This window comes from Schistosoma haematobium, chromosome 3, assembly GCF_000699445.3.
Source record: "Schistosoma haematobium chromosome 3, whole genome shotgun sequence".
Classification (NCBI taxonomy): Eukaryota; Metazoa; Platyhelminthes; class Trematoda; order Strigeidida; family Schistosomatidae; genus Schistosoma; species Schistosoma haematobium.
In genome coordinates, this window is record NC_067198.1 from 33,790,184 (window position 1) to 33,900,806 (window position 110,623).

A 110,623-nucleotide genomic window follows, 5' to 3' on the forward strand; every position below is an offset into this window, starting at 1 on the left:
AAAAGTAATTCATGCAATGTATATGTTGTGACTTTAAGTCCGGCTAGTTATCATGTGATTTATTTGGTAATCCAAACACTACTTATTCAATTTTAGTATTGTATTAAACCAATGATGTTCAATCGGTATGAGCAACCTAGCATTTTTATTAGTCCTTTGTTCATCTAACCTATCCAGTTGAGTTAAGAACATTAATAATAGCTCCCATGATAAAGAATTATTTATTTCAAATATACTTGATTTATATATCAGTCAAATACAGATCACATCATACCATAAAATAGAAAATAACATTTATACAAGATTAAACGGAAAAGTGGCTATGAACATAAGAAACTGTAATCAATAAATGGAACATAACTTGAAAACAGTAAATCGTACAATAATAATCTATAGATTAAAATGAAGCTTAGAATAAGAGGAATATAGATATACACAATCTAATTATTGAATAGTTGTACAAATAGGAATATATATAAATATATAGTATTAGATCATGGAAGTTACTCGCCATCTAATCATCACCAATAGGACATAACATTATCATTTCTATATTTAATACTTTTTAACAAAATGTTTTTTTTCGCCAATATTTTATTTACATTTTCTTTTATATGAACAATATCATTTTCATTGAGTTGATTCTGTTCATTATTATTATTATTATTTATATTAGATAATGATTTGATTGATATATTATTATATAATAATGAATAATCATTGATTAAATTAGATGTAATACAAAATTGTTTAATTAATTCATTCATCATTTTACTAGTTGGATATATATTATGATATCGATTATATAATAATATATCATAATATAATCTTATATTGATTATTCTATAAATAGCACAATAAATAATACGTGGTAATAAATCACGTATATAAAATATTGATTTATTGATTAATTGATTGATTGGTATTAACATTTTATATTCTAATAAATACCAATTTAACGATGTATATAAACGTTTATGATATAATAATTGATTATTTTTAAAAAATTTAACATTATTATATTTTTTATTTGAATAATTTATTGAATATTGATTATATTTATATAAACAATGAATCAATAAATTTTCTAAATATTGACTTATTAAATGATCACCAATTTCTAATATAATTAAATTAAAATCTTGATCATTTAAATGAAAACCTGTGATAAATTGATTATTTAATTGAAAGTTCTTATATTTACATTTATTATTATTATTGATATTACTGTCATTATTATTACTATTATTATTATTACTATTACTCTCATTATTACTATTATTATTAGTAGTAATATTATTAGTATTACTGTTACTGTTATTATTATTGTTTGAATTAGATAATAAATAATTAGATAGATTTGAATGAATACATGGCATATATTGTGATTGTATAGAATTTAAATTTGCTTTAATCATATGTAAAGGTAATTCATCAGATATACCAATTGAACGTGCGTTTGATTTTATTATAAATAATTGAATTTTTTCTATTATCTCTGATACATAATTAGCTATATAAAGAAAAACAACAACAAAAATTAAGGATTTATTTAAGAGATTTAAGTTACAAAAAGAGTTATTCTTATTCAATTATTAAATATTAGAAAACAATATGAATGATTATCAGTTTTTAAGGGTTGTGAAGATTGTTAAGTTTTTGATTGAAATCACCATTGGATGTCGACTCAGTAGTCTAGTTGGTTAAGCGACTAGTGCGAGACCGATAGGTCCTAGGTTCGAATCTCGCGGGATGCTGGATCGTGGATGCGCACTACTAGGGAGTCTCATACTAGGACGAAACGGCCGTTCAGTGCTTCCAGGTTTCCCATGGTGGTCTAGCTTCAATATGATTGATATTGAAAAGGCAACAACTTAGTCAAATTATTTACAAAGTAATCTGTTTAGTGTTCGAAGTGCTTTTAGAGATCTATATAATATTGTCAAATTCAAACTGTCTGAATGATATCAAACTTCTTGTTATGAGTTGTCAAGATAAATTGAAAGAATTTCCGATGGTTATCAGATGCAGCTGATGCATCCAAATTATTGGGACTCTCTGAACACCAAGTTACTTTGATGTTGCTTAAAATGTTTGTGAATTTTCCCGAGTTTAAGATTTACAAATATTGCAAACTTGTAATTCACCGGATAATATTATCCTTTAGCTGACCTGGAGAAGTCCTCTTCAGTTGGAAACGGGTTTGTTCTTTCCCACACTAAATTGTCGCTGATGGTATTCACCCAACGGACATTGAGTATTTTGCATAGACAATTGTTTATAAATGCTTGTACATTTTCGATGACTGTTGTAGTAGTTCTCCAAGTTACAGCTCCGTAGAGAACAGTAGGACTGTTTCGACGTTCATATTGAAGAGTCTGACAACATTCTCCACCGAAATCTGTTCTGCAAAATCCATTCAATTTACTATTGATTCTTTTGATGTTTTCTTCCAATTACCGACTCAATGTGTTCTCTGGTCTTCCTCTTTTCCTTTTCCCCTCACGATTCTAAGTTAGCGCTTGCCTCGTCATTCAGTTTGGTGATTTCCTCAATGTGTGTTCGAACCACTTCCAACATCCTTTCCTAATTTCCTCTACAGTTGGAAACTGGTTTGTTCTTTTCCACACTAGATTGCTGTTGATGGTATTCGGCCAACGAACATTGAGTATTTTGCATAGACAATTGTTTATAAATGCTTGTACATTTTGGATGACTGTTGTAATACTTGTCGAAGTTTCAGCTCCGTACAGAACAGTAGGACTGTTTCGACGTTCGCATTGAAGATTCTAAGTTTCATGTTGTTTTGCAGACAGTTGTTTTGAGTTCCATATGTTCTTCCACTGTAGGAATGCTGTGCTCGTTTTGCCAATCCTTGCCTTTACATCTGAATCAGATTGCTCTTGTTTTACGACTATGCTGTCCATGTACACGATGTTTCCACCTCTTCTAGAGCTTGTCCATCAAGTTTGATTGATTTGGCTGGTGTTCTCCGTGTTGTATTTGAGGATGTTGTTTTTCGCCTTGTGTATGTTGAGGCCTATTGTTGAAGAGTCTGTTGCTACACTAGTTGTACTCATCGACATTTGTTGGTGCGAATGGGATAGATGAGCTCTCATAATACTATCATAATACTGTTGCATGTTAACTAGGCAACTCGATAATCAAATGCATGTTTATGTTTCCAGCTCTTACTCATAATTCTGTTTCGGTGTCATTAATATTCTTTGGCTACTCAAAGAGAAGTGAAACAAGGTTATATCCCACAACTAAATAATTTAGAGTTAACTATTTTCAGTAATAAAACAACGCCATCTCCCCAAACAAGAATATGTCTACTTTTCTGTGTCGTTTAACCAAAACGCGCTCCAAAATTCTGTATGAAAAATAAACATTTGAATGAATACCTTGATAACTAAACTTTGACACAATTATATCTTCAAGCGCATATAACTAAAGAATTAAAGTCAGACACGAAATTACAGAGGTATTTTGTGGAATTTTGTTTTCTGAGCTGAATAGTTTGTTCGCGGTGCTTTCATAGTTATTCCGAACGACATCCTCAACACAAACTTTTGGTACAAGTGAAGTGTTTGGACTCCTCCATATCTGATTTCCAGCTTGTCCTGTAGGCCTCGATCTTGATTGATTATTCTTGACCTTTAACCTGCCATTGTTTACAGATGTATTTATTCACTGAGATAATCATACTTATTGTTTTTCAAAGAGTATGTTTAAAAATATTCTAAATAAATGTTCTTGTTCTTCAAACATACTTTTTCCTATTACCAGACTTCAGTCATTTTTATTCTATTTGTCACAAGATAAATATATTTTGCATAATATGAACGCCTACTTATGAGTAGTTAGAAACATATTACAGAAAATAACTTGATTTTACCTTCTATTTCGCTTTTATCTGGCTTTTCCAAAATGAAAATCATACGTTCAATAGTCTGGGTATTTTCAGGTAAGGTTTTTATTTGAAATAGTCGATCCATGTTGATGTTTATCTCTATTTCAATGGACATTTCACACTGAGAATCCACGTAGCCAATATAACTACGAGGAATACTTCTAGGATTTTCATTAATAGATCTATAGTCTTTTAATAAATCTAGATCAGATTCACTCATCGGCAGCACAGGTAGTGTTTGTTTCATCTTCATACATTTTAAACAAATCATCTCACTTAAATTAACGACAATCCTTCCCGTAGGTGATGAAATTTTAGGACTGTTTTCACTAGTTTTTTTACCTATACATTTCTTTGAAAATATATCTGTTTTTAAATGTGGTTGAGCTTTTCCAATTTTATCATCATCTGGCTCAGCGCAAAATAAACCATTTTCAGGCAGTTGTTTAACTTCAGTTGTTTCTTCTCCATGGCACACTCTGTCATATACATCAATGACTACAGGGAAAGTTTGTACCAATTCCCGAAGATATAATCCAGGAATATCATGTGTCAGGATAACCTATAGTGAATTTAACAAAATTTAAATCATAATACACAGGATGAATAGTTTACCTAAACTTCACAGTAAATTCATATTTATAAAACACAAGTAAACTGAACATTAAAATTTATTTAAACGGCGGTTTTCACTGATGAAATGACTCATTAACCGAGTAGGAACTGATTTCAAACGAAAAAATAGAGCAGTTTAATGGAATGATGATTTTATTTCATAAACTACTCAATCGCAAAATATACACAGTTTTCACAGTGATGATCTACAGTATGTTAATCAAGAATATCAATTTATGAAACACAATAAGAAATGGAAATAAACACAAGCACAATAATCTATGTCGTTCTTTTTTAGACAATGAAAACATCACTGTTAACGAGCTTAAAAAGCTAACTAACTCCTCTTGGAACTACTGCAGAGTTACTGTCTGTCCTAAACCTGGGTATATGAGAAGATTTAGGTGCAGTGTTGCTAAGTCCACCTTGTAAAAAAGAAACATTCGACAAAATGGTCAAGCAGAAATAACCAATTAAACTCCGTTCTGGGAGTTGAATAATTTTTCCATTGAAGAGTTAGGGTCCTTCAGAAGGTATGAGTATGACACTACTGAAATGTAGCTTTTGATATCTGGCAATGTTCTAACCCTAAAGATTAATAATAAGATTTTTAAAACTGTCAGTTATCTTTACTTGATTATTATTTTATGACGTCCCACTTATTTTTATCTACGTTTAGTTAATTTTCTGTATTCAAAAACATTTTGGTAATTTCGTACACATAGTTCCCTTTGTTATCGTATAGAGAGCAAGAACAAAGATTGGTACAGAATAATATGAATTCATTTTATTTTGTTAGGTTCTCATCAGCTTCTTACAACCTAAATATTTGAAAATCGGTGTTATTACAGATAGTGACATACTTATACATAAGTGGGTGATTAAGGATGGCACTGCTGAATGCTTTTCATCCATTTGATCTTAAACTTTTCGGAATATGTTCTTTGAATCGGACATAGGCTCTCCTTTATGTCCTACCAATGTAACCGCTTTGGTGGAGCAGAAAGAAGAGCCTACGTTCGATTCAAAGGACATATTCCGAAAAGTTTAAGATCAAATGGATTAAAAGCATTCAGCAGTGCCACCGCAAGACATCTCCTTGACACAGAACACGGAGCCTATACACTGAAGTCCTTCAAGTTGAGTAACAAACAATCAAACTCCAATCTTTTGAAATTTGCCGAAGCGACAGCAATCAAACGTCTAAAACCAGATCTATGTATACAAAAAGAGACAGTAATAAATCTTTCTTTACCATGGTAACATCAACCCCCCTTTTTCCATTTATTTATTTATTTATAACGTCATTCATTAACCCAACCTCTTTCTGAAGTTTACATTACATCATTCATAATTGGCTGATTTCAATTCATATCTTTCTTTATGACCACCTATTTTCAGTTACTTAATTACACAATCAACTAATGTTTGTTAACTCCATGAGTTTTAATCATTATTTCAATGTTCTGTAACTTTCCCTCCCAAACTATTTATTTATTCGAAACAAAATTTTATGACCTCATTAACTCTATCGGAATCTTCGCTACATCATAATACACATGTATTCATCCTTCATCGCCCTCTGATGTATAAGTATGTCAATATCTGTAATAATGTTGAATTTCAAATATTTTAGGTTTTAAGCAGCTGATGAGAACCTAACCAAATAAAATGAATTCATATTATTCTGTACCAATCTTTATTCTTGTTCTCTTTAATTTGATAATTATTTTCACTATCAATAATGATAGTGATAATATTTTGAATAGAACTAGTCAATGGAATTCAGAATGTGTGTTACATCTAATTCAAGGATTCTAAACTGAATATCAACAATGTTAAACTGAAGTTGATTAAAATTAATTATAAAATAATAATAACAATTATTTACACAATGAATGAAGCTTAAGTCACTACAAACTAAAGTACAATATATTTTATCAATTCAATTGCACTAATCAGTTAACCTTAGTTATTAAATCAATAATTTAGATGAAGGTTAAACCATTTCTATTAGAATGTTTAACCATAAAGTTAATGAATTTCACTAGAGAATTTGTACTATTGCTTCTTTTTTTTTTATAAGTAACATACATATATATTCTACTATCAATTGTTTCTCAATGAATTTTACTATGAATGTGTTTTATTCTTGAATATTTTATCCAGCTAGACAAATGGACAATTATTGAAGACATAAGAATACAAGAAAACTAAGTCATACAAATCAGTGTTAGCAACAACTTAATAGCTCACAGAAGAAGTTAGGTATAGACATTATTTTTGAATAACCAAAGCTCATTACAATACATTCAACGGGTGAATAATTGAAAAGATGTTTTTCATATCCACCTTCCATAAACATTGTTACCCATGTAATTTCATCAAAAAGCATTTAGTAAATTATAAAGTCACTCCTGAAAATAAAAATAAAATGATCCTATGATACATGAAAAACATCATTAAAATCACGACAAGAATTTTGTAACCTTTTAAAATTCATATCACTCATAAGCCAATGCAATAACTTCACTAGATCAGTCACTTATGGCCATATATAGATGTGGGACAACTGAACATAAAAGACCATGGAGACACAAGGTCACATGAAGACAACAAAATCTACGTTGGTAACTAGTGAGAAGAAGGATAATCAGAATAGACTGGCTAATTACCTGTGCAATAATCCAAATACTCACTACCATTAGAATTAGACTTTAATAATGTTGTCTAGGATAACAATGGAAGCTTCGGGATTTGACCATCCAGTTTAGAAAACGATTATTTCCTCCTTTATAAAGTGAACTTGTCTTTTTATTCTTATTAAGTAACCAGTTATTAAATGATCTGCTAATTTTATAACAACCTGTTTTAGTTAGTGAACTAATTTCATCATTAACTATATACTCAATCGAATAGTTTTAATTGAAATATATAGCTTTCTTCAATTTTGTTTTAACTTAACAATTTCTCTAGTTTTTAAAATGTGATTGTACTTATTTTCATGTTAGCTATTCAATTATTTATCACTGACGCCAATTTTTTTTAATTGATTGAAAGTAAGCATAAAATGATCTTGGATTTGGCTTTCATATTGGGTGAAACATTCAGTAAGGTTTATTCACAATCTTGACTAGACTGAGGTCCACCGCTAGAATAAAACATACGTCATTCATTATCTCAGTCAAGGATATTACCATTAAAATATTCGAACAGAGACTAACCTTGAGCCAAATTCATATTAAATATCTTAAACCAAATGGCATTTTCAGTTATATCTGCTTGAGTTTATAAATGTTGTCAAATTTTTAAAATTTTTAAGTTATTATTTTAGATATGGATACTATGTGAAAGTCATTATTTTGAGATGTAATGTTTATATATCGGCACATGCACAAATTTATTCCCATAATTTAGTAAATTTACCTGTACTTCATCCATATATATTTCTTTGTCTTGAACATATTCACCTGACTGATGGCTCCATACATCAGAGAATGTAGTTACTAATCGTATTGGTTCACATTTATTTCTCATTTCTTCATAGCTTCTATATGGAGCAACGGGAAGATTACGTAATCTGTCGATAGTCAATATGACTGGCTGAAATTTCTGCCTCTGTCGATCAGACATCAATGAATTAGAAAGTTTCATACCAACTAATATATCTTTAAAATTACTCTCTAATTCTAAAGTCACTGAAGATAATGGTGGCTTATTCAATGATACATTATTAGTATGTGTCAATGGTTTACACGCTACAATCCATTCTGGTGGATTTATACGAAATAAATGTCCTGTTTGTAGTACTAAACAGCATGTTCCCCAAATCTCAACAGGATTTTGAATTCTGTCAGTTTTCCTTGAACTATGACCAGCAGATAATACTTTCATTGTACTACTGCAAGATTGGTTAGATGTATTTACGTCTGTGAAATAAAAGTATATTTTTAAAATGTTCAATTAAGCCAGCTTGATTTAAACTATTAAAACATTCTTACAATATCAAGTAAATTGATTATATTTTTTTAATATAGAACACAACTACTCACTAACTGTGTAATGTTTTGAAATGGACGAAAATGTAAGCCATTTTAATTCAATGAATTCTCGATACAATTCACTTTGTAAGTGATGTCTTAGGATTTTTATCCAGTTGTTTTTGAAATAGAAATATCATACTATTCTAGTTAACGAACAATAAGAAAATGATGAAGAGCCTAACTTTATTACGTTTTATCCCTCATGCTTAATAGAGATATCCCCTTTTTTTTAGGTTAACTGTTAAGATTTAACTCCGCCTGGAGTCCCTCAGGGGGCTACTGCCGGTCCCAAGCCCGGATAAAGGAGGAGGGTTGGGCATGGGGTTAGCGTCCCCATCCCGTAGAAAAATAACTCGCTAAAAAAACGCTAACCAGAAAAAATTATTCTAACCTTTTAAACTCTGCCCTGGGAGTCAGAAGATCTTCATTAAGAAGAATTATGACGCCTCATGATGAAAGCCGAATCCCTTCGGAAGTTATGAGGCCGATGCCCCTTCTGACAACCAGAGCGACCATTTATTTAGGTACATGGAATGTTCGTACAATGTGGGACACCGGGAGAGCCTTCCAAATTGCTGCAGAAATGAAAAGATACAACCTAGAGGTACTTGGGATCAGTAAAACACATTGGACACAAGTTGGACAACAACGACTAACTACAGGAGAGTTCCTGTTATACTCCGGCCATGAAGAAGAAAATGCACCACATACACAAGGAGTTGCATTGATGCTGTCCAAACAAGCACAAAATGCACTTATAGGATGGGAATCTCATGGACCAAGGATCACCAAAGCCTCGTTCAAAACAAAGAAAGAGGGCATTTCAATGAACATCATCCAATGCTATGCGCCTACCAACGACTACAATGAAGACGCTAAAGATCAATTCTACAATAGGCTGCAGTCAATCATCGAGACGTGCCCAACAAAGGACCTGACCATTCTGATGGGAGATTTCAACGCCAAGGTTGGAACGGACAACACTGGATATGAAGACATCATGGGACGACACGGACTGGGAGAAAGGAACGAAAATGGTGAGAGATTTGCAAACCTATGTGCCTTCAATAAGCTGGTCATAGGCGGCACCATATTCCCACATAAACGCATACACAAAACCACATGGACTTCACCGGATCACTCTACACAAAACCAAATCGACCATATTTGCATCAACAAAACGTTCAGGAGGACTATAGAAGACGTGAGAACCAAGAGAGGAGCTGATATAGCATCAGATCATCACTTACTGGTCGCCAAGATGAAATTGAAACTCAAGAAGCACTGGACAACGGGGCAGGCAGTATCACAAAAGTTCAATACGGCCTTTCTTCAGGATACTAACAAACTCAACGAATTCAAGATAGTCCTCAGCAATAGATTCCAGGCCTTTCATGATCTACTCAATGGAGAAGGAACTACTATGGATAGCAACTAGAAGGGGATCAAAGAGGCAATCACTTCAACATGTCATGAGGTCCTGGGTCACAAGAAGCACCACCACAAGGAATGGATCACTGTTGATACACTGGATAAGATTCTAGAAAGGAGGAACAAGAAGGCAGCGATCAATACCAGCCGAACAAGAGCAGAAAAAGCCAAGGCACAAGCTGAATACACGGAAATAAACAAACAAGTGAAGAGGAGCATCAGAACCGACAAACGTAAATATGTGGAAGATTTAGCAACGACTGTGGAAAAGGCTGCAAGAGAAGGAAACATGAGACAATTGTATGACACGACAAAGAAACTCTCTGGAAATCGCCGCAAACCAGAACGACCAGTGAAAAGCAAGGAAGGCGAGGTAATCATCAACATTGAAGAGCAACAAAACAGGTGGGTAGAACACTTCAAAGAACTCTTGAATCGACCAGCTCCACTGAACCCACCCAACATCGAAGCAGCACCCACGGACCTCCCAATCAATGTTGGCCCACCAACAATTGAAGAAATCAGCATGGCCATCAAACAAATCAAGAGTGGCAAAGCAACAGGACCGGACAACATCCCAGCAGAGGCACTAAAAGCAGACGTAGCGGCAACTGCAAGGATACTCCACACTCTCTTCAATAAGATTTGGGGTGAGGAACAAGTACCAACAGACTGGAAAGAAGGACTACTGATCAAAATACCGAAGAAAGGCGATCTCAGCAAGTGTGATAACTACAGGGGCATCACTCTTCTCTCAATACCGGGAAAAGTCTTCAACAGAGTATTGTTAAACAGGATGGAGGACTGCGTAGACGCCCAACTTCGTGACCAACAGGCAGGATTCCGTAAGGATAGATCGTGTACAGACCAAATCACAACTCTACGGATCACTGTGCAACAATCAATTGAATGGAATTCATCACTCTACATCAACTTCATTGACTACGAAAAGGCATTTGATAGCGTGGACAGAACAACACTATGGAAACTTCTTCGACACTACGGCGTGCCTCAGAAGATAGTCAATATCATACAGAACTCATATGATGGATTACACTGCAAAATTGTGCATGGAGGACAGTTGACAAAGTCGTTCAAAGTGAAGACCGGTGTTAGGCAAGGTTGCTTACTCTCACCCTTTCTCTTTCTCCTGGTGATCGACTGGATCATGAAGACGTCAACATCTGGGGGGAAGCGCGGGATACAATGGACATCTAAGATGCAGTTGGATGATCTAGACTTCTCAGACGATCTGCCCCTTCTATCCCAAACGCAGCAACAGATGCAGGAGAAGACGAACAGTGTGGCAGCAGCCTCAGCAGCAGTAGGTCTCAATATACACAAAGGGAAAAGCAGGATTCTCCGATACAACACAGAATGCACCAATCCAATCACAATTGACGGAGAAGATTTGGAAGATGTAAAAACCTTTACGTATTTGGGTAGCATCAGTGATGAACAGGGTGGATCTGATGCAGATGTGAAGGCGCGGATCGGCAAAGCAAGAGCAGCATATTTACAACTGAGGAACATCTGGAACTCAAAGCAACTGTCAACCAACACCAAGGTCAGGATTTTCAATACAAATGTCGAGACAGTTCTACTGTATGGGGCAGAAACCTGGAGAACTACAAAAGCCATCATCCAGAAAATACAGGTGTTTATTAACAATTGTCTACGCAAAATACTTCAGACCCATTGGTCGGACACTATTAGCAACAACGTACTGTGGGAGAGAATAAACCAGATCCCAGTGGAGGAAGAAATCAGGAAGAAGCGCTGGAAGTGGATAGGACACACATTGAGGAAAGCACCCAACTGTGTCACAAGACAAGCCCCCACGTGGAATCCTGAAGGTCAAAGGAAAAGAGGAAGACCAAAGAACACATTACGCCGGGAAATGGAGATAGACATGAGAAAAATGAACAAGAATTGGAAGGAACTAGAAAAGAAGGCCCAGGATAGAGTGGGTTGGAGAATGCTGGTCAGCGGCCTATGCTCCATTGGGAGTAGCAGGCGTAAGTAAGTAAGTAAGTGTTAAGATTTACTAAACATTTCATCTTTTTTTACTTTTTCTTATTCTTCAGTGATCTTGAATTATGGTGCTTTCTGTTGAGGAAACTCTCATCATACTTAAATATTTGCAAACTAATGATAATGAATAATGATGATAATCACAGTCCTACTATAAGTATCTTTAATAGATTTCTTTTAAAACAAAAATAAATCATTGATGAATAATATAAACTGACTTTATTCAGAAACAACTTGTCATCAATCATTATGAACCTAAACTATTCATATCAACGTTTTAATTTGAACATACTTAGGTTATAATAATAAACATTATCCAATCTTAATTAGTAGAAAAGGCGCCCCCCCCCTCCCACAATACATATGATAGTTACGTAGAATTGATTTCATGTTAGTAACTGGAAAGATTACCATAGAAATTTTTATTGTTATTAATTCTGGGATACAAGTAATTAGATAACTGATATATGATAAAGACTGAAAAGGATTAAGTATATATTATTTATTATTATTACTACCTTACTTAAGCTAACATATGTGATCAAACAGTGGTGAATGATGCTTGCTAATTATCACGTTAGTTATATACATTTGTGAAAACTAGAAGTGTATATAAAGTGAGATTATCTAGAATGGAATTTATGCCGCCTAAAACATAAATTGAAAATTCGTCTTAAACATTGTATTTTTGTCTTTTTACATTTTTCTAAACATAGAATATGAAGCTAAGTAAACTCCATTTCATCAGTGTGATTTTATTTATTCTTCTCTTCAATATTATATGGATTGTTTTCACTGATGTTAAGTATATAGTGTTCTATTGACAACCATCATGTTTTCTATCACGCATATATAAAACTCTTGTTTCCCTATATGATATTTTGTTGTAATAAGTGTAATTACAATGTCAATATGCAAATAATCAAATAAGGAAAGTGATGGGCTTAAACCTTAGCGAAAGCTCATGTAAGTTTATTTTTATTTCGATAGAGTCAATTGAATTGGCTTAATGATTTTTTGGTCTTGCATCTAATCTTTTATTTCCATGTTGTTGCCATTGTTTTATCTATTGACTATATTGTACATATTCTTCCAGCTGTCCTGATTCCCTCTTATATATCTACGTCTTCGACCTACTTTCTGATATATATATGACCATTTAACAATTATATACCACTTTGTGACAATATAAACATACATTGGTTTAAAAACGGTTTGCTTAAACTCAAATTTATTACGGTCTTCCTGCATCTTTTTTGGTTTATGCATGAAATATGCATATGAACAACAACACACATCATATTGGATTTCTTATTTGACTGTTGGTATCATATTCATTACACAAGGGTTAAATCTAATTAAATATACATATTTATTCGGGATCGATATTTCAATAAAATCAAATGATCTGCGACACACCAAACAAACGGAAACAATTCGACAAAAAAACTCAACCCACATCCTCAATTCATATGATAACGAAGTGAAATTTAACATAAACAATATAGATATATTTAGAAATTGAATTTTAATCACATAACGGGAAAACTGAAGGGAAACTATCAACGTGACTTTTAATGAAGGGACAAGATGACAGCGGTGTTTTTAACTCACGGACATGATTGGTAGGACAAAAATGACTGGGATCAAACTTCTTCAATTTGTTCACTGAATATATTTTAAAAATACTTTTGGTTAGGAATTTAATGTATGCTAGATTACTTTTTGGTCCACCAGGGTGCTCGGTACCTCTGTGGTTGAGCCACAGGATTGAGCTGTACTATTCAGATTGTAGCGTTAAAGATTATATGGTATATTACTTACTTACTTACTTACGCCTGTTACTCCTGATGGAGCATAGGCTGCCGACCAGTATATGGTTCTCCTGAAAACCAATGTAAAATTACCCTGGCCCACGAGGGTGTATTATATAACTATGGACTTATAGATTATTTTCATTTTGTATTATTGAACCATTAAATCGCTTTACGTCATAGATCTAATTTGCATAATCAATTCATGGAAATTATGCAAATACATTTCTAGGAATAATTATGGAAATACCAGTTTCTTTAACAGTTTTAACTGATTTCAGAATGATGATAATTTGCATACTATCTGTAGATTATCTATATCGCTAACTAGATCTTGTCGGTGAATCCAAATATAATGATTCTAACTTCTCAGAAGTTCGAGTTTGTTACGTGACAAAAATGACTGAACTATATGAAGTTATTAGTTAACAATTAACTAGTCAGTCTAAGTAGATAGTACTAGATAAATAAAATTGATAAACTAAATCAATAAATATCACTCAGGGAAGTGAACTAATATTGGGAAGAAGCTAACAAGCATTCATTATAAAAGAAATGAGAGGACTTTTAAATACGTTAATATTTCCTCGAAAAACCTAAGGTTATGATAACAAATTTCTAGGTCAAACCTTATTAACACCACTTAGAAACACAATTTTAATTAGATTGTGTTCAATATAGCGACACTGTCTGATACTTACCTGATGTTTATCTTTCAGATATGAAACAGTTTAAATGAAATTTAAACTGAATTTGTGTGATGTTTGTCCGAACTAATGATTCCTTTGTACTTGATAATTGCCTGATTTCAAATCCCAAATACAGTAAGTTTATTTGTGTATGCCTAGTTCTATTTGCTGTAAATTGCACTATTTCAGGAATTCCTAGTTCGTATAATAATTCAAACCCTTCTAATTGTCACAATATTCCAGTAGGAAATTTTGAAATATGATTGATCACCTAGTCACGTTTGCTAAGATTGTAAGTAATGCCCATTACAAGGTATTACAAGATAGTGCATAGTGGTGATACATTTTCAGGCTTACTAGTCAATTATGATCAGTTTTATTATCAAATTTACTTATGAAATGAAGATTAAGTAGTTTCTTTTGATTTTAGTGATCACTGTTTGTATGAAGATAATGGATTATATTTCATAGGAGTGATCGTAAACAGGTATGTAGTTGAACAGTAAAAAATACAGTCGATTGTCGAGATTTTTCAAGTAAAATTCACAGCTGAAAGATAAAGTACAAAGTTTGTTGAGGGACATTCTGGCAATTATAATCTATCCAATTAAATTCATCAAAATAACGAAACAGGAATACTACTATTTATTAAGGATCTTTCCAATTCCTAACAACACATTCCCCTGGGAATTATGTAAATTATATTGTTAACCTACTATTTAATCAATAATGACATTTAGTGAAATTTTTCAAAGATATTTTTCGCTGAAAATTCTTTCATCCGTAACACCAGAAATAGTTAAACTTACCTTTTATATGCTTTTTTGTTTTTGATTGTAATGTTGTTTTACATCTCTTAGAAACACTCTCAGTATTCGAACTATTCATCTGTACATTCGTTGGATTTTTACGACAAGAATTTAACATGTTTATTATAGATTGAACTTCACTTAACTTGTTATCATCCTTCAAATTATCTTCAGACTGTTTGTTACTGTTAATATTGACAGATCTTGGTCTATCAAATCTTGTCTGAATTGAACACTTTTCTCGTTGATCCCAACATTTAACATGTATGCCACCAGTTTGTGTTAAGTTCCAAAAGTCAATAATTATTTCATCCGTAATCACTATTGGTATTTGTTCGGTCCATACAATCCATAAAGTGTCGTTAAATTCACAGGGATTTATTAGTTTTGATGAACAGTTGGTTGGGTAAATTTTAGCAATGGATTTTGAAAATACTACCACATCTGTAGAAAATAAAAAATCCTCTTTATTCATTATTGAGTATTCTAGATGAAAATACATAAAATTGTTATGTCCGTTAGATAAACTAGATGAGCTTGAGCTAACTGACTTTGGTCGTGTGATAGTAGATTCTCTATTTAACAGCGTTTCAGAATCAACAGCCAACACAAATGTTAATAAAATGTCTGTTATATGTTCTTCATTACCATCATCACCGTCATCTTCATAAATCTTGTCCTCTGATTGTTTATTCCAACGTTTACTATGCTTCCTAACTGAACTCATGTGAAGTATTGGGTGAACTACATGTGGCAATATTGAAAATGAAGACCATCCACTTGTGTAATTATTTATAGACATATCTTTGTGAATAATTGTAAAAAGATACTAACGTGAATAGTACTTTTATTATTTCAAATACAGATCTTATTTGTTAAGCCAATCGAAAACTAAAATCATTTGATTGGTCACTTTTGACTCAGTGTATAAACTTTCTCAACATTCGTAACTACCCGATATGTATTGATATTGTCCCTCAATTCCTAAAACGCTTAGAAAGCAGTTTCCTTGTTTCAAATAAATGTTTTCATCTTATCTGAAGAAACCAAACGTTTAGCACATTACACATGTATATATGCACCAAAGAAGGTCACTTTTTATTTTGAACTACAGGGATAGTAAATGTTTTTCATTTATCTCCTAAACTTAATCCTTGTTATTTTGTTTACTAAGCATACTTTTCACGAATTTCCGAACTTTGTAATACCTCAAGTATTCATTTGTAAAAATCCTAAATATAGGAATATAAAAATAAGTCATTATGTACCTTATTCTCATACCATCTTTCAATATACACGAAACTGCTTTTCATTGATTCATAACATACAAAGAATTTGTTAGTATATTATCCATTTTCGTAAGTTTATGTCATAGTAATATTGTCATACGGGCCTAGAAAGACGTATTTCAATTATTGCTTGTTCACCATATATTCTATCAATCGACACAAGACATTGTTAAATTAATGGTAAAACGACATAGTTATGTACGTTTTTGAAGTAAGATATCTCTTTGTAGATATTGACTAGAGCCAATATCGTGAGAATACTTATGTCCTTCAATTAATACGTTCCATTTTTAGTTGAGCTATTATTGCGCTACTATATTGACAATGTGATAATTAGTTAACATCACACAACTTAATGACTCAAAAGCCTGTATCACTCTGACCTAATGACTAAGCTATACCACTTAATTAGTACAGTTAAGGAACAAACGAAATCTCACCAGGAAGATCTTTCTTATCTGACAGATTGAAGTGAGGTAATGTATAAGCCACAAGTGACAAGTGGATTGTTCCGGTCCTTAAAATTGCTTAGACAACTGATAAAATGCCATCAGCAACAAGTATTCAGCAGGAATAATAAAAATTTAACTATTATTAAAGCCAAAAAGTTGGGAACTGTTATCACTGATGGAAAAAACAAATGTTGTTAGGATTATTCTACAGTTAATAAATATAATTAGTTTCATGCCTGTATCAGTGCAGAAAGTACTATAGAACTACAGTCTACAAACTTCCTGTCACATGATACACCCGAAGCTAAAATAATAACTACATCGGTTAGAACGATCACTTAGCCGTTAAATTGTGTAGAATAATTCATGTTGATTTTGGCCTGTTTCAGTTCTTTTAATGAAAAAATTTCTTTCCATTCATTATTTTCTTTATTTTAATGGCCGTTGAGTAATAAATGAACTTATAGACAATCAATGGTTATATTTCAAGCGATAGTGCAATAATGGTTGTTCGTAGATAACAGTCTGAAGTACGAAAATAAAGGACGATGATGGGCCTCCAATATATCAACGGATAAACAAGTTCTAATAAGCTCCGTATGACGAAAGATTAATCTCATCGAAAATTACTGCAAGTAATTTGCTAGAATCAAATGACTCTTATCCAAAAACTTAGACATTCTGATGATATGAAAAATGGTTGGGGAATTTTTTCGCAGCATATTGCCAGATAACCCTACAGGAGTTTAGGTCGTGAAGTTAGTAAGAGTAGGTAAGCGGACCGATGGAATTATTGAAATCCGACCACACAGACTCCTTAAAGCAATCCTGGTGTTGGAGAAACAACGGAGTCACGATAATATCAACATTCGAATAAGACCTCATATTTCTCTAGAAGATAGAATAAAAAAGAACGCGACACTAGCTAAACTAGAAACCTGTCAAAAATGGTGAAGAAAATCTCCGCTTAATGGATTTCTGAGTAGTCAAGTGGTGGAAGCGATTGCTATCAAGGTCTGAATGGATAGGTCGTTCTATTTAAAAGTTTTATCTGCAAATTCTATAGCGACTCACGTGCAAATGAGTTTAGTGTCATCTAACGCAGTTAAGCCCGTTTGCTAACTCATTTAGCGGACAAAGTCATCCGCACTATAACAACTTATTGTACCCTTATTATTTTGTGCTTGTATGAAATACGTATGCTTGAATATTGCTTACGGCCTACGCATTTATTCACTCTGCTAGTCTTACTACTAACTGATTATTTGATTCGATTATCCATTCATTTCACATGCTATATATATGTCCATGTTATTCATACTCACACACTCTCGTCTCGCTCTTGCTCTGGCTCTCGCTCGCTTGCTTGCCTTTCGGCACAACTCTTCTATGCTTGTTTAACGCATCTGTACATTTGGATATATGTGTGTGGTCTTGCAATAAACGTAATCAACACTTCGTATTTGCCTTCTGGTTAATAAACCGTTGGGACGTTATATAGAACGGTTATCAAGACGAACTGTATACGAAGTTTAATGATTATATCGAATACCGACCACCACAATTCTCATATTCTAAGATATAAATTATATGAACTAGATGTATGATTTAAAGCTAGTCATCCCGACTATGACTGGAAATTGGTTAGTCCATGGCTTCGACGTTACTCCAGAGTTATCCGGATACATCTACCTATGAAGTGTTAGGAAAAGATCCATAGAGTACGGTGTAGTCCTAACATACGTAGATAATAATATAAGCATCCGTTCCTTTGTTTGTGAACCAAATGATAGTGGAACTTAAGAAAACATTAACTGTGGACTCACTTTTGAATACTGCACACCTGTACTTGGCGTCATCTATCGTAACCCGATCTGCTTAGCTGATGACTTTGTTTTAGAGCACATACAGCTATGGATTAAAAATAATGGATGCCTGATAACGGAATATTTAATGCACCTGGCATTAGTGAGACTGACATGGACACCGTAGGATCTGTAAAATCCTTCGATGATAGGTTTCTGATAAAGGTAATTGATTATGCTTTAGTACAGCATGTATTCGAACCCAAAAGTTTTGTTTCAAACTAAAGATCTTTGTTAGAATGGATAATCACTCATGTGATCGATTGCATTGTCTATCTAAATGTTCTCCCACCGTTAGCAAATAGCGACCATGCTGTTTTGTCAATCACGTTGAAAAAGTGTGACACAATATACGATCAGGTTAAACCTCGCCCGAATACGTGGAGAGAAACCTATCAACCATTCAGGAGTGAGCTGCAACAACATGCTGGTCAGTAAACACTTACTCATCAGTTTAAGGGACGTGATCTCTATCTAAAGTTGGGCTTAATCTAGTAACGCCCCGTTTTATATCATTCTTAGTACCATGTAGGTTTAAAAAAGGTCCACCATGAATAACTAAGCTAGTCAAGAAACTTGGACGTAGGAAAAAGTACTGGAATACGTTCACATCTACATGTTCAGAACAGTAGAGATTAATTTATTGCAAAATAGGAATGCTTGTAAAGCATTGATCAGCAAGACAAAAATGAAAAATAATTGTGAAAACAATCCGAGAAAGTCATTCTCATATGTAGAGGGGTAAACTCAGATGAGGTAAAGAATCCCATCACATTTGGCGCAGGAAAATCTGATTATGTTGGCAAGATATGATGTCACAAATGCTGAAGCTTTACCAAAACATTTTAGTAAAGAGTTTGTGTGGTGCTTGTATGAACTTGTAGTGACTCACATTTATCACGAGAACACGACTGGCTTAATAAAAACAATTATGATTATAACCAACTGTACCAGTGTTTGTTTTAATGTGCTTTTGTTTAACTGTGCTAATTATAGCCATTTTGTGCTTCCATTACCTTCTATCATTGTTCCGCGGTATTTGGTACTGTTTGCACGTACTCCTTTCTCCTGCTTCCACTTGTACCATTCCTTGGCACGATCTTGGTATTCGTTTAATACCATGAAATCGCCAACCAAATAAATCTGGTTACGTTCAACCTTCGCCTTCTGATTTACTTGGCACGTGTTTCTTGGTTAGTTAATCTCGACTCGACGCCACGCTACAAACTAATGATTCCTTTGTATTTGTGGAATGCTTGATTTTGAACTCCAAAGACAATGCATTCGTTCGTATATATCTAATAATTTTTGACTAAATTGCAATGTTTCTGGGATCCCTAGTTTGTACCACAATTCAAATACTCCTAGTTATCACACTTTGTTAGGGCGGTGGTGAACGAGCAATAATTAGTCGTGATCATGACAAATTGCCGATGAATCCTGGGTTTATTGAGAAGGAAACCGTCTTATGACTCTTTCCATATTTCAAACCAGATAATTTCAGTGGTCCTGATGATACTTTTCTTAACTGCATCACTAAATTAATTAAATGGGCTGTAGCTGACGAAGACGATGACAATGCATTAGTATTATCCAAATTCGATGAAAAACTATCTGATATTCCATTCGCAGACATGATGGAGCTAAGATCTTCAAGACGAATCTTACTACGTAATCGTTCATATAATATTTGTTGTCGATGACTTAGTGGACAATATAACATAATCTCAGTCTTAGTAGATATTTCATGTTCAACTTCAGTTTTTATCCTACGTAACATGAATGATTTTAAAATTAAATGTAAACGTGATAATTGATTTTCACTCAATTTTGAAGTTATTAAAGATCCAGTTCCACTGCTACTAATGATACTTCCTCCTCCCGCTGTTCCCCCACAGCCAGTTCTAGCTGTAACACTGGCTTGAGACTCAGTATCACGTAAAAACCAATTAGCAAATTCATCATGTGAATCAAACAATGTAGGCATAATAAAATGTAATAATGCCCATAATTCTTGCATTGTATTCTGAATTGGAGTTCCAGTGAGTAAAAGACGATTTCGACATTTAAAAGATAACAGAATTTTCCATCGTAAGCTTGATGTGATTTTAATAGCATGTGCTTCATCTAAAATAATGTAGGACCATGCGGTTTTATTAATGAATTTCGCACCTTGCAAAACAACTTGATAACTAGTTGAAGTTGAGAATCCTTAGTTCCAGCTTGTCCAGGATTAATATCACCAGATTCATCAAAAGATTCGGCATTAGAGGAACGTGTAGATGACCAAAATCGGCGTAGAACTTTACGCTCTGTTGGTGTACCCCAATATGGGACTAGACGAAAAGCTGGAAGGAATTTAGCGAATTCCTGTGTCCAATTATGCAGTGTTGAAGCTAGAGTAACGATTAAAAATGGACCCCAAATGTTGTAATTTTACGCCAGGCGACCAAGAAATGCAACTGTTTGCACAGTTTTCCCTAGGCCCATTTCATCAGCTAATATCCCATTGATACCTTGTTCGAACAAACCAAGCAGCCAGTTCAAACCACGGACCTGGTAAGCTTTTAACTGACCTTTAAATAACTTTGGTGTTTCAATTTGTGTAGTTGTACTAGAAGAAGCTGAAATCAACCACAACCCTTGGAAATAAACGTCTTAAACACGTTACCCATACGTCAGGTATAAATAGTTATCTGAATTGTAATTGGCCACTTGGTCAAAACCATAGACCTGATAGCCTTCTTGGTCCGGCTCCCAATATGTACACTATGCCCTTATCAGATGTTATATCCAATAGCAATGAGAAAACTTTTTTGTAATTCCGCCGGCTTTCCTGCCGGCAACGGTAAACATATTTCACATGATGACAAAGTGGTTGAATTTATTTCCCCTCGCAACACGACTCTTACTTTAGCTAATCCTATGAGTATTCATGGAACTACCAATTGCGATTTATACTCCAACCTGCTTCACTATGATGACTCTGAGTTTCTTATTCTTTCGTTCAATGCCCGCTCTCTGTCTAATAAAATTATTCATCTTAAAACTCTTTTATTCCTTGTAAATCCAACCATTGTACTTATTACGGAAACGTGGTGTAATTCATCTATATCCGATCATTCCTTGAATGTAGATAATTACGTTTTCTTTAGAACCGATAGATGTTATGGAATAGGAGGCGGTACAATTATCTATGTCCGTTCAGACATTCAAGCGTGCAAATTTGAGGATAAATCCCTTGATGCTATAGAAGACTCCACTTGGGTTACTGTAAACTGTGGATCCCAAAATTATTTACTGGTGGGATGAATATATAGACCACCTCATGCGGATACTAAGTTTGACAAATTACTAACAAACATATTTTCCATTGCTTCGCATCAACTGCATACTTTTAAAATCATCGGAGGTGATTTTAATTTGCCAAAAATTACATGGGGCTTGACTCCGGTACCAGGTCGATATAACAAGCTAGTTGAAACATTAGAAATTTGTGGATGGGTTCAACAGGTCCGAAAACCGACCAGGGGGAATAATACACTTGACTTAATGTTCACAATCAACATAGACTCTATCTCAGTGCATACCACTCATGAGTTTTTTATGAGTGACCATAGAGTTGTATTGAGCATTATTCACTCTTTAAACGCCATACAATTGAACTCTAAAGCTTCAATGACGTACCAGAGCAGATATTTTGATCAACAAACATGGAAACGGACTGAAACTCTCATTCGATGTTTACCATGGGAAACTTATTTTACCACAAATAATGTTGACATTGCGCTTTCCAGTCTATACCACAACCTGATATATTGCCTTGACTGCACTGCTCCAGTTATTGGCCGTGTGGCTTATAATGCTAATAGGGGCCAAAATACTTTTAAAAGAAAGCTGAGGAAATTAAAATGCCGTTACTATGAGCAGAATGATGTGTATGCACTTCAGAGTATACTTAAATTATTCGACAGAAATGCTTCATCTAAACATAAGTATTTCATGAATATAGAAAATAAAGCTCTACGTAGTAAAAGCCCAGAATTATCAATACTTCGACTTTTTAAATCCCGTGTAAAGTCAAATTCCCTTGGCACGACCAAATTCTTCATAGTTAACGGAAGCATTGTTAACGACCCGAATACTACATGCGAACAATTCAGCAAGCACTTCTCGCAGTGCTACAAGACTGGAACTGAAAGCTCCATCATTACATTTCCAATGCCGACATCCAGACATCTGTCGAAAATCGATTTCACACCCTCCGACATCAAGCAGGCCATAGCTGCCCTGAAAAGGTCTTCTGATGGTGGACCTGACGGGATACCTTCATCAGTTGTGAAATATGGAAGTAGAGAATTTCCACTATTTTGTTTGAAACTTTTCAATCTATCTATGGAATATGGGACCTATCCATCTGTATGGAAAACATCCCTTATCACCCCTAGATTCAAAACAGGACCACGTAGTGATATTATTAACTATAGGCCAATTAATTTGACATCCGTGCTCTCAAGAACCATGGAAAAAATCATCCACAAACAGCTACTATCATTTTTACTTTCAGCTAGTCTGATCAGCCCATCCCAATACGGGTTCATGACTAAACGCTCATGTTTCACATCGCACCTGGAGTTTTTTGATCAAATTACCCAGAGAAGAGATGTTGGTCAGTCAGTGATAATTCTTTACTTCGATTTTAGTAAAGCTTTCGACAGTGTCTCACACAAACTTCTTCTTTTAAAACTCTCTTCATTTGGCGCACAGAATCCCCTTTTATCTTGGCTCAAATCTTTTTTCGAAGAACGTAGCCAAATCGTTCGGTTTGGATCTTGCTACTCTAAACCTGTGAATGTAACCAGTGGGGTTATACAAGGAAGTGTGGTTGGTCCATTACTCTTTCTCCTTTTTATCAATGATGTTTGTTCCCTCTTTCAGTATGGTAAGCCTTTTCTTTTTGCTGATCACCTGAAAGTAGTATATTCATTCTCTTCTCCTACGAAAGAAAGCTATATTTCAGCGGTAATCCAAGAGGAAATAAACAAGTTGTACGAATGGACTGTTTCGTGGAATATGCCACTTAATTTTGACAAAAGTGGATTTATTCACATTGGTCGCTGCCTTAAGTTGAATCTGACTGTACACACACATACACTCAAACCTCTCAACACTGTTCATGACCTGGGTTTAAGATATAGCAACAGTCTGAACTTTCCTGAGCACATTATATCTCAAGTATCCAAAGCTAGAAAGCTGAACGGATTGATAATGATAAACTTTAATAATATCGAATCGAGATTATTGTTATACAGAAAATGTATCTTACTCATTCTTGAATATGGTGTTTTAGTTTACAGTAATTGCAGATATAATGACCTGATTAGAATTGAAGGTCTTCAAAGAAAGTTCACCAAAGCTGTTCTGGGATATTCCGATAACAAAGACTATCGCCAAAGATGTCAACAACTCGACTTAGAACCTCTTTGGATCAGACGTATCAAATTAAACCTTGTCTTTATCTACCGGCTCATTAACGGTATTTCCTACTCTTCGGTATCCACCCCTTCATACCTTATAATATCATCCCATAATCTACGCAATAAGGAGAACATTCTAGCGATTCCAAGAACCCACACAAACTTACGTCAGAATTTTTTCCTTATTCGCTACTCAACCATGTGGAACAGACTGCCAGTGAACCTCCGTTGCAGTGAAACTACAACCCGGTTCAAAAGTCTCCTTGACGATTTTCTTTCCGAAAGTGGATTATGTCACCTATTGAATATCAATGTATTCAATAATGATTTATACAAACAAGGTCCGTCATTTATTTAATTGCATGAAAAGCAAAATAAAAACTTTAAATCTTTTCACGTCTACTTTGTTTTATTTCTCTTTATCTTAATATATGAAGTCTGATTATGTTCGTGTTTATCATTATTACCGTTATTAATATCATTACTAGTTCCCCGACACATTAGCTATTCTTTTTATATCTTCTTATCCTTTTAAACATATTTAACTCCAGATTGTCCTTTGAAATCAATTTTGACTTTCATAGCATCAATCTTAATTATTATTGCACAAATATCTATACTAATATCCGATTTCATTCTGTATACTATTACATAAATCTAAATGTATTCATCCGAGTGCTTTAAAGGATTTTTATTTTATTTTTTTTAAATTTCTGGTTTCCTTCTGAGGTTGATATTCATTACACAATTATTATTCTTATCATGGATGAATCTTTTCACTAGGTGTTCACTTCTTTTCTTTCTCTTCTTTCCCTCTAAATAAATATTATTCTTAAGATTACGAAGTTTGTAATTAAAACAATAACTTGTGCTACACTTTAATTAACTTCTCAGATTCGTTTTATCTTCACTATGCATATATGACTCATACATAGTGATATTTTATTATCCTTTTCACTAAATTGTGACTTTCATAGCATCACTCTAAATTATAACTGCACAAACATTTATTCTAGTGTCATATCTTACTGCAATGATAAATTATTTTTTCTTACTAATTTAACGATACACACATAGTCGTTTATTTTTGTCCTGTGTTCATAAACACGCCTATTAGACTGTTTGCGCATTTCACGTCTCCTTTATTTCTATTCCCTTATTTTCTTCATTTCCTTCTTTAAACTCAATTCAATATTCTTCTCAATTACAAAGACCCCATTTATTATTATTAATATTCTACTATTATTATTCTAAATTTTTTTTTTAAATATGGCAAGTATAATGCTGACATTATTGAAAATTGTGTATTATTGCATTTTCTGAAGAAACCCGAAATGGTTTCTTCACAACACTTATGTACCCATAAGATGTTTGTGAATAATAATAATAATAATAATAATCTGTATTATTATGGACGGGGGCGTTTAAATTGGGACTTGTTGCAGTTCCACTATGAAACTGTGATACACGATTACGTTCAGTTGTAACAGCTGCTTTGACCTTCATTAAAGTTTCGGATTTCGCTTGTTCAATATCATATTCTTCTTCAACATTAATACCCGACCGACAAGCTGCAGCTTTTGCAGCTACAGCTATTGAGCTGTATGATTTTCGGTGTGTAGATCCAGTCGATATACCAACAGAATCTTGATCATTCTGAATGGGATCACATGGAACAGATATGTCAGAGCCAGTACCAATTCCTTCATCGTTAGTTTTTGTTTCTACAGAATCATCATTCATTTCTTCAAGTCGACGTAAAATTCTTTGAGCTTCGATTTCTTGACTGTCGTCTTCTTGAATCACATTACCAGATACTGATTCAGCATTTTCAGGACCACGTATATCTTCAGATTTACAATTACATGAGTTGACATCCGCCATCTTTTTCGCCATGAAATGGGCATATAATTCTGTTTGTGTAATCAAGAAATTCAGTTTTTGTTGTTGTCTTCTTGCCTCCAAAAGTTTTAAGTTGGCTTTACGTTGTTCAGCTGAAGCCTTCTCTGCTCGTCGACGTATAGCTGTGTTTGATTCCATCACTGAAGTAGACATGTTCAACTCTAAACCTCCACTTTCTGGGCGGGCAGAAGTGTAATAATCAGGTAAATCCATAAGTGAAGAGAAATGAGTAATATTAGAATTGGATGGTATAGTTACACCATTGATTGTAAGTGGACCCGAACCATTAGCTGTACTCGAAGTTGAGCTACGCCAGTTAGATGCAATTTCGCGTGACAGACGATGTCCACGACTTATTGAAACTCTAGCAGCTTTTTGGGAAAGCAATGCCTTTTGACGTAACAAACGTGCGCACTCACGAGCAGCGCGTTTTGCTAGGATTATCTTATCTCGACGATTAGTACCACGTTGCCTTGCCGCCTTACAAATTATCTTTTTAGCCAAAGATTTCCACGCACGTAACACTTTAGCTGAAAGTCTCCTAGCTCCTGGAACACTAGAGACTGTGCTTAAGACGGCATCACCAGATTTGACTTGAAGATCTGACTGTATTTTACGTATACTTAGACGACCAGTAGCAGCACGCGCAGAAAATGCTTGACGTTGGCGAGAAACTATAGTAGTCAACTGGTCTTCTTCCTCACCATCGTCTTCATCTAGATATTGGGATTTGTTGTCAGTATGTGTGGTCATTTTCAGATTTTCAGCTGGAATGGATGGTTTGTTTATATCACGCCGTTTTAGTAATGAGTTATTGTAACAATGTTTTCGCGACCATAATGAATTCGGAGGATAATTGGATGGACGACTGAATTTTGAAGATCGATTGCCACGAATTAATTGAGTTGATTTTCGTTTACGCATACCAGAAACAAAGCTTGAATTCCTTCACGACACAGCAGAAGTAGAAAGGTTTCTTTGTGACATTTTTTTGATTTTGAGGTCACCGGGCATGTCCATGTTTTTTTGAGACAGAGCATCCTCAGAAAGCGCCTGAATACCAACAGAAGCTAAAACAGATTGTCTTTCTTTCTCTTTCATACACGCCACAAGTTCACGAGCTTCTGATCTCCATTCAGCCAACAAAATATGAAACTCCTGTAAAATTTGTGGAGAAGAAGAGCTTATGGGACGCGATTGTTCACCTTCAGAAGGCTTAAGTAGTCCGTATTCAAGGTGTGAAGAGCATTTTTTAAGCTAGTATTCATTTTCCAAATTGTGGAACATCATAGGATTCACGAAAACCGATTTGGGGAAACTTTGAAGTCTCGGTGTCTTATCCGTTTCGCCATCCATTTCCTTTCTAACGATTTTTAACTACATATTCGAACAACCTCGGGTGCAGAGCAACTCAAACGAAAGATTTCATCCTGCACCATCCTCAAAGCCTTGAACATTCCAAAGGGACATAAGGTTGCGACATTTAGAAGCTCCTACCTTCAATGGACCTATTCTTGACCATCAGTTGCACATTTGCAACGCAACTTTCATGAAGCGCGCCAACTGTAGTACTGATTAAAACCATCTACATTCATATCCTATAAATTATCAGCCCAGCTATGTAATTTGCTACAGTGGATCTTGTATCATTTGTATCAGTTTGATCTTGCCTGTGAACTGGCATGCCTCATGTAACAAACTGTTATTTGAAAATAAATTATTATTATTAAATATGAAAGCCATGTTGAATGTATTTGCTAAACCTCTGGCCATACTGTTTGGTATGCTTTGCGGCTGTCTAGATCGCCAAGAGACTGGAGAGACACAATAATTAGTCCGATGTACAAGACGGGAAGCAGAGACTTATTTAGTAACTACCGACCTGTTAGTCTGACCCATGTAGTTGTCAAACTAATTGGAACGACTATTCAATTGGTTATTTTTTAAACTATGCGGGGGGGGGCAGAATCTTTTATTCGTGGAGCAATACGGTTTTATGAAAGTCGTATCATGCACGACGAACTGCTAGCTGCAATAAACAACTAGGCTTCGGCGAAAGATAGAAATATTTCTGTAGATGTAATCTTCACAGGTGTAAGTAAAGCCTTTGACAATATCTCTAATCATAAACTAGATAAGTGGCTATCTCAATGATAAGAGACAGCATGTAAGAGCGAATGGAGATCTCTCGGCATGAAAGCCTGAAAAAGGTGGAGTTCCCCAAGGTAAAATCGTTGGTCACCTTTATTTGTTTATTTATGTAAGTGAATTACCAGCTGTAACAGTGTCATCCGTTCTACACTTCGCCGATGATATAAAGACTGGAAGACTCATAGAAAGTAAGTCAGATAGAATGGCATCACAGGATGACCCTATTTCACTGACTGCATGGATGAGCAGGTGGTCATTAAAAGTTAACTCTAACAAGGTTAGAGTGATGCAATATAATAACTGGGACTATTCATATCACTACACAGTATGTGGAGTTTTGTTACCTTAGTTAATGGACTGCAAAGATCTAGGAGTCATAATAAGTGGCGAACTCGAAACTACGAGTAACTGCAGAGCTTCATGTTCTTATTCGTAAGTCATTTCATTCTAGGAAAGTCTAAAAACAAATCCAATCGTTTACATCTGGAGTTCCGTTTCTCGTACTCAGCAGAGAATTACTGGAATTCTCTACCAGAGCATTTAATATCATAACCTTCCGTTGAAAGGCACGGCAGGCTGTTACGCAGTGGGTTTTCGCGCACATGTAACATGTCATCTAGGATTTTGGGATGTCGTTATTTACAGGTAAAACATTTTTCTTTCCATCTCACGTTAATTTTCGTAATGTTTTTGCTTATTACATGACATTTATTGTAGCTTATTAGTAGTTTAACATATTTATTGCTGACAAACTGTGCGAATGTTTAGTAAGCTTAATGTGGTTATTTGTAACATTACTAATTCAGGCTAGTGAAATTCACCGTTTACCAAGTCATAAATAGATCATAATCAGATTTTTATGGAAGAATGAGTGTTAAGAACTTTTACATATAATCCAAGTCCTTAATTATGGTGGTGATGAACGTGGATATTGGTAGCTGTTTGTAAACTGTAGGTTGAAGCAATTAGCATGGTATCAAGTAAACTACTAACGTAGTGAGTCGATCATAGTAACCTGATGGGGATTTGAAGCTCTCAGTGTATGATACGACACAACCCTAGAAGAACTAGAATCAAATAACAAGTATTGATGAGTTAATCCTTGAATTCCTACTGCATTACAGACTGACTCGGTATAAATCCAAAGTAATTCAGGCCGAATACGTGGCGGAAAAAATGAACGAGCAATCCAACCTAAAACACAAATTTCTAACACTAATATCTCCATTCTAGCCACGAAACTCAGCTAAAGTAATAAAGTAATAAAATATTATACGAGATAATTTGTGGAGATAAATAACGTTTAATCTGGAAGACAAAATCATCGATAGATGGTCGATTCTTAATAACAGCAAGCATGTACTACATGGGCATATTTTGCCTTCGGCCATGCTGACGAGTGGACACTAACTTTCTTTCCTAATTGTTTATGAGTTGTGGTCATGTTAGTAATCTAATTACCCATACCGGAGTTATATGCAAAAATGAACTGTGTAACCATTTGCATCTCATTCACCTCCTTAATTATGGTGGTGTTGAAACATTCAAAGCGAGATTGGACGTTCACAGTGTTACAAATCACAAAGAATAATACAGCTCGATAAACCTTTCCTTACAACTAAAGATATTAATAACTGTCCAGTTAGGCAATTGATTTAAAACGAGGATTTTTCAGTTGGAATCCCGAAATAACAATACCTTTAGAAATTCGGAAGGTTAACTTGAACCTCGAGTCCTTTGCTCTTCTTCCTTTTGTTTAACGAAATTTGAAAGACTTGTCAAACGCCTCGTTATTTGGAATCGCTCAGTGTGACCTTGAGGTTGCTGCACAGGTTAGCTACTGTGTGTGGGTTCTTCTTAGTCTTCACGTCTCTCAACAATAGGAACTACTTTTTCGCGTCTTGTTTTTTAAGTTATGTCAGTTTTTGATGCATTCAGAACAATTAACCGTAGTGGTCAATGGCCAATAAATATGAATCCATGGATATTGGATCCACAAAATAAAGAGATTAATCTCCTTATTTTGTGGAAAATTGTCTGTTTTGGATAAATTCTGAGGGAGCCGTCTTAGAAAATTCTTGGACGGTAGTCATCACTATAACATCGTCCACATAAAGTATACTTAATGTAAACGATACATTAGAATTGTGTAGATTTTAAGTTAGAGAAAAACTTATGAGGTAGGATTTCTGCGGCTACAAGTTTCCTTGGTAATCAGGCTTCAGTGGGTTGTCGCAGTGGTTTCGGTCCCCAGAACTGATGTTTCTGATTTTGGCTTTTAACCTCCCGAAAGTTCTTCAAACCATAAATGTAAAATAGTTGTATAATATGGCAAATATGTTAAATATTACTGATTGCAATTTTTAAAAATCTAACTGTGCATCGTTGGGTTTAGGGTCAGTCCAGTTAAGCATTTTGTAGTCGTAATAGTACTGACATAACTGTTGAGAGAGAAATTGCAATCAATGAGCTCACCGGTCTTAGGCTTTTCGATATTGTCAAATAGTTGAGACCCATGAAACCTAAGAGAATAGAGAGGAATATAGCCTTTTTAATCCCATTTATATCCATAAAATGGAGAGAATTCTCAGTATCACACTTTCGGATTAGATTTTTGCAAAACAGATTGGTTTATGAAGCTAATTGTCTTACAAAATCTACAAACCATATAGAAATAAATATAAAAATCCTGAGAAACATATACAACGTTAGGGATCCAACTGCTCCTAAAACAAAGTAGGTCTGAATTACTTACATGTTAGTAACTTGGGAAATAAAATAAATCTTATAATTCTGTTCATCTAAACCCAAACTTGAAATGCTATTTCAAAAATGATCAGACTTTAGATTGCCAGCAATCTAATTGCCTAGTTATTGATAGGTATGTCACATGATAGGCTTGTGCTACTTTGTAATCACCAATTTTGTCACTTGGGATTCGAAGATATGAAACGTATGAATAAGTTTTCATTTTGATAGAGTTTTGTTATCTGAGCTGGATGGTTTGGTCGTGGAGTTTTCATCGTTCTTCTGAACGACATCACCAGTTTTGTACTGGTCCATTGGATTTCATTCTCCATTGGACTTGTTTTGTTATTTCTCCTGATTTGACTAGCTTGTTTAAGGTCTTTGAGATTCGGTTGTCTAATTTTTGACGAGATTTATATTCATCAGTTTATATGTGTTCTTATCTTCAAGTAATTCCTCGGCCTTTTTGACGTATTCTTCTTTGTCCATAATTACTGTGGTGCGTCCTTTGTCCGCTGGAACTATGACAATATCCTTTCTAGTTCTGAGTTCCTTCAAAGCTTTTAGTTCTTGTGGGGTCAGTTGGTTGTTCTCCTTCACCTGTTGAGTTAGCGGTACTATAGTTTGCCTTATTTCTTGTTGTGTTTCTTCACTAATTCCGGAAGTTTTGAGTGATGACTAGTGCTGTGAAGAATCCCAGTTTTGAGGCGTTGCTTGTATTGTAGTTTAATCTCTTTCGGAGTAGGTGTTCTTCTGTATTTGTTAGTGGTTGTTTTGATAGATTGATCACGCAGTTGTTTGTGTTTTCTTCCATTGGTGGTTTTAAGATCTTGATTAGTTTTTTCTTTAAGGTGTTTCTTCTTTGTTCTCTGTGTCGTTTGCATGATATCTCGATGGCTATTGTCAAGATTTCCAAATGTTCTGACGTGAGTGTCCTTTGTAACTTCATTTTTTGGTCCTCTATGACGTGTTGGTATTTGCGGATCCTGTAGTGTGTATTCGTTATCATTAGGTGTACCATTTTTCTTCCACTTTGCTCAGCTATTTTCGTTCAGTAGAACGATGAAAACTCCACGACCAAACCATCTTGCTCAGAGAACAAAACTCCAAAATCATCCACCTGAGCTACAAATCTTCACCATCCCATAAGTTTTCATTATTTCTATTGGGACATCTCAGCAAATATGATGGCTATACTAATTTACCGTAGTGATACAATGACGAGGTTTCAATGTTTTACTTGTTATTAGTTTCTTGAGGTTGTTGGTTGTTAAATACTGTGGATGAGTGGCTGCGAGTCGCGTAATCTTATACCATCACGAGTGTTGTTTGGGATAATGAACGATATACCCTAATCGCTGTTGACTAAATCCATTTTGCTATTCTTTTGTTTGCTTTCAGATGCTTCAATTTGCTTCTTGATCATAATATTATTGGATTGGACGAATTTTTGTGTCATTAACAGTCATCAGTTGAATTCTTCCAGTGTCCTACTCCAATAATGTCTGAAGTAAATAAAGAAAATAGAGCTGAATATATACGGAGAATACTTTTCTCACAACTTCCTGGAAGGTTTTTTAATGACTGGATTTTACATTCTTAGACGTAATACTTTTGATGGTGACTTGCTTCTTAGTGAATATGCTGAATTGGTTGATAACATGAAGAATGGTAGGTAATGAATGGTGCTTTCTGATTTGTAGGGATTAATAATTACGCTGAGGGAGCACTCAGGCTCGCTGAAGGCTGTAAAAATGGTTTGTCATGTTCTTTTCATATATGCGTTTTCAGAGAGCAACCACTGGCGTAGCGCGATGACAGTCGACATGGCCTTAAATGCACTTGAAGGAGTTGTAAGCTTTGCTTGTTCTCACCGTTCACTATAGACTGTCAAACAATCCTGTCCCTTCCCAAATCAATCATTACCTAGTGACTTTGATGTTACTAAGTGTATGTTACTCATTTTTCAGAATTAACTGTTATTAGTTTGTAGCGTGTTAACTGAACTGTTCGAGGAAGAAGGTTATTCTAACCAGGTAACAAATTCATTTCTCATCTAAAATATAGGCAATAGACTACTAGTACAAGTATAATTGCCCATATGAAGAGTTGTGCAACATTCAACCACTCTCTAATCCCGTTGCACACCCCTTCATATCTGTTTATTTATACCGTACCTTTACAGTCAGTTTAGTATCAAGATGGCACCAAAAATGACGTAGATGGGCATAGGTGCTCGAGCTCCTAATAGATTGATCTCATCTATTACGTAACTAACAGTATTCATATAACCACCCGGACACAAGGTTTTCCACTGATCCCAACAGTTAATCACAAAAGATGCGTGCAAGAGCAGGCTTACAGAAGTACTTTGAGATGTCAACATGCAACGCACGTCACTTACGAACAGTAATTGGATAACTTGTGTATCACCGCACAGTAAAACAATGTCATTTGTATATTAGAGTTCGAAGTGTCTTTCTCTATCCAATGGATTCACATCATCATCATCACGTACTTCTTTAAGAGCTGTTTTCAGAATATTATTAGTGGGAAAATTAAAGAAAAGTGGTGAGATTGAGCAACCCCGTTTAACCTTACTGTTAGATTAGAATAAGAGAAGAAAATTATTGTGTTCATTTATATTCTTAAAGATGTTAATAAGATTATCAGGCATATTCTTCTTCAATAGACGATCACAGAGCGTTCTGTCAAACTAGTTAGCTTTGATATCGAAAAAATGTTATTGGCCTACAGTAAGTGTAGAGGTGTCGCAGCGTGAAGATATAGTCAGTGTTCCTAATATCTGAGAGAAAATTGTCCTGTTTCTGTTGGAATAGTTGGAATAACTTTTCAGTCTTCTTAACATAATGGATGCCAAAGGCCCCAAAACAATATAGAACAGGCTTGTACCGTGATGATTGTTGCATAAAGTGCATAAGTCTATTTTACATATCGGAAAAACGGTCGCTTCACTTCAATATAATGGAAAGCTCTCCGTATCTCAGATTTTCCCAAACTATCTAGTTAGTCCTCTCACCATAGTTTTCGTCAATCCTTCAACAGGGTGCGAGTTGGTTGACATGGTGATTTGTGATATTTGAGCTTGTGAAGTTCTTTAACAACCTTTGTCTTTGCAAAGGATTGTTATTCAACGACTAAAAATCAAGTTCAGTCAGTCAGCTACAACGTAGGACCAGGCACATATATGCACCGAGCCAAGTTGCCACCTCATTTTCACAACAAGATGAAAACCGAATTCTCAAAAGCAGTTACTTCAATGGTAGTAATATATAAAAGAAAGATTGTGTATATGGATATAGTCCAGGAAGAAAGAATCAGTTGATATAAAGAAAGGTATAAAGCAAGTGTAGTCTCACAGTTTAAGGGAAGTCAGAGAGTGTATACACCTACGCCGTTGTGATTGGTTTTGAGCTATGTCACCAAGAGTCTCCAACCATTGGTTACGATCGTCACGCGGACCCCAACCAAGTAGTCTGCATCTACCAACATGGCTCAGACTAGAAGTTAGTGACTTCAAGCACTAATGCCACGTTTTGGTTTGGCCGCCCCTAACTTTCTTCCAACCATCCCGAACGCCGGTTAGCATTGCACGTCGTGGTAATCGATGTTCGGGCATACGTAACACGTGGCCCAACCATCTCAGTCGAAGGAGATTCACAACCTCATCAACTGACTTACCATCGTTCCCTAATACCCTGCGTCTAACCTCACTATTACTTACCCGGTGATCCCAGCAGACGCTAGCAATATTTCTAAGGCATTTGTGGTCAAATACTAGTGGCTTACGAGTGTCTTCTACTCTTAATGGCCATGTTTCTCTGCCGTAAATTAAAACAGAACGAACTGCCGCGCAGTATACTCGTCCTTTTATTGATAAACAGATATCTCGCCTTCGCCATAAGTGACGTAAGTTGGAAAAATCCAAGCGAGCTTTCTGAATCCGTGCTCAGATTTCGTCAGACACCAACCCATTAGGGCTTATCAGACTTCCAAGATAAGTGAGGTTGTCAACGCGTTCAACTACTTTACTCCCTAACCTTGGTTCAGATGTTGATGCAGGCTAGTCCTGAAGCAACAACTTGCATTTAGAGGGGGAGAACCGCATCCCAAACATCCTGGTATTGTTGCTCAGTGCTACCAAAAGACTGTATTTTATCAGTCGTCACTAAACAGGACTATATCATCTGCGTATTCTAAATCGATAAGTGGACCTCCTGGAAAGAGATCAATTTCTGAAGATTCAGACAACAAGAACTTTGTTTCTAGCAGTAGATATATGAAGATATTGAACAAAAATGGAGATAATGAACAGCCTTGACGGACACCACTTGAGGTTGCGAAATCAGATGACAGCTCGCCATAAACTCTGACTCGACTGGTAGTGTTCAAGTAGAGAGCCTTCACAAGGTTTATGTACTTCTGAGGTACACCTTTCAGTGACACACTGCCATAGAACCTCTCGGTTTACAGAGTCAAATGCTACTTTCAAGTCAAGAAAAACTATCATTGTTGGATGCCGATAAGTATATCTGTGTTTTAGAACCTGACGAATGGTGAATATGTGGTCGGTGAAGCCACAACCAGTTTTGAAGCCAGCCTGATTTTCTCGTGTTTGCAGTTCACGCATCTTTGTTATGCTCCCGATAATTATTGAGTCTAGTATTTTAGATGCTATTTTAGTCAAGCTAATCCCTCTATAGTCAACACAAGATGGTTTAACCCCTTCTTATATATTGGGACAATCAATGATTGTGACCAGTCAGATGGGATTACGCCCAACTCCCAGATTTTAGCTAAAATATTAGTCAACGTAGTCGCTAAAATTGGACCGCCATCCTTAGAGACCTCTGGAACGTATCCATCTGGACCAGCTGCTCTTCCTTCTTCCTGATCCAGAGCTATATCAACTTTTATGTTGCATCTTGTATGTGATTATCAGCTGATGGATAATGACTGAATCGTTCGGGCATCCAAGTAGTGAATCCAGGAATATAATGAACATGTAGTTGATTCTACAATCGCTTGGTATCTTGCATCTACGTTTGGCTTTTTTGCAGCATCTGACTTAGTTAAGCCAATGTACTACTTAAATATAAAATCATCGTCTTAGTACATAGTTAGTTTATTACTCATATTAAATGTGTATTTGGTGCTAATAGATCTAGAATATATCTGAATAAGTGGGATTAGTTGGTTGCTTAAATTACACAGCTGGTTTTAAAAATTAGTAATCAGTAAGTCTCATTTTTAATTTATCATGCTTCATTAATTGATCTACAGCAGTTTAGCTTAATTGATAAGCTGAAGTGTGTATTTTATTCGTGCGATTTCTCAAAAACTTGATCTCTTTACGACCATCTGGAAAAAAAATAACGATATAATTGTGATGAAACACAGTTTCCTATCGATAACTACCCATCTCAGCTGTGAAATATTCCTGAAATTCTATTTCGTATTGACTTATATTTACTTCAAATTTGTCAGCTAAAAGGACCTATTATCTGGAACCTTATAATTAGTTTACGAATATCTATCTTTTGACTTTTACTTAAGAGGAATTCAACGTAAACAAGTCATTTATCGTCGTATTCTTTGTCCTATGTATTAATATGGTTTCTTTCTCTCCTTGCTCCCATGAATCTGCTGTTTCATTTACATCCGAAGATTCTTTGAATTTCAACTTCATTTCTCACAACCTCACAACGCCATTCTTATTTGATTACTGTAAATATTTTACGATTATTCTGAAGTAATACTCATGTAGAAAGAATAACACAAATATACTTTGTCATCAATATATTATTACGGTAAACAATATGGTTGTATTCATAGCTGTTAATATAATATTATATATATATATTTCATAATTTACCGTACTACAAGAAATAATTTTAATTCATTTTTGGTACTAACAGGTTTACGAATCAGTTAAAAACACAAATGTACATTTTTCTTCTGTTGGTCAAAAACGTTCTTCAGTAGATTTCGAAAAACATTATTCTTCTCCTAAAAGACATTTAGAAAAATCAGAAAGTACCAGCTACTACAAAGTAAATTGGACTTAATTTGATTGTCAATTTATCATTTTCTGTAGAATTCCAGTAATACCAACCATAACACCGAAGTAACTGAATCTGAGTCAACCCTTTTTCAAACAGCAGGATCCTTGGTGAGTAATTATTTTTCGCTAAAAGGGATTTGTGAAGATTCAATCACAGGAAACCAGGCAGCACTAAATAGCTGTTTCGTCTGTGTGACATTCCTCAATAATAAGTATCTACGACCCCAGTTGGGATTAAACCTAGGACTCTTAGGTCTCTTAGCAAGCGCTTAAGCTTTATGTAACTTAGTTGGCATCCAATCGTTCAAATGTCTGACTTCAATTTATTTGTCATATTATACAACCATCCCCCAGTGCCATTGACAAAATAACTATCCAATGTTTCCTGGTTTTTCATGGCTGTCTAAATAAAGTCAGTCCGTAATGTAAACTATGAAATTAATTTTTAATTAGTGAGTCGTTGTTATCTGAGATTTGACCAGACAATTTCATTTCTCTTTGTTGGTGGAGTGTGGCAACTTGAACTGATGTACATGCGTACCAGGTTCGACATTGCAACTGACTAACTGAATCATTTTTATCCCGTAAATACATTCTTGTGTACGGTGTCGATTTTCAATGGGAATCATCCTTTATCACATAAGTATATCTTCGTTGGTGATGCATTAACTTTTGTACATATTTTATATATTGTTGTAAGAAATTACAATTTACTTTTGTTGTCATCATTATAAATGTTTGCAACAGAATTGTGGTAATAAAATAAAGATAAACTATTAATTAGACTTGTGAAAAAAGGTGTATTAAAGTTGAACTTCCCATAGAACTGCATTTACTCAGGTGCCCAGATATATAACTAGCTCATAGAGGTAAATATCCAATGAAATCGTACGATATTTAAATAAATAATAAAAATGTTAATAGACGAGACACTGAATAGGTTAGTTTACTATATTTTAATCATTTCCAAGACAGCGATTCGGATCTTATACCAGTGGTTCACATCATCCTGCAAATCAAATGAAGGAAGACTATGCGATTCACTTCAACAGTCAGTATAAACGTTGCTCTGTATGTTTAGACTCTTTTCAAACTGACTCAAATTCAGCAAACCGAGCACTTCATAGCCCATAGTGACTTGTTACACCTTACATACAACTACTTAAGGTTCCATTTTCAATCTAGCTGTCAATTAATACCAGTTTTACAAAATAATGTTCCACTTAAAGTATTCGAAATGCGCCTACAAAATTTGTTTGAGTGAAATTAAGAATATATTACACACTAGGAACAACAAGTTCTCACAATAATTCTGACATGGAAATTGAATTAAGAATTACCACATTAAAATGAGGATGAAAACGGATTAATTTGGAAAATATTTGAGGACCTTATATTTCCTGTGGTTTGAGCTTCTACAAAGCTGGATTCTAAAGATGTTTTAAAATTAGTTCCATAACCTATTTCTTTGATATATTTAGTTGCGAAATGCCATGAATGCCTACCTTTTGGGTTTGTCACCTCGTTAAACTAACCAAGTTTATAGGAACAAATAAATTGTTTCCAAGAGATATTTTTTACTTTGCATTATTGTAACTTATTATTATTATTCAAGCTGGAACAAAATCTAAAATCGAAACAAAATGAAAATAATAATAGAACATCTTTAATGTATGGCTCCTCTAAACGATCTTTAGGAAGTCGGTAAGTTCGAATATCTAACGTTATGTACATTTTCGAGTAAATATTTTTCTATCCGGGATTTTCTCATCACCTCACAACAAAAGTACATTCTGTATAACTGTGAAACAGGATTAATCCCATATCTATTATAGTTATCCACTCTTCGTTTTGTAACTGCTAGTCGTAGATGTTAAGTGATATGACGCAAAGCTATTCGCTCTTTATTCCCTCTTAGATCTTGAGTTTTAAAATTATCTCATACTTTTTATCCTAATGGTTTCTTCTTGGATCATGTCTATGACCTATATTTTTTACTACTACCTGTTCTACTCTTATTTTTCTTAATAGTTGCATCTCGCTTTCCTGATATGACATGGCAACTTGAACCAATGCACATATGTGGTAGGTTCTATGTTTGCTTATGACTGAATAAATATCTATTGGAAGCTTAACATTTGTTGCTTACCGGATCCACATGATTTATTTTTTTATGTTTTACACAAATACTAATTGCAAAGCTGACTTATCCATTACACCGTAATCAGTCGAAGAAATAAATTTAGTTAATTTATCATTAAAGTAAAATGTGATTATGTATTACTGACGTTTATCTAATATAAAATAGGTTGTCATCTTTGGCTGAATTTTATAAATAGTGTCAAAGTCTGAAGCTGAATAATTTGTATCTACTACATATTTCAAAATGTTACATAATTGATCTGTACTGTCCTGTTCCAAGCTATACTGATAGATGCTATCAAACGATAAGTTGTCATAACTGACCAATTCAATATGCATACACCAGTTCACCTGCTTCTGTGGAGCTAGATGTGTAGATCGTTCGTCGAGTTCACTTCTCTATCACATCTGGGAAGCATCCATAGGTATGGGCTAGCAAAGAATGACATAGGTAAATCATAATTGTTTATTATTAGATTTGTCGACGTTTGCTTATGATAATAAATCAGTAATATATTTCATATTGTAGTCGAGGTGTTCGCGGTAACTTCGTCCCACCATTTGAAAAAGATTCAGATTCTACATCAAAACCAACATCAAGCTACATTGCAGAAAACAAATCAGAGGCATCTGTATGTGATGAACGACTGAAACAATTTGACCAAAAGATTGTAGATATGATTATGAGTGAGGTATGGTCCCATTATTCATCTTTTTCTATGTAGGTTGTTTATATATATATATATATATATATATATATATATATATAATTAGTATATGCATTGGACCAGTATTGCTTTGTTGTGAGACAAAAACAAATAACAATGCAACAAAGCGAATCCATCTCGTATGCTCTACTATGTATCCAATAAACTTAGAAGTAAATCATTAAACAACTCTGATTTTGTGTTAAGTGTGCTGGTGATAAGTAAACTGTGTGGATCATTTAGCGTCAATACACATTTATGTATGGTTCTGTGTTGCAGCGGTCGATTAACAAATCGGAGATTTTGTTTAGACGTGTCATGCTTTTTACATTACAAACTCAAAGGTTTATGCAGGTTGGAATATTTAAATTTATCATGTTTACTTTGATTGATCAGAATGTCAATCCGTTCATTAAACACAAGACACATTTGTATTTCATTACACAACTAGAGAGCGCAATATGTTTTTTTAGGCATCTGCAGTTGCTCATATCTAACATTATTGGCGAAAAAAGCCGTATAATAAAATAAAAAACCGAAACAAGAAATATTAGCGTGTTAGCACAGTAAGATGACTATTAACTACGACAGCTATAACGATACAAATGTCTGCGATCTTGTCTTAATTGTGTTTCCACTTTTTTAAGTTTTGAGCTTCAATATTATTTCTTAACTCTTATACTTCATATTCATTCCTTTTCTTCATACAATTGTTTTCATTATGATTGATTGGCTGTCATCGTAAATGTTTTAGAATTTCCTTTGTTAATTTCATCTCGTCGTATTGAAGTGATAAAGTAACTTGGGCTAACGCACATTTGTCTTAGGCTCTACTTTGATTATGATTTATTGTAGTTTCGCCGGCTTTACTCACCTAAATAACGGTTATGCATGAGCCTAGCTCTTACTTATGAATTTCTTACTTGAAAAGAGATGCTTTTGCGTTTTACACTCGTAGGATATTGTGCTAAATATTTTGTTAGTTCAATTGTTGCTCATCACTTCCTCGCTATGTTCTTACTATTTCGACTGTCAGTTATGCCGAATTCTCAATCCAAAAAGTTCGATAAACATTTCATGCTGAGCTGTCCATTTTTAACCTTTGAATTATACCATTAATTACGCTTGTTACCCCTCATAGGGGATCAGAGGCCGCCCACCAACATTCTCCATCGAACTCTGTCCCGGAGAATCCATTCAAGTTACTATTCATTCTTTTGATGTCTGCTTCCGGTTCCCGGCTCAATGTGTTTTCTGGTCTTCCTCTTTTCCTTTTCCCCTCACGATTCCAAGTTACCGTTTGCCTCGTGATTCAGTTTGGTGATTTCCTCAATATATGGCATATACACTTCCAACGTATTTTCCTCTACAGTTGGAAACTGGTTTGTTCTTTCCCTCAGTAGATTGCTGCTGATGGTTTTCGGCCAACGAACGTTGAGTATTTTGCATAGACAATTGTTTATAAATGCTTGTACATTTTGGATGACTGTTGTAGTACTTGTCGAAGTTACAGCTCCATACAGAACAGCAGGACTGTTTCGACGTTCATATTGAACAGTCTGACTTTGATGTTGTCTTGCAGACAGTTGTTTTGAGTTCCATATGTTCTTCCACTGTAGGAATGCTGTGTTCGCTTTCCCAATCCTTGCCTATACATCTGAATCAGATTCCTCTTGTTTATCGATTATGCTGTCCATGTACACGAAGTTTCCACCTCTTCTAGAGCTTGTCCATCAAGTTTGATTGATTTGACTGGTGTTCTCCGTGTTGTATTTGAGGATGTTGTTTTTTGCCTTGTGTATGTTGAGGCCTATTGCTGAAGAGTCTCTTGCTACACTGTTTGTCTTGACTCGCATTTGTTGATATGTATGAAATAGAAAGACTAGGTCATCAGCGAAGTGCAAATTATCTAGCTGCATGCAATCTGTCTATCGTATTCCGTGCTTCTCCTCAGATGTGGAGGTCTTCATAATCCGGTCAACCACCGGAAGAGAAAAGGAGAGAGTAAGCAGTCTTGTCTGAGTCTGGTCTTCACTCGGAATGCGTTTGTCAGCTGTTCTCCATGCATGAATTCGCAGTGTGGTCCGTCGTATGAATTTCTTATGATGTTGACGATCTTCTAGGGTACACAGTAGTGTCGGACAAGGTTCCATGAGGCCTTTCTAACCACTGTCAAACGCTTTCTCATAGTCAAGGAGGTCGATGTATAGTGACGAATTCCATTCAGTTGATTGCTCAACAATGATCTGTAGTTTCGTGATTTTTTCTATGCACGATTGGTCCTTGCGGAATGCAGTCTATGTCTCCCGAAACTGGACGTCTACTGAATCTTTCATCCGGTTCAGCAATACTCTGTTGAAAAACTTTCCTGGTACTAACAGTAGTGTGATGCCTCCGTAGTTCTCATGTTTGCTCAGATCTCCTTTCTTTGGTATCTTGATGAGATATCCTTCTTCCCAGTCTGTCGGCACTTGCTCTTCCTCCCAAGTTTTGGCATTTATTTCTACGTTTGACCCCGGTCGATATGTCGTCAGGTCCTGTTGATTTCTATCGTTGGTTGAGTGACGGCTGTAGGTGTTGCCTCGATGTCCAGTGGACTCAATAGAGCTGGTCTATTCAACAATTCCTCGAAGTATTCTACCCATCTGTTTCTCTGTTCTCGAATCTCGGTGATTGACTTACCTCCTTTGTCCTTGAGCGGTCACTCTGGTTTACTACATTTCCCTGCCAGTTTTTTCGTTGTGTCATATATTTCTTTCATATTTCCTTCTCTTTCAACTTTTCACGCTGTCGTTGCGAGGTCCTCCACATATTTCTGCTTGTTGGCTTCAGTGTATTCAGCTTGTTCCCTGACTTTCTCTGTTCTTGTTCACTTGTTGTTTATTTCTGCCTTCTTGTTCTTCCTTTCTTGAATCTTGTCCAGGGTTTCCATAGAAACCCATTCCTTATGATGATGCCTCTTGCGGTCTAGATCTGTATTTCCCTCTTAAATATTCGCCTATTTCATCTTAGCTATAGACGTAATATGTTTTGTCTAATCAAATGCAAAATTCTATATTAGAACTTTGATAGTGATATAAGCCTACAAAAGTGTTAACTTATCCTTAACTACCCACCTATTGAGTTTTACTTTGAGTGTAATAAAAGTGTTGATTGCTATACAATGGCTTCTATATTGAACATCATTAGATAAAAACCAACATGTACGTTGATCATGCTTCTGCTTTTTGTGGTACACTTAAATGAACATATTACAGAGATTATTTATCTCTTAATTCAACGTCTTTTAACAATCTAAATAATCACTTATCATTGTGTTATCTAATTCTTTACCGTTTGACTGATGTTCGGAATGGCTGAAAAAGTGAAGTTGCTAGATTGTGTGATGATTGGCTGTTTAACAACTTCATTCAGTGTACAGCTAGATGATAGTTGGTTAAAAAATCACGAACTGATTTCAGATTCCTAATTGACGAAATAAGTATGAAACATTCATTCTAGTTATAGAGAACCAATAAACATGTAAGTCACTGCGTTATCCACACCATATCAACACAGACGCTATTTAGGTCAGATGGTCGAAATTTAATAACTTTTAAAGCAGCAGCTTGGGGACTTATTTATAAATTAAATAGACCACTTTAGTGTTTTAGGTAAATTTAACCTCAGAGATTATCTATTTCAATCTTGTCTTGTGTTCTGCTACCAATGAAACTATTATGAACTCAAGAAGACTTTTTTACTGACTTGTCGTACTCAAGTTCTATGACCACGTAGCGCTCAGTTTCTTTTCATATATTAAGCGTAATATGATCATCTGTACACAAACTTGTTTAAGATTATATTCGGTACATATACTTGTTTACGATGCACTACGGAAGAATCAATTTTGTCTCCCACCTACCTACTGTTACTTATTTTTTTACGGAAAGTACCATAGAAAATACACATATCTTAATACTGTCTGTCATATCTATTGTTTTTAACAATGTGAACAATATCGTGTATTAATACGTGCTTTATGGTATGATTATAATGCCACACTGGCATTATTTATGTAATTTAAGTAGTCAGGTCTCATTATTTGATTTAATCCCAGATTATATTTATCCGAATCATATCATAATTAAAATTTTAAATTGTTCATGGAATAAACACAAGCTCCGTGATCGAACTTATCATCAATATGCACACACAAAATACTTGATTCGGAGTTTTATTTTCGAGATTTCATGTCAAATTTGTGATGTTGCAATTCCTATTTTATGTCATTATAGATAATGGATTCCAAGAGTTCAATTACATGGGATGATATTGCTGGACTTGAATTTTCTAAGAAAACACTGCAGGAAATTGTAATACTTCCAATGCTTAGACCGTGAGTCATGATATATACCTATACATCTTTCACTTGAAACCCAAATACATTGTCTTTTATCACCTGAATATGCCAGGATTACGTAAAGAACTTAGAAGATCCAGTCGTCTCATACATAAGCCATATTCGTTTGGGTGAATCCATAGGATTCTATCAAACTTAGTGGCAGTTTACAAATTTTATTTATTTGAACACATAGATATTGGTACAAGGGGGCACCAAATACATATGCGCCACACAAATCTCATTTGATTTGTTTGAGGGCTGTGATACTACCTGGGTGCCAAAACCAAAGCAGGTGATTTTCTTAGGAAGCCACACCCGGAGCCTACGACCTAAAGGTCTGATCCACAAGGCAGTGGAGTATCGTAAGGAGATTCAGTCCCATGGTAGCTGGTGACCAACGATTGGTTCATATGCCATTTGTTCCCTCAGGGGACTGGAGCCAAATGCACCATGGGTTCAGAATTAGGGTTTTCCAACTCCACTAGGTGGACTCTCCGTGTCCATCAACCTGGTTAAAGCGCCGGACATTCGCTTTACAAAAGTTTTACTAGCCATGTTCGCTACCACCATAACTCGTCATCGGTAGAAGTATAAGTGGCATAATGTATGATTTAGATAATTTTCTAATCGATAGGGAAACTAATCAGCTGGATATTTCAGCACAAAAGTTGTATGAGAATCACTCTTTTTGTGGGCACGTTACAATATTGACGTCATTTGTATGATTACTCAGTGTTTACGATAAATGTTTCATCTTTGTTTTAATAGCTTAACAACCACTGAAATGCAAATATCAGTAAACTAAGTTTATACACACTTTGAAAAATGTCCAGTCTATCCTAGTAGTCAAATAATAATATACTATACATTTAGTTAAAAGTTTTGGTGTTAAGGGAAAAATAAGGATTTTAGATTATATGTATGGACAAATGAAATAAGGGAAAACTTTACTGTAAAACGACACTCGTCTTCTAGACATAAAAAGCTGTTTAGTATAACAGGAGTTCATTGTCCATTGATAAAATTATGAAGTATATCGGAACAACGGTCAACCTACATAGTAACTGAACAAAATTCATGAAATATAATGATTTAATTATCTGAAAAATGGGAATATATCAGTATAGACATTACTTCGTCCGGTCTTTAACAGACTTCACGTTAAATGACATTGATATAATGGTAGTTCTCAATATGACTATACCTCCCAACCAAACAGAGGTTTCAACAACAGAGTTGACCATTTTGTATCATACAATTTCGCTTCAGGAAAAGATAAGATAATTAGAAAGGCTCTGTTATATCCGACACCACGTGCTATATGAAGTCAGTTGGTCGCACTGTCTCTGCAGCGCTATCACATGGTCGCTCGTTCAGAAAATTCTCAAGAAGCCTTTTCGTACTGCAACAAGGTTTTCTGTTACCTCTGTATTTTCAAATACTAGAAAACCTGTTGACCATTACAGATAATAACACTTTTTGATGAATAATGGATAATGTTATATGTTTAAGTCTTAGGCTAACCATTCGTGACATTTCTTCCTCCGTCTAATGAATTATTTATCCTTTTTCTGATTGGGAAATGTAGTCACTTTTGTAACCAGCACTAATTTTCGTAATCTACTGTTTACGTTTACGAACGCTGTTATCACACAAATCTTATATAAATAAGTGAATTTATTTTGTTACCGATATTGAAATTCGACAACTGTAGTAAAGTAGTGGATAATAATGAGGCAAATTACTAACGGGAAACTGTCCGACAAAAAAATAATCTACTTAATGAATTAAACCGGTTATGGACAGTATATTCCTGCAATCGTTTCCACAAGTTCTAGGAAATACTGCATTTTATGTGACTAGTGTTTACTGGAAACATTCTAAAACTTTGTGGCTTTTTTTTTATTTCGCGACGTGAGTCTTTGATTCGAAGTGAAAATCTACTTTAAGTTGGTAACACACTTGTGATTCAAGCAACCTGGGTATGATAGGACACAATTTTCACACCCTAGCAATAAACATCGTCTAATGGTATATATATAAACTTGTGGATACTTTTCCTAACTTTGCTAAAATTTAAGAATGTCTTGTTTCTTGTATATTATCAACCGTCCTGTACCGCCTTTCTCAACTTTAGCGACCTTTTCGTTGGGCTTCGTGGACCTCCAAAGGGCTTGCTTCTTTTTGGCCCTCCTGGGACGGGAAAAACTTTGATCGGTAAGTTTGCTTTGAACACGTACGTCTTAGGTTATGAAAAATTAAAGTACACTTTTGTATTGTACTCAATTATTATGATATGACACTCACAGTGAGTGCTTGCTTAATCCACTTTACTACTCCATGATGAGAAAGGCCATCTAAGTTGGATGGTCTTATTACCTGACAAAGATTTAGTGCCAAAATTTATGCATAATTAGTGTTTTTACTGAGATAGTCAACTTTAAAGAAGGCAAGCGTAAACTATGAGTGTCATCACACATAAATAAACGTTGACACAACTTACGTTGGAGTTAAGTACAAAAATTTCTTTTCGAGTTTAGGTAAATGTATTGCATCACAAAGTAACTCGACATTTTTCAGCATCAGCGCTTCATCTCTTACTTCAAAATGGGTAAGCAAATCATTCTCTACCTTATAATTGCTACTTTTATTGCTTTAGTAAAAACGTGCTTTTCACAAAGAGACTATTATACTACTTTTTCCCAACTTACCAAACTTGAAAAACTATTATCGTATTGTTTTTAGGTTGGTGAAGGTGAGAAATTAGTGCGTGCATTGTTCTCAATTGCTCGGATTCATCAACCATCTGTCATTTTTATTGATGAAGTTGATTCTCTACTTACCCAACGCTCTGAAACAGAACATGAGTCAAGCAGACGGATCAAAACCGAGTTCTTAGTACAGCTAGTGAGTTCACTAACTCGGTATTTCTCTAAGCTACTCAATCACATTAGCGCATCTCAGACGCACGATTTTTGTTTTAGGACGGAATAACAACAAATGACGATGAACGCATACTTTTCATTGGAGCCACAAACAGGTACATATATATATATATATTGTTTACAGTAATATGCCTAAGTGTTTATGGGATGTTCACAACCTTAATGACCATTAAGTATCCTAACCAAATTTAGCTTCATTAAATTTCATGCACCCGTTGCTCATACCAAAAAAGCACAACAGTTGCATTTATAAAATAAACCACTACCAATCACTTTAAATCAAAGGACGTAAATAGAAAATAATTACTCTGTCGTTACGTACCACTGTTCGTAAATGTTGCATATGTACGTAACTATGTTGATGACAATTATGTGATGTTATTTGTTTCCTTGGACTAATAAAGCTGCTAAACACATTCCCAGAAAGTATATGTAACAAGTTGTAAACTTCCAACTCTACGGACCAAATATATTTGACTGTTTAATGGTGACGCTTCTAAAACAGTATCCGCTTATATTTTTTACTGAATTCGACAGACCTCAGGAACTTGACGAGGCCGCCCGACGGCGGTTTGTCAAGCGATTGTATATCCCATTACCTACTAGGAGTGCGCGAAAGGAAATAGTACAAAGATTACTGCGACAAAATCATCACACGCTAAAAGAGGACGACTTTTGGGACATTGCCCATCGTGCTGATGGTAAGTGCTGCTTATTTATATGTTACAACTTAATGTCGATTGACTTACTATTAATAAGGTTCATCTCTATTTTATCCAATATGATGATCCTTTGCAAGACTGTTTGATGGTAACACAAATGACTAATCGTGTTTTCCAAACATAAAAGGTTATTCCGGAGCAGACATGGCAAATCTCTGTCGAGAAGCTGCAATGGGACCTATACGCTCTCTGACAATAGAAGCAATACAACATATAGCATGCGACGAAGTAAGTGAAACGCTTAAAGTCACAATATCTGGTTCTTAAAATAACCTCTGTTTATCAGTAAAAATTACTATCCTCTCTAAATCTGTTTCTGACACTTCTCGTTCCATCTTAAACCTATTAGTATTAGTTATATGGTGATACAACAAACATTTTGACATTGCCACCTTAAATATTCAGACAATTTTATCTTTCCTTTTTTAAGGTTAGACCAGTCGAATTAACTGACTTTCATGCTGCTTTCAGACAAGTTAGAGCAAGTAATTCGTCCAGTGATCTGGAACAGTATCTGAAATGGAATAGTCAATATGGAAGTTTCGAAGTTTAGACGAATAAAATATGGACAAACATGTCGGCTGAAACTTGTTCGAAGTTGATCTGTTCAAACGTTGGTTTATTTATGTACATGTTGACGATTTTAATAAATTATTGGAATAAATAAAGCTGGGACTCATTTACATGCACGATAGTGCTTGGTAGAGATCTTAAATAAATTAGTTTGAGCATTCTTGTGTAGTTTGTGGTGTACTGTTTGTGTTACCTTGATTGAGAACGTTCGAAGCTGACTGGGAGGTTGGTGTTGGAACCATAATCCTTCGCCTTCGGAATCGCGGGTCATCAAGATAAGAACGATCACCTTGCCGACTAGATACATGTAAATGATCGGATGAAGTATTAGCAAAGGTGTTAGCCATTTCATGCAACTGTAGTTTGATGGGTCGTCTTTGTGTTAAACCACCTGGATTATCATCGTTGGTTCCAATGGCATTGGTTTCGTTGTGATTTAGTGCTTCTGGTTCATCATTGCACCTTGAATTTTCTAAGTCACTACTACTCGAAGGTTTTGATGGAGGTTGAAGTCTGAATGTTGTCACTTGGCCACGCAACCTTGGATCTTCAAAACGATATGGCAATTCATCTACAGGGAGCTGCATTAACGGATAAGGAATTTTGACAGTCATGTCCAACGGAATGAGGCGCCAAGGTGCTGGGCCCTGGGATGGAAGGACACCTATCTGAGTAGTCGTATTAAACTCAAGTGTGGATCCATCTTCAACCAAGATATTAGGAGGGATTGCTTCTGTCTCGGTTTCCGAAGGCTAAAATTATAGGGGAAGAAAAAAAACCCATCATAAAAATTAATTTAGTGAAATGTAAGTCAACACCTATTGAACAAGGAAACCACTCACATCACTGACAAATTATTATTAGCTACAAGTTCAAAGTATGTAGTACTAATTTCGCAAGAGGTTTTATGGCGGGACCAATGTGAATCATAGTAGATCAAATTCAATATAAGTCCCAGGTGTTGATTTCTGAATATTTATTACCAGGGACACCTCAAATGGCAGTTTTCTGATATGCTTCTAAGTATCCTATCTGCTTTGTAATGCAACATAATACTAGGTGCAGATACATGAAATCAAATCAATCACTAAATATGCTGGATTAAATAACTCACTTGCGGGGGACTCGCACTCTCGAGTTGCAGGCTATGTTCACCTACACATGTAGGTGACGAAGGAGGGACAGTTGAACCGTTTTTACAGTCGTCATTCGTCGTTTTACTTGAAGCAAGAAGAGCTGCCATCATGTCGAGTTCCGAACTAACTATGGCTTCTTCATGTACTGCATCGAAAGTCGGTCGAATAGGTGGAGGGGGCCTTACTCCAACCCCATAAAATGTCTCACATCTAGGCCTAAACCTAGGAAACCTCATACTTCCAGGATCCATCATCCGCATTCGCGGAGGCATTGTTCTTGAAGGTGGACATCTAAGGGGTGTATCAAGCAGTGACGGGGGGCGAAATCCGTTAACTGTGGGTGGACATGTTGCATTAGGCATGACGTGCTGAGACTGAAATGGTACAGGGCCGTAAGGCGTCGGTGGAGGGAAGCATCGGTCATTTTTGGGATACACATTCTGAGGCATCTGCTCACCAGGAACCATGTTGAACGGACGCATCCCCCTAGCGCGTAAAGTGTCGTTTTCTGGGCGGAAGTGACGAGGACTAGGAGTGCGGACAGGAGCAAACAGATTCGGCGTGAAAACTGGCATACGTTGAGGGCTGAAACCAGGAGTAGCAAGTTCTTTACCAGATGATATATTCCTTAAAAAGATGAACGTTGCAAATGAATTTATAAGATAATAAGTAGCCAAACGGTGAGGAACATTATTGCGTCAAAAATGTGGTTGGTTTTACTATTTACTTTAGCATCAAAGTTTTGAGATACTCGCTCTTAATTTTTTAATTGTTAAGGCTCCACAAAATGATGAAAAAAATGCTCTGTTTTAATGAATTATAAGGAATTATTGCCTTAAATAAATTTCAACGCGTATAGATTATGTTGACCGCGGTGATAATTTCGTCGTAAAATCAAGGGTATACGAGATATTCCTTACATACAATGAAAGAATGCAGTGCTAATACAGTCGATGTAGAGCTTGTAACATGTGATGATGAACCGTTTTAACAATAGTGTTTAGTAGTGAATGGCGAATTCACGAAGACCAGGCTATACGGTTTAAAATTGGCGGATGGTGATTAGTTGCAACACTAATTTCCCTACTTTAAGTGGGTGCACATCATTCAAAACTGAAGATATGTACGGATCCAAATTACTGAGAAGTGTGGTTTAGACAGATAGCAACCCACAATGAAACTACTGGCGTCAAGGTTTTTCAAGATTTGTTTATAAGTGCCTAATGCGCCGACAATATTATGTGAAGATTCTGGAAATAGAACATGTATCTCCGAATTTGTAAATATGTTTTAGTTCATCAAGGAAACTTGTGTCTAACCTCCCACCATCCTTCGGTCTATGTCTTGTCCCAAAACTGGATGGTTTCCCAGAAAATCTACCTGCTTGTACTTAAAGATGAATTCATAAATAGAGTGAAGAGAAAACTAAATAAGAAAGAATATACGTCACATCTAATGATTATGATTTGCTCCCATATCTACTACCACGACGCCACCAATTTTGATGTGGAAGGCGCCCCACAAAGAAATAAAGTATTTTGTGAGACCAAAGCTAATATGGGACAGCCAGCAATTAGTAGCAGTATACCACAGGGGAGTGGCAAGATAGGTTGGCAGTATATTTTTACTAGTGTCACTCCTAACTGACAATCAGAGAATCAGTAGGTCGATGTTTGACAACTTTATTGCAGAAATACCGTAAGTCCGAAATAGCATGACCTTATATGTGCAAGAGTGGTCCAATGTACTGATAGATGCTACTCTATGAATAATTTAGATAAATTCGTTTACCTAAAATACAACCACAGTACAAAAGCGAAGCTTGAGATGTGATGGCAAATAAACACATCTTAGCACTTTACACTGTATCCCTATAGGACCAACTGTTTTACGTGAGAACGTAGCACCTTGAACGTTACCATCAATGTATATAATTGGTGTGGAATGGTAATGAAAAATGTCCGGTGGTGCGGTTGTTTATATTTCAAACAGTTGTTCATAGATTTTAATTTCATTTTACCTAATTCGGTTTAAGCAATAGCTTAGTCTCATTAGTCCGTACTAGGTACACAACATTAAGTTGACTACTGGGGCTACCAATTTGAGTAATTAACTGCTAATATAAGTATATTTCGTTACATCAAACCAACATAGATTGATGTTACTAAACACGGATACAAAGCTGGGACTTTGAAAAATAAGAATGGGAAGTAGATCCGTTTATACCATGGATGCCACTTCCTAACGACGCCATTTAGGTTGGTAGACTACTAACCCACCGGCTCACCATGTAAAGCATCTCCGAACACAACAGGTTTACTGTCAGTGGCCTAATGAACTGACGTCATCTTTACCTACTTTAACCTCATCTCACCTTAAAAAGTGCTACCCATCGAAGACAGAGATTCGATGTCTGATACATGTTCCAAACATGAGTTATCATAAGCTTACCACAGTCGCCTAACCTTTTGTGTAACGGTGACTTACAGGTCAAGCTACTTGGTAGGTTATAGGGCCGCATCCCACTATATCTACCGTCTTGGGCAACCGTGCAGTAGTTTATGACTCTACACAGTGTGCCTAAAATCTGATTAAATAGACCAATGCTCAACAAATCACTTATATAGCTTTTTTGTACAGAAGTGGGTGTTGTAGTATTTATAACTGAATATCTGTAACCTTATGACGCCATTTATTTCTTCGCTCCAAAGCAAGACACAACTATGGACTAAATAAATCCATATATTAGGACTATGGATACTTGCTTGTGATAATAATTGATGTAGGTTAATGAGTGACGAACAGGTTTTTTGTATTCCTGCCGAAATGTATTTAGCCACCAAGATCCCTTAATAACTCTTCATATGAGCGGTGGTTAGGAAAGATTAGTAATCCTTTTCCTGCTACTTCAAAGTTTATTCATTAGCCTGATTAGACACTAAAAATGTCGGCCAAAACAAACCTACAAGTAACGTAGTGTAGATGACATTACTGAGGATCAACATTTACTTGTCAACCAAAACCGCCAATGTACAGTTTGGCTAGTTGGGAATCAGAAAGATGGAACCTCATTCATTGGCTGAAGTAGTTGTGCATTATACATACTACAAAGAATAGTGACCGGAACAGGTTGTGGAAAAGCTATAAATCGTGATATTAAAATGTTGGACCAACTAACAGAACCTGAGTTTTTGGATATGAAGCAGCGATTTGGAAATGTACTTGAGCTAGTCTTAAAGCAATAAAATAAGGTCGAAACGAGCGAATCCTTTATGTAGCCTTGAATAGTAATGGAATTATGAGGGTACATTTTCAAATCAGTAGAATTGTAGTGGTTCAGTGATACAGAAGTTAACAACAACCTACCAGTCTATTTGTTGGTTTCCAGAAATCATGCTAGGATCATATGGTTACTTTCATCTTATTTTTTTTTCTTTCGATAAACAGAAAAGTTCAAATTGTTTAACGTGAAGATTTTAGAGAGAAAACAAGACAGATACCATAGCTCACTAACTTAATACAACAAGGAATCAGTAACAGATAAACATTTTCTCTCTCGAAATAACTCATTCTCATGTTTCTTCATTAAATTCCAGCAGTAGAAAAAAAAACGAGAACCACTGGCGCAGCTACTTCACAGTTTCAATAAGTGGTGGTCTAACAAAGAAAATTATGTTTTCCATCCCATGATACTGAGCAATAAATAAGTATATATTGAACTATAAAATCCATTGCGAGTGACCGTTATCAGTTAAATAAACAAAAATGGTTAAAATATTTACGTATTATTTAAAAAGGTTTTAGATTTACGATGCCCTAAATATAGCTATCCGAAAGGTTCATTTAATAACGAAAGGAACACAAGTTTTAAATGTTTCAAATAATATGATATGGAACCTAACTTTATATATCAAAAGCTTAGTCTTGCTAATGTCGGATATAAGAACAGACAGGAGTTACATCAAAATATTAGGCACCAATAAGAATTTGTCATATGAAAAGCGACAACAAACAAGAAATCGATTGGTAGCATGCCTTATTAACTCACATTTGTGGGGGATTCTGGTCAAATCTGTAATCAACGTCACCATGATCATCGTTTCTTGGACGGCCACTCACAAGGGGTTTAGAGTCAGGTTGTCGTACAAGCCCGGGTTTAGATGAACAGCGATCAACGGTATGCTGATGAAAGTTGGTTGACAATAAATGTTAAGCTAACCTTTGAGGATATTTTGTCTAATAACGCGCGTGTGAATTCTGTGAGAGGAGCGTGTGAAAACTTGCAGTCACTACCATGGTGACAATCATTCGTCAGATGGAAAAACTTGCACGGAAATTCACCATGTAAAAATGAACACGCAGACTCTTTGGAACACATACCAACAGCATAAAATTTGCACAGCTCATTTTTCTTTGCTGGTGTAAAATCATGAAGAAATGGGCAAGAACTCCCCTGCTCATAGGTGAAACTTACACAAAAGAACAAACCTTGCTACAACGACCATCCATATAATACTTACATCTAGATTGAGATGCAGATCTATGAGGACCATCTTTCTTCCGCTTTTTCCTCTTACGACTTCCCTCAGATGACTTCGTCTTGTCCTTTCGCATGCATCATGTCAGAGGTAACAGAACTTACGAGTTTCTCGTGGTTCGTTAGGTAAGTATCATCTTCATCTTCAGACAGGAATTCAAGTAGTGGCAGCTTACTTCGCTCTTTGGAGCGCCTATTGTTTGTGACCCGCCCATCCACGTGTGGGAGATCAATAGCTCGTACACCCAACAAGACAGTTGATTCTCGACGAGAACACCTGGACCTACCATCATTACGCTGGGTGTGGCGTTTGCGCTTTGACGACTTACGAAGACTAACTCTGCTAAGGTAATATACAAAATGAGTCAAAATACTTTGGTGGACCATAATCTGTGTACTCGTGGCCGGAATCCTCATGGTCTGAGCCACTTAAATCTTCAACTTCCCCTTCCTCGTAATCAATAGTGGTCATTGATTGGTTGCTAACAATGCTGAAATTAACACACAAATCACTCGTGAATATTCAAAAAACACGACTACAGCACAACAAACCAGCACTGACTAGTGAATAACTAATACAGGAATGCCTAAAATAACCTAGTTACTTAGGTTGGCTGAGAGCAAGAAAATCCGTTCTGAATACATTGGTTATTAGTGTTACTTAACATCCCAATCCATACATTTGAAACTAGGAGCTACAAACCTCATCAAAAGCCCTAACTGATTTTGTATTTCTTGGGTTCACACAATAGTATGAACTTTATTATCTTGGGCAACAGTACGACTGGCAGATTGCCGCCAAATCCCCTTTATCGAGTGGGATGACTGCACAGAACTTGAACAAACAAATATTATGTGAAACCAACTTTGTTAGATCATACAGTGTAAGGTATATCGCAAAGCATAACGAATGTTAGCTTTACATTTGTATAAATATTATATATTTCCTACATACACGAGGATAGTTTTAATGTGTTGGCTGTCATCTACAAACCAAAACTACAAATCTACTGGATTTTGTAAAATAAATAAACAGAAAAGAGCTTCCTGAAATCACAATGCAAATTAGGGTGATTTGTATTAGATACACTCTTGACAAAGACATATGTAAAATACGATCTTATATTTGCGGTTAGTACAGTTAGGAGTTAGCGGTAACTAAATCACTGAAATCAAGCGTTCTGAAAGTCGTCCGCATTGTCTGCTGACTGCGTTCGTTTTGTCAGACTCACCTACCTCGTGACGCTCGGTAACTCATCCGCACCACATCACGGGTGAGTACGCTGAACTATGCATCCCTTCCAACTATTAGCCAGATTAGACCAAACCTTCCCCGAAATAACGACAGCCTTTCAAATATATCTTCGAACTCCTATATTTCTGACCTCTGGTCTGACTGGGTTGGAGTGTTTCGATGATAAAGGTGTTACTGGCAAAATATTTTTTAAACTATAAATACCTGACGTGTTTTTATAATATACAGAATAATTGTTACAGGTGTCATATAACATTCTAGGGTTCAATCTTGGGTCATGTTATATTACGATTTATCTCTTCTGGCATTGTAAGTTGGCTTTTGCTTGAAGACTGTGAAGAAACCTTCCTTGGTCAATCAGGTTCTTGGTAGCAAGGAGTTCTGAGTTTATGTATTTCCTCTGTGAAGATTTCTCATTCTCGTCGTTGGATTATCGTTAAACGTTTCAAGAGATGCAGCACATGTCGTAGCTTCTGGTTAGCTAGTCTTATGAGTTGATCAGCTTACTATGGTACATGTAGAGTTTCTTTGGTTTATTAGTTTTCTCAATATCTTTAGTATTGACATTCGAGTTTATTAGGCCTAGTTGACGGATTTCACTCGTTGAATTTAAGAGCCTTCTGAGGAACGAATTTGTGTCCAGAAAAGATGCAGTTGCAGGCAATACTCTGAGTTAGTTCAAATTTCTCAGCCTATCGCAGCAACGACCTTATAGATGCCTTGATTTTTGCTGTTCCTTTTGGTATTAATGATGACACCAATACTCCTCTGAGCAATGATAAGTCTATAAATGTTGAATCACATCACGATCGTTTTTCTCCCATCCTACTAAAAAATCTACCTCAGTCCAGCCAACAGACTTAGGATGTTTCTTACATGATTTCAGCATCTGTTTCGTAGCTATAAATTAAGTGCTCGCTCTAAGGTTGGTTGTGACTACCTTTTTATAAACCGAGTACTGTCCTTGAAATAAGCTTTTCTATTTGTCACATTTTATACTACAAGAGAGGGGAATTAGCATACAGTTTGCCGCAAATTTTTTCGAAGACTGTGACGAACTATCATCTGCGAGTGTAAATAAAAACAGAAGCAGAATAAAAAACAGAATTCAAATGCACAGGCGACAAATGGGATATTTTCGGCTTTTTTGCCAGAACAATAGTAATTTGATGTGTGCAAAACGAGCTGCAAATAATAAATTGCGAACAGAGCTTCAGTTGACTATGAATTTAAGCGAAATCAAGAAAGAAGAACGGTCTGCGAAACGTTAGGCTTAAAATACTAGTCCAATGCACTGAAAGAATTCAAATGACAATAAAACAGGAATTCCTGTCGAGAAAATGAGCAAGGAGTTAGTTGATATGTCACCTGTAGCAATAACAAATTTGGATTCCAGAGGAAATGATGTAGCGGTAAATAAATCCGTAAAATAAGTAGTTCTGTAAGTCATCCTTATTGATACTGACGTTTCAGTGGCAATGGTTTCTGACTACACGATTCTCATTAAAATTTTTGCGTGATTAACGTTCAGCACATAACACTTAGAGGAGGTCAGTGTTGGTGAACGCGGGAAGAACTGGAGTAGCATGGCTCTGCCACGCAAGATCTTCCACATAAAATCGTACTATTTAGGTAGTCACATCATGACAAATCTAAAATTCTGAGATTACGTCCATTATTATGGTAGTACTAATGCCGAATAAGACCATGGTTCCACAACCTCATTAGCCGCACTACACAGGCATAGGTAGTGGCGACCAGTCACGCAACCTCACCAGATCACTAGTGAGTGCGCCGTACTACGCGCCTCTTTCACCTTTTAGTCGGCTTAAATTCAAAGCTTCTCTGCATATCGATTGCCTTCCAAATATATCTTCGAACTCATTAGTTGCGGACTTATGGTACGACTGTGTTGGTATTCTTCGAGTGTAAAACAGTTGCGAACAAATCATTATCAAACGATGAGTGTCTGTTGCATCTTTAATTCATTAAGGTCCATGAAGTCACTTTTCATTTCTGAACTACTGTTTACCTGATAGTGTCAAAGATAGAGTTGTTAATTATGAAGTCAATCATAAATTCAATGATTCTGTCCAGAGTTTTGTTGACTACGCGCCAACAATAAAAAGTATTCCCAAAAAATGGGATCAAACATACAGGGATTCCAGCAATCTTCCCAAGCAGACAGTCTAAAGGTGAACAGTCACACACTGAACCACGCCGTGAGCTTGAGCTTAGTCAAACACGGCCATATTGTCAATAGTCCGCCAACATGCGACAGAAAATTAGGCAACAAAAGGTAAGTCTTTATTCAAAATCACGTAATAAATGCTCAGACGAGGAAGACTGAAGAGCAAAAAGTGTGATTAAACGAGATCTGAACAAAGGTTAAAATACACGACAGGGAGAAGAAACAAATAAATGAGAGTACTGTCCAACGAAAAAGCTGCGGAGGGATTTTCATCGTTCTCTTTCCGTTACAATATATTTCTGCCAGAGAAGGTACACGACATTTTAACATGGATGATTCATAAGTTGTAACATTAGTTTCATTACAGTGTGCCCCACCAGTAGAATCGTTAAATAGATTAAACAAATAAAAGTAAAAATCAATACATTTGTGCAGATATCTCAGAGAGTTAACAATTGGGTTTTTGTTTTAATATTGAACTGAATACAGCTTTTAAAATATTATTCTGAAGTAGCATAGCGTCCACACTGAACACCCAACTCAAACTCAGCATAATTGTGATAGAATTCTTGCCATGCTAAGTACTTGCGCAATAAAATTTTTTAAGTTCATAGTTCTTATAAAGTAAGTTTACAGAGAGCTTTGCATGAGTTGTGACCTTGAATAGACGTGTGCGTCTAATTTGTTCCAGGCGTCAGAAGCTCTATAGCTGTTTCCCGAGAGCGTGATGCTGAGAAAAAGAGAAACAAAAGATCTGCAAGGCCCTTGAATATGAACACTAAACAATGCCTAACACTTTGTAGTGGAACAGACAGAGGTATGATAGATTAGGAGATTAAACTCATACTGGCTCCTTTTGCCAAAATGGAACTTCGCTAGAGCCTCCAAATGAGGGAACTCAGCAATAAAAAACCATAAGCTGTGATATTTAACAGGGTGGAGTAGGTTAGAATGATGGAAAAGTAGTCAAAGTTAGAATAAAGGAGGATTTTTATTAGAATGGAAAGTGTATCAAGGGAGCAACGTGTCAAGAAAGACTAATAAATATAGCATGTTTTGTTTGATTTGTTTTTAGTTATTCTTCGTCTAATACCGGCCACAGTGTCTGAGTTAGCACATTATAGGTTGCCTTAATAGAATAGCTAGTCCAGCATAAAATTTTGACTATGAGTTTGAATTGTGTGCGTAAGAGAACAACCTCAGTATCACTGATTAATTGACTCGTTCTCAACCACAAAGAGCCTGATACAAAGAAAATGTTCTGCCCCACAGACATGGGTGGATTGAAGCCATCAACCTCACCATCAATGCTTGCTAGTCAGTAACTCCACCCTCCCTATTTTTTTGATATTATACTCATTTAAGCTTATTTTTGGATAAGTATAATACGTCACAAGATGCACTGTGTTTCACATCCTGCTGGAAAACACTATTTCTGTAAGTACCACTTTACAATCTTATCAGGCAGTTATAAATTACGTACTGTAGGTAAGGCACCTATGAAATGCTTTAAATGACTACAGTATAAAGTAGAGGTTGCCAACCAAAATGTAGGCTTTAAGATAGATGTTTACCGAAGTAGGGAGAAAAGTATAGAAATATAACAGTTATGGATAAAGCAACGGACGGTGAGATAAAATTAATGGTAAGTCAATATAGTGTATATGAGAGTAGAAAGCTGATGTGTAATTTTCAACTTTGACCGTAGATACACTGTTTCGAAGATCGTATTCATGTGGGCCTTGGACAAGAGCCATATTATGCGTGGAGTAAGTAAGGGTTTTGAGGAGCTCGAAGCAGAGAAACAAATCGAACCTAAGCATTTCTTTTCAGAGGCGTTCTAGTCCTAGGATATGGCATGAGGAACTGTAGTCAATGAGTGAGTTGGTCTTAAAAACTTGGAAAGTGAAATCCCGTTGTATTCCTCTCATCTTAAACATATCAGATAGGCATAAGCTAGAAAATAAGAACGAGCAGCACTCAACGACAGGTCTTACACATATCCTGCAAAGAATAATTTTAGTTTCATTTTGAAAGAAATCACGAAAAATGAAGCCCAGCAATTTCCGCATTTTAAATGGTTTGGGGCAGATATGTTTAGAGAAGTTAAGGCTGTGTGACTAATGTACTCAGAGGTCAGTCACTGATGTGAGTTTGGGCATTACGTTCATGTTAATTTAGTTTTGGTTTGAAAAACATGTCTCCAAAGCATAATTAGCCACCTTTCTATGTTGAGCTTTAACCTCCTGCGCTTACAACAGTTACCAGGTTGAGTTCATGTTGAACTGTTTGCATAGTACTACGTACATCACAAATGTCTGTTATATAGACGACTTTTAAGTCATCAGCGCAAACTTAGTTCTTACCTGTGCTAAAGCACATTCATATATTGTTGATGTAGATTGCAATAAGCAATGGACCCAGGAAACTATCCCGCACAAAACTATTGGTTATCGGTCACGGTGTAAATGTTGTTGAGTCAAATTTGGTTATTTGGTATCTGTTTGTGGAGGGTCAGTATTTTCAGACGACTGATATCTGTTGGTTAGGATGTACCTTATCAAAAGCTTTCTTAATATCAAAATACGGTTCGGTCACGTATGACAGTAACCTCGTTAAAAAGACTATTAGTTATGTGCTGCAGGACCGTCTTCCAATGAAGCCGTGTTGTGACGAGTCCCCTAGATCTTTCTTAAGTCGATGCGCAGGTAATTGATCTCGTATCACTTTTCCCATTATGCGTGATATAGCAGGGGTGATATTTATAGGGGTGTATTATTCGAATAGGTCTCGGTCCTGATTTGTGTCTAGCGACAACATACATTAACTTCCAGGTTTCGGGATATGTATCTACCAGTAATAATAGCGTGGATATTTTGAATAATAGTGTTCTTATGTTCCGTCTAACTATTTTGTAAAAATCAATGGGATGTCATCGACACTAGAACTCGGATTCGGCTTAAAAGTTCTGATGGCGGCATGCATGCTACCGAGGCCAAATTTATTGGTACTGAAATTATTTTTGCTGATGCACTTGATGTAATGTAATCCCACTGTAGGAAAACCATTTTCTTAGCACTTCATATATGACAGTTTGGTAATATGTTAAGGGATAAGTGAGTAGTTTTCCCAAAATAGGAATACATATATACAAGCATAACAGAAAAACACTTTGATTTTGGCTGTTTTTAACACAGGTGATGAAATGAAATATTGTGTTGTGTCTTACATGCATTAGAAGTCCATGTGTTCCGGAAGACTTACCTTTCTTCCAGAACGCATTGCTTTACACCGACTGTGAAATACCACTGAAGTTTCGTCATGACCGTTGATTATCGTGTGGGATATCTTAAGTGCAGCGCCTGTGTCGCTCGATTGTACCGGAAGAATGTCGACATCTTTAGGCTCTACTTCTAAATACGCGGCTTTGAAAAAATGATACTGATGCTATCGTTATTTCCATTCTTATTGATGATGTAGTATTTAGGTCCACGCTGAAATACTTTGAAGTTTCCTTCGTATGCTATTTCGAGAGGTCATCGAAATGACGCGCGACGTATAAGAGCGTGTGTACTATGCCGTTAGACATGTTGAACGAAAACATCAGTTGACTGCGGTCGAGCGGAAATAAGTTTTTTATTGAACTCATTGTGTTTGTAAGCCCGCTCGTGTGGAAGTGTAGATCCATATTCACTGAAGGAGACAAAGGATTCACGAATCCTATTGGAAGTCAGAGGTTCATTCCTTGAAAGAGTTGAGCTGCAGTGTATCCAATATCAGCTTGCGCTGTTTTGTGAATACCAAGTAACGCGAGTAAAAGAGCGTTGAGTGAAGCTTTACAATGACGATGAAATCTTTATATTGACCCGTTCACTAGCGGGTGGTAGGTGGTTGTTTGGAATCGTGTAGTTCCTGACGGTGTGGCAAGACAATGGAAAGATCCGGATTTGAAATGGTGTCCACGGTCTGTAGTGATAATTGAAGGGCATCCGAAGTTTACCATCCATCGTTCGACGGTGGGCCATTGTTTCGGCAGTAATTTCTTGATACATTCTGCTTTGGCCATAGTGTGAAATGGTCTATACAAATGGGTACACAAACACCTGGATAAGAAAGCCTCGCAACGCATTGAAGACGTGCCGACAATTTTTCGGCACGATTGAACGATCCCTACCTGTAGTTGTGTCAAGTAGTAAATTTTCCTTAACCGTTTCCATCCGTTTAATACAGTTTCAGGTTTGTCGAAGACAATTCGTGCTGAAAATCGGTGTCCTCTTTTTGACTCTAGATGGGTTTACGAAGGTTGAGGCCTTAGAAATTGTTCAAGGAAGTTACATGAGACAAGGCGTCAGCCACTTCATTGTTTACGCAAAACGTGTGACGTATATCTGAAGTGAATTGCGAGACTTAGTCTAGTTTTGGGTACTCTCGAGGAAAGTACTTATCTGAAGACGAGCTAAGAGCGGTGATAGGTTTGCAACCGGTGAACAGATTGAATTTTCGGTCTTCCATAGAGTGCCGAAATTGCCGTGAAGCACAATACGCAATAAGAAGATAATTCTAGCGGTTCCAAGAAACTATATATTTTGAAATGCCTTTCGAGTAAACCTTGCACTGTTAATATACCTAGGTTCCTGCCTGGAGGTATTTTTGATCCCCTGCTACTAAACTCGAAAGCCTGTTAAGCGAAAGCTTCTTCTTTTCCGTCCTCAACTATTTGAACCATTTTACACCAGAATTGTCTCGTTATTCGCTACTCAACCATGTGGAACAGACTGCCAGTAAAACTACTGCAAGGTTCAGAAGTCTCCTTGACGATTTTTTTTCCGAAGGTAGATTGTGTCACCCATTGAATATCAATGTGTTTAATAATGACTTATACAAACAAGGTCCATCATGTATCTAATTGACTGAAAAGCAAAATGTAACCTTTGAAACGTTCACCGCCTATTTTATTTTATTTTTATTCATCTTAATATATGAAGTCTGCCTATATTCGAAATTATAATTATCAGTGTTACTAATATCATTATTGGTCTCTCGACATATTAGATATTCTTTTCATCCCTTCTTGTCTTTCTAAACATATTTTATTCCTAAACTTCCAAAGTCTGAAAATAGAAACACAAAAAAAGAATTATCCTAAGTTACACTTAAGCAAATTAACTTCTCAGATTCATTTTATCTTCAGGACATTTATATAACACGTATAAAATTGTATCTGATTGTTCATTGCAATTAACTGTGACTTTCATAGCATCATTCTAAATTATAATTACATAAATGTTTGTGCTAATATCCGGGTTCACTCTGTATACTATCACATAAATCTACATGTATTTATCCGAGTGCACTAAATGATTTTTTTAAATTGTTGGTTTACTTCAGAGGTCGATATTTATTCCACAATTATTATTATTATCATGATTGAACCCTCTAAGTGTTTATTTCTTTCCCCTTTTTTTCTTCTAAATAAATATTATTATGAATCTAAAGTTTGTAACTAAGACAATAAATTGTGTTACACTTAAATTAACTTCTCAGACGCCTTTTAACGTCATTACGCATATATGACTCATACATATTATCCTTTGTACTTAATTGAGACTTTCATAGCATCGCTCCAAACTGTAATTGCACAAACACCTAATCTAATGTCATATCTTACGGCAATAATAAATCGTTTTTTCTTGATTATTTTCCATTTTATTTTTGTTACTAATTTGACGATACATACACAGTCGTTTATTCTTGTTTTGTGTTCATAAACACGCCTATTAAACTATTTGAGTATTTCACATCTCCTTTATTTCTGTTGCTTTATTTTCTCCATTTCCTTCTTTAAAGTCAATTCAATATTCTTCTCAATTACACACAACCTGATTTGTTATTATTATTACACTATCATTATTATTTCTTCTCTTTTTCAAATATGGCAAATATAATGCTAAAATTATTGAAACTTGTGTATTAGTGCATTTTTGAAGAAACCCAAAATGGTTTCTTTACAACACTTATGTACCCAAAAGATTTTTGTGAATAATAACAGCAACAATAATAATAATGTCTAAGAGGTCCTTACTGAAAGTGCCACACCTCGAGTCAATGTCTTGCATCTGTATAGCGGAGAATGCCAAAGGTTGCCAGCTGTTGTTTACCCACTGTTGCAGGACTTCTCCGATTGTCGATTCGGATGCATTTAATGCGATACTAATGAGTTATTTGATGTCAGGTTGTGCGAGCAAAGTTGCTTTTGCGATAAGCTCCCTAGCTGTGAAGAATGCACTTCTCTAGTTGTCGCCCTAGTTGAAGATTTTCGCGTTTCCAAGAAGTTGGTCTGCTAAATGTCTCATGAGGGACGCGCAATTCGGTATGAACCGTCGATAGGAACTTACTGGGCCGCTGAATATACTTAAATAACTATGGTCGACTATGGTGTGGTGTTTGTATGAACTAATGATTCCTTTGTACTTGTTGAATGCTTGATTTCGAACTGCAAATCCAGTACATTCGTTCGTGCCTATCTAATACTTTTTGGTTAAATTACGTAATTTCTTCGATTCCCAGTTTGTGCTATAATTCAAATAATCCTAATTATCACATATAGATAATCCAGAATGGCCGCCACTTTGCTTTACGGGGGCGAATGCCTTGACTAGTAATGGTGTGTCAGAGGGAATACAGGGAGTCGGACTTGATTTGATATTTGTGAATGCTTACAGTGATGCAGTGTTTTGGAATCTTTGAAAAACGAGGTCCAGATGGTGGAGATGAGATTCTCTGTTCTGACTTGTGACCAAGAAGCCATCTACACACACGTTTACGAAGTTGAGACGTCCAAAGACACCATCGATGAGTCCTTCGAAAGTTTGTGCTGTATTTTTAAACCGAAAGGTGTGCGCAAAAATTCTTACAGTCCTGGGCTTGTGTAAACCCACTTCAAGATACACATATCACTTACCATACATGGAGATCGGTTTTCTGTTTGCCACTCATAGGTTGAAAACTGCCTCGTGAATTTGGTCGTTAGATTTTGTTGGGAGTACGCTTACTTCGCTCCAGTATCGACGAACAAGCAAAATTTCGTCATCACATCAGTGATATATATCAGGCGGCTATGTTCGTCGACTAGGGTTGATGTCAACGCGTACCGGATTGTTCGGAGCTCTGGAAACTGCAGTTTTCTGCAATTCCGAGAAGACTTATATTTATTATGGTTTGAGAGCGTCTACGATTATGACGAATATCGAGATTGCGAGTCAGACTGCGTCAGAAATCTGTGACGTCGTTTCGTGTTGTCGAGGTCCCACAGAGCCATGCAGTTTCTGGAAATTTGTTTAATGCTTTAATTCCAACCAATCAATCTGTCGCGTTAACTTTGCTGGTGCCCAGATATTAAAGCCTGTCATATTATATGACTGACTGTAAATTCTGAAGGTGATATGCGAGCACTTCTAAATGTACCTAATCCGATGACACTTAAATTAGTGATATCTTAAAATGAAACTCCGTAAGTGTTTGTCGCACTTACAAATATAACTCTGAATGGACCCAGTTTATGATGATTAGGAGTGAAGATTCAATAAATGACACTTTAAGTTCAAAATCATTTTTAGTAACACATCGTGTCATTGAAGCACAGATCTCTCTTTAATTTCATTTCTCGTTCTTAAACCAATCTTCGTAACACAATAATATGTAAATCTGATATTTTTCACGTATTGACAGAGTAAATGCACAAATGCTTTATGAGTGTAACATATAACATAATCGAAGTACGCACCCACGAGTGAATATTTATATACTCAAAAAGATATGAGATAAATAAGTCGGCAGTTACACGTGTGCAAACAAATGCATATTTAGGGACGCACATGGAAAAAGATGACAGTTAACTATATAAATAATATCAAGGATTCATATGACACGTTTTTCACATTAAAGGAAGCCTTTATGCATTCTACACCTAGAGGTTGTTCAATAGGTAGAGATACGAGTTAAAGCATTTTCCTAGCACTATTTGTAATAACCGCGGTTCGCAAGGCATTTCCGGTGACAATAACCGACCATTACTCAAAATTCTTATGAATGCAGACAAATAATAATGCACAACTGGGAATGAAAAGACTGAACCGGAACCAGCTATCTCCTTAGTGAACCGTGATTGAAGATAGCGTAGACTTGTCACCCAGAAAGCTTTAGGTAGATAGGTTTCCTGTACATCCTGATAGCTAGAATTTACGCTTGGATTTGATGAACCCAGAAAGACAATCTAATGAGTGTAGAATTATTAGCTTGTTGACAAAGCAATATATATTCTCACTGGGGACTAATTAATATATGTATGTAACTGGTCCACCCTTAAACTACGGCATCTTGATGAGAACAGACCTCCTGGCTTGGACGTGATTCATTCTACTGTACAAGTCTCACTTCTTGCAGCAATCCTTAGCATGCTGTTCTCACTTCCGGAACAAAGCCCTGGTAATAGATAATTTGGAGCTGACGCACACCACATTGATATTCAAAAACGGATGACATAACATACCCTCGAGGTAAATAGCGATAACTTTTCTTACCGTACGTGAACCAGACTAAACAGTACTGTATAGGGTGACAAGACAATCCACGCGACTACCTGTTATCGATACGCGTCTCAATAGTTTAGTCATAGGGAGGGTTCTCTACTAATTACGAACCTTCCGACAGCCGTGTTTGCATGTGTATGTGATATACAACCTCCCTACCTATGAACAACAGTCCCGACTGCAAAAGATCCAAGGTGTGAGATGGATGGAACGCGTAAAGTACAAACGTCGAAGGGAATATATTGTGTACCCCCAAAGTCTTATTGCTTACAAACGGAACATGCACAACTGTCAGAAACCCTGATGATGCATTCGAAAGTGCTGCATCAAGGCTACCAAAGGTGGACCACTATCCTTCGTTGTAATTGTGTAGGCTTAACATTCACTTCTCTAAAAGCCTGAGATAGGACTGGCCACACACATTGTCAATAAGCTCACACAGATACGCACCCATTCATCGTTGACCGACTGAATTCAAGTATATTTTGAACAATGAGCTACTTAAGGTCAGGGCGATTAACTTAGTTTATCATAATACAAGAACTAATAGACACCCATTCGGGCAACAACTCATTATTTTAAGTTTTAAAAATACTACTTCTAAGTGTCTTCTGGAATACTCCCTCGCTAGTGACGTAGAGGACCCAAAGGAAACTCTTAAATAGGGTAGATTGAAGCCAATGAGAGCTGACTAGACTACAGTAAATAACTTCCAGGGCGTTACAAACCATGCATACAACCCACCTCTTGCAGAAGTATGGTTATTAAACAAGAATTATGTGTTTTAGGTCCCAGCGATCTAAAATTGTATGCTGTTATTGGAATGCACTTAGTCACGGTTCAATCCTGAAAACTTAACATATAACAAAATCTCAGAAGTGCTTCTGGCTAACTTATATATATATATATATATATATATATATATATATATATATATATATATATATATGCACTACGTATACGCACCGTCCAACAATTGCTACTACACATAAAAACACATTACGCCAAGGCTTCTATCTCATCCATAATCATTGGAGTATATATAACACTATAGAATCAAGTTTCATTGGCCGACAAGTAATGTGAGGTGAAGAAGCCGTACATACTCCCTATTCTGACAAAATTTAGGGGATTTCGGTCCAACTATGGACCAAATCAATATAATATCGAATTACTCTTATGGAATAGAGATAATTCCTATGGACATTATATTGAGCGTAGAGCATGAGAACTAAAGGTCACTTGTAGTCCTGGGGGTGACAAAATATTTTCTCTGCTAATAAAGTATCATTAGTCCATTCGTCTCAGTGACGGAAACGTTTTGTTTAATGACGCCACGTTCAGAGATTACAGCACCAGGTGAACGTTACATGAAATAAAGTAGGATGAGTATAGATAATATTGAGATCATGATGAAAAAAACCTTGAAACAGACATCCCCATTTATTTCAGAATCTGGAGAACTGTCTATTTTCACCCACGTCCAATTTCATGCATGGGAGCAAACAAAATAAGAACATTTAATTTATAGAGTGAATCGTCCAAAGAAATCCAAATAAGTTCATTTGAAAATAATGAAACCATTAAAATATCAGGTTTGTCGAATGTTCATGGAACTCTGAAGGACAGTTCAGATTGAAAAATAAGATCAAACTATTTCTTTTCGACCGGGTTCGGTACGATAAGCAACACTTGTGCCTTCAGATCTTGCGAGGCACGACATCGGTGATATACGACGACCACCCATTTGAAATTCTTCTGGAGTAACGATATGAAATCCCATTGTATTCAGTGTTTCTATGTCACTCTCAGCACTGAAACGATGCAGAAAAAAGAATCACTAGATACGTATATAAATATTAGTATACGCAAAGATTTCTAGCTAAAATTATTGTAATAAACATCATTAAAATATACTTCCAAGTTAACATCGAACCTTTTATTTACTAACTTAGAAAACAAATTGATAATCCAAAAATGAGAAATAGTTCAAAACTTGATGCCTTTCTAATATAGGAGTTTCGGCAATAAATTAAGTCACATCACAAACTCTATTGAATTATTTAAAATTAGTAGACAGATGCGCAGATTACTGGCTAGCAAACAATAATATTTTACATACTGTAATTTAATTGGTTGTATGTATCAAAATCAACTTTGGAACTGAATGGACTTCAGATTTCTCAAATGGACATCGTTATTACCACAATTCACAAATTTGAGCCAAACGACCTATATGGTATCAGAATAGTAGTATTTTTGAGAAATGCATTTTTACTGATAACTGTGATACTACCCGGGTGCCCAGACCAAAGCAGGTGATTTTCTTAGGAAGCCACACCCGGAGCCTACGACCTAAAGGTCTGATCCACAAGGCAGTGGAGCATCGTAAGAAGATTCAGTCCCATGGTAGCTGGTGACCAACGATTGGTTCATATGCCACTTGTTCCCTCAGAGTACTGGAGCCATGTGTACCATGGGTTTGGAATTACGGTTTTCCAACTCCACTAGGTGGACTCTCCATGTCCGCCAACCCGGTTAAAGCTCCGGACATTCGCTTTTCGTCCTCTCAATTCCGTAAACAACACCCCCGCGACGAGAAGGCAATGAGCAGGATTTCCTTGGCAGAGGCTATAAACGCATGCCCGTGTGAGAGCATTTCGAGAGGGAGAGTGGACTCTCCCCACTCTCGGTCGTACCAGGGCATTTGGGGGCGCTAAAAAGTCCACCTTCTCCAACATGAAGTGCACAGAATTCGTTGTCGTTAAAATAGACAAATCCCTTAAGTATGAGAAAATAGATCAAACTGGACAATGATACAGCTGAAAAGTAGAGTTACGAAATGAATATTTTAAATACAAATAAATTAATGTGCCCAAAAAACATTTTGTGGCTTGCGCTTATTCCTCTAAATAAGCGACTGAAAAAAGCAATACTCAGTAGAACAAAATCGTAATTTTTAATACTTAACTCCATTTTCTTCAACATGTAAATATATCAGTCAATTACGACTGTTCCGGATGAATCAAATAGTGAAAATTGAATTGATTTTTAAATCTTCTGAGGTATACCGAATGAAATGTTATTCAATCAGACAGATATAACAGCTAAAAGCCAAATCACCATTATAAATGTTCTGTATTGGTGATTACTCATACAACAGAAGTTTCTTTTGTTTTTATTTCAAGAGGAGAATTTAGAGAATGATAATTCATGCGAAACAGTACTTCGTGATTAATCGGTTAAGATGGTGAATACCTTTACAAAAAAGGTCAGTGAAAGACACGTGTAAGTGTTAATATTTTTCTATTCAAATAACTAACTTGATGTGTATAAGTACTGTGTGCATTCATCCATATCGCTTACAATACGAGTATCGACGGAACAGCAGTGAAGTTGTGTATACAATATTGGGTTAAAGTAAGAGATATTCCGTTAATGAGATTGTGAGATTTTTGCAAATTAGAACGGTTAACACATATGGAACACATATCTAGGCATCAATCAACCTACTGAACTATACTTGTCAGCGTAAAAATATGTAGGATGTCATTTGAAACTATATCAAGATAAAGTATGGATAGACATAGTCCTTGACTGTTGTTCCGGTTTGTGAAGTCATAAAATTTAAAGATGGATCTCAACATAGAGTCTTCAAGAAAAAGAAGGGAAGGTGATAAGAAGGAAAGAAAAGTCAATTTTCGATTGATTAACTCATTATGAGTTTTGTTCAACATTACTTCCGTTTTGATTCAATGTAATGATTACTGAATGTATTATTTGTTTTCTTTTCTCGTATGACATCTTATTCTGTATAATATGCGATATTCTTGTATTCCATTGACATGAACTATGCTCAGTATGTGATTTTTTATAACTAAGTATTTTTCATATATGTGGTTTCATCTTAATTGTTAATCAAAGTGTGTGTACAATCAATATATAAATGAGTGTATTTTCGACTAGGGTCGTCGTCGTGTTTTGGGGTTAATAAATCTTCACTTATACCAGACTTTGTGTTCTTACTTTCGCGTCGTGGGAATCGCAGAGGTCCTCGTTCCGAGTATAAGTGATAAGCGTTTCCGACACAACAATCAGCGACGACCAGATATCACAGGCAGCATTCGACTGACAAGCTATAACAGTTTGTAAGTGGAGATGTGTACTTCTTGATCTCAGTTTGTATAATTTTGATTCACATTCAAGAAGTTTACATTATACGACTGAAAATCGCCTGTTACACTGAAAATATTTTTCTTCGAATCTCATATGAAGTATTACTTCATACTTCTCTAACTCCTTTTTTCTGTTTCTTTTTAACTGTAAATTATCCCACTTTTAATTTCATATTCCTATGGGAACAATCATTTTAGTTCCTTCGTTTTTTTAGCTGGCTTCCTCTAGTTGTACAGCTATGAAATGTGACAATATCACATCTATTTCAGTTTTGACATTATTTTTGTCTATCAACATATTGATGTATTTTTGCGAACTGTATCCACATGAAGATCAATAAATGATATCTGTGTCAATGGAACCAAACTAGCTGTTCCTATGAGTAGTGATGTGGAATACCTTAAAATTATTAAGTGAAATAAATGTGATAATTAGTTCCCTTTCTATTTTAGATCACGAGTAATTAATTCATCCACACCTCATTTCACTTTTCCGTGCTCCTTCAGTGAAGGTCGATACTTTCTCACATGTTCTTCCTCTTGTTAATGTATTCTCTTGTTTTACTGTTCTGGAGATATAAAGAGTTTAAAGAATTTGTATGAAGTCATATTTTGTTCAAAGAATCTAGTCAATAAGTTATTGATAAGTTGTATAAGGGACGACATAATAATTGCAGACAAAAATGATCAACTTATAAACTGTAAGAGAAATCAAGAAAAAAATTACTTACTTTTCGTAATCTAAAGTGACTGAAAGCAAATTACCCCCATAAACACGATCAAGCATTTGTAATAAACCGAGTTGTATGGTAGATACTTGATCAGTAGGAGTATAACCATCACACACAGATCTAGCAATCGTAATCATACAAGGATTGTGTAAACGATTTAACAAACCTTCCATTTGCTCACATAACTCATTCTGTTCTTTAGGAGTGGTTATCTAAGAAATAGAAAAAGACTTTTAATGAACAGGAAAACCCTCACTACAGCATATTTCATCTAAAATTAATTTAACCTACAAAAGGTAGTTCGAAGAAAGCTCTGGAAACGCTGAGAAACATCTTATGCAATCACCATTCAATAGAAATTTTGCCAGAAACATCTAGAAAATGAAAAGTCACACGTTGTGTCTCTGATTGGATGATTACCTTTAATGATACTATGTTTAGTAATGTTCGAGAATTCTATGGAAGCCCAAGGCCATCTAAAATGCTATAAATATCCTAGTTTTTCTGTACAAAAATGAACCTTGGAGAAAAGCATTTTTTCTATATTTCGTGCCTTTTCTCTCGTGTTCAGGTTGCTGTGTAGATTTAGCCTGGGGGTTACTAGAAGACCTTAGGAAGCCGAATCTAGCGTTCAATTAGAAGATTTATCAGCATACAATAATTTAAGTTTCAAAAACAAAATCTCTTAGTACAAATGTACTGAAGCAACTTGATCCAATACACATATGTCAGACTCCATGCTGCAAATATCTGTCTGTTGGTCATAAATAAACCATACATGATTAATTGAACTATAGAATTTTTGTCTATGACACTTTTTTAAAAAATCATTGTCAAAATAGTAGTAATATTTTGTATTCATGTATAAGTGAAGAATTCTATATTTTATGTTACAATGTAGTGAACCAACCAAATATACTTGAATGGGAAATTACAGAATCTTTTAGTAAAATCTTAAGACCATACAGTAAATACTTCATTGGCAAAATGTCCATCATTTGTCTCAGACTTTATTGTTTCTTCATTTTCATATACCAATCACTCTCTGTTCTCATTTTCTTCTCTTGGATCTTCTCAACCTTCTGCCGCCAGGCATTCCGCTTTCGGTTGATGACACATACTACTTATATCTGTCGACATCAGCAAAACACACCACAGCAATACTGTATTGTTGAAAATACGTTACGGTTATTTTTGAATTTATTGTGTTTATTCTAACTTTCATAACATTAACATATTTGATATAGCTTTTTTAAAATTGTGTCACTCATCAAGATTCTCATATTATTCTATTATTTAATCCACACGATTGCATACTTTAATCTCGAACTCCACCTGGTGACATTCATATATGCCAAAATTTCAATAGTATTGGTGTTCAGTTGATAGTTAGTTGAAAAAGTATAGAATAATTAAACTTACAGAATGTGGCAATGCATTGTATTTTTGATCTGCGCACCCAGACCATAAGTAATGCATAAAATTCAGATTTTCTTCATTATATTTATTTGATAGAGGAGGAGCAGATTGTTGAACACTTAGAACATCACCACCCTCATTGTCATCATCAATTATACAAGATGTGTTTGAATTTGCTTCCAATTTAGTTAAAACTACTTTTAAACTACGATTTTCATTTAAACCATTATGATTACAAGTATCCGCATCATCTACTTCCATAGAATACTGAGAAGTGTTTGACGATTGACAATTTTCATCAACTTCAGCCGGACTCGTATTATTAAATGTTACAAATGGTTCGGATGAACGAAGTTTTGATTTTGAATCTGTATATACACTGCCAGGACTACTGGAACGACGTTTCATTGGTATAAAGCTAGTGTAATCCGATACAAATGAAGAATCTTTACTTTCCGAGGTGTTCTGGTCCAAAAGTAAGCTGCTCGTCAGGTTGGAATCAGGGCCCTTAGTGAATTCTCCTGGAATGGAATATATATCTATACAAGTTTAAGAAACGAAGTTTTAACTACCAAGCGATTCCACAGTGGAATAACCAAGTAACTATATACAAAAATACAATAATAATTTAGGGAGTAACGCCTATAGAAAATTTGCTTAAATCATTCGTCTCAGCTACTTCGTCTGTAATATATAAACAACTGTAATATTTCTACTTAATTTCCGAAGTCAACAGTCACATCGCCTAAACACACCATCTGTATTGAGTAAAATTACGATTAAGCATTTGGTACAACAGTAATTAGGACGCAAATTCAACGAACAACTGGTTACATTATGTGAGTTATCCAATCCCTCTTGAAAACTTAATTCCAAATTATAAAACAGTAAGCCTAACCTATAAGCTTAAACAAACTAACCACAATAATTGGTATGTATTATTGCCAAGGTGTGACCTGATCATACCAAACAAATCGAGCATTGAGTAGATTGTTAGTAATGAAATATAAATTCGCAATATCCTAATGAGTGGGAAATTAGATTCCTAAAGATTTGCGGTTTACTTTGAGTCGTTTCTTGACAGAATAAATAACTAACAAATTAAACCAATACAAGTTCAAATAGTACATAAGAACCAAGCAGCATATATTTATTGAAATCTAGAATTGATCAATGTTAGACCACCATTTAAAACCTGGAATCACTGGACGGTCATTTCATCCTAGCACGGGGCTTCTTAGCTATATACATCAACGATTGCGCAAGCGGGAAGCGAACCCAGAGCCTCCGGTCTCACACGACCATCTAGTAATTCAAAGTCTTCAATGGTTGATTGATGGGTTTGTGGTTGTAATGAAACTCAAGAACCATCACAACACTTGAAAATATTTTTAGTTCAATCAAGATAAATCGGATTGTTTTCATGTAAGTGCGATCAAACGTGATTTTTTATGAGACACACATACGTGTATTTTAGTGAGTGTGAAAAAGTATGATACTTGTACTGTTTACGAACAGAGTTGAATATTTGTATGTTTTTTAGCGGTGTGAGATGTGAACAGAAATAAATATGTGGTTTTATAGATAAATAATACAAATTGGATGGATAGTTATTTTTTGGTTTTTTTTGTATGCAGTGGGGTTCAGCAATATATAAAGAGCTTCAGCCGCTCACATTCCTTTACAGTTGGAAAAGCGTTTTTGAATTATTAATATCGATTTGGTGGGCGTTCAGAATTGAATGTACTCATACTGCTGATTTGATTCGAAGATTTACAAGTTCAACAGGATTATTAAGAGGTCTTTTGTGTAGCTTAAATCTTCCTTGGTGTGAGTCGCGCTTTTACGACATTGTGGTGTATTCTATTTATGTCGACATAAGTAGTATACAACACAAATCAGAGGTGAAATGCCTGGCAGCAACAAGTTGGGAAGATCGAATAAAAGAAAACGGGAACAGTTAGTAATTGTTATGGCAATGAAAAAGCGATGAAATTTGAGACAATCGATGGGGGATTTGCAAATGAAGTATTGAACGTATGGTCTTCACATTTTGCCAAAGAACTCACTACAACATAACCATCTAATATAGGAACCATCAAAATCTAAAAATCCTAATCTGTAGATATAATTATGTGTCGAGGAGTAATGGATTCTTTCGTTTATTTAAATTAAAGCGTTCTGAAGCATGTTTGTCATCTGATAGAAAGCTTTAATTCTTTGTAGTTTAAAGATATGTTGCAGTTCTGTTGTATCGCGGCGATAGAGTAAAACTACAGTACCAACTCATGATATTACATTTGACTCATTACTTAACAACAGATCATTAGATTTTAGTACATTTTAAATAATATTCATGAGTAAATTCCGAAACTGTAGAATGCTAACTATATTCTTCTCTTTGATTTGTTTCTCTTGTTACGATGTAATAATTTTGGTTGCTCTTTTGAATAAATTTACAAACAGTGAAATTTGTGAACTGAATGGGTGCATTGAGTTAAAGTCAATATGCCAATTTGAATTTTTCAGTTTTCAGCACACGGTCAGAGTTAAATTCGCATTAGAATCCCTTTCGACCAAATAGTTTAGAACTAGTACTTCATTGAGTTTATTTTCCATTCATTAAATAAGTTTGATTAAAGCTAAGTTAATATTTAACACTGCAGAATATTCTTACAAAAGCCTTTTTAATAACGATAATTTTATCATTTACTTATCTGAGCCAGATATGTAGTCGGATGGTACTATCGATGAAACCATATGTATGGTCTATTATTGCTCATTTGTCTATGACCCAAATCGAATCACATATTTCTGATGAATAAACACACAACTACTCAACTCCGCTCGTCAACACTACAAACCTAATACTTTTTCACACTCACTAGAATACACATAAGTATATCTCGTAAAGAATCACATTTGATCACAAAGACATGAAAGTGATCCGACTTAATTTAATTGAACTAAACATATTGTTTTTCACCTTATGAACTATTTAAATTTGTATTGGTTTATTTGGTATGCATTTAGTTTGTGAAGAAACAGCCGTGAAACGTCAGAAATCCAATTTCCCAATCACTGAGACATTAAAATTTTATAATTTCTTCACCACGGATGATAACTTTTGTTTGAGTTTCAATTGATCTATAAGCTAAATTTAAGTTTCCTTTAAATTAAAGATAGTTTGAAAGAACTTCACAATATCTAAAATGATCCCGAAATCTAGTTAATCTTACAGTTCAGCAAAGATGACGATTATTGTTAACAATACTGAACACTATACAGAATGAAGGATGTTATATATTTATAATATTAAAAGATAATATCAGTTAAAAAGTAGACGGCAACTGAAGGTTAAATGAAAAATCTTGTGACACATGTTAACTGGTCTATCATATTCACGAACACATAGGATAGAGTATACCAACCGACGGTTAGAGACCTTGAATGACATGGCGAAAAATCGTTTGCAATGGCGCAAGTGCATCCACTCTGTGTTCTCCCAAATTCTAATCTTCTGAATTCTTCATATCCCTTTCTTTTTCTTTCTCTTTCCAAATTTATTTCACTGGATTATACTTCTTGAATGACATCTTCAAACCCTAGTCTTTCCGATTACTGCTTATACTCTTACTACCTCTACGAATACGGGATTCGAATCGACAACTGAATCTCTGTGCTAATGTGATATAGCAACTCGAACTGATATACGTACGTACGAAGTTCTACGTTGTTTCTAACTGACCAAATTACTATATTTTGAAAAAATGAATAAATAAAATGTACATTTCAAAGTAACCAAAAAGCAACTAGCAAACTAATACTCGTTTCGCTTCAGTTTGTTCTTTCACTATTTATATTAACTTACAAAGAAAAACCTTTTTATAAAAATTTTAAAAAGTTGAGTAATTCGTGGGTGAAATAAAAATGATGTTAAATGTTTGAAGCTTAAATTTATTGTACTTCAAGAAAAACTTACTTAAAGCATTTTGAATGGTTTCATCATCGGAACCGAGTGAAATCAATGGCGGATTTTTGTTATGAGTAGTTTGTTTGTAAGCTAAATCTAGAGTTTTTTTAACTGCTCTTAAGACAGTAGAACTAAATTTCTGTTCAGTCAGAGAGAGGATTAATCGAGAAAACTCCATTAATTCATACGGAAATAGAAGAAAATCTTCAGTTGATGGAATTGTTCCACGATCCCAGCAAGAAATCCATTGTGAAAGACGTGTTAGTTGACGTTTTCGAGCAGCATTTAGAACATGAGCACTGCTCATACCATGAGCCACAATAACGGCTGGATCTCCAAAATCTTTCGGAGACAAACACAAAGTAAGTGGTGGAGGTGGAGCATACAAGCGATCGATAATTTCGAACTAAAATCAAAGACAGTTTTGAAAGAATAATATATCACAGCTTAAAATATCAATACTACTAATTGGTTGTAAGTATATGGGATCCAATAAAAACCCTTGCAAAGTATTAAAGGGACTTACTATCAGACTGATGTGTGGCTAGCAAAAGTAAGATGTGAGTGATCGCTGATTGTAGACAGGTAAACACTTACTGTTTAATGTGTGACTTCCTTTCTAATAACAATTTCTACTCTGGATTCACTAAACACAGACTCCCTGTAATTGTGTCGAATAAAGTATTGTTTAGCCTACGCTCTAATTCTTTATGTATGATCGTAAATCGCGTATTCAGTATAACGTGATCCAGTCTAGTGGTAATATAATTTCGATCACCAGCTGTATCATCTTATAATATTAGTATATCGTGGCAAGCAGGAAATACTTCTATTCGCCCGTTATATTACAAACAATTAATTTAAACTCCAGCTAAATTAAGTAAATAAAAATAACCAAGTATATGGCTGGAAGAAAACTGTTATTATTTCGAAAAATGAATTAGTGCTCTGAAACTCCACTTACGATTCTTCATCAACTAACCACTTTTTGTAACAAAATGGGAAAATATGAGTCAGTCTTAGATAGATGAACAGGAGTCTAACTATTGATTATTGATAAGAAGCCTGTTTGTTTATGTAACCTAGGAAGGTCAGTGATTGAGATCAATTATTTCAGATCATGACTATAGATCACTATTCTTAAAGATATGTAAAGTTATTCAGCCAAAATCTGTTGTTCTTCTGCATTTCAGATTGGTTATAACTACTTATGAACTTTTAAAGACGTCAGTTAAAAAGCTGCGCAAATATACTTAATTCTTGACTTTTAACTCAATGTTGATAACAGACGTTTTTACACCAGTTATGATCATTCCAGGATATCTCAGAGATTTCATGCTTCAACTAAATGCCTAGTTTGTTCTTATTTAGATATGTCTTTATTATTAGATTTATTCATGACCCTACCTTATAGAAGTATTATTATTCCATACTTCCCAGCTGCCAACAAGGCGTACAGTTGTACTTGTTAATACTGCAGCATGGTCGGAGTCCAAATATACAATCCTGGAGTGACACCACTTTGTTGATCTCCGACGACTTTGATGGTAATACAGTTTGCTCGTGCAATTGGTTATCGTGATAACCAATGCATCTCAACCAATTTGATTTTGATACTCATTATAAACAGATGGTTGTCACAGTACAATAACAGAAAAACTACTAATCGTTGTTTCCTGAAATGGAATACAAAAATCCACACTTAGAAGTAATTCTACGGAGACATTTAGTTGGATGGTACAATGACTGCATATGTGTCTGAGTTTTATTTGGACTGTACTTAGTGAAACAGAGGGCAACAGGTTTTTACAAGTAATATTGAACTGAATAGTCCAAGTGAAACTATCGATAGTTATCGAGACCAGAACTGCAATGTCCTATTTCAAAGTCGAAGCTATACCTGTAATTTAGTTGAGGTGACCGCACTTACGCTAATACTTCAAACATGGATACTATAGCTTATTTCTTTCTTAAACGCAACTATTTTGAATGAGAGATTTATTTAATAAAGACGTTTTAAAAAAATCAAATCACATTTGAGTGTATTTATTTACGTATCATATAAGTTCAGCGATTATTAATTACGAAAATTATCGAACCGAATAATTATCACTTGGACACAAAATCATTTGAAAATCACACAGATGGAAGTCACGTTTAAAATTAATAAGTAATTCTTAGCTTAATTTTCTCTTACTAGTTGTGATCAAGATTTACATCGCCAGCACTACGCCTGGAAGATTAAAATAAGTTGGCATGGCAACTTTAAGGTATATGAACGGTGGGTTGTGAGGATCTATTATATGGGTCAGATGTAGCCAAATGAACAACCATATTTGGATGTCATGCAAAGGTTTTGTAAGAGTATCATACACCTAGGAAATGCGATTGTAGAAAATCGCACACGGTTGAGATTTATTCTACTGGTAATTTCTGAAACATTACATGCTCTGAATGATAGAAAAATAGTAAAATGTTTTATTGATAATCGATAGATATGTAATTTCGAATTTATTCTGCAGAGATATGATAACATCCAAATTTGAAATACATAAATATGACAGCTTACTTGTTCCTCTGTAAACTTATTAGAAAGTGGGTTTTGAGTGGAAAAAGTATCCAAATCAATATCCAGAATAAAAGACTGGTTAAGCAATACACATATGATATCTGTACACACTCTACATAACGTATTTGTTTCATGAATTGGAGCAACTGTTAGCCCGAATTTCACAGGAGAGCTAATATCCTCCTCCATACAGAATACACCATCATTATAGAAATAGGACTCAGGGATGCCAACCCTACAACATAAATTTGTAAGGATGTTAAAGTTTGATAATCAGTTAAATAATAAGAAGAGATTTCCAACATGCAATCACTTAAGAAACCAAACACTTTTTGTAAAAATTTATCTAGAAGCTAACAGACAGTTTACATAATAGGTGAATTTATCCAAAAGAACAAGTAGTAAACTGTTAGGCTTATAAAGTTAGAATATAACTAGAAGATTGACAGTAGGTAGAGAAAGTAATAAGTATTGAAGATTTACAAAACAAGAGTAAATTTGAGTGATTTTGCTTGATTATGAACCATTACGTCGATGTAAACAGTGATCCTCATGAGGTCAGGAGCAAAGTAGCTTCACCTATCTGATGTTATAGACTATACAAATAACTGGTGAAATCAAATAGTTACTGGATAAAATACATAAAAATCTTAAAGCTGGTAAAAACAGTTAACTGAGATATTGACTGCGAAGTTCCTTTAGTCTTCAGTTTGTAGCATCTCAGAAAAAAAGAGATTTCAAAGTCAGTCTCCAATTTTAACTTCAATTTAAGACGTAAAGTAAAGCTCAATACTTGGTAATGGAGAAATTAAGACCTGTTTAAGATAAATTTGGTAGAACCGGACAGTGGTTCAGAAGTTCGTGGTCGCCCAACTTACGGTATTGTAAATTGTGCACATACAGCAAGTTACATACTAATTAACTTCAAGTGCTACTCAATTTACCTATTCGAAATCTGATTACTGATCAGTGTAAAAAATATATAAAAAAAACAGTGTTCAGACATATCTTCGATTTATTTTTGGTATATAGCAAATCCCTATCTGTCTTCTTTGTTTCTTTTCTTACGTCGAAATATATCAGCTTTTATTTATTTAACAACTTCATCCTCTATGGATTTAACGAATATTTTACACAACATAAAACGTTTTATATAATGGATTAGTGGGAATAAGGAGCCACAAAATAAAGCGGTCCCTAGTACGACCGAGAGTGGAAAGAGTCAGCTCTCCCTCTCGAAATGCTCTCACATGGACACGCGTACACAGCCGCTGACAAGGAAATCCTACTCATTGCCTTCTTGCTGCGAGGATGTTGTTTACGAAATTGAGAGGACGAAAAGCCGATGTCCGGAGCTTTAACCGGGTTGGTGGACAAAGAGAGTCCACCTAGTGGATTTGGAAAACCCTGATTCCAAACCCATGGTGCACATGGTTCCAATATCCTAAAATAACAAATGGCATATGAACCAATCGTTGGTCACCAGCTACCATGGGACTGGATCTCCTTACGATGCTCCACTGCCTTGTGGATCAGACCTTCTGGTCAAAGGCTCCGGGTGTGGCTTCCTAAGAAAACCACCTGCTTTGGTCTGGGCACCCGCCCAATATCATAGCCCACATACAAATCAAGTGGCTTGTGGTGCATATGCATTCAGTGCCCCTTTGTGCCAACATTCATGTGTTCAAATAAATAAATAAATAAATAAATAAATAAATAAATAAATAAATAAGGTGTATGAAACACATGAGTGAAGAAACATCTGGTCACCCAAAGCACCCAACAGTAATCTTATATCTTACGAAATTAGGCACTGCTGTTTATGAACATAATCAAAAACCCCGACAAGAACTCAACTGACATTTGTTCTGATTGACTTCCGACCGTCTCGAGACTATAAAACCCCAGGGAATCAAGCATGTATTATATCATCCATTATTCTGTGGCAATATGTCGTGAAATAACAGATTCGCCGTTTTTTTAACCAGAATCACTAAATAATGCGCAGCATTAAAGCAGTTGGAACTTTGTATGCAAAACACGTGAACAAAGTTCGATTTTCAAAGTAGCGACACTTATGAAATCTTCACTATTACGTCTATTATTATTATTTATTTAAACACATAAACATTAGTCAGTCAGTCAGCTACAACGTAGGACCAGGCACATATATACAGCGGTCCAAGTTGTCATACCTCATTAACACAAGATGAACACCGGATTCATAGGAGTAGTCACTTCAATGGTGGTAATATATAAAAGAAATATTTCAATAAGGACATAGTACAGGAAGAAAGAATTAGTTCGTAGAACGGAAGATATGAAGCGATTTTAATCTCATCGTTTAAGGGAAGACAGAGTGTATACACCGACGCCATTGTGATCGATTCTGAGCCATGTCACCAAGAGTCTCCAACCATTGGTTACGATCGTCACGCGGACCCCAACCAAGTAGTCTGCATCTACCAACATGGCTCAGACTAGAAGCTAGTGACTTCAAGCACTGATGCCACATTTTGGTTTGGCCGCCCCTAACTTTCTTCCAACCATCCCGAACACCGGTTAGCATCGCACGTCGTGGTAATCAGTGTTCGGGCATACGTAACACGTGGCCCAACCATCTCAGTCGAAGGAGATTCACAACCTCATCAACTGACTTACCATCGTTCCCTAATACCCTGCGTCTAACATCACTATTACTTACCTGGTGATCCCAGCAGATGAGAGTAATATTTCTAAGGCATTTGTGGTCAAATACTAGTGGCTTACGAGTGTCTTCTACTCTTAATGGCCATGTTTCTCTGCCGTAAATTAAAACAGAACGAACTGCCGCGCAGTATACTCGTCCTTTTATTGATAAACGGATATCTCGCCTTCGCCATAGGTGACGTAAGTTGGAAAAATCCAAGCGAGCTTTCTGAATCCGTGCTCAGATTTCGTCAGACACCAACCCATTAGGGCTGATCAGACTCCCAAGATAAGTGAAGTTGTCAACGCGTTCGACTAGTTCACTCCCTATCCTTAGTTCAGGTGTTGACGCAGACCAGTCCTGAAACAACAACTTACATTTACAGAGAGAGAAGCGCATTCCAAACATTCTGGCATTGTTGCTTAGTGCTACCAAAAGACTCTGCATTTCACCAGCGTCTTCACCAAACAGGACTATATCATCTGCGTATTCTAAGTCGATAAGTGGACCTCCTGGAAGGAGATCAATACCCGAGAATTCAGTAGATGAGAATGTTATTTCCATCAATAGGTCTATGATTAAGTTAAACAAAAATGGAGAAAGTGGACAGCCTTGACGGACACCACTTAAGGTTGCAAAAGCAGATGACAGTTCCCCATAAGCTCTGACTCGACTAGTAGTGTTCGAGTAAAGAGCTTTCACAAGGTTTATGTACTCCTGAGGTACGCCTTTCAATGGCAGACACTGCCACAGAATCTCGCGGTCTACAGAGTCAAATGCTGCTTCTAAGCAAGAAAGACCACTATTGTCAGACGCCGATAAGTATCCCTATGTTCTAGAACCTGACGAATGGTGAATATGTGGTCGATGCAGCCACGACCAGGTCTGAAACCAGCTTGATTCTCTCGTGTTTGCAGTTCACGAGTCTTAGTTAGGCGTCTGATAATTATCGAGGCTATTATTTTAGATACTATATTAGTTAAACTAATCCCTCTGTGGTTGTCACAGGATGATTTTGACCCTTTCTTATATATTGGGACGATAAGTGATTGTGACCAGTTAGATGGAATAACGTCTAACTCCCAGATCTTAGCTAAAATATTAGTCAACCTAATCGCTAAAATTGGACCACCATCCTTAAAGACCTCTGGAGCCAATCCATCTGGACCAGCTGCCCTTCCTCGTTCCAGATTAACTATAGCCTTTTGAACTTCTGCTAGAGTTGGGGGGACCTACTTCATTAGTACAAGGAGACACCAAACATATATGCGCCACACTTCGTCATTCAATTTGTGTAAGGGCCGGAATAATGCCCGGCTGAGCAAACAGAAGCAGGAAAATTACGCCTAGACATGTGTCGCCAGATCCCACAATATTTTTACATAATGATATTAAGACAACTGTTGGAAGACAATAGTGATCTGAGAGTTTTCAGACATCCATACATTGAAGAGGTGTAGAATAGAATTACATGTACTATTGAAATGATGTAATGATAAAAACTGACGTAAACCAAACTTCCGAAACGGTGGAGAGTTTCGTTATAAGATACAGGGAATTTTTAATTAACTATAATATCAAATGACTTACATTGCCCTCCGTACATAACTCCAGAATAATCATTCATCTGTTTTGTCGCAAAAATAGTACTATTGAGATGCTTATGTATAAATGCCCATGACGTGGAGTCTTTTGTTATAAGTGATCATTGTTCTCTGCTATAGAAAAGCCATAGGAAATCTGAAGTGATGGAGAGCAGCAGGCCCTGACAGGTTTACTCCTGAGATTTTTAAGGATGGTGGTTCAGTATTAGCAGTGAGATTAACTGAGGTCTTGGGTAGAATTTGGAAACTGGACGTAATACCATCTGACTGGTCTCAATCACTGATTGTGCCAGTCTATAAGAAAGGACGAAAGTCCTCTTGTGACAATCACAGAGGAATCAGTTTGACTAATATAGTGTCTAAAATGTTAGCTTCAATAATACTTCGACGCCTAACCAAAGCTCGTGAGGGGCAGACTAGAGAAAATCAGGCCGGTATTCGACCTGGACGTGGTTGTATAGACCATATATTCACACTACGTCAGGTCCTAGAACACAGACACACATTCAGACGCCCCACAATCGTAGTATTTCTCGACCTTAAAGCAGCATTCGACTCTGTTGATCGTGAGGTTCTATGGCAGTGTTTGTCACTGAAAGGAGTACCAAAGAAGTACGTTAACCTTGTAAAGGCTCTCTACTCGAACACAACTGGTCGAGTGAGAGCTTATGGCGAACTGTCATCAGATTTGGTTTCCTCAAGTGGTGTTCGTCAGGGCTGTCCACTCTCTCCATTCTTGTTTAACTTTGTCGTTGACGTGCTTTTAGAGATGACACTTTCCTCATCTAAATTTCCAAGGGTTGAACTTCTGCCGGGAGGTTCACTTGTTGACTTAGAATATGCAGATGACATAGTTTTATTTGGTGAAGACGCTGACAAAATGCAGAGTATTCTGACCACTCTAAGCAACAATGCAAGCATGTTCGGGATGCGATTCTCCCCATTCTCGAAATGCAAAATGTTGCTTCAGGATTGGGTTACATCGACACCCGAACTAGTGATAGGGAGTGAAGTAGTTGAGTGTGTCGACCGCTTCACTTATCTTGGAAGTCTCATCAGCCCTTGTGGTCTGGTGTGTGACGAAATCTCAGCACGGATACAGAAGTCTCGACTAGCTTTTGCCAACTTGCGTCACTTATGGCGTAGGCAAGATATTCGTCTATCAACCAAAGGACGTGTCTACTGCACAGCAGTTTGTTCCGTCCTACTTTATGGCAGTGAAACATGGCCGGTAGGAGTAGAGAATATTCGTAGGTTACTAGTATTTGATCATAAGTGTCTTCGAAATATTGCTCGTATATCTTGGGACCATCGAGTAAGTAATGCAGTTGTTAGGAAACGGGTACTAGGTAAGGATGGCAAATCAATTGGTGACGTAGTGAAACTTCATCAGTTGAGATGGCTGGGACATGTGTTACGTATGCCCAACCACCGACTGCCTCGACGTGCGATGTTTTGTTATATAGGAGTAGATTGGAAGAAAGCTAGGAGCGGCCAGACGAAAAAACATGGCACAAGTCCATGAAGTCACTGACAAGTAGACTGAGTCATATTGGTAGGTGTAGACCACCTGGTTGGGGACCGCGAGATGATAGCAACCGATGGTTAGAGACCATGAATGACATGGTTCAAAATCGTTTGCAATGGCGCAGGTGCATCCACTCTGTGTTCTCCCAAATCCTAATCTTCTGAATTCTTCATATCCCTTTCTTTCTCTTTCTAAATTTATTTCACTGCATTATACTCCTTGAATAACATCTTCAAACTCTAATTTTTCTGATTACAACTTATAATTTTACTACATCTAGCACTATGGGATTTGAATCGACCACTGCATTTTTGTGCTAATGTGGTGTGGCAACTCGAACTGATATACGTACGTACGAAGTTCTACGTCGTTACTGACTGACTGACTGACTGACTACAGAATAGCAAAATTCAGGCTGCCGTGCAATACAAATACCGGAGTTTCGTTGACTATCAGGATGAAGTAACTACTTGGTAAGTGAAGTCTGTTACCCGGTTCACATTGTATTTACAAATTATGGGTCATACTATGTAAGTGCAAAAGCACTATTACCAATTCGCAAAAACTTTTAAACATCCTACACTTCGTCAAAAATATTCAGAACATGCTGTGTTGGTTTAATGATATAACAGGATATTAACATTTTTGTAGTATGAATATGACAACAAATGTTCGTGCGGGTCGATCTCTAAAACCATAAGCATAATATATTAACAATAAAAATCATCATTAACACATTTCTGATGGCAATAAATACAAATGTTCATAGTGAGTACTTTCCGCTAGTATTATTTTATATCTTATCCTTATACTGAAACAATCAAAAGGTAGGGTTAATGTGACAGTTGTATATCTTTCAGTGTTTACGTTAAATGTTAAAACGAGGAATGATAAGCCACATACACCACATAAACTAGATAGCACCATGTTATGATGCTTCAGTCCGATGAAAAAACAACTTACACTAATCTTTTCGTGCATAGGTCTTCACCGATAGAATAGCATGTTGGCTTCCTATTCAGGAGCTGTCGAGACCACGTTGGGTGCATCCAGATGACATGGTCAACATGACCAGCATATATCATTGGTGTTATCCAGTTTTCTATGCTTACTTTCCTGGAGTTTGAGAAACGTTAAGACGACAAAACAAACTTCATGAGTTGTTCAGGGTCCCTCAAAATTTCTGAACATTCAACATCAGGAATGCCCATATCAGGATGAGAGTCAAAATGTAATAGCTTCAATCCAGAGAAGGAAATTGTTTTGCTTCCAATAGCCCGGTATATATAATTTAAAACCTTGAATAATTTATTGAATGCCTTACCTCATTGTGTCTTTCAACTACTACTACAGAGATAGGTCTCGACATCACTTAGTCGTACAAACTTTCGGTTCACTACAGTTAATAAGTAGAAATGTTAGACAATAGTACTTAAAACACGTGAATCCAGAGCCACAAACCTTCAAACCTAAAATTTGCGATATATGAAGAACAAATGGACACACAGTATGTTAAGACTGCTACAAAGCATGAAAGCACAACAGAAAACAAAAATTATAGCGAAATTCACTTTAAAAATAATAAATAGTTAAATATGAAGCATTAAATTCAGTAGACAATCTGAATAGGTACTGAACGAACTAAGCAAACAACCAGAACGTTAAGATATTCAACTTATCTGCCAATGAAGCTCAATAATCAGTATTATACACACCACATAAGTACAAAAAAGTCGAAAGCAGTGTAAAGTTAACATGTAACACAATACAATTGGGGGACAAAATAACATAATAACGGGAAAATATGAAAAAGGCCATGGTGACTAAGCATCAGATGAATGACAACAAAACGTCTTTTAGGATGTTAAGTATGTTATCACGATAGAAACGCTGAACCTAATATCAACATGTAAAGTGCTCTCCAGATGAGTGTTTTTTCGAAAAGCAAGAAAGTAATTAGTTGCTGATTTGCATATTTTTTAGAACAGATGATTTAGTAGATGACACGTTATTGCTGCAGCAGAATAGGCTATTACAGAAGCATTTTTGATATGAACTTTCACAAACATACTAGCATTGTTGCCAACAACGGAAGTGAGCTCTGAAATAAAGTCCAACCTAAATTTCATTTCAAAATGCCAAGATGTAAATCCCGAAGACAAAAAATAGAAAATGTGAAATAGGTGACTATAATAAGTTCTTTGAAAGTTATGGAGTTGCAGATACATAATCTAGAGACTTAAAGCAAGTACCAAACAGAGGACTGTCATCACCAGAAGTTTTAAATGATCCACGAGATCGCGAATTCAAGCACAATCAAAATGAGTGGGGAATTAATACGAAATATGTATACAGAAGTGGAAAACAATGAGAACAGCTTCAGTGCATCAAAACTGCTTTTCCACTCATTTTTTGGTTTGTTTGTTAAGGTGTTAGAAAAATTTCTGAATCAGTAAAGAATCGGGAAACGATTTGTGACAAGTAAAAAGCAAGTTGAAAACTGGTGTTATACATATATATTCTCCTTATACAGAAGCTTACTCATAAATAAACTGATGAAACAACCTAAAGGCTACCAAAATTTTAATTAATAACGGCAATTAAGCACGACTTCCCCCACCTTCTATTCTTTGTCTTCTTGCGCAAGTGTCAATATTAGTAGACGATTTATTGAATTAAACATAAATATTGGCACAAAGGGGCACCGCACACTTGATTTGTGTGTGTGCTGAGATACTGTTCAAGTGTACAGACCGAAGCAAGATGCCAATATAAGGTTACCGCGCGTTCTACGATAACACTAGGGGAAACGCTTCAGGTGTTTTGGCAAAAAGGGTTGTGCATCCCGAGCTCCAAATTTTAGGGAAGCCGCTATAGTAAACTTTGAGGGAATGGCATTTAAACCCACAAATTTTTCCCAGACCTCGGAAAATTCCCCTTTAACCTTGGTGAAGGTCATTTGACGCTGGGAGTTTCCCAAAAATACCTCAAACTTGTGAAATTGGGATCACGAGTGAATATATGCAAGTCATCTAGAAGTCCGACCATCCAACATAAACTGCCACTTGCACAATGCAGCAACGATTCAGTGGTATCGTCGACTAATGGGGGTTACTGAGCAGTTTAAGGTCAAACTTGTAAAGAATTTTACAACCTTAAGATTGGTGAGTCACCCCGACAATTCGTACGGTTTTACAGAAGCGGCCAAGTTAAGACAGTTTTAAATATGGTTTTAGTTTGGCCACTTTATGTCTAGTGATGTTCATCCTTCAAGCAACGAAAGTGATGGATAAACTAGGAATAAAAAAGCAGAGCGCGAAAATGACCTTCGAAGTTTGAAATTTCCGGATATGAGATTGAGAACTCTTCAAATTTCAGATTTCTGTTTTGGGGAAAAAATAGGATGCTTTTATCACTCCTTTCCTGGCATTTTTCTGTCCATCCACTATCTTTTATCTTATGGGCCGAACAAAGATAGAAAGAACATCTCCGTTCGAAGAGTTAATGACTTCAAATGGTTGTGGATGGAATAGAAGGAGCTTTTGCTTAAACAGCTTACGTATCTAGTAACAGTGGATCACTGATGCATTCGGCTCTGGACCAAAGGTTAGGTGAAAGAAAGAGTCCCTGTGCTATTAGAACACTGCTAGGATGTGTTCTTTTTGGACCAGCGGGTCACAACAAACATGGGGAAAGGACTGTAAATTATATTTCTCAAACTGATGTCCCTGTGGAGCCTAACTATGAGTTTGCTGAAGACTATTCCTCTGATAAATCATTATCTCTGAATGGTTCAAACGTAAGTAGCATAGTACAGCGCGAAGTTTACTTTGATGAAAGCTACAAAATTGTTAGTTTACCTAGAGGAGTGGCTGAGGAAGACATTGCTGTCCCTGTTATTGGCAACGGGTCTGGTATGTGTAATGCTGGCTTCGCCCAAAATGGTGCTTCCAGAGCTGTATTCCTCTATATTGTTGGAAGAACTAGACATCAAGGAGTGATTGTGGGAATGGATCAAAAGGACAGTCATGTGGGAGACGATGCTCGATCGAAACGTGGTATCCTGACACTGAAGTACCGAATCGAATATTGTATTGTGACTAAGTGGGGTGATATGGAGAAGACATGGTACCATGCATTCGACAACGAGTCGCAAGTGGCAACAGAGAAACATCCAGTGTTGTTCAAAGAAGCTTCATTGAACCCGAAAGCAAACCGTGAGATGACACAGATCCTGTTTGAGACTTTTAATACACCAGCTATGTATGTCGCTTTTCAGTCGGTGTTATCACTGTTTGTTCGTACAACTGATATAGTGTTGGACTCAGGTGAAGGTGTGACCCACACTGTTCTGATTTATGAAGGTTATGCGTTGCTTTATGCTATTTTGCATCTGGACCTTGCTGGAAGAAATCTTACGACCTTATGATGAAGGTCCTGACTGAGACAGGTTGCAGTTCCTCTGTCTATTCTCGGAACGTACTCAGGCGCAAACCTTCGGACAACGTTTTGCTTTATAGTAAGTTACTAGTCTTAGTGAGAAGGGGAACACATAGGGAAGCTGCGAATGCTTTGATTTCTGGAGGGAACCGAATGGCAGCAGACTGTAGGATAGGTTTATGGATGTACATGCGTAGTGTTGTAAGTTCTTTGCTTCCCACTGATATAGAGCAGTTAGTAAGGAGAGTCATATCAGGAATGTTTTCAAATGTGTATTTACGTAGCCGGAGGTATGTTGTGGGCTGGTGTAACGGAAAGAGAACTATGAAAATCCCTCCGCAGCTTTTCTGTTGGACAGTACTCTCATTTATTTGTTTCTTCTCCCTGTCGTGTATTTTAACCTTTGTTCAGATCTCGCTTAACCACACCTTTTGCTCTTCAGTCTTCTTCGTCTGAGCATTTATTACGTGATTTTGAATAAAGACTTACCTTTTGTTGCCTAATTTTCTGTTGCATGTTGGCGGACTATTGACAATATGGCCGTGTTTGACTAAGCTCAAGCTCACGGCGTGGTTCAGTGTGTGACTGTTCACCTTTAGACTGTCTGCTTGAGAGGATTACTGGAATCCCAGTAGATAGATATTTAATCCCATCTTGTTGGGAAAATTTTTTATTGAATCTCAGGCATCGAACCCTTTGGTGTTAACTGTTTCTTCTATTGTTTAGCGCGCTACTTTGCGTTAGAGAAACTTCTGACTGTGTAGCACAGGCAGTACCGTTTCCGGTATTTTGTATTTTTGATATAAGTTGTCCTATGCCCTAGATTAGAAACGTCTAAATTGAGCACAGAGTTTGTGTTTTGATATGATGTAATACGAGTATCTCAAAAACGCTTCGTACGGTATACAGGAGAACGTAGTCTGGTCTATTCGAATACATTTTGGTCCATCAGTTCTGCGTTCAAACCGAATACTAGCAGCTCGGTCGTTACACCTATACTCTAGTAGGTGAAGGTTTGTTGATTGGAGGCGCTCTTCATAAGACTTGAACACGAGTCCGCGAACTGATTTCATGGCTTACCTTCGGATACGCTCCAGAGTATCCTTATCCTTTTGGAGTGGGGAAGGCAATACTACGTTTCCGTACTCTAAATGGGAACGAATAAAACTGTTGAAGATTGTGCGGAACGTTTTTTTCGTCAAACTGATCAAAATTGCGCTTCAACGTTAGCAGCGAAAAGTTTGATTGGAAGGCATTTTTATCGCAGTTAACGTAAGACCATCATAGGGTACCTCTAGAGAGAACTTTGCTATGTTGTAGCTGTGGTTCGCAACATGTCCCAGATGAACCACTTTACACTTTGAAGTGTTAAAGGTTAGACCGTTGTCATCTGCCTAACTCTGAGACTAGTCAGATCCTCCTGAATTGCCAGGTTATTCTCCCCAGAGTTTCACATCATCAGCAAAACGCAACACACCAGGCGATACCTGTTGTGAAAGATCGTTTACATAAATCAAGAAGCGAAGATGCCCTAGTACTGACCTTTGGGGGACCTCACCAGAACATTCTAAAACCCACGAGAAAGTGAAGTTCACTCGGAACTTAAAATGCCTATTTTCAAGATATGAAGTGATCCAATCAACTAAGGGCAGTTTGATACCTAATCATTTGAGCTTATTGATAAGAAATATATTGTTGAACCCATCGAAAGCTTTTAAAAGGTCAAGGTCTATGACGCCAATCTTCCCCTTCAGATCAAGGTTGGTTGTCTATTTGTCCACCGAGGTCATCAGTTAGGTTATACATGAGTGACTTTTACTGAAACTATGTTGTTGGGGTGAAAAGAAGTTTATGGACAACAAATAGTCTTGAATACCGTCACATATCAGGAACTGTATAATTTTTGAAGGTATAGAGAGATGTGCTACCAGTCAGTAGCTTGAAGGTTTTCTGCATCTACCTCCTTTGAAAATTGGTGTGATGTGAGCCAGCTTCCAATTTTCTGGTAATGTGCTTCGGGTTAGCAAATGTGAGAACCTCACGCTAAGCGGTTTTGCCAAGATTGAAGCTGCTTCTTTCGGTATAGCAGAATGGACTATATCTGAACCAAGAGAAGTACTTTTTGGGCGCGGAAGTTCTTGGTACACCACTTCAGCGCTCAGGTTCACTTTGGAAAGTCCTATAGGGTCGCAGGTGAGGCTTTCATCAATATAACTGATGTGGGTCGGTTGAAATGTCAGAAGGTACTGTTGTGCCAGAATGCCAGTGGCGTCAGCGTCGTTGTTGGTCAGTTCATCAGGACACAGCAGTTGAGGAACTCCGGTTTTGGCAGGTCGAAGAGATGCTTCTCGGGTTTGAGACAAATTTGTCGATAAGCTTTATCTGGTACTGAAGCCTGTCCTCTCTTATTGTCTTTGTGCATATGTTCTTTATTTGTTCGAACTTCCTGTATCCATTGTTGTTACCACTTCGTTTGTATTTCGCCCAGCAGTGCCTTTTTAGGCTTGGCTAACGAAGAGTGCGGTAGGTTGCTTGTAGGTTTTGAAGGCCATTGGCGGAAAAGACTACTTTGTTGCACATAGGCTTGTGTGCAGTAAGAAATCACAATGACTTGAATGGTTCGAATGGTTGCAGACAAAATAGAAGATGCTTTCAATTAACGGGCTTCCATTTTTAGTTGCAATAGATTTCTGATGTCTTCAGGTGGTGACTTGAGCGTATTTACCAAGAAGAAGAAAAATAGTAAATTTCAGTGAAACACCGTTCTGAGCCCTCAAGTATATTTTAATTTTCGTAGTGAAGGACTCATGGGAATTCGTTTGAACTAGCTCAGTCTGCTCTCTGTGAGATCATCTAACATTTTTAATGGCTCAAACAAAATATTGATGTGGTAGACCCACATGTTTTTTTCCACCCGAGAATCGAATACAGTGTGACAGCTGTAACAAGTAGTATCACAGAGTGTGCATTGGACTCACCCTGACTAAATAAAAAAAGGTGTTGCAAGCCACTGTCACGTTGACTGTACAGATCATGCTGCTGAACAGAGTTTCCGCTGATTCTTTAGGCTAATGAGCTGTTGATCATAGTTAGAAAATCGCTCTCAGATAAACTGTCAGTAGCAGATGAGTAGCTGTCAGTTTTTGAGGAAGTAGAGAGCGTTACCATGAGACCAGTTTTAGATATGAGTGAAACCATCAAGACGGATGCCTATGATATAGCCGAAAACAAATACACATATTTAGACATGGTTGCAAGAAAAATGAAGGAGCGAGCTAAGTAGCAAACTACAGATATCTCTGAAGTATGTGAGTTAGCTTTTTCAACCACAAGTGCTCATATTGATGCAAAAACAAATATCCAGCAGTAAAACCTGAGTGGGGTAGATGATTTTACCGAGAGGCAAAATAAGGCCAATGATCGACTTACAGCTACACCAAGAAAATTAAGGAAACAGAGTGAAACTTGCACAACCGATGCAAAATCGGATTATGAGGATGAGATGAATCTCACTGGGAGGTTAGTTAAATTTTTTCGAGGTAATAGAGTCTCGTGATAAAGAAACAAAGGCTAGACTTGAACACTATCTAAGCCACATTAAGTCCTTAATAAGCAAGCTACTGCAGGAAACAGTGACAGGATTTAGCATTGTAGCCTTTTCCGTCAATTTTTTGATGTCTCTTCTAAATGATACGTAAGCACAACTTCACTACCTTACCACTAGGCCTGTAGATGATTATTCACAACGAGATTCTTCTGAGATATTGGACCTCATGCAAAGTACAGAAATCAGGATACTGATACTTTTTTAGAAGACATTCATTTTATCAAGCAACGGCACTCTGCGTCTTCCATACGTTCCCGTTTTACCATGTCACACCTCATCAATTTATCTAAAGAGTTGGTTGAATATAATGTTGCAGTATAAAATTTATCTCACAAACACAAAATGCAATATAGTCATCACCATAAAGTTTCAGGACTGCCTTAAAAATATACCTAATGCCGAGACAAAAACCATCTAAATTCAGTGTGTTTGGGAAAATGAGTGTGTTAACGTGTGAGATTGTAATGTTTTGATTCTAATCGGTATGAAGTGCAGTTGTCTATGCTACTACAATAATAGACCAGTTTCGTTGCCGTAGATTTGTTATGATGTGACCGTCCAATCTATAAGATTTTACATGGAAAATACAATATTATCTATACTGATTCATCTAGTCGTGACAGTCAGTGGTTGCAGTCGATGGCTTCCGAACAATACATTTGAGCTGGTGTGAGAGTAATATATTTAATATGACAAGCAAGAGGCTACAAAGATTGATTACGCCTGCATGGCCGAGCTATTCAATCCCGATCAAGTTTTCCAGCGTTCACCTTCTCTGGCCTCTATGTGTCAGGTCTTGAGTGTGAATTTCTTCAGTAATCTCATATTCGACTGCAAGGATAGTGTGATTGAAAACTAGTAGGATACAAGTCAATGTGATGCTGTTAAGCAACTAGAATAGATAATCTTTGATTTGTATGATCGTAAAGCAATGAGCTAAAAAATATGAACTTTTATTGGTATAAAGTTTATGAAGAGCGCAGATATATGAAGCTTATAAAGATAAAACATGTATTCCATTTCCATACATCAGAAGACTACGCCCACATGATTAAAAAAAACAGATTATCAATCTGTTCCCCAAGTGTAATGTTGGCGTAATGATAGTTCCATGCAGAGTTACTATCTGCAATTAATTTGTAGATCATTTCACATTCATGTGATTGTATTCTTGTGGATTGTAAGAACCATGCCTTCAGATTCCATGAGCGGCATGATAACCTACCAAAAAGAAGAGTAAATGACAGTATGTGTAAATAAATGTGTAAATCACTTTGCATTTATTGCGCTTATTAAGCTTGTTTGAGTATGATCAACATATTTGCAGAAGCTACATGGTGGCTTTCTTAACTATGGTCCGAACTTCCCATACAGAATGGAAAATACTCGTTTCTACCTATTGATTGAGTTTACCAAAGAGTGAAATTCACACATTTATTCATCTACGATCACTAGTTTGTGAAGTTATTTGTGATAATGTCATTTTGTCTGGCCCCAAAATACTTTTTCCGATGACTCAGATTACAAATAAATCAATAATGCGTGACATGAGCATTTCTGGATGCCATTTTAGATGGATTATTTCATTTAAGACATGATTTTCATAAGAATACAGAATACTTTGGAAGTAAAATTACCTAACACTAGTGTTTCTGTTACTCTTATCAGACGAGCACTATTCATACCACTTAGCTCAAGTAACTAGTCTACTTCATCTGGTAAACTTTGGGAGTTTTACATAAAAGGTTGATGCTTTTTATATGAAAAGGACACGTATTTCTGTCCTAGTGTCTGAATAAGACTTATGTGAATGGGACAGAAACTCACCTACTTAAAGATTCTCGATTGTGGTGTCTCTGAACCCTTCATGAATGTTTGTTTCCCACAGTCCACAAGTGATACAATCAGTTGCATTGTGATTTTGAGTCTAATCTAGATACCATGTTATGCGCGAAGATTTCGGCTGTTATCTGACCTTCGCCATTGAAATTACGGGTCCATTTAGTTATTTTACCATTGAAAACCTGGAAATACCGAACGACTGCTCTATCACAGTGTGAGACTTCTCCGCAATGAATATTCACGATCCCGGACACGAGAATTCGGATCCAGGCCCTTAGATCTCGCGCACTAACACATAACCTTTAGACCGCTGAGCTAGCATCCAACGGTGTTAATGTTTAACTTCAGTCAATCTGCGATCTATGGAATCTTTCACCCATTGCTTGAGGTAGATAATTTATTTACTCCTGATACGAATCAGACCCCACAAACCACTTTTCGTCAACAGTTCCCACGTTCATGATGAGAACAAAATACAGTGTAATTAACTGCCACCGATCGCCAAACTAGAATAAACAAATGAATAATGACATAGGAAGTGAATTTACCCATTTATTTCAATATGTCTCATACACTGGCACAATAAAAATCATTTGACTACAACATTAACTACGGTTACCTAAAATAGCGATAATTTGCAAAAATATGATCTGGAATTCATAGTTTTTTCTCAGTGATTTCGAGCAACAATCACGGATCGCAATACCCCGTGATTGACGCTAGCTACAATTACGGTCACAAATATGGGATATCGGCGTCTGAGACACAGAAGATTATATTGTACTAATGGTATCGACACTATTTTTACTGACTGGTGTCTTTCGAGTAGTCGTGAGACTTTTAATAGTTCCATTTTAGGAAGTTTGTGCTCCTTTTTAACATCCATCCAAAGCATTCTTTCTGTCATTAAAATCTGCGGATGAAACTGGAGTAGTCTTTTATGTTTACGATTACCAGACTGATATTACAAAACTTAACTTAGCTAAAACTGGAATCCTTTTGATTAGACAGTTTGTTGCTATCAGAATTTTAACGTCTTTCTTCAACCGATTAGGTGACATTTATGGACAGAAACACCTGATGAATTTCGCCCGATACGTAAGCTTTGAATATTTTCAAAGGTCACCACCGGTCCCTTATGAATCTGCTTACGGTAGCTCATAGTAACCTTCCTGATACTACCTGTTTAATTCAAAGAGTTCTACAGGGAGGAACAAATTTTTTGAGAGAATCTAGCACAGTCTATGTCACTGTAGTGTTAAGTTGCAACGTACCGTCAGTGGTGTTTATGTCCGATGAATCAATTCTGATGGTACTGAAATACCTATTTTTTGACTTCCTGAGTGTCCTTGATTGATTTTCTGTTTTTGGCTGTTTTCTTACAAATAGTTTACATAAGGGCGGTTAAGTATTAGCTGTGAATAAATTTATTATAAGTATAGGATTGCGGATATTGTTGGGTTTCACACGATGATCATGTGCATACTGGTGAATAGCTTCGAGATTGGTTTCCTGTAGTTCTAGTGAGAAGCCGTGACCAGTGGAGAGACATTTACACAATGAAGTCAATGGTGAACGGCTGTTCAATATCGTGGATTGGTTGAAATCAGACAATAATACCGTTGAACGTCGGCTCAGTGGTCTACAGGTTAAGCGTTTGCCCACGAGAATAAAGGTCCTGGGTTATAGTTCCTTTGGTGCAGGATCGTGGATGTGCGTTGCTGAGGAGTCCTATATAAGAACAAAGCTGCCATCCAATGTTTCCAGGCTTTCAATGGTGGTCTAACATTCATCCATTTACGATATCAATTGAAAATAAAATTATGATTCAACAAGTGGCAAAAACAGCGAACAACTGTGAAAGATTGATATTATGGTAATAGTCAAATTGAATAGTACAACTCAAGACAAACAGAAACAGATGAACTCAAATGTACGTATTATACTTGAAAGTCGGAACATGCGCGTAGTCAAGTTAAAGGGGGGTCATCTAGTGATACAAATGCCATAAATAGTCTGTAAATATACTAAACATGGGGATTTTTCATGAAGAACGGTAAACACCAAACAGAAACCTGGACCAATCTCCAGTTAACTAATAATGCGGATACGACCCGAATAAGAAAAATAATTCCTAAATCCTGAGGTTTGAATGTGCGGTATGGGTCAGAAAAGAACATTTGTCGCATCTGAATACGACGAAATCTGAGGAATGCAAATATTGCACTGATATCATTGAAACGCATTTTTGGCCAGCTTGACAGAAAAAATCCACACACAATCTTCAACAGTTTTATTCGTCCCCATTTAGAGTACGGAAACGCAGTATGTCCTCCCTCACTTCAAAAGGATAAGGATACTCTGAAGTGTATCCAAAGGCGAGCCACGAAATCAGTACGCGGACTCGTGTTCAAGTCTTGTGAAGAGCGCCTCCAATCACCAAAAATTCACCTACTAGAGTATAGGCGTCTTAGAAGTGATCTTTTAATGGCTCGTAGTAACCTTAACACTTCTGGACATCCGCTTAAACACCTACTGAAGCTTAGTTGCAACACAAACCTTAGAGGTAACACCCGGAAACTGGAAACACAACCTAACATAACGGATCGTAAGCGGATCTGCTACTCGATAAGAGTAGCCAGATGCCAGAATTCACTGCACGCTGAGCTAGTCCAAGCGACTTTGCAGGAGTCCTTTAAGAGAAAATGTGACATATTCCTAAGGACTAAGGACGGTACCTAACTATGATTTGTCAACTTTTTTCTCTTCTATCGTCAAATATATCTAGATACCAACCTAACGGCATCGGTGATTCACTGTTATTAGATACATAAGCTCTTTAAGAGAAGGCTTGGTCTATTCCATCCACAACCATTTGAACCCTAAGCTAATACTCCTTGCTCGTAAAACAAGCATGTACTGATTCATACTCAAAAGTCACTGTTGTTTATCACAATATGGTGCCGAAAACAACGACCACCTTGCTATTTTTCGCCTAACTGGCTTTGTCGTTTTAAATGTGTTGGATATCGAAATAAAGTCAAGAACAGAGTCCCTGTTTTTAAATCTGAAGGTCGTCCCCGCGCTTGTAGTTTCTAGGACGACGGTGAGCTTGTCATCCCGCTGCTAGTTAGCGTCTGTTTGTTTCTAGTTTTTAATATCTGTATGCATCGTATCAAACCCATCTTACTGTTCATAGTGTCTTGAGACCATTTCTTCTTCAGTGAAATTTTGGTTAAAACTACGACTTCATTCTAAATAAGATGTCAAAGTTTTTTGGAGACCGGTCGTATGACAGTAACAAATCAAGTCCTGTAAGCTCCTCCCACAGTTAGGTCTCTCTAAGTTAACAACATAACTAGTTTAATAAAATATTCATTCAATAAACCGTTACTTGTAAAATACCCTGGTCACTTTACTGTATTTCGGCTAACTGTTAGTTACTTTATAACTATAATACTAACTATGGCATTGCTTTCAAGTTTTTCTTGAGCAATCTGTCAATTCTACGGTGTTTGTTGATAAGCCTTTTGATGTCTACCAATGTTTGTCATTAATTTCATGTTTTTTAGTCTAATAATCTATGTTAATATTGCCACCATAATTATGCAAATGCAATCGCATCTGTCTGATCTGTCAGCCACAAGTATACTGGTAGTGACGGATTTATTTGACACGACTACGGATCTACTGGGATAGGTAAAACTACAATATGTTTTGCCCTAAAATATTTAACATTCATGTTTTACGTATGTGCGTTAGTATAGCGGCCTAGCGTGATTCATTATAGCTACAGTTAGCTGAGATAAAATTCTCCAGCCGAAAACAATCAACTTGGATCACTATAAAACATTTCCCACTGAGAATTCATATAGAACATTTTTAGTGTCAGTCTTTTCTCACATCAAGATTTAAGTGTTTCTATGTAGTGTTATACACTTGTTCTTTCAACCTAGTAAGAACCCCTTTTACCTTTCATCTACAAATCAAATAAGTTTATCATTAATAGCACAAGTAACTGCCAGATTTTGTGTAGCAGTCAGCGTTAGTAGCTTGTACAAGGTTACTTCCTGTAAAGGTTAGTTGAACTGATTGTATGGTATGGGTAGTGACTTGTTGAAACAGTAACCATAAAATAAAATAAAAGAAAACTATAAATTAGCATTATTAAGTAGGAGCAAAGCGAGAGCAATTGCAGTTTGAACTGAATTGTTAAGTGCTATTGAAAACTACTTCCATCTAACATTTTCGGGCAAATTTGCCGATTAACGTGAAGTAAGTTGCTTCATTACTCACTAACACCCTTACTATTCTGTCTCATGTGTACAATGAGCTTAAAATTCTTGTTTACAGGTTATTTCCATACCAACGAAAATGCTGTGACGTAACTTTTCAAATTAAAATTATCGTTTACATTTAACACGTGTTTCTGATTTTATCCCCTTTTGAACTTAGCTGTTAGTGAAATTAAAAGTGACATAGTTGGAATCGTCTATTATTGATGTGAATATTTATCCCAGATAAATACGTTTGACCTGTAGTATCGTGAAATAACTCACAAGGTGCTATCATACGTGTTAGCTAGATCCCAACCGATTGGCATTCGGCTAACGTTATTAGAGTTTGTTCTATGAATATATAAGTTAGCATTTCAATATTGAATAACACCCGTTTGTATTTACATTTTGCTGAACTGTTGACAATTGCGGAGTGGTTCATCAATCTGGACAGTTATACTGATGTAAACACAAATTGTATTGAAGAGTGGGAATTTTCAAGCGGTAATATATTTTTATTGCTTACCAATTTTCAAATCACATGAGAAAAATAAACAGCACGCATCCAAAATATCTCAAGGTTTTAATTCAAATAATTGAGTATTTTTATATCAGAATTAACCATAGTTACCTTCAATTTACTTTGATCTAGGAAACAAATTCGCTTTGGTTATGATCATATTTGATTTTCCTATTGTGTGGTTTTAATTTACTGCTTGTTATGTCTGGAAAGAAATAAAGTTATTGTGATTAATTCATCGTTGTTAAACTCATTACCTAGTTGTTTGAAATAGTATTCGTATCGCATATGCAAAATTTGGTTCAGCATATAAATGTCACTATCAAGTTCCTCTCTTTGTACCCCTAAACACATACTTTAATCTTTATTCTGACATTTTCGTTTTCAATATTAAGTATATACACAAATTACCGCTTCAGAAATGATTTACTACCCATAGTGCATCTGAACACTCTTCGAAATACTCCTTTTTTATTTGATCATTCAATTAGGCATTTTTATTTTGAGTACGACTCCATCACCAACATGGTTTTGTATGCCGAGAATTCTTTATTCGGATTTTACGTTTCAACTCCATTATTTCAGCAAACTTTAAGTTACTACTATTCAAAACCCATAGTTTACAAATCACAAACATTAAGTGGGTCCACTTTCGTTCTAATTCTGTAGTCGGGAATTATTTCAGGTTTTAACCTCTTGTAATTATTAATATTTTTAATGGTGATCTATCTCTTCCCTCTGTAGATATTGTACTACTAAGTGGCCAGTTACAGGTGTGCACAAATGACCCGTATATCAACTTATATGGTCAAGATACTCTTCATTTTTCTCGGATTTTGGTCAAGGATTCTTCCTAATAAAGCATATTCTCTAGAGCAGTCGTCTCCCACCACTCATAATCACTCTGTAAACGATAGTCTCAAACATCTCCATATTTTATTTCGACATGGTGACAGATCTCCAATCGTTAACATGCCTGCTATTCTACACAAAATTCCTTCTGCTTGGTCGCAAGGCTTCGGCATGCTTACAGACAAAGGTGTAGAGCAGCACTTTTTTCTTGGGAAGTGGTTACGATCAAAGTATCAAGGATTTGTTCCCAGTAAATATAACGGTTCTTATTATCATGTTCGTAGTACGGATGTCGATAGAACTCTAATGTCAGCAATGGCAAATGCAGCTGGGTTTTATAACCAGTCTCCCTCTCCTCTGTCCGCTTATGGCATCAATTGGTTTCCCATACCTGTTCATACAAAACCTCAAGTAAGTATAACTTTATGTTAACCTGAAGATTAATTTTGAGAGCTCAGTTTTTGTATCTGTATGTATATCAACCGAATTCTGTGTTAACTTTTAGAAGTCAAAAACTCATATTTTCAAATAAGATTCAGGAAACATAAATCGAAAGCTGTTCACAAGACTCTAAGATCATGATCATGTAACGGGATTCTAAACTTTTGTTTCATTGTTAAAACAGCAATAGGTGATACCTTGTTTGTGACTGCATCTTAATGAGTGCTTATTTCGTCATAATAGTATTTCTATTTCCATCTTAACGAAGTGAAGCTATATCATCAATAATAACTATATATTAGCTGTATTTCATAAGTCAAAAAGGTATCTTATCATTTTCAGTTTTTTATGTACATGTTTATTTTATTGATGCTTTTCTCTACAAAAAGTGTCTATAGAAACTCCTAAACGCTTATTTATCTAGTGATAACGCTTTTAATTCGGCCGTATTAAGCTTAACACTGGGAAAATTGTGTACATACTGGCCTGGTTTAGATGAGAGTATCATTTCTGGAATATATTTGTCTAGATTTTCTTTTAGTTTCATACGTTTCTTTTCTTTTCTTGTACCAACTACATAGTCCGAAAATTTTCCTTTTAATTAATTAAGAAGCTCTTCCACTGCGTAAACTGATTGACACTTTTTAGTGTCTCAGTAATATATAAATTTAGAGAATTGATTTAATTTAATACATAACGTTTGAGTCTTTCAATTTAATCGAACTGTAGAGCGACGTAAAGATTTCTAATATACTTTTGAATGCAAGTTGTTTCCCATGCATTCCTTGATAAAATCAACATTTGCCGTCGCTTCACCGAGCCTTGGGTTGTAATTCAGATATTCCTGGAGAACCTTTGACACAAACGTCTGCTCAGAACATTTGAGTATAGTGAAAATTCTCATTTTTACATGGTAAAAAGAACGACTCGAGCGGAGAAATTTCCTTCCAATTAGTTTTTAATCATGGCTCTACACTAATATATATATATATATATATATATATATATATATATATATATATATATATATGATTTACAACAATGAAACAATACTCGTCGAGTAGTTACGTTACGTAGTAAGTAGTTGTCATACTCCATTTCATTTCATTACCTTGATTTAAGTGATTCAACGATTGAGTTTTGACCAGTTTTTCACAATATTCATGATTATAAAATAAATTTATTTAATTTTGTATACTCATCTTTCACCTACACATTTTATAAGGGCTAGTAATATCCCCTGATTGCTCAAATAAAAGTGAATTGAAGTTTGAACCATCAACCCAGCAGTTGAAAGTTGAATGATTTCACTACCATGTCACCATTTTATTTACAAAATATCACTATCTACTTATGTTGTTACTATCGCGCACAAAATACAGTATAAGGGTACCAATGTATAAGGAAAATAAAATAACTATGAACTTTAGGGGTAATGAAGTATCATACTTTGTTATTCATTCCACTTAACTAACGAATTACATTACATTCTATCATCTCTAACTAAAGTTAATATTAATCGTGGATATAGCTATAATCGATCGTTGACATTTTAATTAATTTCGGTAAGTAACACTTGTCTGTATATGTCACTGTTTTAAAATATGAAACAATATTTTTTTAGACCTCAAATACTCAAACTATATAAATAAGAGTGATGCTGTAGTCTAGTGGGTGAATGTCGTTAGCCTACACCACTGTGGCTGTGTGATATCCCAACTGTATTCATTATGATATACCTCTTAATTATTGTCAATATCAGCGTACATTGTCTTGCATTTTTGTTTACAGGTAACAGATACACTTTTGGGTGTTGCACCATGTCCTTATCGGGATTCGTTACAACGTATACAAATGGATAGTCAACCATCTATTGAATTTGAGAAAAATCACTCAAATTTATTTGTCAAACTTACTAATGTCTCTGGTATTGGTCCAGTTAATCGTCATAATGTATGGTCCATATCCGATTTTATTACATGTATGATTGCTCATAACATTACCCTTCCTGATTGGTGTACAGATGATTTTTTAGCAGAATTATATGAAGTCAATAGATTTTATTGGGTGGTAAGCATTTTTTTTCCCCACAATTAGATATATGTGATAAGGTTATTTGCTTATGTATTATCGAATATACAGTTATTTATTAATTTTGAGAGTGCGAGCAAACCAGAGGACATACTTTCACTCAAGATACATAAAACAAATATTTCCCGACTATAAACGCTAGATAGTTATTGTTATAACCCAGCTATTCCTATTGCTTAGTAATCTCGGACACCGACTCACTCGACAAGCCCCCAAATCAGAACACGGTTGAACAGGGAAGAGATTATATTCCAAATAACAAGGTTAGATGGAAGTAAGAAGCAAGTAGGAAATGCAATAGGGAAAACGTTAGTATATTTATAACTTTTACATGAGAAGATCCTAGTGTTCACTAAGTATCGACTAACGCTGATTGGCTATTTCTTATCCAATCAGCGTGCACCAAAGCAATCGTGCATTGAGCATGCTTTAATCCAGTCTATGTCCCGCTAACAGTTATGTAATCAAGATAACTCATTCATTTTCTGTCCGTTAATTTATTGTTAAGACGACTAGAGAACATTCGGGTTCTATACTAGCTTCTATTTTGAACAAGTGCTTATAATATTCAAAGTCACTGGATTGTACACAGGTATCCTTGATACATTAGCGTAAGTTAATTTTCTCTTCATAATTTACGTCGTGAACCGATCATCTCTCATTTTCCGGTTTAACACATGATTGTTGGATAATTTCTACAAAATTAACTATATAATAGTAAATCCAAGTTAACCAGTTTTAGGCAGAGATGGGTAGTGACTAACAATGGGATCCAGGACGTGCGTTTCGTTTTATCTGGAGTTCGTCGGTTGGATTTACCTGTGTCTCGAAATTGATACTCTCTCCTGGATTCGAACCCATTACCTTTCGCTTCAGATGCCAGCGTGTTATCCGCTTAGCTACCAGATCCAGATAGTCATTTTAATGTAACGAATTACTTTAGAAGTTTCACTAAACAAAAACTTGGCAATTTGCCTGAACAAAAATTGTGACGTAATTGTTAATGAGCTTTTATCATATTAAAATTAATTTTTACGGATTCTAACTTTTAATATACTCAACTGTTACCTGTTTAGCTCAATATATAAGTTTCTCATTCAGTTTCAATGGATTAATGGTTTACTAGTTAAATAACTCAATTTTCAACTACTGGACTGTTAGTTTAATATTTTTTTACCTACTCTAGTATGGGCAACATGATAGTGTAACTAGTCTCCACAAAAATTAATTTACTCGTCATTGAGTACGTGAACTTTCCCTTAATTACTAAATTACTTGTATCTCGATCTCATCGTCTAAGTAATACGTATGTATGGTTGAATAACTAATTGAAGAATTTAAAGGTCAAACGTTAATGGGTTATGAACCTTGATCGCTTGATGTAGTTTAAATATGATTAAAACCATTTGAAAGTTGCAGTAATCACATTTTCTTTCAATATATTTTGACATAAATATCGGAGAGAAAGCTGTAATTTGTACCAAGTACAGATTTATGTAATCGATTTTTAGTAACACGTGTGTTACATGAAGACTAAGAATAATACCAAACTGTTTAAACGGCAGTACGAGGAGCAGGATTCGGACGTGTAAGCTAGCAGTTGAAAATCATGTAAACTTACTACTAAAGCGCTACTTCTAAAAATTTGATAATCGTTTCTTTTTTAGTGTTTGCAAAATTTGGAAGCAACTTTTTACTGGGTTTTAATTGTATAGTTTTTAAATAGTTCCAACTTAGTACCTTACTACAAATGGCGAGCTGATCGAACATTGGTACTTCAAAATTTGTCAGGATTCATATCAAGGTGTACAAAACCCTGTATATTGACTAAGGTCAATATTATACGTTATTTACTGTATAATACATTTGTCTGATTTGCTTTATCATATACAATGTCTCTATTTTTCTTTATATCAACCAAACATTTCCCATTTAACCTCATAAAATAGTAAATACTAATTAATTAATTGATCATTTGTGATTGGGCTACGTATGCTAGCCTTCAGTCGCTCGTTTCCATCATTTGAAAAAATCTTTGAAAATCATTCATAATGGTATATTTTTCTGCGTAAATTTTAAAATATTCAAATCCCTGCGACACAATAAAGTAAGTTATACTATCCTGGTGCTAATATCAAATACATATGTAAATGTCTATTTTTTTTTCGTCAGAAAAAATATTCTTCTTCAGATGATATCCTTCGATTGGAAATTGGTGTCTTCTTAAACACATTCGTTAAACATATACATTCCATCATACGTGGGGAACAATTGAATTTAACTTATGAATATACATTATCCACCGAACATATGATGATTTATTCAGCTCATGATACTGATGTAACTTATATTTTAGCTGGTTTCGGTGTTTATAATAATCAAACAATTAATTATGCATCTACTGTTATTCTAGAATTACATGGTCCAGATAAATCTAGCAAAGAAAGTGATTATCGTATAAAATTGTTGTATAAAAAAGGTTGGACTGATGAAACTGGTGAATATTTAACCTTACCAGCTTGTAAAGGTCAACCTGGTTACAATGGTTGTCCTGTGAATCTTGTATTGGAACAAATTAAACCATTATTATTGAGTACTGATAGATTTTATAAAGAATGTTCAATAGATCAACCGGATAGCGTAAATTATCGATTACATCCAATTGTATTTATCTTTGTCGGTGCATCAATCTCCTCTGTAATAATGCTTCTAGTCTTTTGGTATTATTCACTGCGTTTACGTCGTTATAACAGTTTAGACGTTACGGAACAACCAATATTATAATTGTTAAATAAAGAAGTGAAAATAAAAGAAGATATCTAGTAACATTATTGTTAGAATCATCGTCATTATTACCTAAATCATTGTCATCACAACGTATTTTTTACTCTTCCCTCCCATGTGTTGTTCTGCGACGATTTGCTATTTTTTTTATACAACAGTGTTGTTTAACTCTTTTTGTTCTTTTTTATGATCGTTTTGAATGTTGATTATAGTTTTCTGCTCATATATATACATTATTGTAGACTTATTACTTTATATTTTGTTATATAATTAATAAATTAATGCATACTCAGTGAACTGAACTGTACTGAAATTATTGTATCACTTGTTATACTTGGTTAATGCTTTAGTATTGGTTATTTTACGATCGGCATCCCAGGTTTTATGATATGCCAAGAGTATTTTGTTAAGAGACACAGAAGAAATGTTAGAACACAAAGAACGAGTTTGGCTATGATGACCGAAACGAACTGCAATGTTATCGAAAGTGCTCGGATGATTAAAAATTCTCGATTACCATTACAGTGGAAGGAAGTGAAACGGGATGACTAGACTGATAACTCTTGGTATTAAGCTTTAGTATTTTACATCGGTCAATACAAAACAAGTTGTTCGATAATATTCCAATCAGTGATTCTTTTAAGTATACCTATCCAATATGAACAAGCAGATTATTAAATTGACAAGCAATGGATTGCGCTGAACAGCACATGTGTCTTCGAAAATGTCGGAAGACTAGAAATGGTCTGGTACCAAAATAATATTATACAGTAGACGTTCAGCTTTCTGTTTTAAGCAACATAAAAATGTTATAGTAGAAACACCGTTTATTTATTATTAGTAGTAATAGTGTAGTGAACAGAACACGGGTGGGGACAATCGAATGTATTTAACACAAAATTACAGAACATCTCAATAAAATCTGAGACCCATATATCAAATCGTTAATTTGCAAAGTGTCCACCAATTGCTTCAAATGACTCAGACTTCATTGTTCTTGCATTTTCATACAAATTGCATTCTATTCCCGCTCTTGCTTTCTTGATCTTCCCCGATCTTCTGCTGCCAGACATTCCATTCCTGACTCGCGTCATATACCACTTATATCAATATAAGTAGCACGCACCACAATAGTAGTAACCTTACTCAATATTATATTTTTGGTACAATATAGAATTCTCAACACAAAGTATTTCAACGAGTTTTCTTATTTTAATCGCTGAAATATTCCCATTATATTAAAACACAATTATATGAACGAAGAATATTCTTTTCAATGAATTTCTCATCAGGTACTACAATGATCATATCCAAATTAATAATCCATAAAATTGACCAGATTTAAGGCAGAGTACATCATTTGGAAATTGTAATATATGAATTGAGAATTGTTGTTTGTTATATAAAATCAATTCAGATTGTTAATGTTGGGGCTGTTTAATATAAAGTGTTAACTTGAATCAGTTTATAAGCGAAATGAAATTGTGTGATAAATGATCAGAATAAATATGGTCAACATGGGGTGAGAGAGAAAATAATGGAATAAAAATCAGAAATTACATAATATGTCGAATAATATGAATTAGGTCAGATATAGAAAATAGGGGTGAATGCTGAATAAATATCTCTAAACGGTTATCAAGTGTAATAATAATAACAATGATAAAGATAATAATGACAATGGTAAGATGCTTGAATAAGTTAAGTTTGAGACATTTTTATGTCCCTTATTTCTTGATCGACCCTTGCAATAAATATTGAGTGGTCGCCAGTCAGATGTTAGTAGTTCAGGACCCGACATCTGAATAGTGTATATTCTTTTCGGTGCATATAACCAGCAACCACGATGTCTCTGATTGGGCTCTTATGTAACTTGTGCAGTGAAATGTAAACTTTTCACAAACGCACCTGAATGGGTTATGAGACTAATAGGCATAATGATGTGCTAAAACAAACAAGCAAAAAGATAACTTGTTGAAATATCCAGATGGCAGGAACGGGTAGCCCAGATATTCAAGCAGGCCACATCTATAGTGGTTTACTGTGATTAGTTCAACAACTCACAAAAGTATCACAGTTAAGGAGTATTCAGATTATGCCACAGCATTAATAATTGTCTGAAGTAAATAAATTTCTGCTTCATCCGTCAACAGATTTAAGCATTAATATCTGATTAAGCCACTTCTTATCATACCACAATATTTTATAAATTTCCAGTGGCTTTCGGATTGCTTCTCTTTTAGAATAATGAAAATGTCCCTAAAACAGGAAATTTTTGGTTGTGTCGATGAAAACAATTATTATTAAGTATCCTGATTTAGATATAATTATTCAGTAACTAATATAACTTGAATAATGCAATAAAATTTACAGGAAGGGAAGGGAACTAGTAATTGGACCTTTAAGTTATTGATAAGTTTAAATTTCAAAACAAAATTTTAGTTACAAAACTGTCGTATAATTTGACTGGGAAAATCTTCAAACTTTTGAGCAAAATATTTTACCGAAAAATGTTTATTTTGTAAAAGTCTAATATGAGATTAGTTCGTTCGAGATTTTGGAGACTTGTTAGCGTTATTTGAATTGTTTATTACACTGTGGTAATACAGTATCGAACATATAGTGTCTAGTATTATGTCGAGCCCACATGGGTTGCTCTAGAATCCGTACAGACCGACTGGTTCAGTTTTCATGAGCCACATTTCAATCTTGTCAATTATTCGATCATTAACATTGACTGTTCTTATATGAGCGTAAGTGTGTGTATTATTTACCTTATTCATTACGTGTCAGCAGTTTGTTTTTGTCTGGCTATGAATATTGAACCTCGCTTTATCAAAATGTGTTGACTCACTCCCCTTGCTTTTGCATAAATATGTATGTGCTTAGATCTTATTAATTGATCCTCCTTTGTATTCGCTCGCTTGCGCGCATTAGCTTTTTTGCTCGAATCCTCTTGGTGTGCTTGTGGCTTAGTGATCGATGCTATTCAATAATTAATTGATCTGTATGGAAGCTAGAATAACCCATGTGAGCTTGACATAGTATTCGACACTGCAAACAACTCTTCCGACTGTGCAACAGATAATCCACACAACGAATGTATTTTAGTAAAAAAAATTTTCAATAGTTGAACTTATGAGTCAATTGAAGCTAGACCACCATGGAAACTATGGAAGCACCGGGTGGCTGTTTCGTCCTAGTGTGGGACTCTTCAACAGTACGCATCCATGATCCCGCTCCCTGCGAGATTCCAACCCAGAACCAATCAGCAAACTTTTGAAGTATCCGGAAATAGATATGTTCCACCTGCACGACACTTTTCTACATATCGGGATAGAACTTTTTCTCACGGTTAGAGGTTTCTAGCAAGAATCTTTCTTATGAAATATCTCTAAACCTATACCCAACTCTCCTTCTTTTCTCGGACTTGAGACCTGCAGTAACCCTAGAGCAGCTACGGGTAGAGTTGGGTTTTACGCATAGTACTTCTATAAAGTTGTCCAATAATAAGTGATATATCTCAGTCATTTCTAATTTTCTGGAGTTTAGTCGGTGAATGGGAGTTTATTCGATCATAGTGAGTGTTTGAAAGTCATCAACTAATCGTTTAAATTAACTAACTGTAATCAATTGGCTTTATTGTGCAACCAACTTCCGGTGCCATTGGTTAAAAACTGTCTCACACGCAGGAGAGCTGAACTCCATTTATTACGTCAAAAGACATCTCATATTCTAACTAAACAAAAACATTTTACGCCTAACATTTCAAAAGAAAAATTGAAGGTTCCACATTCGCTTCAAAAAGACAAAACTATTATAGTCACAAAAGCTGACGAAGGCAATATAACAGTGGTCATGAATAGAAAAGATTATATTAATAAAGCTCTTGAACATCTCTCTACAGGACCATATGAAAAGATCGATCCCAAAAATCCTTTAACGACTAGAAATAAAGTCAAATCAGAGACAAGTCAACTTTTGAAAGGACTAAAACTAGTCATTAGTGTCTCGCTATAGTGTGCTCTATATCCCGACTCATGCAATACTTCACGTTTTTATGGTTTACCTAAAATTCATAAACCAGACATCCCCCTAGGACCTATAGTAGACTTCGCAAACACACCAACATATGCATTATCGAAATATCTGAGCAAAATATCAAAGCCACTACAACTTACATAATATGATTAAAGATTCTTATGACTTTAAATATAAAATATCGAATTAATTATCGAAAAGGACGAAATCATGGTAAGCTATAATGTTTCATTATACACTAGTATTTCCATTGATAAATGCTTAGAATTCATTAGTGATTTACTAGAGAACGACAATACTCTTTTTGAAAAATGTCCTTTAAGCATCCTTAAAACTACTTAAATTCGCCACTATTAACTTTTAACGGGACTTTATATAAGCAAACTAACGATTGTAGCCAACCTGTTTACAGCACATATAGAATCAAATATTTTCTCCAATGACATTAAACCACGAATTTGGCTTAGATATATAGATGATACCTTTGTTATGATAAAAAAGACTCGTCTAAGATCTTTTTCGAAACGGTTCAATACACTT

General features: G+C 35.8%; 5 protein-coding genes across 12 annotated transcripts; 2 read left to right on the forward strand and 3 right to left on the reverse strand.

Annotated features, from left to right (window-relative positions):
• Positions 1–207: 207 nt before the first annotated feature.
• On the reverse strand, positions 208–27,260 carry INO80_2 (putative DNA helicase ino80; the record flags this gene model as incomplete). Its single annotated transcript, XM_051219038.1, has 7 exons — positions 208–1,513; positions 3,902–4,478; positions 7,958–8,460; positions 15,352–16,155; positions 20,449–20,983; positions 21,130–21,353; positions 25,910–27,260. 7 exons carry the CDS (start codon positions 27,258–27,260, stop codon positions 522–524), a joined length of 4,986 nt encoding a protein of 1,661 aa, XP_051069678.1. The 3' UTR covers positions 208–521.
• A 2,846-nt stretch (positions 27,261–30,106) lies between these two features.
• Positions 30,107–48,888, forward strand: FIGNL1_1 (Fidgetin-like protein 1). Of its 3 annotated transcripts, XM_051213681.1 has the most exons (19): positions 30,107–30,319; positions 32,637–32,807; positions 32,839–32,906; positions 32,939–32,992; positions 33,027–33,088; positions 33,122–33,185; positions 33,222–33,271; positions 37,175–37,309; positions 37,354–37,428; positions 38,936–39,024; positions 39,992–40,154; positions 44,447–44,547; positions 46,691–46,770; positions 47,094–47,164; positions 47,299–47,460; positions 47,538–47,593; positions 48,036–48,199; positions 48,348–48,448; positions 48,651–48,888. In XM_051213681.1, the coding sequence occupies exons 2-19, from the start codon at positions 32,737–32,739 to the stop codon at positions 48,771–48,773; spliced, it is 1,689 nt and encodes a 562-aa protein (XP_051069680.1). In that variant the 5' UTR covers positions 30,107–30,319; positions 32,637–32,736; the 3' UTR covers positions 48,774–48,888. The 3 variants fall into 3 exon arrangements, with proteins under 3 accessions (XP_051069680.1, XP_051069679.1, XP_051069681.1); XM_051213680.1 differs by having other exon boundaries at positions 32,939–33,088; positions 38,936–40,154; XM_051213682.1 differs by having other exon boundaries at positions 30,268–30,319; positions 32,637–32,906; positions 32,939–33,088.
• ZC3H4_1 (Zinc finger CCCH domain-containing protein 4) lies at positions 48,766–55,284 on the reverse strand (the record flags this gene model as incomplete). Of its 3 annotated transcripts, XM_051213683.1 has the most annotated exons (8): positions 55,170–55,284; positions 54,841–54,957; positions 54,572–54,806; positions 54,418–54,534; positions 54,149–54,382; positions 53,978–54,111; positions 49,908–50,556; positions 48,940–49,545 (listed from the first exon to the last, which is right to left on the reverse strand). In XM_051213683.1, exons 1-8 carry the CDS (start codon positions 55,172–55,174, stop codon positions 48,940–48,942), a joined length of 2,097 nt encoding a protein of 698 aa, XP_051069684.1. In that variant the 5' UTR covers positions 55,175–55,284. The 3 variants fall into 3 exon arrangements, with proteins under 3 accessions (XP_051069682.1, XP_051069683.1, XP_051069684.1); XM_051213685.1 differs by having other exon boundaries at positions 48,819–49,545; positions 54,149–54,534; positions 54,841–55,101; positions 55,147–55,284; XM_051213684.1 differs by having other exon boundaries at positions 48,766–49,545; positions 53,978–55,126.
• Positions 55,285–67,449: 12,165 nt separating this feature from the next.
• On the reverse strand, positions 67,450–88,552 carry MS3_00005593 (uncharacterized protein). 2 transcript variants are annotated; one of them, XM_051213687.1, is made up of 9 exons: positions 88,515–88,552; positions 86,621–86,657; positions 86,341–86,584; positions 86,152–86,304; positions 79,368–79,602; positions 76,808–77,204; positions 72,829–73,346; positions 71,407–71,618; positions 67,925–68,314 (listed from the first exon to the last, which is right to left on the reverse strand). In XM_051213687.1, exons 3-9 carry the CDS (start codon positions 86,397–86,399, stop codon positions 68,149–68,151), a joined length of 1,740 nt encoding a protein of 579 aa, XP_051069686.1. In that variant the 5' UTR covers positions 86,400–86,584; positions 86,621–86,657; positions 88,515–88,552; the 3' UTR covers positions 67,925–68,148. The 2 variants fall into 2 exon arrangements, with proteins under 2 accessions (XP_051069685.1, XP_051069686.1); XM_051213686.1 differs by lacking the exons at positions 86,152–86,304; positions 86,341–86,584; positions 86,621–86,657; positions 88,515–88,552 and having other exon boundaries at positions 67,450–71,618; positions 72,829–78,474; positions 79,368–83,130.
• Positions 88,553–98,120: 9,568 nt separating this feature from the next.
• Positions 98,121–106,339, forward strand: ACP2_1 (mitochondrial acyl carrier protein). 3 transcript variants are annotated; one of them, XM_051213689.1, is made up of 4 exons: positions 98,121–98,391; positions 100,619–101,137; positions 102,959–103,237; positions 105,431–106,339. In XM_051213689.1, the coding sequence occupies exons 2-4, from the start codon at positions 100,658–100,660 to the stop codon at positions 106,040–106,042; spliced, it is 1,371 nt and encodes a 456-aa protein (XP_051069688.1). In that variant the 5' UTR covers positions 98,121–98,391; positions 100,619–100,657; the 3' UTR covers positions 106,043–106,339. The 3 variants fall into 3 exon arrangements, with proteins under 3 accessions (XP_051069688.1, XP_051069687.1, XP_051069689.1); XM_051213688.1 differs by having other exon boundaries at positions 98,121–98,206; positions 102,959–106,339; XM_051213690.1 differs by lacking the exons at positions 98,121–98,391; positions 102,959–103,237 and having other exon boundaries at positions 100,618–101,137.
• The last annotated feature ends 4,284 nt before the right edge of the window (positions 106,340–110,623 follow it).

Bases quoted from the DNA above. Each gene is read 5' to 3' on its own strand.
- FIGNL1_1 (XM_051213681.1), top strand. From the start codon at position 32,737: ATGTCTGAAGTAAATAAAGAAAATAGAGCTGAATATATACGGAGAATA. The intron at 37,310-37,353 runs GTAAATTGGACT...CATTTTCTGTAG, and splicing joins AAAGTACCAGCTACTACAAA to AATTCCAGTAATACCAACCA. The intron at 44,548-46,690 runs GTGAGTCATGAT...TCTCAACTTTAG, and splicing joins ATACTTCCAATGCTTAGACC to CGACCTTTTCGTTGGGCTTC.
- MS3_00005593 (XM_051213687.1), bottom strand. From the start codon at position 86,399: ATGGGCATTCCTGATGTTGAATGTTCAGAAATTTTGAGGGACCCTGAA. The intron at 79,603-86,151 runs GTAAGTTGTTTT...TTTATGTTGTAG, and splicing joins CTATGCACGAAAAGATTAGT to GGTTGGCATCCCTGAGTCCT. The intron at 68,315-71,406 runs GTAAGTAATTTT...GCATCGTTTCAG, and splicing joins GTCACTTTAGATTACGAAAA to TGCTGAGAGTGACATAGAAA.
- ACP2_1 (XM_051213689.1), top strand. From the start codon at position 100,658: ATGACCCGTATATCAACTTATATGGTCAAGATACTCTTCATTTTTCTC. The intron at 101,138-102,958 runs GTAAGTATAACT...TTTTGTTTACAG, and splicing joins CTGTTCATACAAAACCTCAA to GTAACAGATACACTTTTGGG. The intron at 103,238-105,430 runs GTAAGCATTTTT...TTTTTTCGTCAG, and splicing joins TCAATAGATTTTATTGGGTG to AAAAAATATTCTTCTTCAGA.